The sequence below is a fragment of the Oryctolagus cuniculus genome, chromosome 21 (genome assembly GCF_051225735.1).
Source record: "Oryctolagus cuniculus isolate XC-2025 breed Fujian yellow rabbit chromosome 21, ASM5122573v1, whole genome shotgun sequence".
NCBI lineage: Eukaryota > Metazoa > Chordata > Mammalia > Lagomorpha > Leporidae > Oryctolagus > Oryctolagus cuniculus.
Window position 1 is genome coordinate 20,481,375 of NC_142887.1, and position 121,896 is coordinate 20,603,270.

A 121,896-nucleotide genomic window follows, 5' to 3' on the forward strand; every position below is an offset into this window, starting at 1 on the left:
GGGGGGGGGAGAGAGAGAGAGAGAGAGGTCTTCCATCTGCTGGTTCACTTCCCAAATGGCTGCAATGGCAATGGCAATGGCAATGGCCAGAGCTGCACCAACCTGAAGCCAGGAGCCAGGAGCCTCCTCTGGGTCTCCCACATGGGTGCAGGGGCCCAAAGACTTGGGCAATCCTACATTGCTTTCCCAGGCCATAGCAGAGAGCTGGATCAGAAGTGGAGCAGCCGGTCTTGAACCAGTGCCCATATGGGATGCTGGCACTGCGGGTAGTGGCTTTACCTGCTACACCTCAGCACCAGCCCAAGGATTTTATTGATAATGATAAGATATGTTTCTGTATGTGGAGAAAAATTCTGGAAGGATTTACACCAAGCCATAATCCGTTTAAATCAAACATTGATATGGAGCAGGACAAGGAGCAGCATGTATTTTGTGATACTATGAATATAGGTTTTTTTCTGTAGTTTGGATTCTTTTTATAAATATGGCAAAAAATGTTAAACTATTTAAAAGTGTCCTTTGGAGCTGGTGTTGTGGCTCAGTGGGTTAAACTACCTCCTGCGACATCAACATCCCATATAAGCACCAATTCGAGTCTCAGTTGCTCTACCTCCTGTCCAACCCCCTGTTAATGTGCCTGGAAAAGCAGCAAGAATTGGTCCAAGTACCGGGGCCCCTTCCACCCATGTGGGAGACATGGATGAAGCTCCTGGCTCCTGGCTTTAGCCTGCCCAGCTCCATCCACTGCAGCCTTTTGGGGAGTGAACCAGAGGATGGAAGATTCATTCTCTGTCTCTGTCTCTGTCTCTGTCTCTGTCTCTCTCTCTCTCTCTTCCCCACCCCCTGTAACTCTGCCTTTCGAATAAATAACGAAATCTTTGGGGAAAAAATAAAAACTGTTCAAAACACAGATAGCAGCATTATTCAAAATAGCCAGAAACTGGAAACAATCCAAATGTCCATCATCAAGAGGATGGATAAACTATGAGGCATTTGTACAATGAAACACAACACTGGACAAAAAAAAAAAAAAAAAAAAAAAAGGAACACAGGTACGTGCAACAACACAGACAAATTTCAGAAAAATATGCTGAGCGGCCGGTGCTGCGGCTCACTAGGCTAATCCTCTGCCTGTGGCACCGGCACACCGGGTTCTAGTCTTGGTCGGGGCGCTGGATTCTGTCCCGGTTGCCCCTCTTCCAGTCCAGCTCTCTGCTGTGGCCCGGGAAGGCAGTGGAGGATGGCCCAAGTGCTTGGGCCCTGCACCCGCATGGGAGACCAGGAGGAGGCACCTGGCTCTTTGCTTAGGATCGACACAGCACACCGGCCGTGGTGGCCGTTTGGGGAGTGAACCAACAGAAGGAAGACCTTTCTCTCTGTCTCTCTCTCGGTGTCTAACTCTGCCTGTCAAAAAAAAATATATATTGAGCAAAAGAAGCCAGACACACAAAATCCCAGTTATAGGAAATTCTGGGATGGGTAAAACTGATCTATGGGAAGAGGAGTCATCATGGTGTTCATCTTTGAAGTGAGAAGAGTAGATATTGATTTAGATGCAGGAGAGATTTCTGGTGGAAAGAAATGCTGTCTTATTAGCACTGTCCAATAGAAATAAAATGCAAGCCACAGTTGTGAACCACATAAGTAATTTTAAATTTTCTAGAAGCCGTGGGAAGGGGCCGGCATTGCAGCATAGTGGATAAAGCTGGCGCCTGAGACTCCAGCATCCCATAAGGGCAACAGTTCTTGCCCCAGCTGCTCCTCTTCCAATCCAGCTCCCTGCTAATGGCCTGGGAAAAGCAGCAGAAGATGGCCCAAGTGCTTAGGCCCTGCCACTGGCCTAGGAAGCACAAAAAATTCCTGGCTCCTGGCTTCAGCTGTTGAGGCCACCTGGGGAGTAAAGTAGTGGATGGAAGATCTTTCTCTGTCTCCCTCTCTCTACTAACTCTGACTTTCAAATTAACAAATCTTTCAGAAAAATAAAGAAGCCATATTAAAAAGGTATAAAGGAAACAGGTAAAATTTATTTTAAAAATGTATTTATTCATTTAAAAGGCAGAGTGCTAGAGAGAAAGGGAGGGAGAGGGAGAGAGAGAGGGAGAGAGAGAGGGAGAGGGGAGAGGGAAAGAGAGAGAGAATGAGAGAGAGAGAGAGATTTTAACTGTTGGTTCACTCCCCAAATGCCACACCAGCCATGGCCAGGCCAGTCTGAAATTTCATCCAGGTCTCTCGTGGGTGGCCGGAACTCAAGTACTTGAGCCATCATCTGCTGCCTCCCAGGCGCATTAGCAAGAAGCTGGGTCATAAGTGGAGGAGCCAGACTCTGAAGCGATGGTTTAACTGGCTGTGCCACAATGCCCTCTCTAGGTAAAGTTTATTTTGATCATATGTTCCAAACATTACATTTCAATATGCAACCAATGTAAAATTATTAATGATATATTTTACGTTCTTTGATATTCAGTGTATAAAACGCACTTACAGAACTTCTCAGTTTGGGCCAGCAGCATTTCAAGTAGCCAGTGGTCACTATCATTGACAACACAGGTCAATATTTTCATCTGGGTGGGAGCTGAGCCAGCAGGTAGGACACCTGTGTCCCGTATTAGAGCACCTGGGTTAGACACTTGGCTCCTGTCTCTGGCTCTCTACCTTTCAAATAAATAAGTAAAATTAATCTGATTGTAGTTATACATACATATTATCAATCTATACAGTGAAAATTTGTGCAATTTGCCTTATGTAAATTATACCTCAATATAAAAGAGAGTGATACTTTACTAAAAAGGCAAAAATAAAATGAAAAAGAGGATAAGATAAGAGAGTGGGAGCGGGAGGGGGCACTGTGGTGCAGCAGGTAAAGCCACCACCTGCAGTGCTGGCATCCCATATGGGTGCTGGTTGAGTCCTGGCTGCTCCACTTCCGATCCAGCTCCTTCCCAATGGCCTGGAAAGCAGAGAGGATAGTCCAAGTGCTTGGGCCCCTGCACCCACGTGGGAGACCCAGATGAAGCTCTTGGCTCCTGACTTGGTCTGTTGCAGCCATTTAGGGAGTGAACCAAAGGATGGAAGATCTCTCTCTCTCTCTCTGTGTCCCTCTCTCTGTAACTCTGCCTTTCAAATAAATAAAATAACCCCCCCTTTTTTAAAAAAAAAATGGAGCTGAGAAGGTACATGCATGCATTCATTCAGCAAATATTTACTAAATGTCTGTTATGATCCAAGCAGCATGCTAAGGGCTTTACCCGAGACTTGAGTCACATACACAAACCATCTCTCCTCTCTCCCTCTGATATGTGTGTGTGTGTAAACAGTGGCGGTATTTGTAGTAGCTACAACCAGTGTGTAGCATATGCTTACAAGGTTCCAGGTGTTTCCCTAGGCAATTGACATTGACACACATAGTCTTCCCCAAGAACTGAGGTAGACACATTTGTATCTTTGCTCCACAGAAGAGGAAACCCAAACAGAGAGGAAGTGTACTGTCCTAAGGCCACACAGCACGGAAGCAGGGAACTGGGAGGGCATGTGGTAGCACCCCATGGCAGAGCCCCTGGGTTCCAGTCCCAGCTCAACTCCCTCTTCTAGCTTCCTGTGAATGCACACCCCAGAAGGCAGCAAAGGATGGCTCAACTACTTGGGTTCTTGCCTTCCACCTGGGACACCTGGATTGAGTTCCAGGTTCCTGACTTAGCCTGGCCCCGCCTTGGTTATTGCAGGCATTTGTAGATGGGCAATCTCTCTCCCTCCACTCCCCCATATGTGTGTGTGTGTGTTCAAATAATTGTTTTAAAAATGCAGACCTGGAATTTGAACTTCGGCTCTAAACCATTCTTCCATCCAGTCCCTGCTGTCCATCTTCTTGTCTGGCTGGCAAGTTCAGGAGCCCCTCCCTTCAGCCACTGTCTATGAACACCCACCCCATCTGCCAGCAGCCTCAGTGGCCCTCCCCCTCAGCTAAAATGTCTCCAGTAGCTGCCTTGCACCTGTAGAACAAAATCCAAACCCTAAAGTAGCTTAGAAAGCCCCTGCATGGGGGCTGGCATTGTGGCACAGTGCGTTGAACTTTCTGTATGGGCACCAGTTCAAATCCTGGCTGCTCCATTTCCGATCCCAGTCCCTGTTAATGTGCCTGGGAAAGCAAATGAAGATGGACCGAGTGTTTAGGCCCCTGTCACTCATGGGTAGAGTTCCAGGCTCCTGGCTTTGGCCTGGCCGAGCCCCTGCCGTTGTGGCCATTTGGGGAATGAACCAGCAGACAAAAGATCTCTCTCTCTCTCTTTTTCTCCCTTTCTCTGTAACTCTTTCAAACAAACAAGTGAATCTTTTTTTTTTTTTTTTTTTTTTGACAGGCAGAGTGGACAGTGAGAGAGAGAGAGAGAGAGAAAGGTCTTCCTTTGCCGTTGATTCACCCTCCAATGGCCGCTGCGGCCAGCACTGCGGCCGGCGCACCGCGCTGATCCGATGGCAGGAGCCAGGTACTTATCCTGGTCTCCCGTGCGGGTACAGGGCCCAAGCACTTGGGCCATCCTCCACTGCACTCCCTGGCCACAGCTGAGAGCTGGCCTGGAAGAGGGGCAACTGGGACAGAATCCGGTGCCCCGACCGGGACTAGAACCCGGTGTGCCGGCGCCGCAAGGCGGAGGATTAGCCTAGTGAGCTGCGGCGCCGGCCATAAGTGAATCTTAAAAATAAAAAAAAATCCCTGCCTGATCTGGCCCCACCTCCCCTCCCATCTACTGGCCTGCAAGAGCCCGGAAATCACCAAAGTCTTTGTCAGCACGGGGCCTTGAACACCTTCTGCAACCTTGAAGCACCACCTCCAGGCACGGAGCACCCCTTCCTCTGCCAGCAGCACCCTCTCCCTGCCTGCAGCCTCCCTTCCCTGACACCACGCCCCTTAGTCTGGCACCCCTGGCCAGACCACGCCCCTTAGTCTGGCACCCCTGGCCAGACCACGCCCCTTAGTCTGGCACCCCTGGCCAGACCACGCCCCTTAGCCTGGCACCCCGGCCAGACCACGCCCCTTAGCCTGGCACCCCCGGCCAGCCTCAGCCTGGAGCACCACTCTGTTCCCATCAAAGACCCTTCCCCTTTAGAAGGCTTCTTGGGTGGCTTCTCCACTCCTTTGTCCCACTTCTTTCCCCTGCAGCACTTGGTGACAATGTTTGTGTGTGAGAGAGACTTAGTTAATGTCTGGGGCTTTATGTCATGTGCTCCTGGTTTTTCTTTTTGGAGAGACAGAGGGAGGATGGACAGACAGGCTGAGCATCCATCTGCTGGTTCACTCCTCAAATGCCTGCAGCAGCTGGGGTTGGGCCAGGGCCAAAATCAGGAATGTGGTGCTGCTGTTGCAGCACAGCGGGCTAAGCCACCACCTGCGATACCAGCACCCTATAACGGCGCTGGTTTGAGTCCCGGCTGCTCCTCTTCCGATCCAGCTCTCTGCAACAGAAGACGGTCCAAGTACCTGGCTATGTGGGACATCCAGAAGAAACTCCTGGCTCCTGGCTTTGGACTGGCCCTGGTCATTGTGGCCATCTGGGGCATGAACCAGCGGATGGAAGATCTCTCTCTCCCTTCCTCTCTGGAACTCTTTCAAATAAGTAAATCTTAAAAGACAAAACCAGGAATGGATAAAGCAATCCAGGTTTCCAACGTGAGTGGCAGGAACCCAAGTACTTGAGCCTTCACTGCTACTTCCCAGGGCCTCCACTAACAGGAAGGGGCAGTCAGGTGCTGGGGCCAAGAATCAAGCCCAGGCACTTCCATGTGGGGGGCTGGCTAAATGCTCTGGTCATGTGTTTCTTGAAAGGAAGAACTACTGTATGGCTAGCACATGGTAGGAACTTTATGAGGGATCTTCAAGGAGTTCACGGTGAAGGCAATACTATGAAAGCCAGGTGTGGATTTCAAGATTTTTTTTTTTTTTTTTTTTTTTTGACAGGCAGAGTGGACAGTGAGAGAGAGAGACAGAGAGAAAGGTCTTCCTTTGCCGTTGGTTCACCCTCCAATGGCCGCCACGGTCGGCGCGCTGCGGCCGGCACACCGCGCTGATCCGATGGCAGGAGCCAGGAGCCAGGTGCTTCTCCTGGTCTCCCATGGGGTGCAGGGCCCAAGGACTTGGGCCATCCTCCACTGCACTCCCTGGCCACAGCAGAGAGCTGGCCTGGAAGAGGGGCAACCGGGACAGAATCCGGCGCCCCAACCGGGACTAGAACCCGGTGTGCCGGCGCCGCTGGGCGGAGGATTAGCCTAGTGAGCCGCGGCGCCGGCCTCAAGATTTTTTTGCACCAAAGAAACTTGTCTTTCAACTCCACTTCCCATTAACTTTTTTTTTTTTTGACAGGCAGAGTGGACAGTGAGAGAGAGAAAAGTCTTCCTTCTGTTGGTTCACCCCTCAATGGTCACTGTGGCTGGCTCGCTGCGGCCGGCGCACGGCGCTGATCCGAAGCCAAGAGCCAGGTGCTTCTCCTGGTCTCCCATGCGGGTGCAGGGCCCAAGCACTTGGGCCATCCTCCACTGCACTCCTGGGCCACAGCAGAGAGCTGGCCTGGAAGAGGAGCAACCGGGACTAGAACCTGGTGTGCTGGCGCCACAGGCGGAGGATTAGCCTATTGAGCTGCGGTGCCGACCCCCATTAACTTTTTGAAGTGTGCTTGTATGTCTTGGTTGAAGGACCAGGTAAGTAAACAATATGGGAGTTACACTGACCTCCTAAGTAATCATCATCAACATCATTGTTCTCTGAACTTATTGGAGGGTAAGCACTTTCACACGCCATTTCATCACTCATCAGATAATACCACGATACAGTTTTTTTTTTTATTGAGAGTTTTTTTTTTAATTTTTTTTTATTTGACAGGTAGAGTTATAGACAGTGAGAGAGAGAGAGAGAGAGACAAAGAAAAGTCTTGTTTCCGTTGGTTCACTCCCTTAATGGCTGCCATGGCTGGCGCTGCGCCGATCCAAAGCCAGGAGCTGGGTGCTTCCTTCTGGTCTCCCATGCAGGTGCAGGGCCCAAGGACTTGGGCCATCCTCCACTGCCTTCCCAGGCCACAGCAGAGAGCTGGACTGGAAGAAGAGCAACCGGGACTAGTACCTGGCACCCCAACCAGGACTAGAATCCAGGGTGCCGGCGCCACAGGCAGAGGATTAGCCCAGTGAGCCACGGCGTCACCCAGTTTCTATTTTATTTATTTGAGAGGTAGAGTTACAGACAGAGAGAGGCCTTCCATCCACTGGTTCACTCTCCATATGGCCACAACGGCTGGAGCTGGGCCGATCCGAAGGTAGGAACTTCTTCCAGGTCTCCCCCTACGTGGATGCAAGGGCCCAAGGACTTGGGCCATCTTCTGCTGCTTTCCCAGGCCATAGCAGAGAGCTGGATCAGAAGAGGAGCAGCTGGGAGAGGAACCAGTGCCCAATTGGGACACCAGTGCTGCAGACAGAGGCTTAGCCCACTATGCCACAGCGCCCAGCCCCAGGCAGTTTAATGATTGGTATCTCCACGTGACAGATGAGGACACTGAAGTTCAGAGAAGTGGCTCCACTTGGCCAAGATCACACGGCTGGTAAGACGAGGCTCAGGGTTTAGCCCAGGCATCTCTACTCCCGGCTTGTCTCACCTACCCCCATATGGCCTCTCAGAGCGTGGGGCCGGGCCACTTCCAGGACTGTGTCCCCTGCTGCCTCTCCTGTCCCTTCCCGGGGTTCTGGAGGTGAGGGGTTTCCTGCCTGGAATCCTTTAGCTAGCAGAAGAGGTTGAGAAGCTTTGTCAGAACCTGGCTCCTTAACACGCAGTCAGGAAGCGCGTGGAACCAGCATTCCAACCCCACCCTCTTCCTTCAGGATTCAGAAGAGGAGAGTCATCAGGCAGTGCTGAGGTCACGCCCAGGCCCCTCCACCCTTCCAAGCAGTTCAGACCTTGCTCTGTCATCAGCACCAGAGAGGGGCAGAGCCCCGGGAGCTCTCACGGTAACCCACCAAGAAAAGTTAAGATCTTCTCGCCACATAGTTCTACTTCATCTTTAAAAATTCTCAAGCATACACTCTTTTAACGTAGATATTATAATAGTGGAGATATGGGCTCGGAAGGCATTTCTCCTTAAGGATGGATAGCCACAAAAATGTGGCAATCATTGGTTAAGATAGCAAGGACGAGGATTAAAACAGTATCATCATGGGGTGGGTTTGGCACAGTGGTTAACGCACCGCCTGGGATGCCTGCATTCCCCAGCAGAGTGCCTGTGTGCAAGTCCAGACTCCGCTGCTGATCCCAGCTTCATCCAGTGCGCAACCAGGGAGGCAGCAGGTGACGGCTTAAGTACCTGGGTCCGTGCCGCTCACAGGAGAGACCCACATGGAGATCCCCACTCCTGGCTTGACTCAGCCTTGGACTGAGGGATCTGGGGAGTGAACCAGTGAACGGGAGATCTCTCTCTCTCTCTCTCTTGCTCTCTCATATAAATTAAACCAATCATTTAAAAATTATATCTACGTGTAAAAGTATTCAGAAAAGTTACATCAAATGGGTTAAAAACCTAAAACTATAAATGTCCCAGAAGAAAACATAGGGGTAAATCTTTTTGACCTTCAATTTAGCAATGGATTCTTTTTTTTTTTTAAGATTTATTTATTTACTTGAAAGTCAGAGTTACACAGAGAGACAGAGAGGCAGAGAGAGAGAGAGAGAGGTCTTCCATCCACTGGTTCACTCCCTAATTGAATTGGCTGCAATGGCTGGAGCTATGCTGAGCCAAGGCCACGAGCCAGGAGCTTCTTCCAGGTCTCCCACGTGGGTGCAGGGGTCCAAGGACTTGGGACATCTTCTACTGCTTTCCCAGGCCATAGTAGAGAGCCGGATCAGAGCTTCTTCTGGGTCTCCCACGTGAGTGCAGGGGTCCAAGCACTTGAGCCGTCTTCTGATGCTTCCCCAGGCACATTAGTAGGGAGCCGAATCAGAAGTGGAGCAGCCGGGGCTCAAACCGGCATCCATATGGGATGCTGGCACTGCAGGCGGCAGCTTTACCCGCTATACCACAGCGCCAGCCCCGGCAATGGATTTTTTTTTTTTTTTTTTGACAGGCAGAGTGGACAGTGAGAGAGAGAGAGACAGAGAGAAAGGTTTTCCTTTGCCTTTGGTTTACCCTCCAATGGCCGCCGCGGCCGGCGCGCTGCGGCCGGCGCACCGTGCTGATCCAAAGCCAGGAGCCAGGTACTTCTCCTGGTCTCCCATGGGGTGCAGGGCCCAAGTACTTGGGCCATCCTCCACTGCACTCCCGGGCCACAGCAGAAAGCTGGCCTGGAAGAGGAGCAACCGGGACAGAATCCGGTGCCCCGACCGGGACTAGAACCCGGTGTGCTGGCGCCGCTAGGCGGAAGATTAGCCTATTGAGCCGTGGCCAGCCAGCAAAGGATTCTTAATTATGTTATCAATAGCACAAATGACAAAAAAAAAAAAAAAAGACAAATTGGACTTCATCCAAATTAGTGTTTTTTGAAGCTAAAATTTAAAAAGTGTGTGCAGAATGGGGTAAAACCATATATTTGATAAGGCTCTAGAATGGAGAGTATATAAAGAACTCTTAAAACTCAGTAACAGGGGCCGGCGCTGTGGTGCAGCAGGTTAACGCCCTGGCCTGAAATGCCGGCATCCCATACGGGCGCCGGTTCCAGACCCAGCTGCTCCACTTCCAATCCAACTCTCTGCTATGGCCTGGGAAAGCAGTGGAAGATGGCCCAAGTCCTTGGGCCCCTGCATCCACCTGGGAGACCCAGAAGCTCCTGGTTCCTGGCTTTGGATCAGCACAACTCCAGCCATTGTGGCCATTTGGGGAGTGAACCATCAGATGGAAGACCTCTTTTTCTCTCTGCCTCTCCTTTCTCTGTGTAACTCTGACTTTCAAATAAATAATAAATCTTAAAAACAAAAAAACAACTCAGTAATAAAAAGACAGTCCATGGCGGATATTGGCATAAGAGCGAAGCCACTACTCGGGACACCTACAACACTTATCAGAATTTCTGGGTTCAAATCCTGTTCTCCATTCCGGCTTCCTGCTAACTGCACACCCTGGGAGGCAAGCAGGTGATGACTCAAACCCTTGAGTTCCGGGCACCCATTTGGGAGATCCTGGCTCCTGGCTTCAGCCTAGCCCAGCCATGGCTGTAGCAGCATATGGGGAGTTAACTAATAGAGAAAAAAATTACTCTGTAGCTTTGTCTGTCTCTGTTTCACTCTGCCTTTCAAATTAAAAAAGAAAAAAAAAATTTAAAGAAGGGGAGGGTGGGCTGGACACAGCAGTTAAACCACAGCTTGGGATGTCTGCATCCCATGGTGGAGTGTCTGGTTCAAGTTCTGACTACTCTGCTTCTGATCCAGCTCCCTGCTAGTGCACACTGTGGAAGGCAGTAGACAATGGCTGGAGTGCTTGGGTCCCTGCCACCCACATGGGAGACCCGAGTGGATTCTGTTCTCCTAGCTTCAGCCTGGCCCATCTCAGGCTGTTTGCAGACATTTGGGGAGTGAACCATCATATAAAAGATCAGACTCTGTCTCTCCACCTTTAAATGAAAGAATGAAAATAAGAAGAAAAGACAACCCCCATTAAAAATAAGCAAATACTCTGTGTGTTTGTCTCTCAAATAAGTAAAATAAAAAAATAAGCAAAATACTTAAATAGATATTTATCAAAAAATACACAAATGGACAATGAACATATGAAAAGATGTTCAGGGGACAGCATTGTGGCACAGCAGGTTAAGCCTTTGCCTGTGATGCCGGCATCCCATTTGGCCCCTGGTTTGAGCCCCGGCTGCTCCACTTCTGATTCGGCTCCCTGCAAATGTGCCTGCGAAAGCAGCAGAAGATGGCTCAAGTGCTTGGGCCCCTGCACTCATGTGGGAGACCCAGAAGAAGCTCTGGGCTCCTGGCTTTGGCCTGGCCCAGCCCTAACCCTTGTACCATTTGAACCATTGGAGGGAAGATCTCTGTCTCCCTCTCTCTCTCTCTGTGCTTCTCCTCCTCTCTCTGTAACTCTGCCTTTCAAATAGGTAAGAAATATTTTTTAAAAAGAAAGAAAGATGTTCAGCATCACTCTCCATCAGGGAGATGCAAATCAAAGCCACAGTGAGACAGATAACCACTCCACACCTCCTGCTACAGCTATAATTAAACAAACAAATAAGTGGAAAACAACAAGTGATGGCAGGCATGTGGAGGAATCGGAGCCTTCTGTCCATTGCTGGTGGGAGTGTGAAAAGGCGTGGCACTGCACTAAACTATTTGGTGGTTCCCCGAGAAGTAAAACAGAATTACCATGTGACCCAGCTCTTGGGCATCCACCCTAAAGAACTGAAAAGAGGTGTTCAGAGACAGCCTTGCACATGTGGGGCCAGTGCTGTGGCACAGCAGGTTAAAGCCCTGGCCTGCAGCACCCGCATCACATATGAGCACCGGTTCAAGTCCCGGCTGCTCCAATTCTGATCCAGCTCTCTGCTATGGCCTGGGAAAGCAGAAGAAGATGGCCCAGCTCCTTGGGCCCCTGCACTCCCATGGGAGACCCGGAAGAAGCTCCTGGCTCCTGACTTTGGATCGGCGCAGCTCTGGCCGTTGTGGTGAAGTGAATCAGAGAGTGGAGTGAATCAGCGGATGGAAGACCTCTCTCTCTCTCTCTCTCTCTCTCTCTCTCTGGCTCTGGCTCTACTTCTCTCTGTAACTCTGTCTTTCAAATAAATAATAAATCTTTAAAAAAAAAAAAAAGAAAAGAGAGAGAGAGAAAGTAAACCAATGAATGGCAGATAACCCTCTGTATGTGTGTGTGTGTGTGTGTGTGTCTGTCACTTTGTCTTTCAGGAAAATAACTAAATCTTTAAGAAAATCTGTCCATGAATGATCACAGAAGCAGTATTTACAATTGCCAGAAGATCAAAACAATCCAAATGTCCATCGAGTGATGAACAAGTAAACACAATATGGGATATCCATCTAGTGGAGTATAATTCAGCCATGAAAAGGGATGATGATCAGGGCTGTGGTGTAGCAGGTAAAGCCGCCGCTGCAGTGCCAGCATCCTATATGGATGCCAGTTCGAGTCCCAGCTGCTTCACTTCCAATCCAGCTCTCTGCTGCCGCCTAGGAAAGCAGTAGAAGATAGCCCAAGTCCTTGGGCCCCTGCACCCACATGGGACACCCGGAAGAAGCTCCTGGCTCCTGGCTTCAGATTGGCACAGCTCTGGTCATTGCAGACAACTGGGGAGTGAACCAGCGGATAGAAGACACCCCCCCCCCACTCTGCCTCTCCTCTCTCTGTATAACTCTTTCAAATAAATACACAAATCTTAAAAAAAAAAAAAAAAAAAAAAAAAAGAGGCCGGCGCCGCGGCTCACTAGGCTAATCCTCCACCTGCGGTGCCGGCACACCGGGTTCTAGTCCCGGTCAGGGTGCCGGATTCTGTCCCGGTTGCCCCTCTTCCAGGCCAGCTTTCTGCTGTGGCCAGGGAGTGCAGTGGAGGATGGCCCAAGTACTTGGGCCCTGCACCCCATGGGAGACCAGGAAAAGCACCTGGCTTCTGGCTTCAGATCAGCGCAGTGTGTAAGCCACAGTGCGCTGGCCGCATTGGCCATTGGGGGGGTGAACCAATGGCAAAGGAAGACCTTTCTCTCTGTCTCTCCCTCTCTCTCTCTCACTGTCCACTCTGCCTGTTAAGAAAGAAAGAAAGAAAGAAAGAAAGAAAGAAAGAAAGAAAGAAAGAAAGAAAGAAAGAAAGAAAGAAAGAAAAGGGATGATGTATTGCTACATACTACAACAGAGGTGAGCTTCAAAAACTTTATGCTAAGCGAACATGGATGCCTTTTGCCATACACAAAATACCGCATATTGTGTGAGTCCACGTATGTGAAATATTTGCAACTGGTAAGCCTATCACCTCAGAAAGCTGGTTAGTGGTTGCCAGGGGCAGGGGCACTTGCTCAGTGAGAACCAGGTTTGCTCTTGGGTGATTAAAACATTGTGGAACAGAGAGAAGGGATGGTCACACAACATTGTGAATGTAGTAAGTACAACGGATTTGTATGTTTTAAAATGCCTAATATCAACCCAGCAAAAAAGGTGATTATTAATAAATAACATGGGGGGCTGATGCTGTGGCTTAGTGGGTGAAGCCGCCCACTGCAGTGCCAGCATTCCACATGGGCGCCGGTTCGAGTCCCAGCTGCTCCACTTCTGATCCAGCTCTCTGCTATGGCCTGGGAAAGTAATAGAAGATGGTTCAAGTCCTTGGGCTCCTGCACCTGCATGGGAGATCTGGAATAGGTTCCTGGCTCCTGGCTTCAGATTGGCACAGCTCCAGCCATTGTGGCCATTTGGGGGGTGAACTAGCGGATAGAAGACCTCTCTCTCTCCCTCGGCCTCTTTGTAACTCTGCCTTTCAAGTAAATAAATAAGTATTTAAAAAAAAATAACATGGGTGTGGGCATTTGGCCTAGCAGTTAAGACACTGCTTAATATGCCTCAACCTGTATCAGAGTGCCTCCTGATTCCAGCTTCCTAGCAACGGAGAATCCTGGGACCCAGCAGTGATGGCTCAAGTGGTCGGGTCTCTGCCACCCATGTGGGAGACCCGGATACAGTTCCTGGCTTCCGACTATGGTTTGGCCCAGTCCTGACCATTGTAGGCTTCCAGGGAATAAACCAGCAGACGGGAGCTCTGTCTCTGTCTTAAAAAAATATTTTATTTGAAAGGCAGAGTTACAGAGAGAGAGGAAAAGACGAAGAGGTTATCCATCTGCTGGTTCAAAATGGCCAGGGCTGGGCTGGGCCGAAGCCAGGAGCTTTCTCTGTCTCCCACATGGAGGCAGGGGCCCAAGCACTCGGGCCATCCTCCACTGCTATCCCAGGCGACTTAGTAGGGAGCTGGATAGGAAGCGGAGCAGACAGGAATCAACCTAGCACCCTTATGGGATGCCAGTGTTGCAGGTGGCGGCTTAACCCACTGGGCCACAGCGCCAGCCCTCTCTCTGTTTCTTTATCTCTCCACCTCTTGAATAAAGAAAAAAGAATAAATAAATGCATGATTCAGGTAAGAAAAACATTTTTTTAACTGTACAGAATGGTACTAAGTGACCCTTGCTCCCCGCCTCCTTTTCTCTCCTCAAAGGAAACAAACATAACAATCCGTGACGCACAACTTTTCTGTTCAGCTAGAAACGCACAAGGGTGTGGGTGTGCAGACAGCTCCCTTCGCTCTTACACAAACGGCATTCTATTACACTCAGCACATGGCCTGTGTATCTCTTGGCTGCATATCAATTACCACGCCACATCCATACTTGCTTCTTAATGGCTCCATCGCGGGAGTGTCCCACATTGTCTCCATCCTCAGACCTGAAGGCTCCGCCATATCCCTCACAGTCCCATGTCCCCAGCCATGTCCTGCGTGGACTTGGCTGTGACTTTGACCTCAGTCGCTGCTCCTCGCCCTGGCACTGGGAGGAGTCCCTGATGCCCAGCAGGTGCTTAGCCCTCACCTTGGCCTGCTCTAGGGCCAGCATGGCCTCAGGCGAGCGCCCCAACTTCCCTGAGCCTGGGCTTCCTCGGTTGCCCTAGAGGATAGGAACAGGCTTGCAGGATCCCGCGCGCAGAAAAACACTGAGCTTAGAGCCGGTGGGCGTCACGTGACCCCGCGGGATGCAGAGCCACCTGCCCGGGAGCCTGGAGCAGGAAGGTGAGGCGAGCTGGGCGGCCCTGGGAACCCGGGAAGGAGGAGAGACTGGAGTGGAAACGATTAGAATGAGAACAAACTGGCTGCTGAATAGAAGCTTTTATTCCTGCCGCACAGGGCTTTGTTCCCCAAGCACGTGACACACAAAAGCCTCTACTTGAATTCAGGAACCCTAATTGGTTCTCAGGTGGGGGAGGGGAGGGGTGTCCGGATTTAGGGATTCCTTAAAGGGACAATACTCTGGGGAGGCTGGGCACAGGGTTCCTCCCCATTGTCGGAGAGGAGAGGAGAGGAGAGAGTGGGTGGGTGGGGGTGGGATAGGGGGAGACACTGATCCGTGGGGGTGGGGCCGCTGCTCCAAAGAAGAAGGAAAGGGGAGCGGAGCGGAGATGAGACTGGGGACCAGGACCCCAGCCTGAGGCACCTGGTCTAGTGCCTGTAAAATACGCATGGGTGAAAGAAAGGAAGTGAAAGGGTGGGAGTGAGAAAGGCGGAAGGCGTTCCTCCTGGGCCCCACCCGACCTGGTCAAAGCCCTTCTCCCCACTCCGGCTGCACTGGCGGCCCTTCAGCTCCTCCACACCCCAAGCCGGATCCTGCCTCAGGATCTTCGCACGTCTTCCTCTCACTACCTGGCAGCTTCTCACCCACCTACTCCCATAGTCCCACAGCCCTCCTGCAGCTCAAGGATCCCTCCTGGACTCACAACACTCAAGTCCATCACCCTGTTCACCTCTCAGCCAAGTGCTGGGTCAACCTAAAGACAGGAGCTAGGAACTCCATCCAGAGCTCCCATCAGTGCAGCAGGGACCCAGATACTGGAGCCACTCCCTGCACCTCCCAGGAAGCTGGGACTGAGAGCAGGACAGGGTCTTGAGCTCTATGTCAAACACCTGCTCCCTGTGGACTGCCTCTAAGCCACTCAGCACTCACTCAACCGCTTGAGATCCTGGCACTCCCAAGGCCAGGAAAGCAGGATGATGCGATGTCCGATGTCCCCTAAGGCTGCCTGGAGGGCAGAGTGGGAGAGGGGGAGGCCATTCCCCCCCTGGCCCCTGACGCCATTGTTATTAGCATCTGCTGGGCACACTCTGCCCTCTGACACTTGCTAGCTATGTGGCTTTGATGGGTCCCTTGCCCTCTCTGATTTCATTTTCCTTTTCTTCATAAACTACATAACCCTTGGAGTGGCCTTGAGCCTAGCAATTAAGATGCCAGTGAAGATGCCCCATTGCACGTCAGAGTACCCGGGTTCAATCCCCAGCTCCAGCTCCTGACTCCAGCTTCCTGCTAACGCAGACCCTGAGAGGCGGCAGTGATGGCTCAAGTCCCTGGGTGTCCGCTAACAGCTTTGGCTCTTGAGGGCACTTGGGGAGTGAACCAGTGGAAGGGAGTTCTCTCCTTGTCTCCCTGTGTCTCTTGGCCTCTCAAATAAATAAATGAATGAAATAAAAAATACAGACCCGCTTCACAGGGTGTTAGGGGTTTTAAAGCACTGAGCAGACTGGGAACACGATGAGAACCTGCGAGACACCAGCCAGGTGGGTCGTGAGCAGTGAGCGTTTCTACCAAAAGGAGAGAGAAAAACTCCCTTACAGCCCTGCGACAGATACTCCCCCATGGCAACTTTTTTTTTTTTTTTTGACAGAGTTAGACAGTGAGAGAGAGAGAAACAGAGAGAAAGGTCTTTCTTCCGTTGGTTCACCCCCTAAATGGCCGCTATGGCCAGAGCTACGCGGATCTGAAGCCAGAAGCCAGAGGCTTGCTCCTGGTCTCCCATGCGGGTGCAGGGCCCAAGCACTTGGACCATCCTCCACTGCCTTCCTTGGCCACAGCAGAGAGCTGGACTGGAAGAGGAGCAACCAGGACTAGAACCCAGTGCCCATATGGGATGCTGGCGGCCACAGGCGGAGGATTAACCAGGTGAGCTATGGCGCTGGCCCCTGGAGCTAGGTTTTGATCATCCCCATTGACAGGTGAGAAAATTGAGCTTCAGAGAAGTTAAGAGACCTGCCCAAGATCACACAGGAGAATCCTGCCAGCAGAGTCAGGATTCGAACCCCAAAGCAAGTGCTCCACCCACGCCGACCCAAGGTCCTCTTTTTGTCTTCTGGTATTTGGAAACTGGGGAGTATGAGGGGGAGTTCAGGGTCCCGAGGGTAAGGAAGGGCAGAAGGAAGACCCTGAGGGATCTGCCCAGGTGGAGCTGCCTCCGCGCCCTGCATTCAAGCCCAAACTAGGGCCTTAATACAGCGGAAGGTGGAGTCCTGTGTTCTGGACTAGGTTACATATATATATATATATATATAATTTTTAAATATTCATTTATTTATTTGAAAGGCAGAGTTAGAAAGGTAGAGGCAGAGGCCTTCCATCTGCTAATTCACTCCCCAAATGCCTGCCATGGCTGGAGCTGAGCCAATCCCAAGCCAGGAGCTTGGAGCTTCTTCCTGTTCTCCCATGTGGGCGCAGGGACCCAAGGACTTTGGCCATCTTCCACTGCTTCCCCAGGCCATAGCAGAGAGTGGATCGGAAGTGGAGCAGCCGGGACTTGAACCGGCGCCCACATGGGATGCCAGCACTACAGGTGGTGGCTTTATTTATTAATTTATTTTAATTTTTAAAGTATATTTTTACGTACATGGGTTGGCATTGTAAGACATTTTTTTTTTAATAATTATTTTATTTATTTGAAAGAGAGTTACAGAGAGAGGTAGAGCCAGAGAGAGAGGTTTTCCTTCTGCTGGTTCACTCCCCAAATGACCGTAAATGGCCAGATTCAAAGCCAGGAGCCAGGAGCTTCTTCTGGGTCTCCCATGGGAGTGCAAGGGCCCAAGCACTTGGGCCATCTTCCACTGTTTCCCAGGCCATAGCAGAGAGCTGGATGGGAAGTGGAGCAGTGCCCAATATGGGACACCACAGCGTCGGCCCCCACCTTGGTTACTTATTTTAAAAATAATATTTGAGCCTCAGTTCCATGCCAAGCCCTGGGATACCACTCTGAGCAGGACAGGTTGGCAGGAAAGGGCCTGGGCAGAGTGGAAGCAGGAAGCCCAGGATGATCTCAGGCGGGGACAGATGCCTGACTCTGGCCCAGGACGGGGCGCCGGGGTGGCACCCACACTTCGCCAGGGCTGAAGGTATCCTCGAGCCCTCCCCTGGGCCCTGGGTGCAGGGGCTCTTTAAGAAGGTTGTGTCCCCCTTGCCCCCCTCCCTCCCTAATTAGCCAGCTAAAGAAAGAGCTGGCTGGAAATGGGATTGTGCAGACCCAGCTTTGGGCCGGGAGGACGCCATCGGGGATTGTTATGCTAATCGCCTGAGATCAGCAGTTCCAGTGCCCTTCAGATGGCAGGTAGCAAAGCTGCGGCCGCCGCTGCTGCACATGGCTTCCTGCTGCCCTGTCCCCCTCCTATTCCGTCGGGTTCTCTCACCTGCCCATTGGCTGGCAGGCTTGGCCTCTCCCGGCATCGTCCAGTCTGGCCCTTCCCACCCTCCAAAGAGAAAGCTGCTGGTCTTTGGGTTGGGTGCTAAGGGAGGACACAGAAGCCGGAGGGAGAAGGTCCCCAGCTCCTCCTTAGGATCCATTCCCGTCAGCAAGCGGGGAGCTTCATCGGTCCCTCCTGCCACCGAGTTCTGGAAACCGTGCCAGCAGGTGCCTTTGCCACTTACTAACGATGCCATTTTAGGCAAGTGTGGTTGCCTCCCAGAGTCCGCATCTGTAAAATGGGTCGAGGATGGAATGAGAGCAGGCATCTAACACACACACACACACACACACACACACACCGCTCATCACTTGTTGCTGAGAGCACTTAATAACAGCTTCCATGCAGAGCTATTGTGCTGTTTTTACTAGGCGCGATCCCATTTTGCCTTTTCAATCGCCATGGGGGATAATTAGCATTATCACCCCCCAACACTTTTATTTATTTATTTATTTATTTGAGAGACAGAGGGAGAGACAGAGAAAGAAAGAACTTCCATCGGCTTGATCACTCCACAAATGGCCACGACAGCCAGAGCTGCTCCAGGCTGAAGCCAGGAGCCTGGACTCCATCCAGGTCTTCCACGTGGGTGGCAGGGCCTCAAACAAGTGGGCCATCCTTGGATGTCTCCCCGGGTGCATTCGCAGGAAGCTGGGTCAGAGGCTGAGCAGCAGGGTCTCTAACCGGCACTCCAATTTAGGATGCCAGCGTTGCGTGCGGCATCTCAACCCACTGCTCCTCAACGCTGGTACCTACCACCCCCATTTTATAGACCGAAGCTCAGTGGGACTCACTCACCCGCCTGGGACCACCCCTAGCCAGTCTGTGCTCCTAACCTCTATTCTGCAGTTCGGCATAGGACCACAGATGGTGCAGAAAGCAGAGCGTGGTTGACATAAAATTCACCACTAGCGTTACTTAAGTCCACGCGATGACCAGTGCAAGGATGGTCAGAGAAGCTCTACCTAGAGTACGCTGGAAGCAGCTGCAACCTACATCAGCCAAAGACTGGGTGAAGAAGCATGGTGTAACCCTGCGATGGGACAGTGCTGAGCCTGCAGCGAAGGACGGGGCCAAGTCTCACCGACAGAGTGCTGTGGGAGAACAGCCGGCCTCAAGGGACTCACACTATATATGCCGAGTAGATGACGTTCCAGAACAACTGCAGAGAATCGATGGTAACACTGGTCGGAATAGTGGCTGTCAATGGGAAGCATATCACCAAGGCATTCAAGCGACCTGCTTGGGTGATGGGAATTTTATTTATTTATCAAAAGATTTCTTGGAGCCGGCGCTCTGGCATAGTGGGTAAAGCTGCCGCTTGCAGTGCCGGTATCCTATATGGGTGCCAGTTTATGTCCCGCTGCTCCACTTTTGATCCAGCTCTCTGCTGTGACCTGAGAAAGCAGTGGAAGATGGCCCCAGGGCTGCGGCCCGTGCACCACTGTATGGGAGACTGGAGGAAGCCCCTCGCTCCTGTTTTTGGATAGGCACAGCTCCAGCCATTGCAGCCATCTGAGAAGTGAACCAGTGGATGGAAGACCTCTCTCTCTCTCTCTCTGCCTCTACCTTTCAGTAACTCTGCCTTTCAAATAAAAATAAATAAATATTTTTTAAAAGTATGGAGAGATACATTTAATATTTGTTCAAGTTAACATGGAAAACATGCATCAATAAATTACTGTTGATAAGTTTTTAAAAATAAATTCATTCAAAGAAAAATAGCTTCTAAATGGAAGTTCAAAGGATATGCAGATATAGCCAAAGCCAAACAAACCCAAAAGCTCCAATCACTGAAGTTACTCCAAGGTATTTCAAAAAGTTCATAGAGGCGGCCGGCACCATGGCTCAATAGGCTAATCCTCCGCCTTGCGGCGCCGGCACACAGGGTTCTAGTCCCGGTTGGGGCGCCAGATTCTGTCCCGGTTGCCCCTCTTCCAGGCCAGCTCTCTGCTGTGGCCAGGGAGTGCAGTGGAGGATGGCCCAAGTGCTTGGGCCCTGCACCCCATGGGAGACCAGGAGAAGCACCTGGCTCCTGGCTCTGGATCAGCGCGGTGTGCCGGCCACAGCGGCCATTGGAGGGTGAACCAACGGCAAAGGAAGACCTTTCTCTCTGTCTCTCTCTCACTGTCCACTTTGCCTGTCAAAAAAAAGAAGAAAAAAAAAGTTCATAGAGGGACTGCCAATGTGCAGTGGGATAAGCCACCACTTGCAAACCTGGCATCCCATATCTGAGCACCAGTGTGGGTCTCGGCTTCTCCACTTTCCACCCAGCTCCTTGTTAACGCACCTGGAAAAGCAGCCATGATGGCCCAAGTACTTAGACCCCTGCCACCCACATGTGTTCCTGGCTCCTGGTTTCAGCCTGGCCCAGCTCCACTGTCCCAACCATTTGGGGAGTGAACCAGCTGATGGAAGATACCCCTCTCTCTCTTCCTCTCTCCCCCCTGTCACTCTGCCTTTCAAATATGTAATTTTAAAAAATAAGAAAGTCTTTTTGAAAAAGCTTGTAGAAAACAGACTTTTAAAAGATAAGATGGGGCCAGTGCTGTGGTGTAGTGGGTAAACCTGCTGCCTGTAGCACCGGCATCCCATATTGGCGCCGGTTCAAGACCCAGCTGCTCCATGTCTGATTCAGCTCTCTGTTAGGGTCTGGGAAAGCAGTGGAAGATGGGCTCCTGCACCCGCGTGGGAGACCGAAGGAAGCCCCTTGCTCCTGGGTTTGGATCGGTGCAGCTCCAGCCATTGCAGCCATCTGGGGTGTGAACCTGAAGATGGAAGATTTCTCTCTTTCTCTCTGCCTCTGCCTCTCTGTAACTCTGTCTTTCAAATAAATAAATAAATCTTGAAAGAGAGAGAGAGAGGGAGAGAGATGTCTATTCTCATGCAAAATACATTTGAAATCCACTCATAGCTTTTTCGTGATTCTCAGTTTCCTTGAACTTTTTGAAGGCCTCCTGGCAGGCACTAATTTCAAGTTTCCTTGCCCCAGAAGGAACTTATCTTTTAATTCCGTTTTTCCAGGAATGTTTTGAAGTCCTGTGGCAGAAGCGCCGGCCGATGGAGCGTTCCTCGGCCTCCCCTCTCCCAGGGTGTGTGAGAGAAGGCAGGATTTGCAGTGCAGTCTGAATTTCCGATAAACCACAAATATTTTTGCAGCATGAGCATGGCCCAAGCAATAATTGGGACATACTTCGCAAACACTAAACGTGTTTCGGGCTTCTACTCGAAATCACTGAGACACCTTGGCGCTCAATCGGGCGTCCTGCATTTTTATTTGCTCACTCCGGCAGCCCTGCCCTCCCGGGACCCCGCCCCGTCCCGCAGGCCGGTGCCCACCGCAGGCGGGAGCGCCCCGCGCGCAGCAGTCACGCCGGGCGCAGCCTGGCAACGCGGCCACAAAGGGAGCCCGGGAGGCGGAATCTTTCCACATGCCTGATCAATGGGGGCGCGGAGACGGCGGCGCAAACAGGCCCGCGACAGCCGCACAAAGAGGAGGCCCCTCGGCCGCTCCGCCTTCCATTGATCCCGGTCCTTTGTGACTCGGGCCCGCAGGGGCACGGGAGGCGCCTCGCGGGGACTCGGCCCGTTCTCATTAGGCTGAGAAGGTCCGTGAGGACCCCCGGCCCGCCAGCCCTCCGCGGACTCCGGGTCTGGGGGTGTCCAGGCACTATCAGTAGGACAGGGTGGGGTCAGGCAGGCCGGCCACCGAGACCCCGCCTCCTGAGGACCCCCCAGTCTGTCCTGGGCTGCAGCCTCTGTCCCCCTGGTTACAGGCAGGCCTTGCACAGGCTCTATTTTTTTTTCTTTTTTGTTTATTGAGCAAATATTTATCGAGCGTTTGCTCCAAGCTGTTCCCACTCCGTCTTACCCCCATGGCCACTTGAGCTGGCCAGTTCCTCCAAGTCTCCCCTCTCTGGGAAACCATCCCTGAGCCCACTCCCACCTCAGCTTGGGAGGGAGCCCCCCTCACTCTCTCGAGCCCCTCCCCAGCCCTCTGCTGCGCAACTCAACAGGAACAACTGAGAATTACTGAGCACTTAGGATGCCTGCTGGGCTAGGCACGGGACATGGGCTGCCTCCCCCAGTCCCCACACAGCCCTCCAGGTGGTGGCTGCTACCATGAGCTCCACCTTCCAGAGCCGGAAACTGAGGCTTGGTACCCTAAAGTGGTCACCTCAAGCCATATTGCTAGCAAATGCCAGAGTGGAGTGTCTGAACCCAGGTAGTGGATCCTATGCAGTCTGTTCCCAATAGAGCCTGGACCACACTGTGCTGTGTCTATTTGGCTGTTTTCTCCTGGTTTCCCTCCCGGACTGATTGCTCCGTGACCTCAGCACCCAGCACAAACACAGTGTTTATCTGATGTTTGTTGATCCGCACTGTCGGGTTTAAGAGTTTTAGACCGCGGGGACGGGAAGTGAGGGGAGGTCCTGAAGATGAAGCTGATACGGTTTCTGCCCACAAGTGAACTTGAAATCAGACACTAGAAAAATCTAACAAGAGTTGCCGGGCTCTGGCATCTGGCACACAGTTCTCCCCTCCTTTTAATATTCGGCATCATTGAGATATATTTTACATGCAAGAAAATGCACCCAGCATAAGCGTCCGGTTCAATGAGCATTGCATGAACTGGTCTCCGTGTCAGATACAACATGTTTCCACCTCCTCAGAAAGGTCCCTCCTGGCCCTTGCAGCCGCTGCCCCTCCCACCCGTTCCCAGGCAACCCCTGATCTGCTTTCTGTCACCATACATTAGTTTGCATTTTCTAGAATTTCACATAAATGAAATCATACAATGTATACTTGTCTGGATCAGGCTTTCTTCACTCAGCGTGCTAACTTGGAGATCTAGCGTGTTGTTGAGTGACCTCTTGGTTTCAAATCCTTTCTCCATCCTGGCCTCTTTGTCTATAAAACAGGAGTAGATGCTGTGAGATTTAGTGGAGACAGTGTTGGCAGACTGCACAGGCTCTGAACACAGTAGGCGTGCAATAAATTCTTTGGGTAAGTATGACCTCGCTAGACTGTCCTCTGCATGAGGACAGCAACTTTGTTCTGTGTGCCACTCTCCCTGGTTGCAACGGCTACTGTTCATCACAGATGGTACATCAGAGACTCGGGGAGGTACAGCAACTTGCCCAAGATCACACAGTTCGGAAAAGCCAGAGTGAGGATTGGAAGCCAGGCAGCCTAGTCCTGAAGTCTTTACTCTTATTATTTATTTGTGTTTTTGAAAATTTGTATTTAGGGGTGGGCACTGTGGCACAGTGGGTTCAGCTGCTGCCGGGAGGCCTGCATTCCATTTCAGGGCGCCTGGTTCTAGGCCTGGGTACCTCATGCTCCTGACCAAGCTTCCTGCTAATGCGCCTCGTGGGCAACAGTTGATGGCCCAAATACTCAGCTCCCTGTCACCCACAGGGGAGACCCTGGTAGAGTTACCAGCTCCAGACATAGCTGTGGCCTACCTCTGGCTGTTGTGAGCATTTGGGAAGGTAATCAGCAGATGGAAGATTCTCTCTCTCCCTCCCTCCCTCCCTCTCCTTTTGTATCTCCCTCTCTGCCTTTCAAATAAATAAACCTTCAAGATTTTAATTTACTTATTTATTTTCATTTTATTTAAAAGGCGGAGACGGCCGGTGCCGCGGCTCACTAGGCTAATCCTCTGCCTTGCGGCGCCGGCACACCGGGTTCTGGTCCCGGTCGGGGCACCGGATTCTGTCCCAGTTGCCCCTCTTCCAGGCCAGCTCTCTGCTGTGGCCAGGGAGTGCAGTGGAGGATGGCCCAAGTGCTTGGGCCCTGCACCCCATGGGAGACCAGGAGAAGCACCTGGCTCCTGCCTTTGGATCAGCGCGGTGCGCCGGCCACAGCGTGCTGACCACAGCGGCCATTGGAGGGTGAACCAACGGCAAAGGAAGACCTTTCTCTCTGTCTTTCTCTCTCACTGTCCACTCTGCCTGTAAAAAAAAAAAAAAAAGAAAAAGAAAGAAAAGAAAGAAAGAAAAAAAGGCGGAGACACAAACAGATCTTCTGTCTGCTGATTCACTCCCTCAATGCCCACAACAGACAGGGCTGGGCCAGGCCACAGCCAGGAGCCTGGAACTCAGTCCAGGTCTCTCACTTGGAAAGCGGGGACCCAAGTACTTGAGCCATCACCTGTTTGCCTACCAAGGTGCACACTAGCAGGAAGCTGGAATCCGGGGCAGAGCTGAGACTCAACCCAAGCACTTGAGGAATGCAAGTATCCCAGGCAGCAGCTTAACCCGCTGCACCACAACGCTGGCCCCACTTACACGTGTAAACTCATATGATTCCCAAGGACACTGTAAATACTGGGCTTCTCCCCGTCCTACAGCTGAGGAAGCTGTAAAGATCTAAGAGGCTGTGGCTTTGTTGCTTCCTAAAGATTTATTTATTTATTTAAAAGGCAGAGTTACAGAGAGGGAGAGGCAGAGAATGAACCATCTGCGGGTTCATTCCCCAGATGGCCATAACGGCCAGGGCTGGGCCAGGCCAAACCCAGGAGCCAGGAGCTTCTTCCGGGTCTCCTACATGGATGCAGGAGCCCAAGCACTTGGACCATCCTCAGCTGCTTTCCCGGGAGCTTTAGCAGGGCGCTAGATTGGAAGTGGAGCGGCCGGGACTTGAACCCCTGGTCATGTAGGATACCAGCGCTCTAGAGGGTGCCACAGTGCTGGCCCCAAAGGCTGTTGCTTTTAGAGTTGGGTGCCCAGGTTTGCCCTGATCCGCAGGGCCCTTTGGCAAATCCGTTTGCTGTGCATTCCCCTGGCCAGGCCTCCCCCACCCCCGCCACACCCCCGACCTGGCATTTTTCTGGGACTTTTGCCTGACCCTTCCTGCCGATGCTGTTTCCTTCCCCAGGCTCTCCCCAGACTTTGGCAGGCCAAGGCTACAATTTCAAAAGGGGTTGAGTTCCTTCGGGAAAGGGGCTGGGCCTGAGCCCCTCCCCTGCTGACTCTTCCCATAAATACCCCCTGTGTGCAGCGCCCAGGGGCCCCAGGGAGCCGGGCCGGCTGATCTGTAATTAGAAACTGTTTTCCTCGGCGCAGGGAGGGCCCGGGGCTGCCCAGCTGTTTTGTTTGCTGTGAATTATTCAGGAGATGGAAAGTAGAGCGGAGACGTGCACCCCCGCCCCGCACCCCGGGCCGACCAGAACACCCCAGCTCTGGCGCCACGTGCCAGGCACGCTGGCCGAGGGCGTGTTCCTGGGCGTGAGGGACAGGGACTCACCCAAGGTCGCGAGGCCAGGAAGAGGAGAGCTGAGCTGGGATTCAGACCCGGGAACAAGACGTTCAGTGTTCGCTTGTGCTTCTCCCCTGGACGCCGAAAGCTGCTTTCTTTCTCCCCAGGCCTTGCTCTTGCTGGTGGGGGGTTGGTCATGCGGGAGGGAGAGCACGAAAGTTAGGAAGCAGCACCAGCTTGGTGATAAGCAGGCATGATTTGCCTGCAGTGGTGTTTTTTTTTTTTTTAATTTATTTTAAAGGCAGAGACAGTGAGAGAGAAAGACAGAGATCTTCTTCTGTTTGCTGGTTCCCTCCCCAAATGCCCACAACAGCCCGGGCTGAGCCAGGCCAAAGCCAGGAACCCAGAACTCAACCAAGGTGTTTCACAAGAGCGGCAGGGACCCAGATACCTGAGCCAACAGCGGCTGCCTCCCAGGGTGCACACCAGCAGGAAGCTGGAATCAAGGCAGAGCTTGGAGACGGCCCTCGGGCATGGGGCGCAGGAGGAGACCCAAGTGGCACCTTAGCCACCGTTCCAAATGCCCACCCCCTCCTGCAGTGCTTAATAGAACCCTCATACCCCTCTGAGGAAGGTGCTATTTTGCCCATTTTATGGATGTGGAAACTGAGGCTCACATACAGATGGTTGGTGGCCAGACAGAAGCTTCACCCCAGCACAGCCCTTCATGGCACTCCTGGTTCCCGCCAGTCCTGGCGGTCAGGGAGGCAGCGGCACCACATAGTCCCAGCTCCTGAGTCCCCAGGGAGCCTTGGGTCAGATTTCCAGCGTCCACGGCCCTGCTCGGGGTAACTCCTCTGAGAGTCAGGAGTGACGCGGTGGCGTCTGCCGCCCCGCACCACGCGGCCTTGCACGGGGCCCTTCAGGAGGCTCAGGCCGCCCTCATGGGCACGCAGCCAGCCGATCCCAGGGCCAGACCGTCCCTAAGCGTCCGGGTTTGGAAGAGGACTGCCTAACTCCACTGCTTGCTCTCCCCACGAACTTCCACCATTCTGTGAACTTTCTAGGCATCAGTGAAGTGAGATGGACATAAGGAATAATTAGGGGCTGCTGCGAGAAGTAAACATGATAACACACATAAAGCACATAACCATGCCTGCCATGGGGCAGACATTTGGTTCATGCTGCCTGGGGCGGAGGAGTGGGGTGGGGGTGGCAGCCCTGTGGTGTAGCGGGTAAAACCGCTGCCTACAATGCTGGAATCCCATATGGGCACCAGTTCAATACCCAGCTGCTGCACTCCCGATCCAGCTTCCTGCTAAAGGCTTAGGGAAAGCAATGGAAGTTGGCCCAAGTGCTTCGGCCCCTGTACTCACGTGGGAGACCCGGATGAATTTCCTGTTTTCGGGCCTGGCCCAGCCCCAGCTGTTGCAGCCATCTGGAAGGTGAACCAGCAGGTGGAAGATCTCCCTCTCTCTCTGTAACTCTAACTTTCAAATAAATAATAAAATATTTTTTTAAATGATGCTGCCTGGGACACCTTCATCCCGTATCTCAGGGCCTGGGTTTGAGTCCTGGCTCCACTCTCCCTTCCAGCTTCCTGCTAATGTGCACCCTGGGAGACAGCAGGTGATGGCTCAAGTACTTGGGTCCCTGCCACCCACATGGGACAGCTGCATTGAGCTCTGGGTTTCTGGCTTCAGTCTGGTCCAGCCCCTGCCACTGCTGACATTTGGATAGTGAATCAGCAGATGGGAGATCTCTCTCTGTCTCTATCTCTCACTCTCTGCCTTTTAAATAAGCAAATGCTAAAGAAAAAAAATCTATGAACACTGCATGTCACATAGTGAATGCTCAAAATTGTTGTTGTTGTTGTTATTATTATTATTATTAGTTATTATTACTCCAGATAACAACCTTCCTTAAGCTTGGCTAATGATGAGGCAGAAATTATCGGGTAGTGAACAGGCATCTTCTGGAATCAGCACGGCCATTCTTCCTGGGTGGAAAATCCACTCTCCAACATCAGTCCTGAGACCTTGGGATGCAGCTATGGCACCCTGGAATCTAGAGATGGGCCTGTGACCCAGTCGGGCCACAGAATTGGTTGAAGAAAAGGCATGTGACTCAATGAGAGCCAATCAGAGTGAACCTTGAGACTTCTGCTGGAGAGAGGCATTCTTTTCCACTGGGAGAGAGTGTGCTTGGAGCTTCTGAGAGTCATCTTACCATAGTGGGGAGAAAAGGGCCTGTCTGAAGCTACGGAAGAAAGCAGAGTCAAGACATAGCAGAGGCCGGCGTTACGGCTCACTTGGCTAATCCTCCGCCTGTGGACCCTGGGTTCTAAGCCCTGGTTTGGGCGCTGGTCCTGTCCCGGTTGCTCCTCTTCCAGTCCAGCTCTCTGCTGTGGCCCAGGAGTGCAGTGGAGGATGGTTCAAGTCCTTGGGCCCTGCACCCGCATGGGAGACCAGGAAGAAGCGCCTGGCTCCTGGCTTTGGATCTGCACAGCGCACCGGCTGTAGCGGCCATTTGGGGGGTGAACCAATGGAAGGAAGACCTTTCTCTCTGTCTCTCTCACTCACTGTCTAGCTCTGCCTGTCAAGGAAAAAAAAAAAAAAGACACAGCAGGGACACTAATTGAAATCTTTGAACTCCTGGATTCAGCTATGAGTCAGCTTTAATAATTATTACTGCTATGAACTTTTCTTCAGCAGTTTGTTTTCTGTCACTTGCAACCAAGGGTTCTGACTAAATATGCTAGTGATGCTGATGTTTGGTCTCTCTCTCTCTCTCTCTCTTTAAGATTTATTTTTTATGTATTTGAAAGCAGAGTTACAGAGAGAGGGAGAGAGAGAGAGAGATCTTCCATCCACTGGTTTACTTCCCAAATGGCCGCTACTGCCAGGCTCAAACTAGGAGCTTCTTCCAGGTCTCCCATGGGGGTGCAGGGGCCTAAGCACTTGGGCCATCTTCTACTGTTTTCCCAGGCCACAGCAGGGAGCAGGAGTGGAAGTGGAGCAGCCGGGACTCGAACCAGCACCTATATGGGATGCCAGCATCACAGGTGGAGCCTTACCCTGCTGCACCACAACGCCGCCCCCCTTTATATATAAATACATATTCATATACACGAGTTTATAAATGAAAGATATATATATATCCTTCATTAAAATGACAGTATACATTGAAGAGTCACTTCTAATGATTACTTTTGTTTTACAAACTTAGGTCAAGAGAGAGAATGTCAAGTAAGTCTTTGAGGTTCACAACACCTAGGTACAAATTAAGGGCCTTCACTCACTCAGCTGATACTGTCATGGAGTCACGACTTAGAGTCATGGCGTGGCTTTAACCATGGTTTTCCTTTCTGCTTTCAGGAAAACATTTAATTTCCACCTGGGCGTAGTCTACCCCAGCTTCCTTGTGGCGTGCGGCCTCCGTCTGCCGCTTCTCTGCGCCGGCCGTGTCAGGGGCCGTAACTATCTGTTTACAGCTGCAGACGGAAGCATTAATGGCCTTTTGAACCTCCCATTTTCTCTAAGACCTTGCTGCTCAACTCGCTCAACCATCTCGCTTGTTTTTCTTCCTGCACAAAGAGAAATGTCTGTTTCTTCCCCCATAAAATCTGACCCCCTGCAAATCCCTGCATAATGTGAGCAGACAACGGCAGAGGCCAACACGAAGGGAGGAGATATCTGTTTGCAGGACAAGCTGTCCCAATACAGAAGATTCTGGAACCCAACAAGAAGGCAGCCGTGGGGCAGTAGGAAGAGCCCTGAAATGGCAGTTGGACCGATGTCAAATCTGGTTGTGTCGCCTACTGGCTGTGTGACCTGGGCAAGGTACTTCATCTCGCTGAGCCTCGGTTTCTTCATCCATAGAATGGGCACGGTCAGACCTGCTTCACAAGGTTGCATCCTCTGGGAAAGCATGTTTCTCTGTCCTGTACTGGTCTGGCACGGGTTCAAAATCATAATAAAATGAACAGTTATTGAGTATTTACTATGGCAACTGAGCATTATTGCAAGAGGTATTCAGCCTTACAAACTGCACTTCCAAGTTGTTGCTATCATAATACTCCCACTTTATGGGCAAAGAAGTAGACGATCAGAGAGGGTAGGCAGGTTGCTGAGATCACACAGCAAAGAGGCAACGCTGGGATTTGAACCTGACCATTTCACCTTTACCCATAGCTGTGTGGCCTCCACTGTGAGAGGAGCGACCAGCTACCCCCATCCCCCGCCATACAATGCTAGATAGGGCCAGAGTCCTGGGGAAAACCACATCGTCCCCTGATTTCCTGGCCTCACTTGCCAACTCTGCTCCTGCCAGCTCTCCCCCACAGACAGCCTGATGTCCCAAGATTCCAGGCCTGGCCTATTCTTGGGAGACACGGTGGGAACAAGGAAATGGCAGCTTGCCTTCGGAATCCAGGAAGGATCTTCAAAAGGCTCCTGGAGGGGCAGGTGTCAGGTACAGCAGTTAAGGCAACGCTTGGCACATCCGCCTCTCATCCTGGAGTGTCAGGTTCAAGTCCCGGCCCTCTGCTGCCCATCCAGTTTCCTGCCAATGTGCACAGTGGGAAGCTCAGGCACCCGGGTCTGTGCCACGCACGTGGGAGACCCAGATGGAGTTCTAGGCTCCTGGCTTGGGCCTGACGCAGCCCTGGCTGTTGCAGGCTTTTAAGGAGTGAAGCAATGCTTAGAAGATCCCTTTTTCTCTCTGCCTATCAAATAAAATGAAAATAAATAAACAAAAGGTTTATGGAAATATGTATTAAGAAAAAACTAGGGGGCCGGTGCTGTGATGTAGCAGGTAAAGCTGCCACCTGCAGTGCTGGCATCCCATATGGACGTTGGTTCTAGTCCCAGCTGCTCCACTTCCAATCCAGCTCTCTGCTATGGCCTGGGAAAGCAGTGGAAGATGGCCCAAGTCCTTGGACCCCTGCACCTGCATGGGAGACCCGGGTGAAGCCCCTGGCTCCTGGCTCTTGGCTCTTGGTTTTGGATTGGTGCAGCTCCAGCAGTTGCGGCCATCTGGGGAGTGAACCAGCAGATGGAAGACCTCTCTCTCTGTCTCTACCTCTCTCTGTAACTCTGTCTTTCAAATAAATAAAATATATCTTTTAAAAAAGATTTCTCGCCGGCGCCACGGCTCACTAGGCTAATCCTCCGCCTTGCGGCGCCAGCACACCGGGTTCTAGTCCCGGTCAGGGCGCCGGATTCTGTCCCGGTTGCCCCTCTTCCAGGCCAGCTCTCTGCTGTGGCCAGGGAGTGCAGTGGAGGATGGCCCAAGTCCTTGGGCCCTGCACCCCATGGGAGACCAGGATAAGTACCTGGCTCCTGCCATCGGATCAGCGCGGTGCGCCAGCCGCAGCGTGCTGGCCACAGTGGCCATTGGAGGGTGAACCAATGGCAAAGGAAGACCTTTCTCTCTCTCTCTCTCTCTCTCTCTCTCTCTCACTGTCCACTCTGCCTGTCAAAAAAAAAAAAAAAAGATTTCTCTCTCTCCGTCTTTTTCTCTGTGTGTGTGTCACTTTGCCTTTCAAGTAAGTGAATCTTAAAAGAAAAAATTGGGGGGGCTGGCACGGTTGTGCAGTGGGTTAATGCCCTGGCCTGAAGTGCCAGCATTCCATATGGGCGCCAGTTCTAGTCCCGGCTGCTCCTCTTCCTATCCATCTCTCTGCTATGGCCTGGGAAAGCAGTAGAAGATGGCCCAAGTCCTTGGGCCCCTGCACCCACATGGGAGACCTGGAGGAAGCTCCTGGTTCCATTGTGGCCATCTGGGGAGTGAACCAGTGGATGGAAGACCTCTCTCTCTGTGTCTCTACCTCTCTCTGTAACTGTCTTTCAAATAAATAAATCTTTAAAAAATATATAAAAAAAGAAAAAAGTTTTGCACCTTGTGTTTTATTCCATTTTCCTACAAACTTTCAGAAAACCATTTATGTGAGAATCAGAGAGACTGAGAAGGAGCTCCCACCTGCTGGTTTACTCCCCTTCAGCTGCTGAAGCTTCCAGCCAAACCAGGAGCCGGGAGCTCCATCCAGGTGCGTGACAGGTACCCAATCGCTTGAGCGATCCCTGTGCTGCCTCCCAGGGTCTGCATTAGCGGGATGCTGTAGTCAGGAGCCAGAGCTGGACATTGAACCAGGCTCTCTGGTTTGGGGACAAAATCACCTTAACTGGCGTCTTATTGGCTACACTAAACATCTGCCCCTCCACAGGTGTGGTACTAAGGGGGAGGAGGAGAAACCAGGGAGATGAGAGAGGCCTATGGGAACCTGAATGAGGAAGTCTGTCCATGCACATGGGCAGCCCCATGTGCCGTGCCCGGTCACTGTCACACCTGCACAGCACAGGCTAACATGTGCATGCACCCATGCAGTCAAGTGCACGGGGAGCACACAGGCACTTGCGTGCAGATATGTGACCCCACGGGTACATGCATCTCTCCACCCACCCTGCACTGAATTGCTGGGACTTTGTCCAAACCCCAGTAGGCGGTGTAGTGTGGGGTCAAGTGCAGAGTCTGCTCTCGAGTACTGAATCTGAATCCTGGCTCTGCTGCATCCCAGTGGTGTCTCTGGGCAAATCCGCTCATCTTACTGTGTCTCAATTTCCTCATCTGCAAAGGGAGTGATAACAATGCATACTCCCACGGGTTATTGTCAGGAGTTTCAAATACATAATATGCATTATATACTATGTGTGTGTGTGTGTGTCTATATATATATAGTGAGAGATAGAACATACATATTGCTGGGGCCATGGCTCACTAGGCTAATCCTCCGCCTGCAGTGCCAGCACCCCGGGTTCTAGTCCCAGTCGGGGCACCAGTTCTGTCCCAGTTGTTCCTCTTCCAGTCCAGCTCTCTGCTGTGGCCCAGGAGGGCAGTGGAGGATGGCCCAGGTCCTCGGGCCCCTGCGCCCGCATGGGAGACCAGGAAGAAGCTCCTGGCTCCTGGCTTCAGATTAGCGCAGCTCTGGCCATGACGGCCATTTGGGGGGTGAACCAACGGAAGGAAGACCTTTCTCTCTGTCTCTCTCACTCACTGCCTATAACTCTACCTGTCAAATTAAAAAAAAATAGAGATACAAAGAAATATAACACTTTGGAGAAATGGTTTTTTTGATGGTGCTTTTCAAAGATTTAATTTTTTTGTTGTTTATTTGAAAGGCAGAGAGAGAGAGAGAGAGAGAGAGAGAGAAGACAGAGTTAGACCAACAGATCTTTCATCCACTGGTTTGCTCCCCAAATACAACGGCCAGAGCTGGGTCAGGCCAAAGCCAAGAACCCAGAACTCAGTGAGGCTCTCTTACAAGGTTGGCAGGGACCCAAGTACTTGAGCCGTCACCTGCTGCCTCTCAGGGTACTCCCCAGCTGGCCACAGTGGCTGGGGCTGGGCCAGGCAGGAGCATCCGGGACACAAACCAGTGCCCATATGGGATGCCAGCACCTCGGGTGGAGGCTTTACCTGCTACGCCACAATGCCGGCCCCTCAACTTTATTTTTTTTGTGTGTGAAAAGCAGAGATACAGAGACCGACAGAGATCTTCCAACTGTTGGCTCACTCCTCAAATATCTGCAACAGCCAGAGCTGGGCCAGGATGAAGCCAGGAGCCTGGAACTCCATCTGGAGCCCCCACGTGGGTAGCAGAGACCCAGTTACCTGAGCCATCATCTGCTGCCTCCCAGGGTGTGCTTCGGCAGGAAGCTGGAACGGAGAGCAGAGCTGGGATTTGAACCGCGACTCTCTGAGATGGGATGAAGAAGTTCCAGGGGATGTCTTAAGGCTGTGTCAAATGCTTGCTCCTCTACATACTTCAGGTAGATTAACTCCTAATTCTCACAACGACCCTATGACGCAGATATATAATATTGCTACCTGCACTTCACAGATCAGAAACTAAGGCAGAGAGAGCCTAGGTAATTTTCCTGAGGTCACACAGCTTGCATGGGATGGGAAATTAGATTCTAACTCAGAATCCTATGATTAGTGCTTAGTGTTAACATAGATGATGGCTATCCATGAACCAGTGAAGGCATAGACGGATGGATGAATGGATTGATTACACATGTGGATGGATGGACAGTTACATGCACCAAGGGATGAATGCATGGACAGATGGATGGTGGATGCATGGATGGCTGACTGGATGGGTGGGAGGATGGGTGGACAGGTGGATGCATGGATGGGCGGGTGGATAAATGGATACCTAGTATCCTGGTGTTGGAATTTTCCATCCTACTAGTTACCTTTCCATCTTCGGCGTCAGATCTGGGTCCATACTTGCAGAAGGCACCACTCAGCCCCTAGGAAGGAAGGCAGAGCTAGGTCTTGGCCTCCTGGGGCTCTGACCTTCAGCTCAGGGCCAAGGTGACAGAAGGAGATCGCAGAGGCAATGGCAGAATCCGCAGCCTGCCAGCTCTGGGGAGCGCCTTCGCCGGTGCTGCTGAGGCCTCCACAGCGGCTGGAGCTGGACAGCCCACGGTTCTTTGAAGCAGGAACATGGCCTGGGGCACTTAATCCACTTTCACCTGGGGGACCCGCTGATCCCGGTCCCTTTGGGCAGACACCATCCCTCTCTTCATGGCTGATTTTTGCAGCCTTCCCCTGGAATCCTCTCAGGCTTGTTCCTTCTCTCCTCTCCCTTCTCTGTTCTGCTTAATGCTCCCCACTGCTAACCATGGAACGGCTGCAGCTGAGCGTGTACGGGGGCTGCCCGAGTTCCTCCGTGTCTGGGCATGTGGCTGCCTAACTACTATTTCCTTTTTTTTTTTTTTTTTTTTTTTTTTTTTTAAATGAGGGACAGGCAGCACCCAGCCCTGGAGGCTCTGAGTCTTGTTGGAGCCCAAAAGCTCACCAGGAAGATTTTTATTTTCTTTTCTTTCTTTTTTTGGACAGGTAGAGTTAGACAGTGAGAGAGACAGAGAGAAAGGTCTTCCTTCCGTTGGTTCACTCCTCAAATGGCCGCTACTGCCAGAGCTGTGCTGATCCGAAGCCAGGAGCCAGGTGCTTCCTCCCAATCTCACATGCGGGTGTAGGGGCCCAAGCACTTGGGCCATCCTCCACTACCCTTCCGGGCCACAGCAGAGAGCTGGACTGGAAGAGGAGCAACAGGGACAGAATCCGGCGCCCCAACCAGGACTAGAACCCAGTGTGCTGGCGCCGCAGGCGGAGGATTAGCCTAGTGAGCCGCGGCGCCGGCCAGGAAGATTTTCTAAAGCAGCATTTGGAAGCATTTGGAAGGGTCCTAAGCCCCTAGGTCAGCCTCCTGGGACCAGACCATGGAGTAGGGTGGGGGAAATGCAGTAACGGGCCGGGCTCTTTCCCTGTCTGGGGGCAGTCACCGCACTTCCCTAGGCCTCACTTTGTCTTTGTGTGGGGACGCTCGCATCCACTATCCAAGTGCCTGGTTCCAGTCCCAGCTGCTCCGCCTCCCAGCCAGCTTCCTTCTGATGTATCCTGGGAGCCAGAAGATGATGGTTCAAGTGCTTGGACCCCTGAAACCCACGTGGGAGACCTGGATATGGAGTTCAGGCTCTTGGCTTCAGCCTGGACCACCTCTGCTGCTGCAGCCATTTGAGGAGTGAACCAGCAGATAGGAGATCTCCCTGTCTGTCTCTGGCTCTCTCTCTTTGTCAATAAATTAATACATGTATATATATTTTTTAAAAGTGTGACACTTTGGGAGATGATTTGACAATGCCCAATAGCTCTATGTGGAGATCTAAGGATATTATCCAGCCCCTGGTTCACTCCCCAAATGGCTGCAGCAGCCATGGCTGGGCCAAGCTAAAACCAGGAGCCCAAAACTCCATTCCTGTCTCCCACATAGGTGCTGGGGGGTCAGACACTTGAGCCATCGCCCACTGCCTTCCCAGGCGCTGCTGGGACTTGAACACACTCCCTTATGGGCTGCTGGTGTCCCAGTGGTGGTTTAACCCACTGCGCCACAACGCCAGCCCCTGAGCCAAAATTCTGGATTACTCTCTAGTCTCCTTCCCCAAATATAACTGTTATTGGTTTCATGAGTTTTTTTTCCGAAGTCTATAAACACTTGGATATGATTATTCACTTAGAAAATACAGAATCAGACAACTTCTCTGGGGACTTGCTTTGTTATTCAACATGACACAGATTCTTGGGTATCTCTGCATGTCTGATATGTTCTTAAGTGACAACAGAGCATTCCACTGCCACGGAATATTACAGTTGATTTAGTCAGTCCCCCGCCGATGATCATCAGGGCTGTTGCTGGCTTTGGCTTTTATCAACCATTACAAGGAGGAAATCTGTTTCTACGAGCGTCGACTTTCGGATGAGGACTTGCTGGGGCTCAAGGGTGTGTATATTTTAGGCTTCAAGTTATGACCACTCCATCACGAAAATCTGTGTAAAAACCACATGAAGAGAAAAAGAGGCATGGAGAGAACCTCCACATGCCGAGTCGGACCACAAGTGTGCCCTGCAAGTGTGCGAAAGCAGCGAACCCAAATCCAGCCCAGCAGCTTGGCGTGGAAAGATCATCCAAGGTCGTTTACCTAAACATCAAGAGCAATTTCCTTTGGGCGGGACCGCGGACGAATCGCATTTTTCTGTATTTTCTCAGTGTTTGACAGTGAATCTGAGTTTCTTCTCTGATCAGAAAACAATACCGCAGGCTATCACAAAACCCTTTAAAAATTAAGGACACAAGGCAATACATGGTCATTGTATTAAGTCAGAAATTAAGCATTGTATAAACAACATGTGAATAACGCGTCTTGGCCCCCTGAGATCAGAATGCGAAAGGCTTGGGAGGGGGGATTCTCCCCACGTTTCTTTCCTACAGCATCGTATTTTTGCACCGGAAAAGAAAGAATGAAGATCTTTAAAAGAAAAAAAATGATTTTCAATTACCCCTCCCTTCGCTGGCCCTTTGCCAGGTCATCCCTGGCCGCCGCCCGCCCTGCCAAGGTCTTTGCCGGCTTCCCGCGGCCCACCGCGGGCCCTCGCAGAAGCTCACTCGGGCCCCGCTCCCTGGCGGCACCTGCGCCTCTGCTCGGGCCCAGCTGCAGCGGGAATCAAGGCCAGGCCCAGGACGCGCCCGCCCCAGCGCCGCCCGCCCCGGGCCCCGGGAGAGGCCGCCTCCCCAGCCTGGGGAGCCAGGGGCCCAGGGCCAGGCCCGGCGCAGGGCGCCCCGCGAGGCTTTCTCTCGGAGTAATTAAGAGTGAAATCCCCCTCCTGGTGACCTGGTGCTCCTGGCCCCGGCTGATTTACACATGAAAGGTCTACGCAGGGCCTGGGCTTTCTCTTTTTCACAGTCACAATGAGGCGCCGCCTATAAATAAAACCTCGCTGAGAAACAAGAGGCTTCAAAAATGTCTTTGTGTGTGCGTTAGAGAGAGAGAGAGAGAGAGAGAGAGAGAGAGAGAGAGACCCAGAGAGGGAGAGGAGGGTGGAAGGACATACTGACGACCCGCCCGCCCAGCTGGCGTTCACTGAGTGTTTGCTGTGGGCCCCTTGTCCGGATGGAGACACTGAGGTCCCGAAGCTTGGCCCGGGGCCCCGCGGTGAGAGAGGGGAAGGCTCGCGCTGGGGAAGTGGGACGCCCACGCGGTGTGGCGGGCCGCCGTGTCCCCGCTGCGAAGGCGCTTGCGGCCCTGCCCCGCCCCGGGTCCCGCACTTGTCAAAACCACAGGACCGCGCGCTAAAAAGACAGGGGTTTCCTCCGTGCCAAGGATTCCACAGCCACACTGACTTCGTACGAGTTCTTTTCTTTTACTTTATTTGAAAGATAGAGGGAAAGAGGGAGAGACCTCCCATCCACCGCCTCCCTCCCCGCCCCAGGCCCTGCGCCGCCGGGAGCAGGTGCTGCAGAGTTGAGCTGCTGCTTGGGAGGCCGCCTGGCCTGGGATCGAGTCCCACCTCTGCTTCCCATCCAGCTCCCCGCGGATGCGACCAAGAGGCAGCAGAGGGAGGCTCAACCACCAATGTCCCTGCCACCGACTTGGGAGATCTGGATGGAGCTGCTGGCTCCTGGCTCCACCCGGCCTGGCCCCAGCTGTTGTGGGCATTTGGGGAACGAACCAGCAGATGGAACATTCTCTCTCTCTCTCTCCCTCCCTCTCCCCTTCTCCTCTCATAAATGAAAATTAATAAGAAATATTTTTAAGTGCCTGTAACAGCCGAGGTTGGGTCAAGCTCATGAAGCCAGGATCCACAAAGTCAATCCGAATCTTCCATGTGGGTAGCAGGGATCCAACTCCTTGAGCCATCACCTGTGGCCTCCCAGGGACCTAGAATCTGGAGCAAAGCCAGGACTCGAACCAGGCACTCCGAATCCCAAGCAGCATCTTATCCATGGAGCCAGACCCCCACCCCCAATCCTGACTTAAAAAAAAAAAAAAGATAAAAAAAAAATACATCCTCCCAAAAAGACAGGCAGTGCGTGGCAGGGCCCCCTGGGTGCTGGGCTATTCTCTGTAGTCTCCGATTCAAGGCCTGATCCTGGAGAAATGTAGACACTAGGGAAGGATTTATTTGTTGAAATGAATAAACTGGCTAAATAATGCCCCCCATCTACATTTGCCCATCTACAAAGTGGATGAAGCAACAAGGGAAATGCCTTCCAATCGGCTGAGAGGGTCACCTCCAGGAAGCCTTCTTGGGTCTCCTCTCACCATGGACCCTCGCAGAACCGTGTTTGCGACTTCACCCTTGCACTGAGCGGACTGCACAGTGGGTGTTGGTCGGGTTCTGTGCAGTCTGTTTCAGTCATCTCGCAAATAGCACTTGAAATGTCAGATACATTAACGAATAAATGCATTTACGAGGTCTGTTCTCAAAAGGGAATCACACTGGTGTTGTTTGAGGCTTGGCACGTGTCCCAGGCTCCAGAAACGGGCCAGGGGACAGAATCGGGCAAGCCCTGTGCAGAAGAGTTGAAAGGCCTGACTTACACAGCTTCTAGAGCCCAGAACAGCCCCACCGTGAGCTCAGCAGGAGACTCGGGGCAGGAGGAGCAGCACAGGTGGGGGCTTTTTTGGAGGGGGACACTGGGGCGCTGGTGACCTGCATGCATCTGAGGCTCCCTGGGGGTGGGTGGGGCACATGGGTGTGGTCAGGTCCCAGCTCTGCTACTTCTTAATTGCTGCTCAGCCTCATCAACCCTCAGTCTCCACATCTGCGAAGTGGGTAGAGCGTATAATGACAATGACTTATCCTTTATCCTTGGGGGCCTCAAGGGACATAGCAAGTCAAAGGGTGACTCAGCAACATTTCCAACCTCCTGACATCTTTTCTGTTTTTCTCCCCCCACCAAATCATGAGCTCCCAGGAGGAACAGCCCCATCAGCCACAATATTGACTACTCCTAACGCGAAGTGGGTGCCCGCCGTGCGCTCTGAGTAGGATCTCATTTAACCGTCCCAATCCCTCAGTAAGGTTAGGTGAGTGGAAGCAGGCCCAGAGAGGTTCAGGGACATGACTGAGGGCACACAGCCTCCCCGTGGGAAGCCCGAGATGGCAACATCTGCTACACTGAGGGACCCGGATTCTCTGGAGGACTTGTTCCAACACACATCCCTGGGCCCCACCCCGGTGCCTCTGACGCAGGGGCTTGGGTGGAGCCCAAGAATGTACGTTTCCAACAAGTGCCAAGGTGGTGCTGCTGCGCTGGCGCTGGAGCGTCTGAGAGCCACGGCCTAGTACCGAGATTTCTCCACTGCCATTATCCCAATTAGGCATGTTATGTCACGTCAGCCCCTTACAATGGGCTTCATTCGAGGAACTGGAAGTGTAGCAGAGTTTGTTTGGTTAGCACTGGGCATATATGACCCTACAGTCTTTTCCTTTTATAAGTTGTATTTTATTTATTTGAAAGACAAAACAACGGGGGAGGGGGAGGGGGAGGGAGAGGGAGAAGGGGAGGGAGAGAGAGAAGGGGAGGGAGAGAGAGAGAGAGAGAGAGAGAGATCTTACATCCGCTGGTTTACTCCCCAAATGGCTGCAATGGCCAGAGCTATGCCATGCGAAAGCCAGGAACCAGAGCTCCATCCAGGTCTCCCACATGGGTAGCAGAGGCCCAAGCACTTGGGCCATCTTCCTCTGCTTTCCCAGGTGCATTAGCAGGAAGCAGAATGGGAAGTGGAGCAGCCGGAACTCGAACAGGTGCTCTGACATGGGATGCCAGCATCACAGACAGCAGTTTAACCCTCTATGCCACAATGCCAGCCCCTTAATTAAGTCTTAAAAGGAAAAAAAAAATTTTACAGGTGCAAAAATAACTGGAATATACAAGTGAGCCACAAAGACAGACTCAGTTCTTGTCACTTCAGTTACCGAGAGAAATGGCTTTCTGAGTTAGCCAACTCGCTAAATTAAGAACTCAGTGGGGTTGATCATGGGAGCAGCCAACTCGTGCCCTGCCTACTGCAAAACCCGGGATGATGCGATACACGCAGCACCTGGTGGGTTCATCTCCAGTATGACCAGCCGCTGACTCCCTGCTGACTTCAGATGGACTGTGCACTCACCGAGAGTTGGCAGATCGGGTTCTCCTATCAGTTACTCTTATTTAGAGTAAGCATCAGAGGCAGAGAAATAGCTGGTGGGTAACCCACGTCCCATATCGGAATGCCTGAGTTTGATCATCTCTCTCTCTCTCTCCTGCCTCTCAAGTGAAAAACAACCCCGTAATTGCATATAACAAACGGATGAAGTTTGGGAACAGAAAACTGCTGTTTGTCTCAGCACAGCTGAATGGCTTGGGAAGACTGTAAAAGGCTCGTTGGTACGGTCTGTACGTCCGTCCAGCCCGACAGAACGCACGCAGCCCAGGATGAACTCCGACGTGAACCGGCTGTGCGTGATGATGATGACGTGTGCAGGTTCCTCGACCGTAATCAATGCACCCAGAGGGGATGCGGGTGGCGGGAGACTGTGTACTTTGGCTGCAGGATGGTGGGAAATCTCTCTACCTTCTCAACACTGCAAGGAACCTCAGACTGCTCCAAAAAAAGAGACCTTATTATTATTTTTAAGAGAAAAAGAATAGAAATATGTCACAAAGCCCCAGCTAACTGATACTCACGGTGGACGCAGGAGAAACAAGAAATAAACTGTTGTCTGCCCTTGGGGCAGGTGGGGCAGGTGTGGCTTGGACAACGGAGAAGTGGCTGGCGGGGAAGGTGGTGGGCTTCCAAGGACCTGTGCCGCTAGGGCCCTGGGGTCTGCACCACTTCTCAAACACCTGGCCGGCCTCCTGGCTCCTCTTCCTTCCAAGGCACACCCTGCCAGGAGTCGAGGTCCTGCCACCCGTGTGCAGACTTGGAGTGAGCATATGCTTCAGCCTCGGGGGGAGGGAACCAGTGGGTGGCTGGGATCTCTCTTTTCCTCTCTGCCTCTCAAAAAATGAATTAAAAAAAGTTTTAAAGAAGAAAATAAATAAGAAGACCCCCAAACTAGATCTCAGGGAGGAAGGTGGTTCATGCCAGGAGGATGTGGGAGAAAGTCCATGGGCAGGCGTAGCTTAGATGCAGAGGCAAAGTCTTGGTCTATATCAAAATACTGGCAAATGGGGGCCGGTGTTTGGCTGCTGCTTGGGACACCCACATCCCACATCAGAGCGCCTGGTTCAGGTCCCAGCCCAGCTCCCATTCCAACCTCTGTGACTTGCCCCTGGGAGGCAGCAGTGATAGCTCAAGTACTTGGGTTCCTGTCCCCCGACACGGGAGGCCCAGGTTAAGTTCCTGGCTCCTGGCTTCAGCCTGGCCTAATTCCTCCTATGATGGGCATTTAGCGAGGGCACCAGCAGGTGGAAGATCTTTCTCTGTCTCTCTATCTCTTGCTGTCTCTCTGCCTTACAAATAAATAAATATTTAGAATACTGGTGAAATGATTTATGGCAGGGCCGGTGCTGTGGCACAGTGGGTTGATGCCCTGGCCTGAAGCGCCAGCATCCCATATGGGTGCCTGTTCCAGACCCGGCTGCTCCACTTCTGATCCAGCTCTCTGCTGTGGCCTGGGAAAGCAGTAGAAGATGGCCCAAGTCCTTGAGCCCCTGCAGCCACGTGGGAGACCTGGAAGAAGCTCCTGGCTCCTGGCTTCAGATTGGCGCAGCTCCAGCTGTTGCAGCCAATTGGGGAGTGAACCAGAGGATGGAAGACCCCCCCACCATCCTCTCCTCTCTCTGTGTAACTCTGACTTTCAAATAAATAAATAAATCTTTTTTAAAAAAAGAAAAAAGAAATGATTTATGACAATAGGCTTTTTTAGGTTAGAATATTTAAGAGTTCTAATTATAATTTTTTGTATAATTTCCTACTTTTTTTTTTTTTGACAGGCAGAGTGGACAGTGAGAGAGAGAGACAGAGAGAAAGGTCTTCCTTTGCCGTTGGTTCACCCTCCAATGGCCGCCGCGGCAGGCGCGCTGCGGCCGGCGCACCGCACCGATCCGATGGCAGGAGCCAGGAGCCAGGTGCTTTTCCTGGTCTCCCATGGGGTGCAGGGCCCAAGCACCTGGGCCATCCTCCACTGCACTCCCTGGCCACAGCAGAGGGCTGGCCTGGAAGAGGGGCAACCGGGACAGAATCCGGCGCCCCGACCGGGACTAGAACCCGGTGTGCCGGCGCCGCTAAGCGGAGGATTAGCCTAGTGAGCCGCGGCGCCAGCCGTATAATTTCCTACTTTAATGGACTTTTTCTTTTTTCTTTTTTACAGGCAGAGTGGACAGTGAGAGAGAAAAAGGTCTTCCTTTTCCGTTGGTTCACCCCCACAATGGCCGCTGCGGCTGGCTGATCTGAAGCCAGGAGCCAGGTGCTTCTCATGGTCTCCCATGCGGGTGTAGGGCCTAAGGACTTGGGCCATCCTCCACTGCACTCCTGGGTCACAGCAGAGAACTGGACAGGAAGAGGAGTGACTGGGACAGAATCCAGCACCCCAACCGGGACTAGAACCTGGGGTGCCAGCACCGCAGGTGGAAGATTAGCCTAGTGAGCCGCGGTGCCAGTCAACTTTAATGGACTTTTTCAACAAACTTGAAAGCTGACTAATTTGGATAAGAGACTTTTTAAAAATGTATTCTAGTTTTGTCTGTGTTGAAAATTATTTATTTTATTATTTGAAAGGCAGAGTGACAGAGAGAAGGAGAAACACAGAGATTTTCCACCTGCTGGTTCACTCCCCAGGTGCCTGCAATAGCCAGGTTTGGGTCAGGCCAAAGACAGGAGCCAGGAACTCCATTCAGGTCTGCCATGTGGGTGCAGGGGCCCAAGCACAGACCCAAGCACTTGGGCCATCATCCACTGCCTTCCCAGGCACGTTAGCAGGGAACTGGATTGGAAGCAGGGTAGCTTGGGCTGGAAGCGGCACTCTGACACAGGATCAGGCGTCCCAGGTGGCGACTTAACCCGCTGCACCACTTCGGGGTTTATAAAGCACATCCAGGTGTATTCCATGGAATTCTCACAGCAACTCCAGGCAGCGGCCAGTCTTACCCCCTTCGCACTGGCTGGGAAAGTGAGGCTCAGACAGAGGGAAAGGCAGGCTTGGAGTAAAGCAGGGGTCAGGCACTCGGCCTGGGAAGCTCGGGCTGGGGTGCCTAAGAATCCTCAGGGCACTGCATCAGCCCGGAGGCACGAGGGCCCCATCCTTCAGGCAGGAGACGCCTTGGGGCAGATGCCTTGGGGCACCGTGGGCAGGGTAAGCCACCACTTGCAATACAGGCATCCCGTATCAGGGAGCCAGTTCTAGTCCCGGCTGCTTTGCTTCTGATCCGGCTTCCAATCCAGCTCCCGACTGATGCTCCTGGGAATACAGTGGATGATGGGCCATGTGCTGGGGACCCTGCCAGCCACGTGGGAGAGCCCAGTGGAGTTCCGGGATCCAGGGTTCAGCCTGGGCCAGTCCTAGTTGTTGCGGCCATTTGGAGAGTGAACCAACACACAGATGGAGGATCTCTCTGTGTCTTCTCTCCTTCTCTGATGCTCTGACTTTCAAATAAGGAAATCTTAGAAAAGAGAGGAACAAGAAAGGATCTTGGAGAAGGCCCCGTCCCTGCCTGGACTCAGCCTCTCTGTGGTTCAGTTATTGACAGCTGAAGGTGTGGAGAAGATGCGCAGACACGCGAGGTCCGCACCCAGCCCTCCCGCAGCCCCGCGGGGGATTACTCAGCAGGGGGTGAGCCAGGGAATCCTGAGCGGGGCCTCTGGTGGGGGGGGGGTCTGATTTCCTTCCGGCTCTGATGATTATAGCTATAATAATGACACCAATAAGAATAATAGGACCCAGATGTTTCTGGACTCCAACTCTGGGCCAGGCACTGTGCTGAGAGCTCTACAGTATTCACTGTGCCCGCAGCCCCGCGAGGCAGGTAGGGGCATCATCACTGCGACTTTGCCAATGGGGAAACTGAGGCTTGCATAGCCAGAAGGTGGGGTCTTTGGTTTCCAATACAGCATTGAGGACCCAGAGCCTCAGCTTTCTCCCACCTCCCTCCCGGGAGAGCAGAAGCATATGACAGCCACGTGGCTCTTTCAAGGTCAAACTCAAGTTGCTGGTCTGGAGAATGTAACTAATGCTAGCAGTCATTCATTCAAGGATCGTGTATGGGGGCCAGTGTTATGGCGCAGCGGGGTAAGCTGCTGCCTACCTCACTGACATCCTATATGAGTGGTTCGAGTCCTGGCTGTTCTACCTTTTTTTTTTGTTTAAGAGTATTAGTACTTGCTTCATTTTCAGATTTAATCTCTTTGAAATTTACTCCAATTTTTTTTTTTTTTTTGACAGATAGAGTTAGACAGTGAGACAGAGAGAAAGGTCTTCCTTCCGTTGGTTCACCCCCGAAATGGCTGCTATGGCCAGCGCTGCGCCAATCCGAAGCCAGGAGACAAGTGCTTCCTCCTGGTCTCCCATGTGGGTGCAGGAGCCCAAGCACCTGGGCCATCCTCTACTGCCTTCCCGGGCCATAGCAGAGAGCTGGACCAGAAAAGGAGCAACTGGGATTAGAACCCGGCACCCGTATGGGATGCCAGCGCTGCAGGCAGAGGATTAACCAAGTGAGCCACGGCACCGGCTCCCATGTTCTACTTCTGATCCAGCTCCCTGCTAATGCACCTGGAAAAGCAACAGAAGATAGGCCAAGTACTTGAGCCCCTGCACCCACATGAGAGCCAGAAGGAGTTCTGGGCTCCTGACTTCAGCCTGGCTTAAACCTGGCTGTTGTGGCCATCTGGAGGGTGAACAAGCAGATGGAAGATTCTCTCTCTCTCTCTCTCTCTCTCTCTCTCTCTCTCTCTCTCTCTCCTCTCTCTGTAATTCTACCTTTCAAATAAACAAATCTTTATTTTTTTTAAAAGGCAGGCAGTGGCATTGTGGTGCAGTGGGTGAAGTTGCTGCCTGCAATGCCAGCATCCCATATGGGCGCCAGTTCGAGCTCTGGCTGCTCCACTTCCGATCCAACTCCCTGCCAATGCACCTGGGAAAGCAGCAGAGGATGCCCAAGTCTCTGGGTCCCTGGACCCACATGGGAGACCTGGAGGAAGCTCCTGGCTCCTGGCTTCCGTGTGGCCCAGCCCCGGTCACTGGGGAGTGAACCAGTGGATGGAAGATCTCTGCGCCTCACTTTTTCTCTGTGACTCTGCCTTTCAAACAAATAAACAAATACATTCTTAAAAAAAAAAAATAAGGTGCGTGATCACCTCCTGTGTGCCAGGCATAGCTAATGGGACCCCAACAACAATCGTGGCCACTGCCTTCAAGCAGCCTGGTGTACTGCATTATTCCTCTGATGGCCCCTGTCCAAGTGCAGGCACGACGTGTAACAGTGCAGATCCTCAGGCCCTACTCCTGAGTCCTGTTCTCGCAGAATCAGACTCTCTGAAGCTAGAACCTGGGTATCTGCATCTTACAGGCTTTCCAGGTGACCCATAAACATGAGAGATGTGGGAACTCCAGTCTGGAGGAGAGGCCTCCTAGACAAGCAAACAAGCAATCAGCAGAGAGCGAAGGGAGTTTTCCAAGTGGATGACGGGGGGTTGTCAGGGAAGGCTTCTGGGAAGAGGTGACCCCTAAGATGAGGCTGGAGAGGTGAATAGGAGTGAAGAGGCCAAGAGAAGGGGGGAAGAGACACAGGAACAAAGAAGTCACAGTCCTGGTCCTTGGGAGTTCACAGGTGACGGAGCAGGGGAAGGCGAGGGTGACCTGGCAGAATGACGCACCCAGGGGCTGTGAGGGCTTGGAAGAGGCACCTGCCACAGCCTGAGGAATCAGGGGAGACTTCCCAGAGGCGGTGCCCAGCCCTGAGCACCTGCTCCATCGTGTCTTGGGTGAAGAGAATGAGCCAGGGAGAGCATCAGCATTGGCAGAAGGTGTGGTCTCCAGGGCTGGGGGCACCTCCCACCAGCCTCCGACATTTGGGGGGGGTGCTGATCTTCCTCAGATCTGATGTGGTTTTCACCTCCATTGTCAAAGCTAAGCCTCTGTTTGTTTGAACTAAGTCCCTCCATGTGGAGTACTCGGTGCCTAGCAGCCAGCAGCGACATTTGAATAGTGGAGAATTCCTTTGTAACGTGACCCAGAGAACACCTGCTTCTTAGATTCGTGTTCTTTCAGAGGAAGCTTGGGCTCTGTCCCTCCTGGAATAACCCACCATGGGTGACTCATGGGTTTCTTTGTTGTTGTTTTCATTTTATTTCAAAGGTAGAGCGGTAGGCAGACCGAGATCTCACAGGCCCTGGTTCACTTCCCAATGCCTGCAACAGCCAGGGCTGGGCCAGGGCGAAGTCGGAGCCTGGAACTCAGCCTGAGTCTCCAAAGTGGGTGGCAGGGACTACGTGAGCCACCGCCTGCTGCCCCCCAGGGTGAATACTGGCAGGAAGTGGCGCCAGGCCTCCACTCTGGGTCTCTGGATGCAGGCATCCCAAGTGGTACCTACCGCCGTGCCAAATGCCGGCTCCCTTGGCGGCTTGTCTCTAGGCCAGGCTGGGTCATTGCCAGCGGCCTGTCCTCAGATACGTGCTGCTGGAGCCTCTGCGCCTTCGTCTCTTCCGTTGACAGAGGAGGCTCATCACAGCCCTGGCATCTCAGAGTGGTTCTGAGAATGGAATCAACTTTCTTTCTTAAACGTTTACTTATTTGTATTTATTTGAGAGAGACAGAGAGAAAGTGTGCTATATAAGGGGGAGGTACATCAAATGAGAGCCGGGGAGAGGAGAGACCCAGGTAGAGGGCCCAGCACTTGCAAATGTCCTGAGGTGGTAATAAGGCTGGGTGTTGAAGCACCTAACAAACAGCCAACATGACTAGAGTGTGATCTTGTGCTTACTGTTGTCATTTCATATATGAAGAAAGGACGCCCAGAGACAGCAGGTGACTTGCCCAAGAACACACAGCAAGGGATGCAGGCAAGGTTTGCCCCTGTTTTTTTTTTTTTTTTTAAGATTTTATTTATTCATTTGAGAGGCAGAGTTACAGTCAGAGAGAGAAAGAGAAAGGTCTTCCATCCGTTGGTTCACTCCCCAGATGGCCGCAACGGCCGGAGCTGCGCCGATCCAAAGCCAGGAGCCAGGAGCTTTCTCTGGGTCTCCCACACAGGTGCAAGTCCCCAAGCACTTGGGCCATCCTCCACTGCTTTCCCAGGCCATAACAGGGAGCTGGGTTGGAAGAGGAGCAGCTGGGACTCGAACTGGCACCCACATGGGATGCTAGCACTGCAGGTGGGAGCTTAGCCTGCTGCACCACAGTGCTAGCCCCCATTTTTTTTTAATTTAAAAGATTTACTTTTTTATTATTTAATTTTATTTTAAAGATTTTTTATTATTTATTGTTTTAAAGATTTTATTTTTTGCTGCCTTTGGCCTGGCCCAGCCCTAGCTGTTACAGCCATTTGGGGGAGTGAACTAGCAGATAAGAAAACCTCTCTGTCTCTCCCTGTCTCTCTTTCAAACACGCAAATAAATCTTTTTAAATTCATTTTTTATTTTTATAGAAAACTTTTATTTAATAAATATAAATTTTGAAAGTACAACTTTTGGATTATAGCGGTTCTTCCCCCCATAACCACCCTCCCACCCACAAACCATCCCATAATCTTTTTTTAAAGAAGTTAGTGAGAGCAGGAGTGGGAGGAGCAGTCCTGGCAGAGGGCTCAGCATGAGCAAAGGCCCTGAGGTTGGAAGGGGCTGTCACGCTGGGGCTGTCACGCTCCAGACACAGACGGCAGGCGAGCTCAGAGGAGGAGTGAGTGAGGTGCCCTTGGTTCTCATGGTGGAGATAGCCACTGAGTGTAGCCGTTAGGGCCCCGGGGGCAGAATAAGGAACGTGCATTGTATCCTAAGGGCAACAGGCAGCCGTGGAGGGTTTTGAACACCCTGGCTGCTGTGTGCAGATGAGGGTGTAGGAAGGAGACCACCCTGGAGGCCATGGCAACAGCCCAGGGGACAGAGGCAGTGGGAATGGGAAGATCGGGCGTGCATGCACGAGACGCCCTGGTTTGCGGGCCAGGGGACTGAGTGGATGGAGACACCATTTGAAGGCCACCTAACTGATGAGGTCCCTAGGATGAACAGTCTCAGAGGTAGGAGAACCAGGCACGGAGCTGAGCACCCACCGAAGCTGGGACAGGAAGGCGCATAAGGAGAGGTGCAGGCAGAGTCCTGGGGGCAGAGGGAGTGCAGAGGGGTCCTGGCAGGGGGGGGATGGCAGCGATGCAGCAGCTGGACAGGAGCTGGACACAGAGGTAGGAAGAGGAGGGTGTGGTGTGGAGACTGGAGGCCACTGTGGTGCACACGTAGGGGGGTGGAGGTGCCCCGGGGAGCCCCCGAAAGCCAATCAGATAAGCCAGTGAAGAGAAACTCCGCCTAGTTCTAGCGGAGGAAACCGTCTGGAGCAGGTTTTTAGCCTAGCGGGCGGTTAAGATGCCCACATCCTATCATCCCATACTGGATTTCCTGGGTTTGGTTCCTGGCTCTGCCTCCCTATTCCAGCTTCCTGCTAATGTAGACCCATGGAGGCAGTGGTAATGGCTCAAATAGCTGGGTTTCCAGGGCCGATGTTGTGGCATATCGAGTTAAGCCACCACCTGTGACACCAGCATCCCATATGGGTGCCGGTTTGACCACTTCCGATCCAGCTCCCTGGGAAAGCAGCAGATGACCCAAGTGCTTGGGCCCCTGCACCCGTGTGGGAGACCTGGATGAAGCTCCAGGCTCCTGACTTCGGCCCAGCCCAGCCCCGGCCATTGTGGCCATTTGTGGAGTGAACCAGCAGATGGAATATCTCTTTGACTCTCTCTCTCTCCCTGTAACTCTTTTTTTTTTCCCCCCGACAGGCAGGGAGAGAGAGAGAGACAGAGAGAAAGGTCTTCCTTTTTGCCGTTAGTTCACCCTCCAATGGCCGCCACGGCCAGCGCATCGCGCTGATCCGAAGGCAGGAGCCAGGTGCTTCTCCTGGTCTCCCATGGGGTGCAGGGCCCAAGCACTTGGGCCATCCTCCACTGCACTCCCTGGCCACAGCAGAGAGCTGGCCTGGAAGAGGAGCAACCGGGACAGAATCCAGTGCCCCAACCGGGACTAGAACCCGGTGTGCCGGCGCCGCAAGGCGGAGGATTAGCCTAGTGAGCCGCGTCGCCAGCCACTTTTTTAAAAGGCGAGCACACGGTCCTTCCTACGCTGTGGGAAACCAGTAGTGAGTGTGTGCGAGGCAGTTAAAAGATGCTCGTCCACAGACAGAAACTCTTGGAGAATACATGAGGCTCCCCCGGGGGAACCTTTTTGGGAACGGAACTAGAGAGGCTGGAGCACCGTGATGGGCGTGCTTTGCCTTATTTATCCCTTTTTTTTTTTTTTTTGTAATTTGAGCCTTATGGATATTTAAATAATTATTTTAATTAATTGATTTTATTTTATTTGTCTGAAAGGCAGAGAGAGAGAGAGAGAGAGAGAGATCACCCATGTGCTGGTTAACAGCCCAAATGCCTGCAACAGCCAGCGCTGCCTCATGGTGGCAGGGATCCAAGCAACACCTGCTGCCTTCCAGGTTGGGCGTTAGTAGGAAGCTGGAATCCAGGGTGGAGTTGGAAGTAGAACCCAGGCTCTTCCATGTGCCACGTGGCTGCCCCAAAGCAGGTCTTAGCCAGTACACTACAGACCCGCCCCTAAATCATTATTAAGAAAAATGCATATGGTTGAAAACGGACTTTTGGATCTGAATATTATCTCTCTCTCAAGCTTGAATCAATTTTGGTTTCTCTGAGCTTGTTTTCCCACACATGTAAAGTGGGGATAATAGTGGTTCTGCTTTCATTTGGTTAAATGAGATAATAAAATGAGATCATCAATATAAAGTGCCAGCACCATAGTGAGCACAGGTCAACAAAGCATTAGCACTGATAATTAGTAGTTAGTAGGTGCAGTGGGTTAAGCTGCTGCCTGTGACGTCTGCATCCCATGTGGGTGCTGGTTCGAGTCCCCGCTGCTCCACTCCTAGCCAGCTTCCTGCTAATGGCCTGGGAAAGCAGCAAAAGCTGGTCCATGTGGGAGACCCAGAAGAAACTCCGGGATCCTTGCTTTGGCCCAGCCTTGGTTGTTGCAGCCATTTGGGGAGTGAACCAGTGAATGGAAGATATTCTCTCTCTCACTCTCGCTCTTGCTCTCTAACTCTGTCTTTCAGGTAAATAAATTTTGGGGGCCAACACTGTGGTATGGTAGGTTAAGCATCCGCCTGTGGCACCAGCATCCTATATGGATGCTGGTTCAAGTCCTGGCTGCTCCACTTCTGATCCAGCTCCCTGCTAATGGCCTGGGAAAGTAGCAAAAGATGCCCGAGTGTTTTGGTCCCTGCACCCACATGGGAGACCCGGAAGAAGCTCCTGGCTCCAGGAGCTTTGGATCGGCCCGGCTCTGGCCCTTGCGGCCATTTGGGGAGTGAACCAACGGGTGGAGGACTTCTCTCTCTCTCTCTCTCTCTCTCTCTCTCTCTGCCTCTCTGTAACTCTGCCTTTCAAGTAAATAAATAAATAGTTTAAATAATAATAATCATTATTTATAAGTAGGAAGTTAGATGGGCACACCCCCTGCAGGGAAGCCTCGCCTGGATGCACAGGGGTTTGTCAGGGAAGGAGCTGGCACTGCCTCTCTGCTCCTCGGCCAAACCCGGCTGCTAACAGGGCCCCTGGACGACCAAAGGGGCTGGCGGACGGGCCGGCCGGCGAGGACCGTCAGGGCGTCCCCACCCCGTGAGCTGGGGGTGCTTGACCCGAAGATTTGGGGGCCAGCCTCTCCCTTCTCTTCCGGCTCCCAGGCCCCTGCCAGGGCCCCTGAGGGGCACTCTCTGGGAAGTGAAGCTTCCAGGCAAGCAGCCCAAGTCTCAGAGGGAGGGGAGGCCTCGAGGAGTCCCAGGGGCCGGGCGGGGCGTCCCCAGGGCCCTCACAGGTTCCACCTCCCCCGTTCCTGTCCTTCAAGGACCCGGAGGCCAGACGGCCACGTTGAAGGTCGGAGGCTCGTGGGCGGCGCCCGCACATGCGAAGCCTGCCACCCACCGGGCGAGAGCGGTACTGCAGGCGCGGCGCCCGCCACGCCGGGCCCAGACCCTCTGCTGGAAATGCCGGCTGGGCGCCTCTCCCGCGCCCCGCGCCTAGGGTCCCGGCCCTCAGGGGGCTTACAGCCTGACGGGGATCTCTTGGTAGCAACTTGTTACTCTGCTTCTCGATGAAAGCCTTTGTTCTTATAACGCAAGTAACAGTTCTTTGGAAAATGGAATTAAAAGAGTTTATTTTCATGCAAAAAAATTTTAGAACCCAGGCATATATTTTTTCATAATATGCATTTTCCATCAACTTTTGTAAGACTTCCTCCTATATTCATGGCAGAATCCTTTGAAAAACAACAAATAATAATTTGCCATTTAAAAAAAAATATTTATTTGAAAGGCAGAACGAGAGAGAGAGATGGAGAGACAGAGAGAGGTCCACCATTCACTGGTTCACTCTCCAAATGGCCACAACAGCCAGTTTTGGGTCAGGCTGCAGCCAGGAGCCAGGAGGTCCACTTGGGTCTCCCAGGTGGGTGCAGGGGGGCCCAAGCACTTGGGCCATCTTCCATTCCTTTCCCAGGGAGCTGGATTGGAAGTGGAGCAGCCAGGACTTGAACAGGTGCTCTGACATGGGATGCCAGCACTGCAAATGACAGCTAACCCACTATGCCCCAATGCCCCAATGCCAGCATGTTCTACAATGGTGGAACATTTAAACAGAAATTATAGGTCAGACATCACACCTGTTAAACTGTGATTATAGTCCTTACAGTTTTTCTGTGCAGTTTTACAATCATGGAAGCATACGTGTTATAATATTTTGTAGCCTGCTATGTTGTTTCTAACAGCTTTGTTGAGATACAGTGTGTGGGGGGAGACAGATACCATCACATTCCAATAGACCTTTTCTCATGACGTACACCTGCTGTTTATTTTCTTCTTCTTTTGTAATTTTTTTTTTTTTTTTTTTTACAGGCAGAGTGGACAGTGAGAGAGAGAGACAGAGAGAAAGGTCTTCCTTTTTCCGTTGTTTCACCCCCCAAGTGGCTGCTGCATGCCCGGCGCAACGCGCTGGTCTGAAGGCAGGAGCCAGGTGCTTCTCCTGGTCTCCCATGGGGTGCAGGGCCCAAGCACTTGGGCCATCCTCCACTGCACTCCCTGGCCACAGCAGAGAGCTGGCCTGGAAGAGGAGCAACCGGGACAGAATCCGGCGCCCCGACCGGGACTAGAACCCGGAGTGCCAGCGCCGCAGGCGGAGGATTAGCCTAGTGAGCTACGGCAGCGCCGTCTTCTTTTGTAATTTTTTTTAAAGGCAGAGTGACAAAGAGAAAGAGACAGAGAGCTCTTGCTCTTGTTAATTCCCAAATGCTCACAACATCCAGGGCTGGGCCAGGCTGAAGCCAGGAGGCAGGAACTCTATGTGAGTCTCCCATGTGGGTGCAGGAGCCCAGGTCCTTGGATCATCCTCTGCTGCTTACCCAAGTGCATGAGCAGGGAGCTGGATGGGCAGCAGGACAGCCAAGACTCAAGCCAGCACTCCAGTACCTCCAGTACGGGATGCCGGCACTGCAGGCGGCGGCGGAACCCACTGCGCCCAAAACTGCCCGTTTGTTTTGAACTCAGCGTAGCAGTCAGTGACTAATAATAAGGACAGGATGCTACGTGCTTTGCCCACATCATCACATTCAGTCACCCCAACAAACCTAACAGGAGATGTTCTAATTTTCCTCATTCTACCGATGGAGAAACCGAGGCACAGAAAGGCGAAGCGCTTTGTGCGGCAGAAGCAGCAGTGCCAGGATGTGGGCGCAGCAAGGCCTGAGAATCTGCATCTTCACCGTTTTGCCATTCATTCTCCCGGCCAGGCTGCAAGGGAATTCAGGGGAGTCAGGAAGTAGAAATCTCTGGGAGCAGCGGAAATGGCTCAGCAGGTGTTGCTGCCGCCACCGCCACCGCCACCGCTAGCAATGCTGGCATCTATATGGGAGTCCCGGCTGCTCTGCTTCCGATCCAGCTCCCTGCTGACACGCTTGGGGAGGCAGTGGAAGATGGCCCAGGCGCTTGGGTCCCTGCCACCCACAAGCGGGGTGACTGGGATGGAGTTCTGGGCTCCCGGCTTCAACCTGGCTGTCACAGGCATTTGTGGGAGGGAACCGGTTGATGGAAGATCTCATTTTCTCTGTCTCTCCCTCTCTGTCACTTTGCTTTTCAAATAAATAAATCTTGCTTAAAGGTAAATAAAATATATATCAAGAGAAAAGGGCCCAGAGAGGTAAAGCAGATGGCCGCTGGTCCTCCCGTGGGAAGGGCGAGGCCAGGACTCAAACCCCAGTGGGGTGGGCATCTGCATCCATGCTCTGACCCTCACAGCTACACCACTCTGCCTGCCTTCTGGGACTGCCCCTCTCCTGACCACACCCAGCCTTCTGTGCAAACTACAGTCGGGGCTCTGTCCCCATGGTAAAGCTGACCACGGAAAACCTCAGACAAGATCCTGACTTGTCCCTGACTTTGTGGGTGAGTAGTGACTTAAATTTTTTTAAAAAAAGATTTATTTATTTATTTATTAGAAAGTCAGAGTTACACACAGAGAGATGGAGAAGCAGGGAGAGAGAGAGAAAGGTCTTCCACCCGTTGCTTCACTTCCCAATTGGCCACAATGGCTGGAGCTGTGCCGATCTGAAGCCAGGAGCCAGGAACTTTTTCTGGTCTCCCACGTGGGTGCAGCGGCTCAAAGACTTGGACCATCCTCTACTGTTTTCCCAGGCCCATATGGGATGCTGGCACTGCAGGCAGTGGCTTTACCCACTAAGACACAGCACCGGCCCTGGGTGGGTAGTGACTTAGATGTCACCTCCTTCAGGAAGCCTTCCTTGACTGCTCTCCAAAGTCCAACCAAATGCCCTTCTGCTCTGCCTCCGTAGACCCCAGTGCCTTTCCCCTTGGGGATGACAGTGCCGACAGTTCACAGTTACTGAGTGCTCACGTGCATCAGGCACTGCGCTAAGGCCACTTGCAGCATCGAAGCAGCATCTCGTAACTCAAACGTGCAAGCTTTGGGGTCAGACTTCTGGATCTGAGTCCTAGCTCCATCATTTAAGACTGTGAAACTTGAGCAAATGACCTGACCTTGTGGTTTCCTCAGCTGTAAAATGGGATAAGGATAGCCCCTATGACATGGTCTCCACCCATCGAGAGCATGTATTAAATGATCACACTGTGCTCCATAAATATGCACAATTAAAGTAATCAGAAATGCCAGGGGCCGGCATCGTGGCGCGGCGCAGTGCGCTGGCGTCCTGTATCGGAGGAGCGTTCCAGTCCCGGCAGTTCCAGCTCGGATTCGGCTTCCTGCTAATGCGACTGGGAAGCAGCAGGTGGTGGCTCAAGTACTTCGGTCCCTGCTACCCACGTGGGAGACCTGAATGGAGTTCCTGCTCCTGGCTTCAGCCTGGCCCAGCCCAGGCTGTTGCAGGTATCTGGGGAGTGAACCAGTGGATGGAAGCTCTCGTTCTCTTTCTCTCTCTCTCTCCTCCCCCCACTCACTCTCTCTCACTGTCACTGTGACACTCAAATAAATAAATATTTCTTTTTTTTTTTTTTCATTACAAAAAAGGACTTTATTTTGGAAAAATGACCTCTAGTTTATGGCAAGTTTTACTTTCAGAAATGAAACCACAGAACAACACAATCTGATTCAGTCTTAAAGGCTGGCGTGCTGAGTAAGGAATGTTCTTATTCTTCGTAGGAGCGCCTTCTTTACGCCGTCAGGTACCAGGGCTCTGCCTTTCGGGGTGACTTCAGCCTCCAAGTCATCAACAGTAACATGTTCTAGTCCTTTTTCCTTAATTACCTCTTATGCAAAATCAAAAAACAAATCATGTCGTTTAAAATCATTACCTTCCCAGTGTGCCTGCAATTGGTCCTTGCAGCCACATTTAGCTCTCAGCGCCTCTTTGAGGCATTCTCTTTCTCCAGTTTCGATCAAAAAAAAAAATTTTTTTTTTTTTGGACAGGCAGAGTTAGACAGTGAGAGAGAGAGAGACAGAGAGAAAGGTCTTCCTTCCGTTGGTTCACCCCCCAAATGGCCGCCATGGCTGGCACACTGCGCCGATCTGAAGCCGGGAGCCAGGTGCTTCCTCCTGGTCTCCCATGGGGTGCAGGGCCCAAGGACTTGGGCCATCCTCCACTGCCTTCCCGGGCCACAGCAGAGAGTTGGCCTGGAAGAGGAGCAACCGGGACAGAATCCGGTGCCCCAACCAGGACTAGAACCCAGTGTGCCGGCGCTGCAAGGCGGAGGATTAGCCAAGTGAGCCGCCGCGCCGGCCACGATCAATTTGTGGTTAATCGCTGCTCTCATCTGCGTGTCTTTGTTCATCTTGCCAACCTGGACATCAACATGTATTTTCAGATATAGAACACGGAGCATTTTCTTCTAAACCCTCTAGGTAAGCACCCTAACATGTTTAAGAGTCTATCAACAGCATCATCGTGGGCGAGGGCTGTCCCTTCCCAGCAACGAAATGGCCCTTGCGCTGACGACCCTTACCTACCACACTCTCGGGCTGCCCGGATTTAGACCCTCAGTAGCTCAGGCACTGAGGCACACAGAAAGCTAGAACACACATTTCTGGGGCAGGGTCTCAGTATTTATTCATTTTAACATCAGAGTCACTCACACACACACACATACACACACCCACACACATACAGGTCTTCCATCTGCTGGTTCACTCCCTAAATGGCCACAGGTTTATCCAAAACCAATAGCCAGGAGATTCCCCCAGATCTCCCACATGGGTGCAGGAACCCAAGGGCTTGGACCAAACCATATCGGAGAGCTGTATTGAGAGGAATAGCCGGCGCCGCGGCTCACTAGGCTAATCCTCCGCCTAGCGGCGCTGGCACACCGGGTTCTAGTCCCGGTTGGGGCGCCGGATTCTGTCCCGGTTGCCCCTCTTCCAGGCCAGCTCTCTGCTGTGGCCAGGGAGTGCAGTGGAGGATGGCCCAAGTGCTTGGGCCCTGCACCCCATGGGAGACCAGGAGAAGCACCTGGCTCCTGGCTCCTGCCATCGGATCAGCGCGGTGCGCCGGCCGCAGCATGCCGGCCGCGGCGGCCATTGGAGGGTGAACCAACGGCAAAGGAAGACCTTTCTCTCTGTCTCTCTCTCTCTCACTGTCCACTCTGCCTGTCAAAAAAAAAAAAAAAAAGAGAAATAGCCGGACACAGGACACGAACCAGCATCCACATGGGATGCCATACCACAAGCGGCCACTTTATCCACTACGCCACAGTGCCAGGTCCCCATAAATAAATCTTTAAAAAAAAAAAAAAAAACACCAGCTATCTCCTAGGAGTGTTATAATGACTAAATTAGTACCAGTGATGGGCCACTACATAGTAAGTGCTTAATACATGACAGCTAGTATCTATCACTCTGTTAATTCCCTGGGATACCGCCAGTTTACACCTGAGACTCTAAGAGGTGACTGGACTCACCCACGATTATGTAGCTAAGCAGCAGGCCTGGGATTTGAACTTGATACCAAGACCCACGCTGTCCTGCCTCCCTACTGCAGACCCCACCAAACAGTTGTACTAACTCGCTTGCTTGTCAATGCCTCCCTCTAGAACGGGTGTTCCATAAGGACTACTTCTGTGGCCCCAACCCAAGCCTGGGGGAGGGGGGGACCTTATCCGAATGCATCGCAGACGCTGAGCAGCGCAGACAAGCTACACAGAGGACCGAGGTGCTGCTGCCCACGCACCCTCTTCTCCAACACCCCCAGCCTGCTGAGAAGAGGCCTCAGTGGGGGTGGAGGGCCCGTATTTGCTGCAGCAATGAAGACCCTGCTCTGGCAACCTGCATCGTGTCCTGGAGGGCTTGGGTTCAAGTCCCAGCTCTGCCCCCAACTCCAGCTTCCTGTTAATTACACTCTGGGAGGCAGCAGGTGATGGCTCAACTACTCGGTTCCTGCCACCGACGTGGGAGACCCCAGTGAGGCTTCAGCCCCAGCTGCTGTGAACATCGGGAGAGTGAACCAGAAAACGGAAGAATTCTGTGTCTCTTTGCCTTTCAAAAGATAATAAAATGTTGAAAAGAAAAGAATGCCTCAGTGCTTGTCCTAGGATTAGGCTCTTGACAGATAAATATTTATTGGTTTGGGAACTAAAGGTGCTCTTGGCACAGAGCAGGCCCCAGATAAGATTTCCCCTAAGCAGGCCCGGCCTTGGCTAGGCAACCTCCCCCAGCCTCGTCCCCACGCCTGCCCCACCACCAGCAGCTGTCCCAGGGGCGGGCAGAGGTGCTCACTGGCCAGCTCCCTGTGACAAGGACAGAAGGCGTCAGAGAGAGCCTGGTGGCCTCCGCGTGAGGGTAAACATCACCAGCTGCTGGGGAGGAGGGTGACTTCAAACCCAGGCCTGTCTGGCCATGGCCTTGGGGAGACTCCCAGCACGGAGAGGCCTGGTATCCCAGGTGGTGGTGGGGGCAGGAGCGGGCGTCACAGGGACAGGCAGCACATGAGGAGCTGCCCCCAGCACTCCGAGGACACATGGTATACACCCGCTGCAAGGGTGATGTGAACTACTTTTGCTTTCCAAGCTCACTGAAGTCCAACCGGAAGCAGAAGCTCCTCTTCTGGCTAATCCCTGAGCTGAGCAGGGCAGCAGGTCCGTGCGAGTGCGACAGCGTCACCTCCTGCCGATAGAATCATTCTTCCTAAACGCGAGCCTGTATGGCTTTGAGGGTCACAGAACTGGCTGCAGTCCACCGCGGCCTGGGTCCACCCCTTGCCCAGAGCTGTGGGGCCTTGGGCGATTTCCTGCATGGCTCGTCAGAGAAATGGGGAGAGCAGTCTGCACTTCCCAGGTGGCTGGGGTTAACGCATACTCCATGGGTGTCTGCCATGCGCCAAGCGCCGGGATCACACGGTGAACCAAGTGGTCCCTTCCCCCAGAGGCGCTCGGTGGGGGACGGTAGATGACGACCCCATACGTATTTCACATGGCAGACGGTGAGAAGTGCACTGCAGACGGGTCTCCCACATGGGTGTAGGGACCCAAGAACTTGGGCCATTTTCTGCTGATTTCTCAGGCACATTGGCAGGCACCTGGATCAGAATGGAGTATCTGGGACTCAAACTGGCACCCACATGAGATGCTGGCGCTGTAGGCTCTGGCTTTAATGCACTGCGCCACAACACTGGACACGATGGCTTCTAAGCAGAGATCTGAGTGGAATAAGGGAGCAATCCGTGGGGCTATCTGTGAGAAAATACTTCCAGGCAGAGACATGAGCATGTGCAAATGTCCTGAGGCGAGAGTGCGCTTGGTGTGTTCAAGGAAAAGCAAAGAGGCCAGTGCAGCTGGATAAAGGGGGGCGGGATGGTGGTGGGAGAGATGCAGAGAGGGGTTAGGGGAAGGTTGTGTAGGGCCTCAGAGCCCCGTGTAAGGACCCAGGGTAAACTCTGAGTGACAGGGGAGGGTTTTGAGCAGAGAGTGATCTGACTTAAGGCTCTCCCTGCCTGTCATGTAGAGACCAGACTGTAGGGGGCGGGCAGCAGGGAGACAGGTTAGGAGGTGCTTACAGTCGTCCTGGTGGGACATGAGGATACCTCTGACCAAGCTGGCAGCGGCAGGTGGTAAGAAGTGGCTGGGCTTTTTCACCAAGAAGGTGCTGACAGCGAGGAAGGAGGCTCCTGCCCCTCCCAATGCCGAAGGCCAAGCAAAGGCTTTGAGGCCAAGAAGGCAGTGCTGAAGTATCCACAGCCCCCCCCCCACACACGCGCACACACACGCACACAAATCCACGTGTCACCCATGTTCCAGTGGCCCAGGGCACTACGCCTCCGTCCGCAGCGCAGACATTCCTGAGAAGAGCGCCCCCAGGAGACACAAGCTTGCCCACTGCGCCATCGTCAGGTCCCCCCAGCACTGAGTCTGCCAGCAGGCGACAGAAGACCAAGGCCAGCGAGCAGCGGATGCAGCAGGCTGTGAAGGAACCTCTGTGACACTGACATGCCCAACGTGAACACCTGAGCAGAGCAGGCGTGGCGGGGAGCAGGTGCTCCTGATGATGACGCCTCGGATGTCACCAAGAAAACTGGGGTCACCTAAACTGAGTCCAGCTGGCTAATCGAAGTACCTGTTTTCACCATCAAAAAATAAAAAAAATAAAAAAGAAGTGGTCAGGTGCTGAACGCATCTGAGGGAACAGCTGGCAGGATTCGTTGATGAGCTGGACGCACCGAGTCCAAGGTGGCACCAGAGTGTCTGACCTGGGGAAAGGGGTGGGCATTTACTGAGGCGGGGAGGACAATTTAAGTGCCCAGCACAGACATGGACACTAAATAAGTGCTCAATAAATACTAGATATTGTGACGGATGTTGTGGTGTAGCAAGTGAAGCTTGGCACATCCACATTCCACATCCGAATGCCTGGTTGAACCCCAGCCACTCTGAGCCAGCTGCCAGATAATGCACCTGGGGACAGTGGATGATGGTCCAAGCACCTAGGTCCCTGCCACCCACACGGGAGACCCACATGGAGTTCCAGGCTCCTGGCTTCAGCCTGGACCAGCCCTGGCTCTTGCAACCATTTCGGGAGCAACCCAGTGGATGGAAGATCTTTCTGCCTCTTCTCTTTCTCTGTCATTCTGCCTCTCAAATGAATAAACAGATAAATAACTCTTTTAAAAAATTGTTATTTTTTGTAGTGCTAATTGTGGTTTTCTTGTCTCTTAAATTCAGTCACCCAAGACTTTGCATACGCTGAGCATACCTGCCAATAGCATCCATGCTAGAGCCAGTGCTGTGGCACAGCAGGTTGAGCCTCCACTTGCAGTGCTAGCATCCCCAAATGGGCACCAGTTGGAGTCCCGGCTGCTCCACTTCTGATCCAGCTCCTTGCTGGTGCACTTGGGAAAGCAGCAGAGGACAGTCTAAGTCCTTGGGCCCCTGCACCCATGTGGGACACCTGGAAGAAGCTCCTGGCTCCGGATTGGCCCAGCTCTGGCCATTGTGGCCATTTGGGGAATAAACTGTCAGATAGAAGATCTCTCTCTCTCTCTCTCTCAAAAATAAAAATAAAATAAAGTGAATCACAGTCCGGCACGTGACAGCCAGAATCTCTACACAGCAGTCACACCTGCAAGGTGTATGGAGTCCTGCGAGAACAGGAACACTGGTTGAATTCTTCCCATATTCTAAGCATTTGGTATTTCTTAGTCATCTCTTCGTCACCAGAAGGCAAGCTGTGTGACAGAGACAGCGAACACGGTGGCTCTGTGGACTACTGCCCACCCCTGGCACACGGAAGGCACCGTGTTAAACAAATTGCCGTTGTTACAGATGGAAGTTGAGTAACTTCCCAAGGTGGAGCTGGGTGTTAACAACTATTTGCTGGGTGAAGTGATGCGCGCATGCGTGTTACAGTCCCATGCACTGGAGAGGCAGCCGCATAGCGGAGAGCGGTGGCACGCCCGAGATCCGGACCCAGGACTTGCTGATCCTTGAGTTGGCCCTTCCTGTGGCCACACGGTGGGGCCTCACACACCTCTGGCTGTGCTTACAGATGCTTAGGGATTTTATGTTTCTGATTACACCACGAAGTGTAAAAACGTGGGCTACGCAGGGAGAGACTGAAGGCTAGACCAGATTATGAAGCACTAGAAAGACGAGCCCCAATTTTTTGAAGATTGTTGTTTATTTGAAAGGCAGAGAGACAGGGGAGAGAGAGAGAGAGAGAGAGAGAGAGAGAGGGAGAGAACCTCCTACCTACCAGTTCAATCCCCAAGTGCCTGCAACAGCTGGAGCTGGGTCAGGACCTGGGAACTCCATCTAAGTCTCCCACACCGGGGGGGGGGGGGGGGGGCGGCGGATCGAGTACTTGAGCCGGCACTGCTGCCTCCCAGGGGTGCTGTGGCGGGAGCTGGAGTCGCAGTGGAGCTGGAACTCGGACCCAAGCACTCCTACTGGGGATGCAGTGGCCCAAGTGGCGTCTTCACTGCTGGCCACACGTCCGCCTCTGATCCCCAATTTTCGTCTTCATGAAACTGTATGACCTTGAGGCGTTCACTTCTTATAACTTCCCCAAAGTCACAGAGCTTGTAAGGGGACGAGATGTGAGCCCAGTCTTCCCACACGAGGGCCCCTGTTTGTTCTACCTGACGCAGCACAAGGAGTCTTGGGGGTCTTCAGATATACTTCCCGGTCACTCCTTCCCCCACATTGCTAAACTGTGTGTTCACTCACAGAGGCATTTTGGGGGAAAGGGATTCAAAGCTTTCATTACATTTTTCTTTTTTATACATATTAACATTACAAACAAGGAATATGCACTTCACTGTTGTAGCTTGATGACCTTCCCTCATTTATAAAATTATTTATTTATTTATTGGAAAGGCAGAGTTACAGCAAGAAGAGAAGAGACAGAGATCTTCCATCTGCTGGTTCACTCCCCAAATGGTCGCAATAGCCAGGGCTGGGCTGGGCCAAAGCCAGGAGCTTCTTCTGGATCTCCCACGTGGGTGGCAGGGACCCAAGCATATGGGCCATCTTCTGCCGCTTTCCCAGGCATATTAGCAGGGACCTGTATCAAAAGTGGAGGGCCCAGGGGGCTGGGGCTGTGGCGTAGCAGGTAAAGCCACCACCTGCAGTGCCGGCATCCCATATGGGCACTGGTTCAAGACTGGCTGCTCCACTTCTGATCCAGCTCTCTGCTTTGGCTTGGGAAAATAGTAGAAGATGGCTCAAGTGCTTGAGCCCCTGCACCTACATGGGAGACCCGGAAGAAGCTCCTGGCTCCTGGCTTTGGGTTGACCTAGCTCAGCTGTTGCAGCCATTTGGGGAGTGAACCAGTGGATGGAAGATCTCTCTCTCTCTCTCTGCCTCTGCCTCTCTGTAACTCTGCCTTTCAGATAAATAAATAAATCTTTAAAAAGAAAAAAAAAGTGGAGAGCCGGCTGAAAGAAGTAGGGGTATGAATTGTGTAGACAACACTTAACAGATACCAGAATTCCAGGGGAGAGAAATCCAGGTGACCAGAGGCCAAAAGGTGAGGCTGTTGAGCCAGGATTAGAATCCAGATCTTCTGGCACCAATTCCAGGGCTCCTACTGGCTCCAGCTGTCATTCATTCATTCATTCACTCATGCAGCACGCGGTACGGGCCAGGCACGGCTCCAGACATCGCCGTTCATAGATTATGCCGAGAATGCTGCAGTGGCAAACTCCCGGCATCACAGAATGTAAGAACAAAATGATGACGACGATGACGTCAGGTGCCACGAAAAACAACGCAGAGGACGGCGAGGAAGGGAAGCGGCGCTTCAGACGGGGTGGTTCCTGCTGAGACCTTCCAGCGTCGTCCAGGGACTCCAAGGCAGCGAGTGGGGACCGCAGGGAGACCCGGCGCACACGCATGCGCACAAAGGGAAGGCGCGGCTCGCAGCGGGGGTGCCGGCATCACGCTCTTCCTATCTCGGTGTCCCCATTTCTCCCTGTGGATTTTGGCAAGGACTCGGTCGCTCTGGGTGACAGTGCGCAGACTCCTTGGTGCCTGTTGATGCGCGTGAGCCGTCACCCAATAGGAACTTCTTTTTGAGGTTGTGGTCCCACCCACCCACCCCCAGCCCTTTTCCTACTTCCGCTTCCGGCGCTCGGGCGGTCCAGGAGGAAAATGGCGGCGGCAGCTTGGTCCAGGGTTTCTCGGCTTCTAGGTCGGTCCCGCCTCCAGGTGGGGCGGCCTATGTCGAGCGGCGCGCACGGCGAGGAGGGCTCAGGTACTGGGGCTAGCTAGGGTCGGGGCGGGTCTCGGCCTCATTCAGTCGAGGCCGGACGGGACCATGACCTTGGCTGGAGGCCTTGGGGAAGGAGCGTGCGAGGCGGCCGACCCCCGGCCCTGCCGGGGCTGAGCGGCTGTGGCCCCTCCGCAGCTCGCATGTGGAAGGCCCTCACCTACTTCGTCGCGCTCCCCGGCGTGGGCGTGAGCATGCTGAATGTCTACCTGAAGTCGCACCACGAAGAGCACGAGAGACCCGAGTTCATCGCCTACCCCCATCTCCGCATCAGGTCCAAGGTACGCCCCTGCAGCCTCTCCAGGCACCCCGCTTTCGTTCTGAAATCCAGGCCGAGTTCCCTGATAATCATTTCCAGGGGGCTTTGTGGAAGACCCCTTGTGTGTACGATTTTAAGAGCTTTTGCGACAAAGCCGTATTTGCACGAACTCTAATGCAGCGGCCTCGTACGTGCCCTCCTAGTCCAAGCTCTTCCTGTGCCGGGCGTGTGCCTCAAGGTCACGCACTGTGTCCCTTTGCCTGGGTCCTCCACCTCCTGCCTTTTGGAGCGGCGTCCCTCGTATAAAACCTGAGGTTTGGGAATCCCTTCCAGAACGGGAGAGTCGGCGGTTGAGCCGACCCGAGCAGCTGGCGGGTCCTGATGGCTTCCTCTTCTCCGCCTGTTCCTGTCTTCTCTCCCGCTTTGCCCTCCGACTGTCGGTACGGATGTTAAGGTCGTTTGTGGTTCAGCGCTTGCTGTGTTTTACACGAGGGCCTCTCTGCCTCTGTAACTGTTACATCGCTCATCGCTTCTGTAGCACTGGTCTCGTAGAACCTTAACCTGGACTCTGGGAGTTCTGAGTCTTTGAGCCCCACCTCCACCCTGGTACGGTAGAGTTAGAAGCTGCACAGCAAGGTTTTTCAACAGTATTGACGTTTTGTGCCGTTTACGATGTTTTGCGGAGTCCCTGGCTCCTGCCCGCTAGGTGGCAGTAGTGTCTTGCCCCCAGCCCCCCGCCCAATGTCTGCAAATAGGCGCAGGGGCCCCTGGGTTGGAGACCATGGTCCTAATGCTCTTCAGAGGGGATGGACAAACTACGTGGGGGTTGGATGCAGTTTCCCAGTCCGTAGATCGTTTCAGGTCTGGGATGGAGCCCGGGAATCTGCATTTAAATAAGCTTAAGCATCTCCTCCCCTGTACCCACCGCACCATTCTGATTCGGGTGGTTTGAGGATTATACTTTCATAAACAGCACTAGTTACCAGGGAGAGGCCTAAGAGTGACTAACTTGAGCTTGCTTTTCCCGCTGTCTGCGTTAAGAAGGGCCTCTTTGGTGGCTATTTAAGAGCTTCCTTAAATTGTGGGAAGGCTGTGGTCGCTCCGACAGCGCATGTGCTAAAATTGGAACAACACAGAAGGTTAGCATGGCCCCTGCGCAAGGATGACATGCAAATTCTTGAAGTGTGGCATATTTTTACTTAAACACTGACCAGTAAATAGAATTGGGCAGTCGTTCGAGTTATTTACACTCGACGCACTCAGCCTCTCCGTCCCTCAAGTGTGCTGCTATGGAAAACAGCAGAATCACTTGCTGCTATGAGAAGGAGCGACCACCACTTGCACTGTGTGAAAACATAACAAGCAAATGATGGCGCGCTCTCAAGTTTACGGAGTGGAGTCCACCATTAGATGTCAAAATAAAATAGATTTTAAAAAATTATGGGAGGCCGGCGCCGCGGCTCACTAGGCTAATCCTCCGCCTAGCGGCGCCGGCACACCGGGTTCTAGTCCCGGTCGGGGCGCCGGATTCTGTCCCGGTTGCCCCTCTTCCAGGCCAGCCCTCTGCTGTGGCCAGGGAGTGCAGTGGAGGATGGCCCAGGTGCTTGGGCCCTGCACCCCATGGGAGACCAGGAAAAGCACCTGGCTCCTGGCTCCTGCCATCGGATCAGCGCGGTGCGCCGGCCGCAGCGCGCCGGCCGCGGCGGCCATTGGAGGGTGAACCAACGGCAAAAGGAAGACCTTTCTCTCTGTCTCTCTCTCTCACTGTCCACTCTGCCTGTCAAAAAAAAAAAAAAAAAAATTATGGGAAAGCTGAAGTATGCCAGTAGCTAACAGACTAATCTACATGTTACATTTATGTCTGATCTGTCACTGTTAAGTGTTCTTGTGAACTGTTTTCTGGAGTTAATCTCACTGACATCTTCACTCCACAGCCCTTTCCCTGGGGAGATGGGAACCATACTCTGTTCCATAACCCTCATGTGAATCCACTTCCAACTGGCTACGAAGATGAATGACGAGAACCTGGACCCTCACAGGCACCGGGGACCACCACTCTGCATGCGGACCACAGAAGTCTATGGGACCTTAAGCTCACCTTCCTTACTTGTATCAAATGATGACCATTATACTGATCTTCCATCTCTTTGCTTACGGCAGGAGATGGCTTAAATAAATAACTTAAACGTAAGATTGGCTGTGAGTTGACTTGCATTCTTCAGTATGTTTTTCTTTTCTTTTTTTTAAATTTATTTGAAAAGAGTTACAGAGAGAGAAAGAATCTTCATTCTGCTGGTTCACTCCCCAAATGACTCCAGTGGCCAGAGCTGAGCTGAGCTGAGTCAGGAGCTTCTTCCGGGTCTCCCACCTGGGTGCAGGAGCCCAAAGACTTGGCCATCTTCCAGTGCTTTCCCAGACCACAGCAGAGAGCTGGATTGGAAGAGCAGCAGCCAGGACTCGAACTGACGCCCATATGGGAAGCTGGCACTGCAGGCTGGGGCCTTAACCTGCTGCACCACAGTTCTGGCCCCCAGTATGTTTTTCCTAGGCAGTCAGCATTCAGAATATTTCTGGATCTGCAGTGAAGGCCTGTGGCTGCTATCTTAAATGTTTCAGGTGCAGGTCAGCCCACTTATTTTTAAGATTGATTTATTTATTCAAAAGAGTTACACAGAGAGAGGGGAGGCAAAGAGAGATCCATCTGCTGGTTCACTCCCCACCATACGCCATAGCACTGGCTCCATTTATTTTCAGTAAGCCCCTTGGTTCCTTGTGCCTGGGGTGGGTAAAGCCAGGGGACCAAGAGTACAGTGCTTGCGGGGCAGAGAAGGGCTGCAGCTTACCCCTGGGGAGTACAGTACCTGTGATCCTTAGAGGTGCTGTCCCTGGGCCTCAGCTGCTGTCCCCGCCCACCAGCTGCAGAATCCTCCCTGCTGTTGGATAATTTCCTCCACAAGTGTCAAGTTCTTACTTTGGGGTAAGACTGCTCTTAGCACCCTGACAGCCGGCAAGTTCAGAGACCTCTGGAGAAATAAAAAATGTGGGCCGGCACCGCGGCTCAATAGGCTAATCCTCCGCCTAGCGGCGCCGGCACACCGGGTTCTAGTCCCGGTCGGGGCGCCGGATTCTGTCCCGGTTGCCCCTCTTCCAGGCCAGCCCTCTGCTGTGGCCAGGGAGTGCAGTGGAGGATGGCCCAGGTGCTTGGGCCCTGCACCCCATGGGAGACCAGGAAAAGCACCTGGCTCCTGGCTCCTGCCATCGGATCAGCGCGGTGCGCCGGCCGCAGCACGCCGGCCGCGGCGGCCATTGGAGGGTGAACCAACGGCAAAGGAAGACCTTTCTCTCTGTCTCTCTCTCTCACTGTCCACTCTGCCTGTCAAAAAAAAAAAAAAAAAAAAAAAAGTGACATAATTCTGCTTTAGCATTGGCTTTTTTCTGTGTTCAAAACTATTTTGTAGCCAAAAGCATTAGGGAGAAACAGTGGTTGGTACAAAGTCACCCTGAAAAGGCAACTAACTGAAAACTGCAGTAGCTGGGGTGGTTGGAAGCACTTTGTGGAGAATGAAGTCAAAATGGGTGAGAAGCGATCAGAAAGAATAGTTCTCCTAGTAGGAATCTTGGATGTTAATCTTGGCAAGACGTGGCCATAAAAGCAGGTTAGCTACGTAACAGAAATAAGAATAGCATTAGGTAACTGAATGTTTAATCAGTTCTGGCAATCAGTGGGTTAGAATGTGGTTGGCTTAGAGCCAGTTTACTGTCAAGGCTCAGCAAGTCAGTTCTGTGGTAAGCTTCACGAGGCTACAAGGTATTCTGACTGGCAGTGCAGAGGTGAGGTATGTGGAAATGGTATGCAAGCCACATTCTGTAAGGAATAATCCTGGAATCTCTGCCTCTTTGTAATGTCCCTGTAGGGCTGTTTTGGTTGTGGCCACTCCGAGTTTAGGAAAGATGTACTTGACTTCAGCCTGCCACCTGAGCTCCCACTGCTGGGTTCCAAATAATCCTTGAGTAATGAATGGGCCTTACTATATATGTAGAATATTTTGAAATTACATTAAGGTCTAGTTGGACAGCTGCATGTGAAGTAGGAATTGGTAAACTAGAGAGAAGACAACAGAATTTAGGCCTTCTGTAAATCAAGTTTCATAGTACAAAGGTAAGACTACTGCAGAAATACATTTTAGAAATCAGTGAGGGTTCCATTTGCCATACCAAACCACCTGGTTTAGACAACTCTTTGCTTTTTCTTCACCTTTAAATTATAAAACAGAAACCCTCCCCAGAGTATGTATGAGCTATGTGTGGTCACAGGCGTGTAATGAGACACTAAATGTTACAATTTATTCCATCTTCATGATCACAGACATTACAGCGCAGGGCAGGTAAACAAGGCCAAAAAAAGCAAATACCCTTTTCCCCTACAGAACCAGAAGCAGCATGTGGCATTTTTAGGGCCTGTAGTTGGCTTAATTTAATGACTCGGGCTGAATGCTGGGCTGGTGAGAGCAAACCTGCAGTGCAGGCTCCTCTCTCATGGCGACTGCAGGTTCTGCATTTCTGAGGTGCAGCATGAGCTCCAAAACCATGACCACAACACTCCTGAAGGTTTCACCTCTGAACCTGACATCTTTTGTTAAGGCAGGGAACTGGTCCTCTGTTCCCAAAGCACTGATCAAACCATGGTGCCCAGACCCCTTGTCAGAGCATTAGCTCCCTGAGAGAGAGAGAGAGACCCGGGCCTACTGCTTTGATGAAGAATGACCCCAGTACAGTGTATGTCATATCATTCGCAGCAAAAATCAAGAGGTCAGGCAACCTTGATCATCCTGGCTAGTTTATCATTATTTACCTGCAAGGTATATTTAAAGCTAACGCTAGACCAAATATTGCACCCATAGTCCCAAGAAGTTGTTCCTCTCAGCACAATGAGTTCCTGCGAGATGCTAGAGCAAGTGAGAGATCATCTCGAAGCAGAATGGTGGGTGGTTCATCCTCTTACAAGTGAGGAAGAAAACTAACCACCACATCAAATCCAATGGTCATCTTCACAATCTCAGTGGACACATCCAGGGTCCTCAGTTTCCTGATTGGAGGGGCTACAACTGCAAGGTGTCTGTCAAGGTCAAGAAGAGTTTTCAGGCTTTTCTTTGCTATGGCCCATGAACTCCAGTCCTTCAATAGGAATCTCCTTCTCCTTTATTGCTTTCTGGTGAGGGGAGAAAACACATTATAAGGTCTACACGATGCTCAAAGACCAAACTTTGTAAACAAGATGTGATGGTACAAAAGTATAATCAAGGGCTGGTGCTGTGGCATAGCAGGTAAAGCCACTGCCTGCAGTGCTGGCATCCCAAATAAGTGCCGGTTCGAGTCCTGGCTGCTCCACTTCTGATCCAGCTCCCTGCTAATGTGCCTGGCAAAGCAGTGGAGGATGGCCCAGATCCCTGGGACCCTGCACCCACGTGGGAGACCTGGAAGAAGCTCCTGGCTCTATCAACTCAGCTCCAGCCACTGCAGCTGTGGGAAGTGAACCAGTGGATGGAAGACTCTCTCTGTCTCTACCTCTCTGTGTAACTGTCTTTTCAAATAAATAAAATAAATCTTAAATTAAAATCAAACTATGCTATACAGACTCAGCCATGGGGTGGGCATTTTGCCTGGCAGCTAAGATGCCCGAGTCCCCACATCCCACACTGGGTACCTGGGTTTGATTCTCATCTCCAATTTCTAGATTCTGACTCCAGCTTCCTGCTAACGTAGATCTCAGGAGGCAACAACGATGGCTCAGGTAATTGGGCGCCTGCCACCCGGAGAAGAGAATGAGTTACCACTTCCTGGCTTTGGCTAGGTTGCAGACATTTAGGGAGTCAGCAAACAGACGGAGTGCCTCTCTCTGCCAAATAAACAGGATTCACAACCATGCTGCAGGTCATTTATTTATTTATTTATTTGAATAGCATGTGACACACAGAGATAGATCTTCCATTTGCTGGTTCCCAAATGCCTGTAACAGCTGGGGCTGGCCCAGGCTGAAGCCACGAACCAGGAGCTCCATCCAGCTCTCCCAGGTGGGTAGCAGGGACCCCAGTAACTGGCCCATCATTTGCTGCATTCCCAGCTGCATAAGCAGGACGCTGGATCTGAAGTGGGTAGCCCAGACTCAGCCAGCACTTCACCATGGGATGAAGGTGCCCCAAGCGGTGGCTTAACGTGCTGCACCACAACACCTGCCCCAAACCACACATTTATATTATTGTTTATCCAGATCACTTTTAAACAGACAGAAGTTCTATTATGAAGCAACCAAGTGTAAAACCAGAGAAATTAAAAGAGGAGTTGTGAGAAGCCATTAAAATTCAAAAATGAAACCTGAATGACAAGTCTTCCCCCTTTTCTTTGTGACAGACATGGGTACAAACATGGGTGCCAGGACTTCTTGGCTGTGACCTTGAGCCGACCTCACTTTCCTCGTCAGTAACGGGTAAAGACAGCGACCATCTCACAGTCAGTGTGAAGTTGACTTCGGTTACCCTCTTGGGAAGGCCTGGCTCAGTGCTACTGTAACTCAGAGCAGTTCCACATCCACTGAGCCTGCATGAAAATTTCATAGCCGCGGCTAAGGACTGCTTGAGACAGACATAGGCCAAGAAAAGGATTTTACGCCGGCGCCGCGGCTCACTAGGCTAATCCTCCGCCTTGCGGCGCCAGCACCCCGGGGTTCTAGTCCCGGTTGGGGCGCTGGATTCTGTCCCGGTTGCTCCTCTTCCAGGCCAGCTCTCTGCTGTGGCCCGGGAGTGCAGTGGAGGATGGCCCAGGTCCTTGGGCCCTGCACCCGCATGGGAGAAGCACCTGGCTCCTGCCATCGGATCAGCGCGGTGCGCCAGGTATGCAGCGGCCACTTGGGGGGTGAAACAACGGAAAAAGGCAGACCTTTCTCTCTGTCTCTCTCTCACTAACTTTGCCTGTCCAAAATAAACAACGGAAAAAGGCAGACCTTTCTTTCTGTCTCTCTCTCACTAACTTTGCCTGTCCAAAATAAATAAATAAATAAATAAATAAATTTGGGGGGTGAAACAACGGAAAAAGGCAGACCTTTCTCTCTGTCTCTCTCTCACTAACTTTGCCTGTCCAAAATAAACAACGGAAAAAGGCAGACCTTTCTCTCTGTCTGTCTCTCACTAACTTTGCCTGTCCAAAATAAATAAATAAATAAAAAGAAAGAAAGAAAGAAAGAAAGAAAGAAAGAAAGAAAGAATTTTAACAACAAAACGATGGGATCTTCCAGAAAGAAAGAAAGAAAGAAAGAAAGAAAGAAAGAAAGAAAGAAAGAAAGAAAGAAAGAAAGAATTTTAACAACAAAACGATGGGATCTTCCATAGTGCCTAAAAGCTGGAGAAAGACTAACCCTCTGAGCTGTCAGCCGCTCTCAATATTGGTTGAGGGTCAGGTTTTGGCTAAGCGGCTAAGCTGCTAAGACGACCGCGTCCCATTATCTGGGTGCCCGGGTTCGTTTTGCTCCAATGCAGACCCTAGAGGCAGCGGTGATGGTTCAAGTAACTGGGTTCCTGTGTCCCAGCCGGGAGACCTGCACTGAGTTCCCAGCTCCAGCCCAACCCGTTAATTCTGAGTGTCGTTTGCCATGGACAAATTACGAACAACTCTGCCCACTGTGTAAGTTTGGAATAAGCACCAAACGAGCCAAAGGATGTCACTGTGCTCTATAAAAAGCAAAACACTGCGAAAATATGTACTTGGCCTTTCAGCGAGGCACCCAGGCGGCTTCGGTGCTGATGGGCGGGGAGAGGGCTCCTGCCGCTGCCCTCACTACGGCCCTCATCCCCGCTCTCGGTTCCAGCCACGGCAAGACGTAAGCAATGTGGCGGAGCCCACGGCAGAGAGCACGGGACGTGGGTCGGCGGCTCACCTGAACGCACTGCTGGTAACGCTTGAAGAGGTCGGTGCACGGGTCCCCAGAGCCGTCCCCCTTGAGGAACTTCTCAGCAAACCAGCGATTGAAGCACTGGTCGTACTCGCGCTTCATGTCTGTACACGCCTCCCCAACGCTGTTCATGGCGATGGCTGCGAAGGAGGCGGCAGGGGCGCACCCTGATGGCGTCACATTAAGCGCGTCGCTCGGCCTTACGGGTGGCGCACTACGGGTGCCGGGAAGGGGAGACATGTGGGCGCGGGCAGTACGGCTGGGCCTTCGGGCTCCCCTGGGTGGGTTCCGGGCTTTCACCGCCAAGGCGGATGCTCAGGTAAAGGCCCGGGACGTCTAGGCGGGTGGCGGAGCGGGCCGCGTCCGTGTGACCCACCCTCCCCGATTCATTCCCCAGGGAAGTGGCCGGGTGACGGCCGAGGTGATCGAGCACCTGGAGCGTCTAGCGCTCGTGGACTTCGGCAGTCAGGAGGCCGTAGCGCGGCTGGAGAAAGCCATCGCCTTCGCCGACCGGCTGCGCCAGGTGGACACGGACGGCGTGGAGCCCATGGAGTCGGTCCTGGAGGACAGGTAAGCTCGCGGCTGCGGCCCCCCGGCCTGGACGGAGGCACCCCCGCAGGCCGCTGCAGGTGGCGGCTGGAGCCCCCGTTTCACAGCGACATGTGTTCATTATGCATGCTGTCACTCCCGCTTACAATCCCCGCGCCCGCCCAACGTAAGCGGGAGCAAAATCCGAACGGCCGCTCCTCGCCGTGGAGGCACCTCCCCCTGGGGTCTCACACACTGTGCTGCCACTAGGCTGGCTTCCCCGACTGCTTCCGCGACCGGCCGGGTCGGCTCTCATTTGTGCATTCTGCCTTCCGGAGTTTGCACGGCTGGCTCCTCCTTCCTTGGCTCTTTGACCTCGGCTTATCTCCTCAGAGTGGCCCCCTGGCACTCCGAATCCCCTCTCCCCTTCCAGTCACCAACTCTGTCTCGTTGGGGGTTTCCTGCGTTGATTTGTTGTCGTTATTATTACAGTGTGAGTTCACTGAGCTGCTTGCTGTCTCGAGATCTTATGCATTTTCTGATGTACTGATTCCCTAAGGAAGTATCTGTGAAAGTGCAGCAAGACGCAGGCACAAGCCCATGGCAAACCTTTCAGAACACGAAAAACAGGACCCAGAAACAACCTAAACAAATGGCAAATACACACTTCCACAATGGAATATTCAGCAGTTTAAAAATAACGAAACAACTACATGTTATTTGTGTGTATCGCGTATCAGCCTACAAATAGCATCATATACGCTGCCATGGAGAAGTCTCTGAGACATGCCTATTTTTTTTTTAAAGGCAGCATTAGAGCAGTACTCTTTGGGGCCCTTGTGGTGGTGCAGCAGGTGAAGCCGCTGCTTGTGACACTTCCAGTCCCAGCTGCCTGCTAGCGTGCATGGGAAGGCAGCAGAAGGTGGCCCAAGTACTTGAGCCCCTGCCACCCACGTAGGAGACCCAGACGGGAGTTCCAGGCTCCTGGCTGCAGCCTGGCCCAGCCCTGGCTGTTGTGGCTGTTTGAGGAGTGGACCAGCAGATGGAAGCTCTCTCTCCCTGTCTCTTTGAAATAAGTAATATCTGTCTTTGAAATAGATAATAAATCCTTTTAAAAACCCAGTACACATTGCTTCTTGGCCTTTTGGCTAAGATCAAGTGTAGAAATCAGCACTGTTCATACCATATGTGTAGTCTACATCTGCTGGTGTATAATTAAGTTGTGTTCCCCAGAAGCAAATGCAAGAAATTCACAAAATGATTAATTCATGGGAATGTTAAGGAAACTTTGTTTTTGTTGAAGATATATTTATTTACTTGAAAGAGTTACAGATAAGCAGAGGCAGAGAGAGGGAGGGAGGGAGAGAGAGGGTTCACTCACTCCTGGTTCACTCCCCAGATGGCCGCAATGGCCGGAGCTGGGCTGATCCAAAGCCAGGAGCAGGAGCCTCTTCCAGGTGCAGGGGCTCAAGCACTTGGGCTGTCTTCTACTGCTTTCCCAGGCACAATAGCAGGGAGTTGGATCGGAAGTGCAGCAGCTGGGACTCCCACATGGGATGCCAGCATTGCAGGCGGTGGCTTTACCTGCTACACCACAGCGCCGGCCCCCACACATAATGTGCCTGAGAGCAGCAGTATCAGTGAGTGAAGTAGCGCAGTGTCATGCAGTGGGGACAGGTGACTTGCTGACAAAGCAGCTGTGAACAGCAGGAGCGGTTTCCGCCCACCTCTACCAACTGCTGCCAGATCTTAATTTGAAAGGAAGCGCCTTCCTGGGGAAAGCTGCTTCCCAGCAGCACACTTGATTTGCTGTCGGGGGCTACAGCTGCTTGGACAGGAGGATGGGTGACTTGCTGTGCTCCCTCCCCCAGAGTCAGGCCGGATGTTAGTCCCCAAACACTTAACAGAACTGAGCAGAAACTTAACTCAATTATGGTGCTGGGTGGCGGGGCCCTGGGTGATTAAGTTAGGTCATTAGGATGGAGCCCTGACTGGAGTCCTGGTGGCCTTGTAAAGGGTCAGACAAATCAGATCAACACAGACATAGCTGCTGAACTGGGGACCCACCTGATCCTGGACTGTGAACCTCAGGCCCATAAACCAAAATAAACTTTGTCTATAAAGCAGCCTGTCTCTGGTAATTTGTTATAAAGTCAACTACTACATAGCTCATAATCATAGGGACAGTTGACAACTATCCTAGCCTTTTCTTGGTAGAAATAATAGACAAAAGCAGTCCTAACTGCAAGTGGACGCAAGGAAGATTCGCTGCCTTTGGCTAGTGAACAGGCCCAGCCAGACGATCTGCGACTACATTCTTTGTGTGAGTCTTGGCTTCCTAACTGCCACGCTTTCTTCCAACCTTTCTTCTTCCTTGCAATCTGGCACTCGGGTCTGGCCGGGGCAGTGAATCTGCTATTACACTGCACTTCAAAATGGGAATCTGATTTTCATTCTGTGGCCTGCGTCCTGGAGGTTTCACACTGCTCCTTAGGGTGAAGACAGCATCAATGGAGCCTGCAGGGAGTCATCAAACCTAGCCTTTCAGTTCTTCATGCGCTCTCCTTCCTAGAATTCCGGCCTGGCCTTCACTCCCACCACTCCTCTTTTTGTCTACTTCAAATTTCAAATGCCACCTCCTTAAGAAGTCTTTTTTTTTTTTCTCAAGATTTGAAAAGAGAGAGATCTTCCATCTGCTGATTCACTTCTCAAATATGGCCACAACGGCCAGGGCTGGGCCAGGTGGAAGCCAGGAGCTCCATCCTAGTCTCCCACGTGGACAGCAAGGGCCCAAGCACTTGGTTCATTTCCTGCTGCCTTCACAAGTACATTAGCAGTTAACTAGATGGGAAGGGCAGCAACCAGGATTCTACTGGGGCTCCTGATATGGGATGCCAGCATCGCAGGTGGCTTAACCTGGTGCACCACATTGCTGGCCCCTTCATTGTACTGAATTAGGTTCTTTCAGGACATGTGACTCTTCATGGTATTCAGTAAGTACAATACACCTATTCACACATCTATTTGAGTGACACCTGATTTCTCTGCTCCTCTCCTGTTCATCTGTGTTCTTGGGAGCATGTCTATTTCTGCTCATGTTTGCAATGTGTAACACCAAATAGATACTCAGTAAACATTTACTGAAAGACTGTTCTTTATTAGTATCTTTGGGAAAGGAAGGAACAGAAGCCTGAAGAGGAGTCAGAATCTTCCATCACCTAGAGGGTAACTATAAAGAAATAAAATCAGGGGCCAGTGTTGTGGCTTAGTGGGTTAAGCTGCCAGCTGCAACATCAGCATCTCAGGTGGGTGCTGGTTCGAGTCCTAGCTGCTGCACTGCCAATCCAGCTCCCTGCTAATGTGCTTGGGAGGGCAGTGGAAGATGGCCCAAGTCCTTGGGTCCCTGCACCCAGGTGGGAAACCCAGATGAAGCTCCTAGCTTCGGCTTGGCCCATACCTGAGTTTGCAGCCATTTGGGGAGTCAACCAGCAGATGGAAGACATCTCTAACTGTGCCTTTCAAATGAGTAAATTTTTAAAAATTACAGAGGGAGGGGCTGACACTGATGTAGCAGGTAAAGCCACCACCTGGAGCGCCAGCATCCTGTATGGGCACCAGTTTGAGTCTTGGCTGTTCTACTTCTGATCTAGCTCTCTGCTATGGCCTGGGAAAGCAGTAGAAGATGGCCCAAGTGCTTAGGCCCTTGCACTCGCATGGGAGACCCAGAAACAGCTCCTGGCTCCCAAAAGACCGACCCAGTTGCAGCCATTTAGGGAGTGAACCAGTGGATAGAAGTCTCTCTCTCTCTCTCTCTGCCTCTCTGTAACTCTGCCTTTTAAATAAATGAATAATTAAAAAAAAATACAAAGGGAATTTGTGAAAAAGATGAGGGATCTGGATCTACTAGCTGGGATCTCAACTTGGCATTCAGTGATTTGCACCTTCTGTATATTAGAAAACCAGTTTGTGTTAGTAATTCACATTCAGTTTTTCTTTTTTTAATGCGAATTTATTTTCATCTATTTGAAAGGCAGAGATAGAGATCAATTGACCTTGCATCTGCTGGTTCACTCCCCAAATGTCCTAAAAAGCCATAGTCAAGAGCCCCGAACTCCATCCAGGTCTCCCATGTGGGTGACAGGAACCCAAGCACTTGGGCCATCATTTGCTGACTCTTGGGATGTATTAATAGTAAGCTAACGGAGCTGGCTGGTTAGCTCAGTTGGTTAGAGTGTGGTGCTAATAGTAAGCTAGATTAGTGGCATGTAGGCATTCAAAGTGGCAGGGTTTTTAAAGATTTATTTGAAAGCAGAGCAAGAGAGGGATAGAAATATCTTCTATCCACTGGTTCTCCCTAAGTGGCCACAATAGTCAGTTCTGTGCCAGGCCTAAACCAGGAACTAGGAATTCCATCCTGGTTGATCCCCCATGTGGGTGGCAGGAGCCCAAACTGGGCCATCATCTGCTGCTTTCCCAGGCACATTAGCAGAAAGCTGGATTGGAAGCAGAGCAGCCAGAACTTTGCAATATGGGACATTAGTGTTGCACAGCCTAACTCTGTGCCACAACACCAGCCCCCATTAATAATTTTAATATGACATTAGTAGGATTTTAGTGTTTTTTTTTTTTTTTAAGATTTATTTATTTACTTGAAAGGCAAGGGTTACAGAAAGAGAGGAAGAGACACACAGGTATCTTCCATCCATTTGTTCACTCCCCAGATGGCCACAACAGCTGGGCCAGCCCAGGCCAAAGCCAGGAACCAGGAGCTTTATCCAGGTTTCCGACATGAGTGGCAGGGGCCCAGGTACTTGGGTGATCCTTTACTGCTATTCCCAGGCCTTTAGTAGGGAGCTAGATCAGAAGTAGAGCAGCCGGGACTTGAACTGGTGCCCAAATGGATAGTAGGCAGCAGCTTTACACTACAATGCCAACCCTAGGATTTTAATGTTTTGAACATACTACCTCTCAGAATTTGGAATGAACTCAGATAAAGTGAAGACAGGTATTAAATAGTTTTGAGCAACAGACATAATAGAAATCTGTACATGAGTAACATCATTTGGCTTGATAGAAAGCATTAAAAAAAAATAGCATGCTTACATGCCAGGAACTAAAAATTTATATATATTATCAAAGTTATCAAATACAACCCTGGAAGGTAAATGTACATTTTATGGGAGAAACTGGAGCACAGAAAGTGTACATAACATGGCTAACCTTTCACAAGTAGTAGGAAGCTAAACCAGGATTTGGGACCCATAGTCTGCTCTCAAGTGCTGCTCTAGCTATGCCTATTAATATCATCCTCTAGAAACTGCTCTTTCATCTCAATCCAGAGACTGACTTTGTCTGCAAGCCAGAGTTAGAGAAGGCAGAGACAAAGAGACAAAGCCAGAGATCTTCCATCCACTGGTTCACACTCTTAATGGCCACAACAGCCAGGGCTGGGCCCGACCAAAGCCAGGCTCCTGGAATTTTATCCGGGTCTCCTACGTAAGTGCAGAGGCCCAAGCACTTGGGACGTTTTCCACCAGGCACATTAGCAGGGAGCTGGACCAGAAATGGAGCAGCGGGACATGAACTGGCACTCATTTGGGATGCCAGCAACACAGGCGGCGGCTGAACCCGTTACACCACCCCGCCGGCCCAGACTTTGTTTACGGCATCTCTGCAGCTACATACTTGAATGCTCAGGGTGTCCCAGAGCCTTAAACCAAAAACATACAACCAAACTGATGAATTCATATTACAGTTTGATTCACTTAGTATGCAGGGAAAAGGCTGGAAGGGGAACCTGCCCACAGAAGCTACTCCTGCCAGTCAGCTACCAGGGAAGAGGCAAGAACAAAAGCAGTGGTAGAACTGTCCATCACCCAGTCCAAGGGCTGACAGCACCACGCACCAAGTCATTCTATCTTCCTGCTGCCATGGCACTCTGTGTGCCTTTTTAAAAAGTAGTATTTCCCAATTACTGGCTTAAGGGAGTTGTATGTGAGCTTTGGCATGCAAGGAGTTCCAGCTCACAGGCTTCCTCATTTGAAGCATGAACAGTCTCGGAAATATTTTTAATTCTCCCAATTGCACAGATTAGTTCCAATGCATAGAAGAAAGATTGACTATCAAAACAGGTATCTTGGGAGAACTGGGGTATCTTCTCTTATAGGATCTTCACTGAAGACGACAGGTGAGGCAGAATTTAGTCAATCTGCCCTGGACCTGGAGAGCTCATCTGGTCCTGTTTGTCTTGTACATGATTCTCAAGCCCAGGAAGGGTAAGCAGCTGGCCAAGTGAGGGGTCTGCTTAGTGTGTCAGAGACCCTAGGTTCAGCAACCCAATGAAGAAAACGGAGGCAGGGGTCTATTCTAGGAAGCACACCTTTATAATCAGTAATTAAACAAAAATGTGTGGGATTTAAAGGGACGAATTTTGTTTTTCTGGAAATTTCACTTATATAGGAAGTTCAATACTCAATAAGTGAGTAAATCAATTGCTCTCAGATCTATGGGAAGTAGCTCTTAACCCTGTTAGCAGTAGAGAAAGATTACTTTGTTAGAATCAAATGCTAAGCAGGTCAAGAGCATCTCGTTTTGAAAGACTGATGGGAACAGAGGTATACAGGGGTGCAGGCACCACTCAGCACCTACCTTACTGCCGTAAGAATGCAGGCCCAGCATCATCAGACCTTACTTTTTAAATTATCATTTCACTTAAATCTTCCCACTGAAAGTGAAACAATCAGTAAGAATATACTGAGATTTGAATTCAGCTTGAGCTCCTAGCCATTTTGTTAGTCCAAAAAAAAAAAAAAAAAATTGAATCTAGTGGTTACCACTGAATGGCACAATTAGGATTTTAATTTTATTCTCCAAGTTTTCTTAAATTAATGTGTAATGCCTGTGTGGTTAAAAAAATTGATGCAACTCACTTCTTAAAAAAATTTTTGAGAGGCACAAAAGACACAGGTCCCATCTGCTCATTCCCTGCCCCCAAACACCTGCAAGGGGCACTGTTAGGATGGGTCAAAGCCAGCAGTCAGGAACCCAATTACTAGGATTATCACTGCTGCCTCCCAGGGTCTACATTATGAAGTCAGAAACCAGAAACTGTGCACAGCTACTCTCATGCGGACGTTGTTAGGCTTAACACCTACCCTAACCCTGATTTAAGGTCTAGAAAGATCACTTATTCAAGGCCACAGTTAAGACAGTGCCATATCCTAGAATGGCCTCCAGCTCTTCTCCCTTTATATGGTATTTATTGTGTCTAGTTCTGAGATGGGGGCCACAAAAAGGAGAACTAGTCCTTTCCTAAAAAGAATCTTGTGAGAAAGGTCATGTGCGACCTTTGTCCAGATGTTCATGTCACATTCTTGCCCCTTTGGGACACAACTCAAACCCCATTAGGACTAGCTTCAGCCTGTGCCCCACTCAAAGCAGGAGTGGCTGCTCCCAGATCACTGTTTAGGAGACTGCTGGTATTGTAGCTGCAGTATTGGGAAGCAGGCTGAGACCTCTCATCAGCAATCTTTATTCCTTTAAACAAAGAAGCCTCATGTATATGTTCAAGCTCCTGGTTGGTTTTACCAGTTTGCCATCTGGGTACCTTGAGTGAAGCCACAAGGCTCAGAGAACAATGGAAGCCTTTTTATTTTCTTTTTTTAAGATTTATTTATTTGAAAGGCAGCGTTACAAAGAGAGGGAGAGAGGGAGTGAGGGAGAAGAAGAGACAGAAAATCTTCCATCCGCTGGTTCATTCCCCAAATGGCTGCAATGACCAGAGCTGGGCCAGGAGTCAAGTTTTATCCAGGTCTCCTAAATGGATGCAGGGGCCTAAGCACTTGGGCCACCTTCCGCTGCTTTCCCAGGAGCATTAGTAGGAAGCTACATTGGAAGTGGGCAGCCAGGATTTAAACCAGTCTCCATATGGGATGCTGGTTTCACAGGTGGTGGTTTAACCTGCTACACCACAATGCCAGCCCAATTTAAGCCACGTCTGCCACATTCTTGCCCAACGGCAGGTACTTCTGTATCAACTCAGATGGCTGGAGTGAAAAAAGCAGCTTAGTGAAAAATGAGCTTAGATCCCAGTGCTGTCCTTATGAGCCAGTGTCCCTCCCATCTCTGCTTAGGCTTCTAGCTTCCTTTTCTACCCTGGGCAAGCCAACCTACGGCTTGCCCAACTTCTGGCCTGCCTCTGTTTACAGTGGTTCCTGCTGCACCTGCCAGGAGGTCTGTTTCCCATCCTTTAGCACTACCACCCTCTGTTCTAAACAGATGCTCTTCACCCAGGCTGGCCAGGTACCCTACTATTCCCTTGGCAGGCTTTGCTTCTGTTAGATTTAATATACAGTACTATAATTACCTTTATACCTGTTTCTGCCAAAAGTAACTTGCCCATAGTGATCACCCAAAAATATTTGTTAAACATATCAATTCCAAGGAATAATTACCACTTACCTCACTGGGTTGCCAGGACAATCTATAAACTGTAGACGGTTGTTTGGTCTACTGCTGACCACAGCTTCTCTATCTCTGAGCAGTGACCATAACTCAAGAACATGATGCTCCCCGTTCTCCCATTCTTGACCCTCTCCACCAATCCCTAGAATCCCCGCTGTCTGAGAAGGTAACCTTGAGCTTCTGGCTTTGTAGATGTCTATACTTGAGATCCGACAATGTAGTAGAAGGCAACTGTGCTGAAGAACTACTACAAAACTCCCATCGCGTCGTGGAGGAGTATTTTGTGGCCCCCCCAGGTACGTGTTGCCCAGAGTGGTTTACCAGTCCAGATAGTCTCACAGTGACCTAAGGAATGAAGTAGGAACTGTGAGGACCAAAGATGCTATGTGAAGGCATTTTGAGAAGGACAAAATGCATACAGATGGTGGCATGAAAGTGGCAGTAGAGTACCCGGGTTATACTCACCTCTAGACCCCAGCTGGTAACAAGAATGTACAAAATGGCACTGGGGGTGGGGAGGCACAGTGGGGGGCAGATCTGAGCTCAAGCTCTGCCCAAAGCTCTACCTGCATTCAGGGCTTCTTATTTTGTGCCAGGGAGAAAGTGACCCCGTTTTCCCAGACTGCCTGGATACCTGGCATTTTTGTGTGATACTTCCCACATTTTCACTGTTGACAACCAATTCAAAAATTTTACAAGATGCCATGCAGGCCAAATAAAGCAGCCTGTGAGCTAGTATGGCTCTGCACTGCTTGCCTCTTTGGGATATTTTAAATGGAAGCCTTAAAATAACTGGGCCAATGGTAAAACCCAGTACTTGGGTAGGCTGACTGTTGCTATCTCCTCTGCAGAGGGGTGAGCATTCAGAGCGGCTGTACCCTCTGGCATTTGGGACTAGGACTACCAAAGCACTCCAGAAAACTGCTTTCCAAATGCCAGCTTCCAGTTCAGGCTATCCCCTGGGCAAGAACCTCCACCTAAAACACCAACTCTTCCCCAAGACCAACGAGTTAAAGGAAAGCTCTGATTGAAGGAAGGATAGGAAGCAAAGCTGGCAAACTGTTGAGCTAAACTGGGGTAAGGAACCTTTTTCTGCCAAGAGCCATTTGGATTTATAACATCATTCACGGGCCATACAACATTATCAACTTAAAAATTACTACAGATCTACTGGACTTCAAATTCCACATGCAGTTGCCTTGGCAAGGAAACAACACATGTTCTCTATCCCTGAGCTAAACTCTTGTAAGCATGGCTGACTGACCTGTAAACTGTCGAGAGAAATAAGATTTGATGATCTCTCCATCTCAGGGCCTGATTATTGCTGCTTCATACATACATTCTATCTCCCAAACAGAACCTTGCTTCAGACTTTGCTTCTTGAAACAAACGTAGTAGTGGTTTTTCCTTCCACTCTTATCTGCATATACCCGGCTAATTAACCTGTCTACACTTTTTTTAAAATTTTTTATTTTTTTAATTTTTGACAGGCAGAGTGGACAGTGAGAGAGAAAGACAGAGAAAGGTCTTCCTTTTGCCGTTGGTTCACCCTCCAATGGCCGCCGCAGCCGGTGCACTGCGGCTGGCGCACCGCACTGATCCGAAGCCAGGAGCCAGGTGCTTTTCCTGGTCTCCCATGGGGTGCAGGGCCCAAGCACTTGGGCCATCCTCCACTGCACTCCCTGGCCATAGCAGAGAGCTGGCCTGGAAGAGGAGCAACCGGGACAGAATCCGGCGCCCCGACCAGGACTAGAACCCGGTGTGCTGGCGCCACAAGGCGGAGGATTAGCCTATTGAGCCACGGCGCTGGCCCACTTTTTTTTTTTAATAATATGCATTGACTTGCCTTCACTTATGATTGGGATTAAGTTAGAAAAACAGGATACTATCTACCCTTATTAACTGCTTATTTTCCAGACTGACCAAGTGATTTGTTAGCTTCCTTGAGCCAGTTAGGTAGCAGGCTCAGCTATAACTTTCTCTCTTGTTGCTGTTTTCAATCAGGTAATATCCCTTTGCCAAAGCTGGATGAACAAGAGTCCTTCCCACACAACTGATCAGCTATTTTGGGAAGGGAGCACCCTGCGAACATGTGGAAGCACAATGATGGAATTTTATTGTAAACACTAATGTTCCCATTTCCTTCAGTCACCTGAAAAAAATGGATACATTTCTTAATCAACTCTTCTGAAGATGGAATTGGAAAAGACCTAGCAAAAATGAAGCAATGAGTTCCTGGTGCTAATGGAAGTAAAAGAGCAAAAGCTTCCAAGGAAATGGATCGAGTATTTCACTTAGAGGCCTGTTCAGTATGGAAAACATTATTCTCCCTTATCTCCCTCTAAAAAGACTGTCTACCAAACTGCATAAGTAGCTTTTCTGTTTAAGTAACTGGAAGGCAGAGCACTTGACCACTGTGTGACAATCTCAACTGTCATTTTCACTGCTGTTTCTGTGGACTCAAGCAGCTGTATCTCTATTAAACATAACTTGAATTTGCTTGTGGGTACCTGCTTTGTTCCAAGCACAGAGCTAACTTTCTGCTAAGGTCTGAAGAGAATTCAAAATAGACTACAGCTTGGGAACTCCTACCCTAGAACCATCTGCCATCCCACAAAGTGATTCTACAAAAAAAGCTCTGGGCCTGAAATAAAATATCTTATTCTTACCTTTCCCTTCCTTTATTGCAATGCTCCCTTTTTCTTTAAGGCACCTTAATTTACAAGCATGGCCTTGAATAAGAGAACCCTGAACCTGCCATTGAACTTCAAGCCAACATCAGAGCAACTGTCTATACCCAAATAGAGTTACCCACTCTTGCTTCTTAACAACTGGATATAAGTGGCTACAGCTAATTTCCTTTTTGAATCAGTGTGCCTGTTTGATGAAATCCATTAACTTAATTAAGGACAACCACACATGTCAATTACCAAACGTTTAAAATATATTTCTAAACAGAATGGGCCCACTCAGTCACAGTAACTGCTGATCTCCATAGCAGAGCAACCCACAAAGACACAGCACTGATTTTTTTTTTCCCATAATTGGGGGGTGAAAAATATACAACTTGTTTCTGAACCAAAACCACAATTTCTGCAGTTTAAAACATTTCACTGCTAATATGGCCCTGGTAGAAATTATGTAAGTTTTTTATTTCCTTAAAAAAAAATTAAAAAAATTTCCTAAGCCACTAAATCATCAATCTGGAATGTAGATTCTGAGCACAAAGCAGCTCAGTTCATCTAAAAAATAAAGAAAAAACTCCCATCACCTGTCTCAGTAGGGTCTGAAAGGAGAGAAGTAGTGTGGGGAACCCCTGCTTTGGTATGGAGAGTCACGGCCCCTTGAACCAGACCGAGACCGTGAATAGCCATAGCTGGTGCTTCTCTCAGGATAAACTCGGATGTAGGAAGTCTCACCCTGAAATTCAAACAAAAAGATATGTCAGTATTGAGCACTTACTCTGTGCCTGGCACAGTGTTACCTCATTAAACCATCTCAACATTATGAAATAGATACTATTCTATTTCAAGAATTATGAAAAATAAAGATTTAAGTTATATCATTTGCAAAAGGCTATACAAATTAGTAAATGGCAACTTGGGGATATGTTTGAAGCAGCTAATGTATTCAATACCTCCCAGGGTTCAGGAGCTGGGCTGCATGCTCTAGATGTTACAGGTCAGCTTCCTGGCAGGTCTTGGGACTTGCTGTTATGTGAACATTTCACACTGGAGGATCCAAGATTCAGAATAGCAGCTCAGCCAAGCAATTCATAAGCAAACAAGGAGTCATGTCTAGGCTGGCCTTTCTCCAGGCCCTACAGGCCCGCAGGCAACATCCTAAGATGCTAAGGTCGAAGAAGCCAGAGGCGTTCTCACATTAGGTCAAAGTCACTGAATTTACCCTTACAGGTCAAAGTGCTGTTCTCTTCATGCTACAAATTGAAGTCCTAGAGGACAGCCTGATCCAAAGCACTGGTAAGCCATACAAGCCATAAAATTGAGGAATTATACGAATTCTCAGAAAAAGAAATGAACCCAGAGATCTGTGTTCCCCAGGCTTCCCCAAGCACCACAGCAACAGAATAATCAGAAAAAAGCAACGTCCAACTGCTGAAGTGGCATCTGGTGTCAGTGACATCAAAGGGAGTCACCACCCAAATCAGAGAGATCCAGAGTAGCAGCTGCCTTCCTGAAAGGAAGGATAATAAGAACTAAGTTCTGGGGCCGGCACTGTAGGGTAGTGGGTAAAGCCGCCACCTGCACTGCCAGCATCCCGTATTAGTACTGGTTTGAGTCCCGGCTGCTCCACTTCCAATCCAGCTCTCTGCTATGGCCTGGGAAAGCAGAAGATGGCCCGAGTCCTTGTACCTTTGCACCCACATGGGAGACCTAGAGGAAGATCCTGGTTCCTGGCTTTGGATCGGCTCAGCTCTAGCAGCTGCGGCCATTTGGGGAGGGAGCCAGCAGATGGAAGATATCTCTGTCTCTCTCTCTGCCTCTCTGTAACTCTGCCTTTCAAATAAATAAATAAATCTTAAAAATAAATAAATAAATAAAAAACTAAGTTTTAAGAGTGAGGGGAGGCTGGCGCCACGGCTCAATAGGCTAATCCTCTGCCTGCGGTGCTGGCACACCAGGTTCTAGTCCCGGTCGGGGCTCCGGATTCTGTCCCGGTCACTCCTCTTCCAGTCCAGCTCTCTGCTGTGGCGCGGGAAGGCAGTGGAGGATGGCCCAAGTGCTTGGGCCCTACACCCACATGGGAGACCAGGAGAAACACCTGGCTCCTGGCTTCGGATCAGCGCGGTGCAGTGGCTGCAGCGTGCCGGCTGCAGTGGCCATTGGGAAGTGAACCAACGGAAAAGGAAGACCTTTCTCTCTGTCTCTCTCTCTCTGTCCACTCTGCCTGTCAAAAAAAAAAAAAAAAAAAAAAAGAGGGGATGGAACCTGTGCTGTGGCACAGTGGGTTAAAGCCCTGGTCTGAAGCACCGGCATCCCATATGGGTGCCGGTTCGAGTCCCGGCTGCTCCTCTTCCAATCCAGTTCTCTGCTATGGCCTGGGAAGGCAGTGGAAGATGGCCCAAGTCCTTGGGCCCCTGCACCCACATGGGAGATTCGTAAGAAGCTCCTGGCACCTGGCTTCGGATCGGTGCAGCTGTGGCCACTGCGGCCAGTTGGGGAGTGAACCAGCAGATGGAAGATCTCTCTCTCTCTCTCTGCCTCTCCTTCTCTCTGTGTAACTCTGACTTTCAAATAAAATAAATCTTTAAAAAAAAAAAAGAGAAGAAGTTATGCTACTTGCATGTGATGTGAATCTCACCAATTTTTTTAAAAAGAAGAAATCCAAGTTTACTTCCTGGTCATGTCAATTCATGTGAAAAAACATTTGATAAAACTAACACCTATTCTGGGGCCAGCCTTGTGTTGCAGCAGGTTAACGCCCTGGCCTGAAGTGCTGGCATCCCATATGGGCGCTGGTTTGAGACCTAGCTGCTCCACTTCTGATCCAGCTCTCTGCTATGGCCTGAGAAGGCAGTGGAAGATGGCCAGGCCCCTGCACCCATGTGGGAGACCCAGAAGAAGCTCCTGGCTTCTGGCTTTGGATTGGCACAGCTCTGGCTGTTGCAGCCAATTGGGGAGTGAACCAGCGGATGGAAGACCTCTCTCTCCTCTCTCTGTGTAACTCTGTCTCTCAAATAAATAAATAAATCTTAAAAAAAAAAAAAAAAAGTGAGGGGATCAACTACAAGAAAAAGCCAGAGTGATGCACGTTTCAAAGATGATCTTTTTTTTTTTTTTTTACTCTGGGGAAACAAAAGTGAAGTGTTAGCCTTTTAGCAATACCTAGCTAGAAAGGATGAAATTGGCCTGCAGAGCCCAGACTAGACCCAGAGGAGGGACAGCCATAAGAGTTAGGTTTACTTAGGGACATTGATGTTTAAGCTAGTTAGGAAAGGGGTGATGTTAAAAAACAGCTCACCCCATTATGGCAGACTGTACCAGTACTCCCTCCAGGTTAAAAATCAGGCAGGTGCCTGGCACAGCAGTTACAACAGCTGTATCAAGACATCAGAGTGCCTGATTTGAGCCCCAACTCCTCCACTCCCAATTCAGTTTCCACTAATGTACATCCTGAGAAGCAGCAGATGATGGCTCAAATGCATGGATCCCTGCCACCTATGTGGGAAACCCAGTTGGAGTTCCTGACCCCTGGCTTTGGCCTGGCTCAGCTCTAGCTGGGCATTTGGGGAGTGACCTCCACAGATGAAAAAAATCTGTTTCTCCATCTCTCTCTGCCCCTATCTTTCAAAAAAGGAGGGGGGGGGACAAAAAAAAAAAAACAAAAAAACTGTATGTACACTTCTCTGCTATGACCCTAGAGGGCTTAGACATGGCAAATTCCTTGGCTTTGTCCATTTAAGACATCTTTTAACATTTTTTATTTATTTGAGATAATGATACACAGAAGAGTTCCTATCCACTGGTAAACTTCCCAAATGACTGCAATGGCTAGGGCTGGGCCAGGCCAAAGCCAGGAGCTGGGAAGTCCATCTGGGTTTTCCACATGGTAGCAAGGACTCAAGTACTTGAGCCATTACCTGCTGCCTCCCAGGAAGCATATTAGCAGGACGCTGGAAACACAAGTGGAGCTGGGACTTGAACCTCCAATATGGAATGCAGGCACCCCAAGTGGCATCTTAACTGCTAGACCAAACACCTACTTCAGGAGAGATTCTTTTTTTTTTTTTTTTTTTTTTGACAGGCAGAGTGGACAGTGAGAGAGAGAGACAGAGAGAAAGGTCTTCCTTTGCCGTTGGTTCACCCTCCAATGGCCGCCGCGGCCAGCGCTGCGGCCGGCGCACCACGCTGATCCGATGGCAGGAGCCAGGAGCCAGGTGCTTTTCCTGGTCTCCCATGGGGTGCAGGGCCCAAGCACCTGGGCCATCCTCCACTGCACTCCCGGGCCACAGCAGAGGGCTGGCCTGGAAGAGGGGCAGCCGGGACAGAATCCGGCGCCCCGACCGGGACTAGAACCTGGTGTGCCGGCGCCGCTAGGCGGAGGATTAGCCTAGTGAGCCGCGGCGCCGGCCCAGGAGAGATTCTTAATGGTACTATGAGGAGGTCATCACATGGCAAACACATGGCCTATTGCTACTTCTTATAGGTCAGGTTCAGGTACAGTGAACTGAGTACAAGCTCCTAAACAACATAGGAACCCACCTCATGAGAGCGGAACTTGGTGTCATCCAGTTTACGCAGGGCATATTCCATGTCTTCCTTTCTAAGATATTCAACCATCCCCATTCCATCCTTCTGCACATCTGCATAACAGACATCCCCAGCTTCTCGCATATGATCTTTTAGGTCCTGCCAGCTGCCTGATGGAGGAAGTCCTAGACATGGAGAACACAAGAGAAGAGCCCATTTCTTTTAGCCATGTTAACTGCCCTGTTAAGAGCCAGCAATCCTTTCTCTGTGAATTACTTAAATCCTGAGGGTCCCCAAATCACAAATCTTGATAAGGGACATGAAACCAGAGAAGAACATCAAACATTAAGTGGTAAACCACTTTTAAAAACTGGTCCTAAGCTAGTATTCCAGAGATCAAGCCTTTCCAACATAGCAAGAAGTCCATCGTGTTACAGTTTTAGTATCTCTGAGTTCACAGCCTATTTCTTTGTCCTTCACAATCAATACAAACCCCTAAGACTTTGAGTTCCAATTTTTTCCATTATGAGATTTATCAGTACCAGTTATTTCTTGCCTGACTGGATTTCCCAGGATATGGGAAGTCTGAAACAAGCCAAGGAAATACCAAAATATGTCTGAAGGTAACAGTAACAAAAATCTACAGAGTTTGCTTTCTTGCAGGTGTGAATGACTGACAAACTAGACAAAGTACCTCTTAAGAGATCAGCAAATTCTTCAATACAGTGAGGGAAAGGTAATACTCAGATGCTAGAACTAGTCAGGAGTCATACAACCCTACCTGATGTCATGAAAGGGAAATGTGCTCCTGCTTTCAAAGGCTGTGTTTACCGCTCACAGCTCAGGACTGCAGCCATTTCCTAAAAGTTTTCTAAGCAGGATTTCAGAGCAGCATGGAGAGAAAAAAAGATAACGTATGACATCCTGAAGGAGGGAATAGAGTTCTAGGGTTAAAAATTACAAGGGGACACAAGATAGGCAGTATCACTCTTAAGTACATTGGAATCTGCTGTGATTGTTGACATTCACATCTTAAAAAGATGCCAGGCTGCTTAATACATTTTACTCCACGAGGCCCTAAACTCCCCTGCAATGGCCAGAAGGCCCCAGGTCTTTACTAGTGCGTTAATATTTCAAAGACACACAAACCTCTGAGCGTAACATTTCATCACATGTAAACCCTAGACAGAAATATTCTATACTTTCCAATACAATCCCCAAGACTCTAGAAGTCATGAGGCTTTTGCTTTTCTTAATAAAATTCAGAAATCACAACAAACTCTGGCCTTTTTAAGATCTAAGACTGGGTAAAGTTACTCAGAACTGGCTCCTGGAATACCCTTCCAGCAAGTCTCACACCAAGGTCCATTCGAAAGGAAGCATCTTTGGAACTCCTGCTCACAAGGTTTTGTCATCAGCTTCTCTCTTCACCACTTTATGAGAAAACCTCTTTATAAAAAGCATGTTCTTTGAAGGCCGCACAACAGTGAGATTTCACTTGCAGGATACCTGCCTCCCTGGATAGAGCTTCACACTGTCACTGTGCACAAGCTAGCACAGAGAGCCCTAGAATCCCATGCACTGAGTGTAACACGCAACACTTCCTGGAGGCCAGCTTCTGTGCTAAGTATTTTACATGCACCATCTTATTCAATTTGAAAGGAAATTACCTGAAACAAGAACTCGGAAATCAGATCTTCTTGTAGGCGGCCCGTTCCTCCCACCACGGGGCCACCCGCCCCGACCTCCGTAAGTCCTGGGGAACTCCACACGAAGCCGACATTGGCCATAATCATAACCATTCCTTCCATAAATTGCATCCTCAGCATCTCTGCAAAGAAAAGTTTAGAGTTAGTGCTGCCCAGGAGGCTAAATGACTTCCCAGTGAAGGACATAATAACAGGGAAAGCCAGAATGAGAAGAAAAACAAACAAAAACAGGATCTTGGTGTACTTTTGCTTTGGTTTGAAGATCTTTCATGATACCGGAATTAAATGTCACAGCTGTAACATACAGGGTTTTCTAGGTATGAAATGATAACCAATGGGGGCCAGTGCTGTGGAACAGTGAGTTAAGCCACTACCTGAAATGCCAGTATCCCATATGGGCACTGGTTTGAGTCCTGGCAGCTCCATTTCCAATCCAGCTCCCTGCTAATATGCCTGGGAAGGCAGTGGAACACAGCTTAAGTGCTCGGGCTCCTACAACCACACAGGAAACTTGGAAGAAACTCTGGGCTTCCTGGCTTCAGCCTGGCCCAGCCCTGTGCGTTGAGGCCATTTGGGAAGTAAACCAGTAGATGAAAGATCTAACTCTGCCATTCAAATAAATAAATCTTTTTTTTTTTTTTTTGACAGGCAGAGTGGACAGTGAGAGGGAGAGACAGAGAGGAAGGTCTTCCTTTTGCCGTTGGTTCACCCTCCAATGGCCACCGCGGCCGGCACGCTGCGGCTGGCGCACCGCGCTGATCCGATGGCAGGAGCCAGGAGCCAGGTGCTTTTCCTGGTCTCCCATGGGGTGCAGGGCCCAAGCACCTGGGCCATCCTCCACTGCACTTCCTGGCCACAGCAGAGAGCTGGCCTGGAAGAGGGGCAACCGGGACAGAATCCGGCGCCCCAACCGGGACTAGAACCCGGTGTGCCGGCGCCGCTAGGCGGAGGATTAGCCCAGTGAGCCGCGGCGCCGGCCGAAATAAATAAATCTTTATAAAGAAAAATAACAAATGAAGAAACAGTACTTATAAAAGGGCTAAACCAGAAAACTGTTGACATGATTGTGCTAATAAACCAGAGTTTATCTAACGTTAAGAGCAATTTCTCAGAACACATACCATACTTTAACCCTTTAATGTTCTTTTAAAGCCTAGCATCTTAACTCCTATAGAAAGAAAAACCCATTTAAAAAGTGAGCTCAAAACAAATGCAAATGAGTGTATGAAACTCTCTCTCTTTTTAAAAAGATTTATTTATTTATAAAAGCCACAGAGAGAGGTAGAGAGAGAGATGTCTTCCACCCACTGGTTCACTCCCCAAACGACTGCAACGGCCAGAGCTGAGCTGAGCCAGGAGCTTCTTTCCAGGTCTCCCACACAGGTGCAGGGGCCCATCTTCCACTGCTTTCCCAGGCCACAGCAGAGAGCTGGATGGGAAGTGGAGCAGCCAGGACTTAAACTGGCGCCTATATGGGATGCCGACACTGCAGGCCAGGGCTTTAACCCACTGTGCCACAGCATTGGCCCCCTGGAACTCTCTTAAGTGTACCTTTTCAGCAAGGTTTGAAGAATTGAGTTGTCAAAAACCAGTCTCTGTGTACAATTTTGCTGAAAGAGATTAACATTGGATAGTTACTTTAAGTGTTTCCTAGGGCTCTAGGACAGTTAGGAATGTCAAGTTCATAATCTAAAATGGCTTTGAAGATTGGGTGGACGAGTAGAGCTGAATGTGCTAATGAGGGCATTATTCAGTGTTATAGGTACAAAACTGCTTATGAGGTTCCAGGAGCATGGCAACAGGACATCTAGTGTAACCCTGACTCTTTTTTGAAGATTTTTTATGTATTTGAGAGGCAGTGTAAGAGGGGGAGAGAGAGAGAGAAAGAGAGAGAGAAGGAGAGAGACAGAGAGGTCTTTCATCTGCTGGTTCACTCCCCAAATAGCCACAGTTGCCTGAGCTGGATCAAAGCCAGGAGCCAGGAGCTTCTTCCAGGTCTCCCATGTGGGTACCAGGGCCCAGGCACCTGGGCGACCTTCCACTGCTTTCTCAGGCCATAAGTAGAGAGCTGGATCAGAAGACGAGCAGCCAGGATTCGAAATGGCACCCATATGGGATGCCAGCACTGCAGAAGGAGGCTTAACTTACTACACCCAGCAAAGGCCCCAACCCTGACTCATAAAGTATGGACGAAGGATGCAGCGGCGAGGGCTTAAGAGTGGACTTCATTTTTGTTTTAAAGATTCAATTATTTATTTGACAGAAGAAAGGGAGACACAGAGAAAGAGATCTGTCATTCGCTCCTTCACTCCTCCAATGCCCTCCACAGTCAAAGCTGGGTCAGAACAAAGACAAGAACCAAGAACGCCATCTTGGTCTTATATGAAGGTGGCAAGGTCCCAATCACTTGGGTCATCTTCTGCTGTCTTTTTAGGTACATTAGCAGGGAGCTGGCTATTTAACAGAGCAGGAGCTGGTATTGTGGCATGGCAAGTTAAGCTGCCGCCTGCGCAGGCATTGCATAACAGAAAACCACTTAAGTCTCAGCTGCTCCACTTCAAGTCTAGTTCCCTGCTAACGACCCTGGGAAAGCAGCAGAAGATGGTCCAATTACCTGGGTCCTAGCCACCCATGTGGGAGACCTGGATGGAATTCTCAGCTCCCGGTTTGGGCCAGACTCAGCCCTGGATATTGTAGCCATTTGGGGAGTGAACCAGCAGATGTACAATCTCTTCCATTCCTTTTCTCATTATCACCCTGCCTTTCAAATAAATCTTAAAAAAAGAAAAAGAAAAAAAAAAGCGCAGCTGCGACTTGAACTGGCACTCCAATGTAGGATGCAAGAGTCCCAAGCAAGCAGGGGTGGGCACTGTGGTGTACTAGGTTTAGCATCTGCCTGTGCTGCTGGTATACCATATGGGCACTGGTTTGAGGCTGGGTCCTCCACTTGCGATGAAGGGGCCCTTGCACCTGCATGGGAGACCCAGAGGAAGCTCCTGGCTCCCGGCTTCGGACTGGCCCAGCTTGGCCATTGTGGACATTTGGGGAGTGAACCAGCAGATGGAAGACCTCTCTCTCTGCCTGTCCATCTCTCTGTAACTCTGCCTCACAAATTAAAAAGAAAAAAGAGTCTCAAGCAGCAGCAACTGCAACACAACCCCAACCCCTTAAGAGTAGACTGAATATTCTTCTACCTCCTAGTAGTTGTGTTTAATCAAGTTTTTATGTGTAATCTAAGTAGAATGCCTATCCCACAGGGTTACTGCAAAATGTAAACAAGATACTTCGTGTACAGTGCTTTGCTTGAAACTTGGCATCTGGAGATATTAAAAAGAGCTTTTCTTTTATGAAAGGAATGAGGGGAAAATGACAATGTAGCATACCACACAGTAAGTTTGTATTCCAAGGGCAGAACAGGGAGTTCACGTCTGATTTGATCCCATGCTAGTTCCTTTTATTAACAATTAAATCCTTAATTTCTTCTTCTTGTAAAGTGTGGTTTATTGTATGTAACTCATAGATTACTGAAAATGCTAAAGATCACACTGAATGGTACTTGACAGATAGCGACTGTTCAAGAAAACACGTGAGCACCAAGAGGGGCAGCCTTTTCCTGTTTAGACACCAGCTCCAGGAATGAGGCCCGCCAGAGTCTGAGGGTGCCTCCCGCCTCCCCATCTGTCCCCAGCCGCTCTCCCGGCCCGATCAATTCCTCCACCTGGGGCAGGCAGGGCACCCTGCAGCCACTCCTGGTCGTGAGGCAGTCGAGGGAACGCGCTCCCGGTTCCTCGAGAGGAGGACGGGAGAACGGAGAGCGGGTTCCTACTTAACCCCGGGCGCAACGCCCAGAACCACCACCCGCAGTTCTGCAAGCTCCCTTTCCACAAAGGTTTGCACGGTCAAAGACACCCTCCCTGGACAGTTTAAAGACCCAAAGCTCCCCAGGCGCTGGGGGCTTCAAGACCCAGCAGCGCCTCCCCCAGCAGGGGAGCGGAACGAAGGCGGAGATCCCCTCCGGCGGTTGGGGAAGTTTACCCCTGGGGCCGCCGCCTTTCAGAAGCCCCGGGGCCGGGCTGCAAGTCCGTCCAGCACAGACCCCCCTCCGCGACCTCCAGAGGCACCCACATCCCCCCGGGCTGAGCCGCCGGCGAGACTCGGGCTCCACGCGCGCCCCCCCCCACCCCGGGCCGGTGCAGGGGCGCGAGCTTCCCCAGCCCGGGGGCTGCTTCCTCCTCCGGGCGCCTCCCCGGGCGCGGGGCGCGCAGCGCGCATCCGTACCTCCCCCGAGGCCGCGCCGGGCGCGCTCGGGCCCTCCGAGGGCCCAGATGGTGTGTTTTTAAGCAAAATAATAATAAAGGAAGTGACGACGGAGCCAAGGACAGGCCGAAGCCCGCGGGGAGAGGGAGAGGACGCCTCCTCCTCCTCCTCCACCCGGGGGCGCCATGAGGGGGGTCTGTACTGAGGGGGAGGGGAGACTCCGGAGGGGGAGGGGAGAAGAGGGCAGGCGGCGGGTCTCACCGGGGGTCCTCGAAGCGCACGAAGGCGAAAGGCACGAGGCCGTGCCGGTTTTTGAGCTCGATCTCGCGAATGCGGCCGTACTTGTAGAACAAGTCCTCCAAGTCTTTCTCGCGCACGTCAGTCGGAAGGTTCCCCACGTAGATGCGCCCGTCGCCCTCGCCGCCGCGCTCGTCCACCCAGCCCGACATCCGCACCGCCCGACGCCGCGGGCCCGCCGCAGCCCACGTCGCCGCCGCCGCCGCCTCCTCAGCCCGGGTCCCCCCGCAGCGTCCCCGCGGGCTCTGAGGCGCTCAGCCGCACTGCATCATGGGAACGCGGAGCGGAAGCGACAGAGTCGACCGAGGCAAAAGGAATTCTCTTAAAGGGGACGCGGCGGAGGCGAGTGCGCGTGCGCGCGGGCCGGCGCCCCCTGTAGGTGCCGACCGGCCCAGGGCGTCCCGTACCCTGCTCCGTCGCCTGCTGCGTGGGCCTGGGCAAGTGACTTGGGCTGCCTGAGCCTGGGTTTCTCCCTCTAGCGCCGCCTACCTCACAGGCTTTTGTGAGCGCTCACTGAGCTGAGGGGGCGCGCACACGGCCGGCCGGCGGCTGTCACTCTGCGTGCGGGGCGCCGGAGGGAAGGAGGCCGGGGCGGCAGGCTGACCCCTCAGCTGTCCTCACAGCGGCCCTCAGCCTCAGGTCAGTAGCCCTCCGAGCCCCGCGGTCCCCATTTAGCTTTTGGACTCGCGAGTTTACCGGAGACGAGGAAGTGATGGACTCATACTTTTTCTGTCAGGACCGTCTCTGGAGAGCGCCTGGCTTTTGGCGCTTTTAATCCTGACACAGGATGGAAGGACCCCGGTGTGACAGGGGGAGAGAACAGAGGTCCCAGAGGGGTCAGGATTGGAACCCACAGCCCCGCCGTCCGGTCTGAGCACTTAAGATGGGCTCCCGCCTTGACTTTTCCACATGCAGAGAATTAAACCCGGGAACGTGTGGTAAACGGGACTCGCATCAGAGGAGAATCTAGGACATTTGTCATAGCGGAAAGGAACACTCTGGGGCGGGCATTGGCGCAGTGGTTAAGCGGCTGCGGGGGCGTCCGCATCCCGTATCGGAGTGCCTGGGTTCGAGTCCGGGCTGCTCTCCTCATTCCCGCTTCTTGGTCATGCACACCCTAGGAGGCAGCAGCTGATGGTCCAAGTACTTGGGCCGCAGCCGTTCACGTAGGAGTGACTGAGTTCCAAGGCTCCTGGCTTCTGCGTCTACTCCCCAGCGAACCAGTCTGTAGGAGATACGTCTCTCTCTGTCTCTCTCATCACGTATGAATGGTGGTATTTAGGGATGAGTGTTGATCCTAGCAGTTAGGGTGCTGTTTGCAGAGTGCTTTTGTTCAGATACCTGGCTCTGCTCCCAATTCCAGCTTCCTGCTAAGACAGACTGGGAGGCAGCAGCGATGGCTTCAGTATTTGGGCTTCTGCCACCTGCATAGGAGACCTTGCCGTGTACACCCCCCACCCCGGCTCCAGTTGCTCCAGCCCTGGCCCTTGCAGGCATTTGCAGAGTAAACCAGTGGGTGGGAGCTCCCTCTGTGTCTATCTCTGTCTCTCTGCCGCTCAAATAATTATTAAATGGTATTTAAATGGCAACTTTCACTTTAGAGTTGATTGTTAGAGCAGCAATGCTTCATTTTCATATTCTCAAAGAAATTTTTATACAATATCACGGGTCTCCAGGTTTGAGTCCCAGCTGTGCTTCCAATTCCAGCTCCCTGCTAATGTGCATCTTGGGAGGCAGCAGGTGATGGCTCAAGTACTGGGGTCCCTGCTGCCCATGTGGGAGACCTGGGTTGAGTTCTGGGCTCCTGATCAGCCCCACCCATTGCAGACATTTGGGGAATGAACCAATGGGTGGAAGATCTCTCTTTGTCTGATGGTCTCTCTCTGTCTCTCTTCCTTTAAAATTTAAAAAATACATAAAATATATAATAAAATATATAAATAAAAATAAATAATTTAAATGTTTTAAAAATGTATACAATATTATCGCAGTCCTATACAAAAGGATATATTTGCACATACATACATTTGTTTGTGTGAGTGTATTCATTGTTTGAAACAAAAAAGCATAGAAGAAAATAACCTTCCAAATGTTTGTGGAGATATCTCTTAATGGTATTGATTTCTATATTTTTACTTATTTTATTTCTCTTTTTTGTGCTTATCAAATTGTCAAGTACTTCTTTTGTAACTGGAATAAAACAAAATAAATGATTTTTTTTTTTGACAGGCGGAGTGGACAGTGAGAGACACAGAGAGAAAGGTCTTCCTTTTGCCGTTGGTTCACCCTCCAATAGCCACCACAGCTGGCCCGCTGCGGCCGGCGCACCGCGCTGATCCGAAGGCAGGAGCCAGGTGCTTCTCCTGGTCTCCCATGGGGTGCAGGGCCCAAGCACTTGGGCCATCCTCCACTGCCTTCCCTGGCCACAGCGGGAAGAGCTGTGAAGAGGGGCAAACGGGACAGAATCTGGCACCCCGACCGGGACTAGAACCCGGTGTGCCAGCGCTGCAAGGCGGAGGATTAGCCTAGTGAGCCGCGGCACCGGCATAAATGATTTCTAAAGTAAACCAGGACCATCATATTCTGGATTGTGTAATGCCTGTAGCTATTCTCTCCTAGGCTTCAGAAGGCAAGCAGGAAAGAGCCCTGGCTAAGTATGACCTTGAATCTAAGAACTCAGCCTTATAGGAACTTACTTATCCCAGAGGCATCCTGCAGTCCAGATACCCCCTCATTTCCTCATTTTGGGGGATGTGTTTAGGTGTGTTAATGCCATTGTCTGAGTCCTGCCATTCTTATGCAATTGTTGCTTGCAAAGATAAAAAGAAAAAAGTGCTGCCAGAAACAACTGGGAGAGGAGTCAGCTAAGTGACCAATAGGACTCTGTTAGGTGGAAGACTCCGTGCTGATTGTAGTGATTCATCTTGTAGTGTGCAAGGTCCTGCAGCATGTTATCTCCAAAGGGGTTCAGTTCCCAAACCTAGAAAATGTGGCACCTAGATGTGGGGACATGGCAAACACAGACTTACTGGATTAGGACAAGCACAGCTAAATTGTTGGGAGCTTTTAGGATCCTCCACACAATTCCAAAGGTGGAGTTTGTTCCTTTGAGCCCAGGTGAAGACCTTCACAGGTTAGAACACAAAGGAAGCCGGTGCCATGGCTCACTAGGCTAATCCTCTACCTGCAGCGCCGGCACACCGGGTTCTAGTCAAGGTCCGGGCGCTGGATTCCGTCCCGGTTGCTCCTCTTCCAGTCTAGCTCTCTGCTGTGGCCCGGGAGTACAGTGGAGGATGGCCTGAGTGCTTGGGCCCTGCACCTGCATGGGAGACCAGGAGGAAACACCTGGCTCCTGGCTTTGGATTGGCGCAGCGCCACTTGGGGGGTGAACCAACGGAAGGAAGACCTTTCTCTCTTTCTCTCTCTCTCACTAACTCTGCCTGTCAAAAAAGAACACAAAGGAGGCCAAGATTATCACTTAATGCTCAGAGGGTTCATGGGCTGCATTCTCTACTAAGGCCATACACTAGGCAGGAACGTCCTTTTGAGCTTTTTTTCCTCTAGTTACTCGACATCACTTACTACATTCTCAAATTTTTGCTCTGTGTGAAGCCCAGGACACAAAGTAATGTAACTGTCCTCAAGTTGTCTATACATGTTGCTGACACACCCTCGTGTGGGATACAGTTGTGATAAGGGGAAGCTGCTTGAAACCACACTGGAGGACCTCCTAACGCAGACTTAGAGATTCTATAGAAGATTCCTAGAAGGAGAGCTTTTTTTTTTTTTTTTTTTTTTTTTTTTTTTTTTTTTGACAGGCAGAGTGGACAGTGAGAGAGAGAGACAGAGAGAAAGGTCTTCCTTTTGCCGTTGGTTCACCCTCCAATGGCCGCCGCGGCCAGCACTGCGGCCGGCGCACCGCGCTGATCCGATGGCAGGAGCCAGGAGCCAGGTGCTTTTCCTGGTCTCCCATGGGGTGCAGGGCCCAAGCACCTGGGCCATCCTCCACTGCACTCCCTGGCCACAGCAGAGGGCTGGCCTGGAAGAGGGGCAACCGGGACAGAATCCGGCGCCCCGACCGGGACTAGAACCCGGTGTGCCGGCGCCGCTAGGCGGAGGATTAGCCTAGTGAGCTGCGGCGCCGGCCTAGAAGGAGATCTTTAGGTTGAGTTTGTAGGACCAGCAGGAGTTAAGCAGAGGAAAGAAGGGAAGGAGGTTTCAGACAAAAAGGACAGCAGGAATGGTAACCCAGACAGAACACAGCTTGGCTACACTGTGACTGGAGTCGCAAGTTCCTGTAGGGAAGTTAGGGAGAAGGGGCTGGGGCTGGGACTTGCAAGGCCTGGTAGGCCTTGTTGTGGAAATCAATTCTGTTGAGGCAATGAGTAAACTGAAGGGTTTTAAAGGGTTATAATGGGATGAGACTGTCTCAGTAGAAAATGGCAGCTGATGGATTGGAGAAATGGAGAAGGGAAGGAGACAGAGCTAATTTGACCAGCCGACAGCTGCAGGAGAGTAGGAAGGAAATGGAGTGACAGTGGAGGGGAGGAGAGATGTGGCAGTGCCATTGTGGGGGAACTTAGAAAAAGTGAGAAATAACTAAGGGGACAGTATAAGAAGAGTACAGGATAATTACTGTGTAGGTCCTCTCCTGTGACTTAGTAGATCCTTATGTAAAAAAAAAATCTACATTATCCTGGGCTGATGCTTGGTTTACCAGTTATGATGCAGTGTATCATATTGGATTCATGGGTTCAATACCAGTCTCCAGCTCTTGACGCTTCCTTCCTGCTAATGCATACCCTGGGAGGAAATGGTGATGGATGAAGTTGCCACCCACAAGAGGGATGCAGGATTGAGTTCCTGGCTCCCGGCTTTGGCCTAGGCCCAACCTTAGCCCCAGAGCTTTTGTGGTTATTTGGGGAATGAACCAGTGGATAGACCAAGAGCTCTTCTGTATCTCTCTGCATCTCAAATAAATAAAATTTTTATAAAAATTACATTATCCCTGAACGATTTTGGAGTTACAGTCTTAGTTTTCCTTTCTTTTTAAAAAATATTTCTTTATTTATTTGAAAGGCAGAGCTACAGAGAGGCAGAGAGAGAGAGAGAGAGAGAGAGAGAGAGAGAGGAGGTCTTCCATCCGATGGTTTACTCCCCAGATGGCTACAGTGATTGGATCTGGACTGATCCAAAGCCAGGAGCCAGGAGCTTCTTCCGAGTCTCCCACATAGGTGCAGGGGCCCAAGGACTTGCGCCATCTTCTACTGCTTTCCCAGACTATAGCAGAGAACTGGATTAGAAGTGGAGCAGCTGGGACTCAAACCGGCACCCATATGGGATGCCAGCACTGCAGGCGGCAGCTTTACCTGCTACATCACCACGCCAGGCCATAGAGTCTTACTTTTCTAGAGGAATATGATAGTGTGTATTCAGGGGAGCAAAAGGTAAGACAGAAATAGATCCAAATGGCCCATTGACTAGCAGGTTACACACAAAAATAACAGGATGGATTGGAAGTCATGGCAATGGGTACAGGGAGACCAGCAATCTTCCAAACAAGAGATATCTGTAAGGGCTGGCACTTGTGGCTCAACCAGTTAAAGCTGTGGCCTGCAGTGCTGGCATCCCATATGGGTGCCTGTTCAAGTTCTGGCTGCTCCACTTCCCATCCAGCTCCCTGTTAATGTGCCCAGGAAAGCAATGGAAAATGGCCCAAGTCCTTGGGCCCCGGCACCCATGTCGGAGACCCAAAAGAAGCTCCTGGCTCCTGGCTTCAGCCTGGCTCAGTCCCAGTCATTGCAGCCACTGAGGAGTGAACCAGCAGATGGAAGATCTCTCTCTCTCTCTCTCTCTCTCTCTCCCCCCTCCCTCTCCCTCTCCCTCTCCCTCTCCCCTTCTCTCTAACTCCATCTCTTAAATAAATAAATTTTAAAGAGAGAGACCCCTGTGGCCCGATGTACAGTGATGAAGATGAAGAGATACTTAAGGAGTTAAGAATTTACAAAGAAAGGAAATCATAGGATGTGATGGATTGGATCTGGGGGTTGAGGAAGAAGGAGCATCCAAGTTGACTCCCTGGTTCCCTGCTTGGGGAACTGGTTTGGGCAATGGCATTCCAAGATGGAGAATAAAGCAGCAGGAACTGATCAGTCTAGAGAGGGAGGAGCAGATCCACAAGGGATGGACACTGGTGAGGTAAGATGTGCATGCAGGACAAGGAAGGATAAGAGATAGGACAGCCCTAGGCTCCATGTGACCTCTCCACTGAAAACAGCGCTCCGAGTGCGTGAGCTAATGCGGTGAACGGGCATTCCGCACATACCTGAGACAGGACTGCTCTTGCGTCAGGGAGAAGCTTTCACTTAAAATATATGGTGGCTTGATAAATATTCATCCCTGACACAATGATAAAAAAGGTACAAATGAGCTTCTCCTTGGATTTATTAATGAGCTTATTTACTTACATTTAAGGATTATTTTATTTATTTGAAAGACAGAATGACAGAGACAGTGGGAAGGACAGAGAGAGAAAGAGATCTTCCATCTGCTGATTTACTCACCAAATGGCCACAGTGGCCAGGGATGGGCCAGGCTGAAGCCCAGTGCTAGGAGCTCCATCCAGTAGCAGGGGCCCAACTATTTGGGCCCAGCTTCCGTTGCTTTCCCAGGTGCATTAGCAAGGAGCTAGAATTTGAAGTGGAGCAGCCAGATCTCCAACTGACGTTCAGATATGGGATGCTGGCATCTGAGGTAGTGGGTTAACCTGCGTGCTACAATGCCAGCCTCTCTCCTTGGATTTAAAAGAAATCTTTGACCTTGGCTGACTGTTCAGACTTAATGCAGGGTTGGGCATTTGGCACAATGGTTAAGATGCTGCTTGAGACACTGGAATCCCATAGTAGAGAGCTGGAGTTCAAGTCATGGCTCTGCTTCCAATTCCAGCTTCCTATTAATGTTCATCATAGGATACAGCAGGTGATGGCTCAAGTAGGTGGGTTCCAGTGACCCATGTGGGAGACCTGGATGGAATTCAGGCTCCTGGCTTCAGCCTAGGCCAGACCTGTTGCAGACTTTGGAGAGTAAACCAGTAGATGGCAGGTTTCTCTCTCTCTCTTCCACCCTTACCCCCTCTCTTGCTCTCTCTGCTTTTCAAATAAAATTAAAAGAATTAAAAAGAAAATTTAGAGTTAATGCACTCCTCACAGCAAGCCATTTACTCTCTACCAGAGAATAGATCAAATAGATTTGTAAATTCTTACAAATAATAATAATGATTAACACTGTGGATAACACATTCCATGAACCTGAACAGCTGGTTTTCTGCCTTTCCCTGTGACGTCAGTCCTCTTTTGGCATCCCAGCAAAATGTTTCCTTTCCTGTCAGCTCAGTCATGAGCGTCTCCCAGGTCCTGGCCCTTGGTAGCAGTGGGCAGAAGAGGAAGAGGTGAGGGAGTAGATAACAGTGGAAAAATGAGTCATCTTGGAGAAACTGGTCCAGGCTGGCAGGCAGAGCTGTAGGCTGCGTCATGGTGGAATGTGTTCCTGGCCATAGCTCCCTGGATCTTTCTAGCCTCTGCCACTGTATTTATATGATGGGATGAAATTGAACAGTTCTGCTAATAACTAGTCCATGCCGGGGAGGAAGGGGAGCAGCAGCAGCTGTAGGGAGGTTTAGAGAGACTTTGAGATTGAGGGGGTGGAGATGAGAGGGGAGGTTCAGAGAGCTTTAGGGAAGCAAGTGCAAGTGTGGGAGGCTGAGAAGACAAAGATGAAGATAACTTAAGATTTGCAGCCTGGTATGTGTGTAATTCTCCTTTGGTGGCTTCTGAAGAGAGAGCAGAAAACCTTGAACATTGTTTTTGATTATTTTTAGATAAGGAAGGAATTGATGTTTCTTTGAATGTGGCCAAACAGGTGGGAACACAGCGCTAGTTTTTTCTAAGGCTGTTTCAAGCAGTGAGAAGACTGAATTTATTTATTTATCTATCTATCTATGCTAACTTGGTATATTCTGCAATGGAATCCTCAAACAGCATTTTTTAAAAGATTTGTTTATTTATCTGAAAGGCAGAGTTAGAGATAGAAAGAGAGAGAGAGAGGAGGTCTTCCATCTGCTGGTTCACTCCCCAGATGGCCATAACCAAGAGCTTATTCCAGGTCTCCCACATGGGTGCAGGGGCCCAAGCACGTGGGCCATCTTCTGCTCCTTTCCCAGGCCATTTGCAGAGAGCTGGATTGAAAGGGGAGCAGCACAGACTTGAATCAGAGCCCACATGAGATGCCGGCACTGCAAGCGGAGGTGTAACCTACTACGCCACAGCAGCAGCCCCCTCAAACAGCTTTTCATAGAAGGGTTTCCTTGTCTTGGATTCATCTCCTCTCCCCCAGTTTCCACCTCTTGACCCTGACTCTAAAAAGTTGTGAACATGGTGTGCAAAATATTGTACCTGAGCATAAAAGTCTCTTTGTTCTGAGTAAAGAACCCAGGAGGCACTGTCCAATAAAACTTTCTCCAGTGATGGGAATAGTTTCTAAGTATTATATGGTAGTCTTTAGCTCCATGACGCTTTTGAGCATTTAAAACATGGCTATTGCAACTGAAAAGTTAAATTTTTAATTATATTTAAGAATAATTAATTAATTTGAATTTTGGTAGCCAGATGTGGCTTGTGGGTACCACATAGGACAGGACAGAAGTTCATCATTCTCAGTGGTCTACAAGCCACGCCCAGAAAGGTCAAGAACTACTGGGACCAATCCCTTTTCTTTTACAGCCCTATTGTGTTGACACGTAGTAGATGCCTAAACACCTGTTGATTTTACTAACTAGTGTGTAAAAAAAGAGTTCTACTGGCTCTAGAAAAGGGGTACTAAAGTACAAACTGGCAAATGGGCTCATCAAGTTCCCCAGATTTTATTTTCTAAACCCCAAATTTCTGTCCCTTAACTCAGAACTTTTCCCTAAATGTTTTTACACCCTGTCAAATAACTTGGAATCTTACTCTAGGGCATAGTGAAACAGAAACACAAGCAAAAGGTAAATGGGGTGTGAAAAGATTCGTAACACTGCTAAGAATGGTTTCTGAAGCAGCAAAAGGACACATTTATTTAATAGGACCCTACATTTTTTTACCCAAATCAGTTTTGTCCTAAGCAGATTTTCAGTGAACTGTGTGCTGCCGAGGAAAACAGATTTCTTAAAGGTAAAAAAGCAAATATGAGCCGGCGCTGTGGCTCACTAGACCAATCCTCTGCCTAGTGGCGCCAGCACACCGGGTTCTAGTCCCGGTCGGGGCGCCGGATTCTGTCCAGGTTGCCCCTCTTCCAGGCCAGCTCTCTGCTGTGGCCAGGGAAGGCAGTGGAGGATGGCCCAAGTGTTTGGGTCCTGCACCCCTTGGGAGACCAGGAGAAGCACCTGGCTCCTGCCATCGGATCAGCGCAGCGCGCCGGCAGCAGCGGCCATTGGAGGGTGAACCAACGGCAAAAGGAAGACCTTTCTCTCTGTCTCTCTCTCACACTATCCACTCTGCCTGTCAAAAAAAAAAAAAAAGCAAATATGAGAAGTATCTGGAGGTTTTTAGAAGTTATAAAAAAACTAAGAAGCTTTTCAGCCACACATCCCCCAGTGTTAACACGTGCACAGTGGCTGAATTTCCTTGTGTCTGGCGGAGGCTCCCTCTCCCCCTCAGCCAGCACATGTGCAGGGCTTCTGTGAATGTCACATTGACAAACATTCCCTGGAGCCAGGCAGCTGGGAACCAGTTCTTTTTTGGTTGTTATTTCGCCTGTCTGCTGGGCTGCTAGTTCTTGCTGTGGCACGATCCTTGAAGGTACAGGCAGGAAGCCAGGCTTTTTTTCTCTCACAGTAAGCTAAGTTGCAGCCCCAGCTCCGAGAGCCCAGGGTTGTGATCGTGGCTTGTGGGACTTGGGTGGCTTCCCCACCCCCTGCTTACTCAACATGGTTCATTCATTCAGCTGATATTTACTGAGTCATGGAAGTGCCTGGCTTTGTGCTAGATATTGAATGCTACAAACATAGAACTGAGTTAGACCTAAACTCTGATGTCACACCATTCACAGACAACCAAAGAAGCATTACAACCAAGTGAGATATAGTCAGTCCTCCATAGCTGTGTGTCCCACGTCCATGGATTCAGCCATTGAAAATGTCTGAAAAAGAAAAAATTCCAAAATTTTCCATAAAGCAAAGCTTGAATTTGTCACACCTTGAGTGCTAGGCTGAATCCATGTGAATGAAGTGATGTGAAGGCTCTCCCTGCTGTGCCTCCAGCCCTCTCAGGTCTCAGTCTCCCTTCAGCACTCTCCTTTGAGCATTGTTCAGCTCACATCTTGTTCATATACTGCATAGTTAGGCCTACAGTGGTTGCATCTGTACTCAACATGTAGACTTTTCCTTGTCATCATTTCCTAACCAGTAAGAACTGTTTACATTTATTAGGTTTTCTAAGTTACTTGGAGATGATTTTAAAGTATACAAGAGGGAGTATGGGCATTTGGCCTAGTGGTTAAGCCACTGGTTGGGACTCATATACCACATTGCAGTTCCTGGGTTTGATATTCAAATCCATATCCTAATTCCATCTTCCTGCTAATGTGTACTGGGAGAGGCAGTGGTGATGGCTCAACTAGTTGGGTCCTTACCACCCACATGGGAGATTTGGATTGAGTTCCTGGCTCCTGGCTTTGACGTGGCCCAGCCCTGTCTGTTGGAGGCATTTGAACCAATGGGTGATATCTCTGTCTGTTCATCTGTCTCTCCAATAAATTGAATAAATAAATACATAATTTTTAAAATAAGATGGACTACCTCTCAATGTATTTTAAAATAAATATACAAGAGAGTATGTTTGTGGCCGGCGCCGAGGCTCACTAGGCTAATTCTCCACCTAGCGGCGCCGGCACACCGGGTTCTAGTCCCGGTCGGGGCACCGGATTCTGTCCAGTTGCCCCTCTTCCAGGCCAGCTCTCTGCTATGGCCCGGGAGTGCAGTGGAGGATGGCCCAAGTGCTTGGGCCCTGCACCCCATGGGAGACCAGGAGAAGCACCTGGCTCTTGCCTTCGGATCAGCGCAGTGCGCCGGCCGCGGCAGCCATTGGAGGGTGAAACAACGGCAAAGGAAGACCTTTCTCTCTGTCTCTCTCTCACTGTCCACTCTGCCTGTAAAAAAAAAAAAAAAAAGAGTATGTTTGGGTTATATGCAAATACTATACTATTTTATATAAAGGACTTGAGCATCTGTGGATTTTGGTATCCTCAGGGGCACTGGAACATACCCCCCACTCCTCTGGGGATTCTGAGGGCTGAGTGAATGTGCTGTAAGAAATACAGTACAAGGTAGTCCTGCTGTATGTATAGGCTGGTATTCAGGGAAAGCTTTCTGGAGGGAGTGGCCTGTAAACTGGACCTGAAGAACCGGATGGTGTTAAGCAGGTACATAAAGAGAAAAGAAAAGCATGCCAGGCAAAAGGAAAGTGCAAGAAAGCTAGGAGGACAGAAGAGAGCTGGGTGCTTTGTGAATTCATTCAGCATAGTGAGCACATGGGGTAGCAAAGGAGCTGTTCTTTCTTACTCCAGAGCTACAGCCGTGGAGACTTACTGGAAGATGCCCCCGTGTAAAGCAGAGCCCAGCTGGGTTGGGTTGCACATGTGAGCCCTAAATAGTTCAGCTGCCCAAAGGAAGTTGCCTTTGCTGTACAGATGCTTATTGTATATGCCTGAATAGGGTGATTGTAAAGGAGAGGCAATGCTCAGGCCTGGAGGTGGAGGGGCCTGCGAGGAATATGGCCTCACAGTCCCTGAAGGAGAGCCATGCATAGCAAGAGGATGCTAAGGGAGCCACATAGGACTCAGTGGAAATCCAATGATCCTTCCTGGTTTGATGAAGAAGGGCTTTGCGGGGAGCTGGGTTCAAAATACTGGGGTTTTTATTAATATCTCTACTTCCTCAAAAGCTTAGTGCAACCAATGGCTCTCAATGTCCATCCACTGAGGACTTGTTATATGGGCAGTGGGTCATTCTGGAGGCAATCTCAACCACTTGCACATGCTTGCCTTGACCTTCAGACCTTGCCTCCAGCAGCTTCTCCTCATCTTCTACTTCCCTTCCAGTCCTCTGAGACCTGCTAGGCCTGGAATCCTGCACGTTGCTTCCCCTAGGTCTCTGCTCTGGCTGTTTCCTTTTGCTGGAAGAACATGGTTTCTTTCTCCACCTCGACCTCCCCAGTCTTTGCCTGGCCAAGCCTTCAGCTCCCTGACTTAGTGAGGTTAGTGGTGCTCAGAACTCTGTGTTCTAATCTAGAACTTTGCTCTAAGTTTATACTGCTGAAAGGTCTGGTTGCCTTCCATTGCTCCTTTTCCACTCAACAATATTTTTTCTATATTTTATTTTAAAATTTATTTGTTTTCATTTTATTTGAGAGAGGGAGGGGGGAAAAAGAGCTTTGATTTGCTGGTTCACTCCCCAAATGCCTGTAAATAGTTAAGGGTGGGCCAGGTCAAAATCAGGAACCTGGAACTCAATCCAGGTCTCCCATGTGGGTACCTGGTACCCAAGCACTTAAGCCGTCATCCGTTGCCTCTCCATATGTGTTAGCAGGAAGCTAGGTCAGAAACAGAGGGAACAGGGTCTAGAACCCGCACTATGATATGGGATATGGGCATCACAATCCAGGCCTTAACTGCTGCACTACTTATGTATGATTCCCTTTAAGTATCTTCATTGGAGTGGTGTTATATCTCCAAATTTACATAGGGAAAATGGCTTTGTTTATTTTCCAATCTAGAATCCAGCAACATTTCATTCCTTAAAGTAGAATAAGGGTTCCAGTGGTCTGGGCAAAGAAGGTTGAGAGTTTTTTATTTTACTTTTCTATAATTTATTGAATTTTATTCTATTTTTGAGAGGCATAGAGACAGAGATAGACAGTGAGCGTGAGACACACAGAAAGAACTCCCATATGCTGGTTCATGTCCCCCAAATACCTGTAAGAATGAGAACTAAGCCACGAAGAAGCTGAGAGCTGGCAACTCAATCTAGGTCTCCCATATTGGTGGCAGGGATCCAGCCACTTGAACCCAATTACTTGAGCCATCACCACTGCCTCTCAGGGTGCCCATTAGCAGGAAGCTGGAGTGAGAAGCAGAGTCAAGACTTAAATCCAGGAACTCTTATATGGAATGAGGATGTCCTAAGTGGCAAGTTAGCCACTGTACCACATGCCTGCCCCTCCACAGGCTTAGCCCTGAAGGTCTGGTTGCTACCCACACTTTCTACCCTACCACACACAACTGCTCTGTAGCCAGGCTGACTTTCCCTTATCTGTCAGCCTGGTTCCAGCTTCAGATATTTGAACATCCTGTTTCATCTTCCTGAAAAGCTCCCTGCACTTACCCTTGGCCTGGTTTCCTGCTCTAGTAGGCTGCTTCTTAAATGTGGAATCTTAGAAAAGTCTTCCCTGTTTCCCAGGCTAGAGCAGAGCCCCCATTAATAGCTCTCATAGCAGCTTATCCCGTATCTGTCGAAACTATAATCATATCCTGCGTGCCTTGTTGTTCAACAGGCAAAATGTAAACTCTGTGAGGACTGGAGCCATGTCTGACTTACTTGGTGTATGGGTGCAAGTGCCTAGATATTGGCTTTGTACCAATAAATGTCTTTTAAAAATGAATAAGTTATTGTGCTCGCTTTGGCAGCACATATACTAAAATTGGAATGATACAGAGAAGATTAGCATGGCCCCTGCGCAAGGATGACACGCAAGAATGAATAAGTGACTAAGAGACAACGTGAGAACTCTCAAGGCTTATCCTCTAAATGACCCAAGCACTTAGGCAGGAAAAATTAAATAAGCAATGGAGCTTCTCTTGAGCAGAAGCCAAGGGAAGTCCATCTCTATGTGGAGCACCTAGATCAGAGCCTGGCCTGTTGTAAATGCTCAGAGAATATTACTAGCTGAATAAGCATTCCCTTTTCCATCTACACATATCCCTCCCTCGATGGTGATCTCATCCAGGCCCATGGCTGTAAATGCCATCTATAAACTGATGACTCCCCAGATTATAACTCCAGCCTGGCCCTCTTCCCAGAACTCATATATTTAACTGCATATTTGACATGTCCACCTGGAATGTCTACTTGGCATCACAAACTTATCATGGCTCAAACAAAACATTTTGTTTCCCATGCCCACCTTACCCATCTCAATCTTTCTTTTCACCGTTCAGGCCACAAGTGTAGCTAGAGTCATCCTTGACTGCTCTTATCCCATCATATTCTGCATTCAAATTCATCACAAACTGTCAGCAACATCTTCAGAATGTACTTAGAATCGGATCATCTCTCATCCTGTCTCTGCCAGCACCACACAGGTCCAAGGCCCATCACTTCTCACCTGGATTGTTCCAATAGCCTCCAACTGGCCTCTCTGTTTCTAATGGCTTGCTCCATGCTCCATCCAGTAGCCAGGTCATCAAGTCTTGGCTCAAATGGCACCTTCTCAGAGAGACCTTAAAACAAGAATTCTTCACCCTGTCACTTGGTTTTCTTATTGTACTTTATCCACTGCACTTACCAGCATCCCTAAATATTTTTCTTGTTTATTATCTTTTATTCTCCTACTGGAATATAAGTTCCATGAAAAGAGAACTTCTCAGCCAGCGTCGCGGCTCACTTGGCTAATCCTCCACCTGCAGCGCGGGCATCCCGGGTGCTAGTCCCGGTTGGGGTGCCGGATTCTGTCCCAGTTGCTCCTCTTCCAGTCCAGCTCTCTGCTGTGGCCCGGAAAGGCAGTGGAGGATGGTCCAAGTGCTTGGGCCCTACACCTGCATGGGAAACCAGGAGGAAGCACCTGGTTCCTGGCTTTGGATCAGCGCAGCGCGCCAGCCATGGCAGCCATTTGGGGGGTGAACCAACGGAAGGAAGACCTTTCTGTTTTTCTCTCTCTCTCTCATGGTCTAACTCTGCCTGTCCAAAAAAAAAAAAAAAAAAAAGAAAAGGAAAGAGAACTTCTCCTCTTTTGTTCTCCTTTGCATCCCCAGCATCTAGGACAGTGCTTGTCTCATTTAAAAATATTCAGTAATATAAATCTGAACCAATTCTAGTTCTGCTTCTGCAGAGTCAGATTTTCTCCCAATCAAAATGAAAATGCCAGAAATCAGGCACCAACCACCTGTCCCTTTATTTGAAACCCTAGAATAATTTGAGGATTAACTGGAGACCTCTTTGCATGTAATTACAGAGTGACACTGAGGTTATCTACTGAGTCAGAGAGGGCTCCTCAGCTCCCAGGGCAAACTGCAGAATCCAATCCTGTACTGGAGCTAATGTGATCTGTTATAGACATTCCTCCAGATGGGCTTTGAGTTTGGGATCTGTGACATTTGGACTCAGTCCATATTACTTAGGGTGGTTCTCAACTGAAGTGAAGAGTTTTCCCTCCAGTAGATAATTGACACAATCTGCAGACATTTTTGTTTATTTAAATAGGATGTGCAACACGATTGGCATCTAGTCGGTAGAGGTCAAGGAGGCTGTTAAACATTGTTAAATAAAAGTTGTAGGAGGCCAGTGTTTCAGACTAAGCTCCTGCCCTAGGCCCCAATAGGCCAAACTAACAATCACAATGGAGGAGCCGGTGCTGTGGCGCAGTGGGTTAACACCCTGGCCTGAAGCGCCGGCATCCAATATGGGTGCCGGGTCTAGTCCAGGCTGCTCCACTTCCTATCCAGCTCTCTTCTATGGCCTGGGAAAGCAGTAGAAGATGGCCCAAGTCCTTGGGCCTCTGCACCCACGTGGGAGACCTGGAAGGAGCTCCTGGCTCCTGGCTTCGGATCCGCGCAGTTCCGACCATTGCAGCCATCTGGGGAGTGAACCATTGGATAGAAGACCTCTCTCTCTCTCTCTCTCTGCCTCTCCTCTCTCTGTGTAACTCTGACTTTCAAATAAATAAAAATAAATCTTAAAAAAAAAAATCACAGTGGAGTCACTCATACTACGGTTCCACCTTACCAAAGCTAAATTGTTAATTGGCCTTCCCAGAAATCAAGAGAGATAACAGCCAAGTGTCCCAGGCTAGTGACAGCACAATAATGAAGTTTCCTCTACTTTAATCCTTTTTTAAAAAATTATTTATTTATTTATTTATTTGAAAGGAAGAGTTATACACAGAGAAAAGAAGAGGCAGAGGGAGAGAGAGAGGTCTTCCACCCACTGGTTCACTCCCCAATTGGCCACAATGGCTAGAGCTGAGCTGATCCAAAGCAAGGATTCAGGAGCTTCTTCCGGGTCTCCCATGCAGGTGAGGTGCAGGAACCCAAGGACTTGAGCCAAATTCTACTGCTTTCCCCTGCCACAGTAGAGAGCTGGATCAGAGTAGGGCAGCCAGGACTCGAACCAGAGCCCATATGGGATGCTAGCACTGCAGGCAGCGGCTTTACCCACTATGCCACAGTGCCGGCCCCAGTAATTTTGTTTTTTTGACAATGTCTTCAAATGCACATGACATCTCCTCAAACAAAAAATATTTTGGGTTTTAAATGTTAATAAGCACCAAAGTTGAGAAGTCATGGTTTCAATAACACTAATGAAAATTGATAGCTAGTGCCATTAACCTTTGCCATGTGCCAAGTACTGTACTACATACTTGACTTGTACTATCTCACTATCTCCTGATTGTCTCTGAGAAACAGACTGTTACAATCCCCATTTTACAAATGTGGAAACAAACGCAGAGGGATGGACTCACTTGCCCAAGGTTGCATCCATTAGTAGGCGGCAGGGCAGGGATGCATACCCTGCCTTCAAAGTCTGCCTTTCAATATCTGCTCTGGGTGGCTCTGCCCACTGATTGGAAGCAGAGGGGACCTCTTTGGCCCCTCTGGATGTGCCTGACTTAATCTGTTGTCCTCATGAATAGCAGAGTGTTAGTCTAGTCAGGCGATGCTTGGCTATTGGCCAGAGGTGAGGGTTCTCTTCCAAGTTGTCTCAGCCTGTCTGGCCTTGCTCTCCCTGCACTGCAGTACAGTCCTTGGCACCAAGGCTTAGCTACCTTGCCAGTCCCAGGCTAGTGCCAGTCCTTCTTTATGGGGAAGAAGCTTCTGGATTTAGGCCTAGGCCTTATACTCTCCCATAGGGCCCCTCCTGTCTGGGTGGGGGTCCTTGAATCAATTCTGGAGTTGCAGGGTTATCTCACACTTCCTTTCAGATAAGGGTGAGTTGGAACTCCTAGGCCAGGAAAGGGCCCGAGGTCCCCAAAAGCTTGAAAAGTGATTATCGGACAGGGTTGAGAACAGAGCCATCCTGGGCACTGGTGAGGTGGAGGTGGAGCAGACTGTTGTCCTTGCTAGCTAGTTTGTGCATAAGGAAAACTGCAGGCCCTGCAAGGAATCCCTCAGGCTGCTTGTGAAGAGCATCTCTGAAGGGCTTTCTGAGGGCCTTGGGAAAGTCTCATAGCCAAAGAGGAAAGGTGATTCCATTCAGGGGAGATCAGGGCAGTCAAAGACCATGCTAGAGTCAAGTTTGGAGTGTTGCTGGCTGAATTATCCCAAAATACCCATCCTTCCATCCATCCACCTGTCATCTGACATGTAGTTCAGGTCCCCGTAAGGACTCAGTCTACAGGCACTCTATTCTGAAACACCCAATCATTTTTCTCTAGGAGGTTGGTATAGCCCAAAGATTCCATTTACCACATTAGACTGTGGAGTCAGCCCAGGATTCAAGTCCCAACTCTGTCACTTCCTAGCAGTATGACTTTACACAGAGGACTTCACCTCTCTGAATCTTAGTTTCCTCATCTGTGTCATAAGGACCAATAGTTCTTAACTCATGGAGCTGTTGTTAGAATCCAAGGAAATAATGGGTCCAAAATACCTAACACATGGTAGCAATAGCTACCATTTACCATATTTTGGCTAGGTCTTTAGATGTATTCTTTTTTTTTTTTTTTTTTTGACAGGCAGAGTGGATAGTGAGAGAGAGAGACAGAGAGAGAAAGGTCTTCCTTTTGCCGTTGATTCACCCTCCAATGGCCACCACGGCTGACGTGCTGCGGCTGGCGCATCGCGCTGATCCGAAGGCAGGAGCCAGGTGCTTCTCCTGGTCTCCCATGGGGTGCAGCACCCAAGCACTTGGGCCATCCTCCACTGCCTTCGCTGGCCTGGAGCGACAGAATCCGGTGCCCCGACCGGGACTAGAATCCGGTGTACCAGCACCGCTAGGTGGAGGATTAGCCTATTGAGCCGCGGCACCGGCCTAGATGCATTCTTTATTTTGTATTTTAATTTTTTTAAAGGTTTATTTATTTATCTGAAATTCAGAGTTACACACAGAGAGAAGGAGAGGCAGAGAGAGAGAGAGACAGGGAGAAAGGTCTTCCATCTGCTGTTTCACTCCCGAATTGGCCACAATGGCCGAAGATGTGCTGATCTGAAGTCAGGAGCCAGGAGCTTCTTCCGGGTCTCCCATGCAGGTGCAGGGGCCCAAAGATTTGGACCATCTTCTACTGCTTTCCCAGGCCATAGCAGAGAGCTGGATCGGAAGAGAAGCAGCGGGACTTGAACCAGCACTCATATGGGATGCTGGCACTGCAGGCAACGGCTTTATCTGCTATGCCACAGCGCTGGCCCCTTAAATTTTTGTTTATTTAGAGTTGGGCATTAGATACAATGGTTAAGATACCACTTGAGATCCCTGAATCCCACTCCTGTTTGAGTCCTGGCTCCACTTCCATTTTCTGCTTCCAACTAAGGCACACCCTGGGAGTCAACAGTGATGACTCAAGTACTTGGGTCTTTGTCACCCAAGTGGAAGACCCAGACTGAGCTCCAGACTGTAGGGTTTGGCCTGGTCCAGCATCAGCTGCTGTAGGCATTTGGAGAATGAATCAGCAGATGGAGATCTCTATCTCTCTTCTGCCTTTCAAAAAAAGATGAAAAGATAGCAAAAAGAAAATGCCATAAATATTTTTTATGGGGCAGGGGTTGTGGCACAGTGGGTGCCTAAGTGGATATACTTGGGAAACCAGCATCCCATAATCAAGTGCCTAGTGTCAATCTGGCTACTCTACACTTCCAGTCCAGCTTCCCACTAATGCATCCTGAGAAGCAGTTATTGTGGCCCGAGTTCTTGGGTTCTTCCCACCCATGTGGAGACCTAGATAGAGTTCCTGGTTTTGGCCTGGCACAGCCCTGGCTGTTGCAGGCGTTTGGGAAGTGAACTAGCAGATGGAAGATTTCCCCTCACCCTGCCCTGTGTGTATGTGTGTGTGTGTGTGTGTGTGTCTGTCTGTCTGTCTCTCCCACTCTGTCACACTGCCTTTCAAATAAATAAATAAATAAATATTTAATTTAAAAAGATACTTCTTGGAAAACTCACTTCCCATATTGGAGTGACTAGGCTCAAGCCCAGTTCCACCTCAGATTCTAGCTTCCTGCTAATGTGTACCCTGGAGGGCAGCAGATGATGGCTCAAGTGTTTTGGTTCCTACCACTCACATGAGAGGCCCAAACTGAGTTCCAGGCTCCTGGCTTCATCCTGGCTGTTGTGGGCATTTGGGGAGTGATCCAGCAGATGGAAGATCTTTCTCTGTCTCTGAAATAAAATAAAAATAAATTAATTAAAATTTAAAAAGGACCCAATGGAATGGTTCTGATCAGCAAAGAATGGAATGCTTTTGCCTCCACTTTCTCCCTTTTTCTCACAGAATCCCCATATCTGCAATGTGCTGAACTCTCCCTGATGCCAATCAAAACTGCACTGGGGTGGGTGGGTGTTGTGGCCCAATGGATTAAACCTTCTCTTCCATCCCATATGGGAGTGCCAGTTTGAGCCCCAGCTGCTCCACTTCGCATCCAGCTCCCTGCTAATGTGCCTGGGAAAGTAATTGGGCCCCTGCCACCTATGTGGGAAACCCAGGTGGAATTTCAGCCTTCATTTGGGGAGTTACCCAGTAGAAGGAAGATTCTCTCTCTCTTTCTAAATATATATATATATATATTTATATATATTTAAATATATATATACCCCTCTCCCTCCCCTTCTCCATCTCCCTCTCTCCTCTGCATTTCAAATACATAAATCTTAAAGATTAACTGCACCAGATGCTATCTTTGTGCAGCTCTAAGTAAGGCTTTTTGGTGTTGCACCCATTCATTTATTCAGCATTCATTCAGCAAGCATAAAGTGCCAAGTGGTGTAGCTTCATGCTCCATTCACTGCCAAAGTATGAACCCCATGACATCCAGGGGTAAGCCAACTTGTCTGATGTGCTGGAAAGAGCACTAGGTTTGGTATCAAACTAGATAAGAGGCTGCAAATGAGGCCCACAGGCCATATTTAGACTGAGCAGAGTTTCAAAAAGTGATTGTAACCAACACTTTAGGGTGAGGATAGTTTCCATAAAATAACCCAGATTTATTTATTTTTTTTAATGTTTTATTTTATTTGTTTGGAAGGCAGAGGGACAGAGACAGAGCACTCCCAAATGCTGGCTCACTCCTCAAATGCCTGCAACAGCTGGAGCTGGGCCAGGCCAAAGTCAGGAACTAGAAATTCAGTCTGGGTCTGCCACATGGGTGGCAAGGATCCAAGTACTTGAGTCATCACTTGCTGATTCCCAGGGTGTGCATTAGCAGGAAGCTGGAATCAAAAACAGAACTGGGACTCAAACCCCAGGCCCTACGATATGGGTCATGGGCATCCCAAGCAGTGTCTCAGCTGCTACACTGAATGCCAGCCCTATTGATCCAGATTTCTTCCTTTCTTTCCTTCATATTTATTTATTTTATTTCAAAGGCAGAATTACAAAGAGAGAGGCAGAGACACACACAGAGAGATCGCTTCCATCCACTGGGGATCCATTTGGGTTCACAACTGCCTGGGCTGGGCTAGGCTGAAGTCAGGAGCCAGAAACTTCATCCAGGTCTCTCATGTTGGTGGCAGGACCCAAATGCTTGGGCCATCCTCCACTGCTTTCCTGGGTGCATTAGCAGGGAGCTATATCAGAAGTGGAGCAGTTGGGACTTGATCCAGTGTTCATATGAGATGTCAGTGTCCAGCTGCCGATCCAGATTTCTAATCTCGCTTTTGTATTTATTTATTTATTTATTTATTGACAGGCAGAGTGGACAGTGAGAGAGAGAGACAGAGAGAAAGGTCTTCCTTTGCCTTTGGTTCACCCTCTAATGGCCGCTGCGGCCGGCACGCTGAGGCCAGCGCATCTGCATCGCGCTGATCCAAAGGCAGGAGCCAGGTACTTATCCTGGTCTCCCATGGGGTGCAGGGCCCAAGGACCTGGGCCATCCTCCACTGCACTCCCTGGCCACAGCAGAGAGCTGGCCTGGAAGAGGGGCAACCGGGACAGAATCCGGCGCCCCGACCAGGACTAGAACTCAGTGTGCTGGCGCCGCAAGGTGGAGGATTAGCCTAGTGAGCCGCGGCGCCGGCATCTTATCTCTCTTTAAAACTAGGAGACTTTACAACATGGAGTCAGCATTCTTAAATGGCAAAATCTGCCTAGCACCTCTGAAGGGGGGTTCTTTTGCTTACCACCATCCCCACTATTCCTTCTTGTGCCACTTTCCTCATCTTAACTCATTAATGTTACCTGCTTGGTAGCAGGTTAAGCTGCTGCCTGCAGTGCCAGCATCCCATTTGGGCATCAGTTTGAGTCTCGGCTGCTGTACTTCTGATCCAGCTCTCTGCTATGGCCTGGGAAAACAGAAAAAGATGACCCAAGTCCTTGGACTTCTGTTCCAACATGGGAGACCTGGAGGAAGCTCCTGGCTTCTGGCTTCAGATTGGCATAGCTCTGGCCGTTTTGACCATTTGTGGAGTGAACACTAGATGGAAGACTTCTCTTTCTTTTTCTTTCTTTTTTTTTTTTTTTACAGGCAGAGTGGACAGTGAGTGAGAGAGAGACAGAGAGAAAGGTCTTCCTTTGCCGTTGGTTCACCCTCCAATGGCCGCCGCGGCCGGCGCACCACACTGATCCGAAGGCAGGAGCCAGGTGCTTATCCTGGTCTCCCATGCAGGTGCAGGACCCAAGCACTTGGGCCATCCTCCACTGCACTTCTCTGGCCACAGCAGAGAGCTGGCCTGGAAGAGGGGTGACCAGGACAGAATCCGGTGCCCCGACCAGGACTAGAACCTGGTGTGCCGGCGCCGCAAGGCGGAGGATTAGCCTAGTGAGCCGCGGCGCCGGCCTGAAGACCTCTCTTTCTCTCCCTGCCTCTGCCTCTGCCTTTCAAATAAACAAATAAATATATCTTTTAAAAAGTCTCTTCAAACTCCCAAAGCTATGATACTGGAGGGATTAGTATCCTGTTGCCTAGCAGCTCCTTGGGGATGGTAGTGTAACTGATCCTGGGTGTGTATTTCAAGCACCCAGATGCTGTGCAGTGCTTTTTTTGTAATAACCAGGGGATATTTGTTGCCTGCCCCACTGTGGGGTGAATCGATCACTAGGCAATGAGAGGCCGGTGCCGCGGCTCACTTGGCTAATCCTCCGCCTGCAGCGCCAGCACCCCGGGTTCTAGTCCCGGTTGTGGCACCAGATTGTGTCCTGGTTGCTCCTCTTCCAGTACAGCTCTCTGCTGTGGCCCGGGAAGGCAGTGGAGGATGGCCCAAGTGCTTGGGCCCTGCACCTGCATGGGAGACCAGGAGGAAGCAGCTGGCTCCTGGCTTCGGATTGGTGCAGTGCCGGCCGTAGCAGCCATTTTGGGGGTGAACCAACAGAAAGAGGAAGACCTTTCTCTCTGTCTCTCTCTGTCTAACTTTGCCTGTAAAAAAAAAAAAAAAAAAGAAAGAAAAGAAAAAGAAAAAAAATAGGCAATGAGAAAGATTCTGCAGAAATGAGTGATAAAAAAATGAAAAAAGCAGAAGAGTTTTTGGTTCCTAGAAACAATAGCATACTGCAGAGTCTTTAGGAGCTAAACACAGGCCAGAAAGACCCTAGTTTCCAATGGCATCTTTCATTTTTAAAAAAAGATAGCATTGAGATGAGCGCTATAAACACAGGAGATGCTGGAGAAGGGCAGGTGCCACAGGGGAGAGATGCCTATCCTAATTTTTTAATAGCATCCTGTTATCTGTTAGAAAGCCTCAACATCGTTTCATTCCACACTCCTTTCCTTCAAAGTTATAGATAAGCTATGGATATTTTTAAAAAGATTTTATTTATTTATTTGAGAGGTAGAGTTACAGACAGTGAGAGGGAGAGACAGAGAGAAAGGTCTTCCTTCCGTTGGTTCACTCCCCAAATGGCCAGGACTAGAACCGGTGCCAATATGGGATGCCAGCACTGGGGGCAGAGGATTAACCTACTGCGCCTTGGCGCTGGCCCAGATATAGATAGATTTTTAAAGATTTATTTTATTTATTTGAAAAGTAGAGTTACAGAGAAAGAGAGAGAGAGAGGTCTTCTACCCACTGGTTCTCTCCCCAATGGCCGCAACAGCTGGAGCTGAGCTGATCTGAAGCCAGGAGCCAGGGGCTTCTTCCGGGTCTCCCATGTGGGTGCAGGGGCCCAAGGACTTGGGCTATCTTGTACTGCTTTCCCAGGCCACAGCAGAGAGCTGGATCAGAAGTGGAGCAGCTGGTACTCGAACTGGAGCCCATATGGGATGCCAGCACTGCAGGCAGTGGCTTTACCTGCTACGCCACAGTGCTGGCCCCTAAGCTAGATATATCAACCTAATTCTGATGTCATTCGGACCTGGAGCTTATTCATTTATAAATGGCATTTTCTTGGTAAAATCAATTTTCTAAATCTGTAAAATTGGTGACATAAAATCTGGTATCTGGGGTGGGCCTTGTGGCACAGCAGTGAGAACCCTGGCTCTTTTGGTATCTATCTAGCTTCCTACTAATGTATCCTGGGAGACAGCAAGTGATGACTCAAGTGCTTGGGCCCCTGCCACCCATGTGGGAGACCCAGATGGAGTTCTGGCTCCTGGCTTCAGTCTGGTACAGCCCTGGCTGCAGGCATTTGGGAAGTGAACCTGTGCAAGGAAGAACTCTTTCTCTGTGTCCCTCTACCTTTCAAATAAACAAATAAATCATAAATTTGTCTTTAAAAGATCTGGTATGTTTTTAATTAGAGGCATATTTTTTGAGTACCTACTACATACCAGACATTGAATTAGATGCTGAAAACAAAGCACAGAAAACACGCAGGGCAGACAGACAATAACCAAGGAAATCAATACAGAAGCTAATTTCTCTGATGGGATAAACCAGGCACACACAATGGAGAGAATAAAGGGTGGCAGAGAGTAACTGAAGGGTGTCAGGGGAGGTGATATCTGAGCTGAAATCTAAATGAGGAGACTGCGGAGGGCAGGCAGGAGGAAGGTGGTCCCAGGCACAGCTGTTGTGGGGAGTAACTGAAGACAGCGACAGCTACTCTTAACTTGGACTCAGTAAACAGCTGCTATCCTAATTATCTGAGCCACTTCCTCAGCCCTTTCTAGCCAAAAACCGCAAAGCTGTCTAAGCCATAGATCAGAGGCATAAGTATATAGAAGGGAACTTCAAAAAGCTTTTGAAAAATTGGAATTAAAAGATGTTAATTTTGGTTGCAAAAAAGTTCCGAGATTCACACAGGTTTTTCATAAGCTACATCCTCCGTAAATGTTGTTGCAGACCCTTTGTACGTGTAGATTTCAATTTTTCTGTGTGCTAAAATAAATGTTTCTTTTAATTCCATTTTCCTGAACTTTTATATAAATACATATGTATATAGCACCCAGAGGTTCAGGTTCTGGCATCACATGATTCCACCGCTCTCAATCTTTTTCTCAAGATTTGTTTATTTGAAAGGCAGTGTTACAAAGGGATAGGGAAAGGCAGAGCGAGATCTTCTATCCGCTGGCTCATCCCCCCAAATGTCAGCAAAGGCCTGGCCGAAGCCAAGAGCCTGGAACTCCTGCGCACATGGGTGGCGGTGCCCTCCCGGGCACCGCAGGGACAGGGCGCCCACGCCTATGCCCAGGCCGGTGTAAGCACTAGCTCCCCTAGCTGGAAATGGAGCGCTAGAAAAAGCCCCTCGGGTTGAGTGGCTGCCCATGCACCGTTCCTGGGGAAGTCCTGTTCGCCTCTCTTCCACCGCGGGGCTCATGCCTTGGTCATTAAGAGGCTCGGGCTGATGAAGAGTAGGTGGACAAGAGAAAGACGCAGGAAGGCTCTGGTCACTCCCCTGTGAGGGCCCGTGGAGAGTGGAATGAGACCATGCGGTATCTGGTCCCTCACATTTTTTGAAATCCGATCCGAGGAAGTCTTTCCGTGAGGCGAGAGGCCCCCTGGTCAGAATCGTTGGAATCCGTACTGAGGGCGGGGCGGGGGTCTGCGGGGTCCGAGCGCTCCTCTAACTTCTTAGACTGCTTCCGGGAGTGCGGAGCGACCCCTCAGGGCTGCGAAACGACCCCGCTCGCCCGCCTCCCGCCGGCGCGGGGTGGTCCTGGAGACCCGGCTCGGCCCCACCTTCCGGGCGGGTGGGCCCCGCCGCGTGAGGCCCATTGCCCGGGCAACCGACGCCGTGAGCGGTGCATTGTGGTCTGCAACAAAATGCAAGAGAAAGATCCTGGGGGAACCATTGAGATCGTGGGCCAATGGGAGAATTCCGTGGGCTGCTTTAAGCCAATAGGGACGTGAGGTGGGGGCGGGGCTGGAGGGGAGTAGGGCGGGGCCTGGGCACTAGGCGGTGGCTACTGGCGTGGGGCGGCTTAGATGCGCCACGGCTTCGCTAGCGACGCTGCCTCTTGCCTGGCCTGAGCGGTGTCAGCACCTACCCCAGGAGACCGGTCCGGTCGGTCAGCCCCAGCTCCACGGTGAGAGACTCGGGACGCCGGGGGGTCCTTGCTGCGTGGCTTCCTCTCGCATCGGACTTACCCTGCCATGCGTTCGGCGCGGCCCTAGGGTCCTGAGAAGTGGGCTGGGGGGCGTCGTCCCGGGATGGCGCGGCCCACACCCCAACCCCTCACTCCTTGTCGGGACCTCCCTCCCTCCCCCGCAGGTAACCATGTGCGACCGCAAGGCGGTGATCAAGAACGCGGACATGTCGGAAGAGATGCAACAGGACTCGGTGGAGTGCGCCACTCAAGCGCTGGAGAAATACAACATCGAGAAGGACATCGCGGCCCACATCAAGAAGGTGAGCCGGGGCCGGGGCGCGCCGCCCTCTTGGTCCCTCCGCCCGGGCCCGGCGCCCGCAGAGCGCGGGGCGGCTCGGGTGCAGAGACTTCCAGAAAGGACGCAGACGAATCCTGCGCTCCGGTCGGAACCCCAGACCCTCGGCGCCCGAAGTGTTTGGTTGTGTTTTGTTTTTAAATGGAGCTCGGCGGGGGGGAAGCGCCACCTAGCAACGGTCTCCAGGCTCGGAGAGCCGCGGTCCCCGGCGCGGGGATCTGTCTGGGCGTTTGCTCGGGAGCCGGAGCTGCGGGGGCGTCTGCAGCCTGCAGCCGGGCGGGAGCAGAGCAGAGCGCCAGCCCTCCGCGGGGGAGGGGCGGGGGGCTGGCGCGGGGGCTCGGCAGCCGGCAGCAGGCTGGCCGGATCGGGCCCTGGTCGAGCTCTGTTTGCTGTGGGGCAGGCGGCCGGCAGCCTAAGCCCTGGAAGGTTCCCGCAGAGAATGGGAGAACAGAAATAAATCAAAAGCGGCAGGGCGTGCATCTAGCTTGTAGGGACCTCTTACTATACTTAGAGACATTAACACTGCGTGTGCTACGAGGGTAATACAATAACGTGGAATTTTTAAAAGTTTATCTTGATGCAGTATATTTGAAGTCAATGCAATTTTTAAATCATACTCATTGCAGACTCCTTTCTTAAGTGTTCTATAAGAGTATGAAAATTTTATATAACTTGCCACAACGACGTGTAAGGATTTTAGAGAAGTATTACCTTGGTGGCTCTGCTTGCGTAGTCACCTAGTGACGAATTTAACTAACCCCAGTGCCCCTTGGGGTGAAGGGGGAAAGTGTGTTTCTGCAACTCATTATCCTTGAGTACCAGTTAGTAGATGAGCCGCATCTTAGTAACGTGGAAACCAGGACTGGTTAGGTTACAATTAAGGATAAAATGTGGCCGATTCGCTGTCAGAGTCTGCTGCTTCCAGCATTCTTACAGGAACAGTGGAGTGATTGACTTATCCCCTTAAATTGTGATGCGAAGCTTTGTGGTTTGGATGTTACTTGGAGCTTTGTCCTTCTGGAAGTCTTGTTTTCAGTGATGCAGGAGCGCAGTTAAGAATCTTTCTGATAAGGAATGGGTTCAAATGGATTATTTGGCTGAAATTTACCTATTTTTGGTGCATGGTAAATAAGGTATAGTTCTGTTTGCACAGAATGTGAACTACAACTGAGGTTACCTCCTGCCAGTGACTATTATTAGGTGTGAAGGTATAGTTACCATTACAACAAAGCCCCATTTTTGAGATTGACCTTTCTGCTTTTGACCTCAACTCCCATGCCCATCTTAGCTCAGATTGTAACTGTTTGCATTAATGCATTGTGTAGGCGATTTGGAACTGGGGAACATTCTTTCATTCTGAGAATCTGCAGATGCTAAATACCTCCTTTCTGCCTCTCTAGGCTCTGACTTACCCAGAAGGCAAACTCTTCTGGTTTAGCACTAAAATTCTAGTATTTTCTTTTGTTTCTTTCCCAGGAGTTTGACAAGAAGTACAACCCCACCTGGCACTGCATTGTGGGGAGGAACTTCGGTAGTTACGTGACACATGAAACCAAACACTTCATCTACTTCTACCTGGGCCAGGTGGCCATTCTTCTGTTCAAATCTGGTTAGAAGCATGGACTCTGCCACAAACCCAGTGATCCATCCAAAAACAAGGACTGCAGCCGAAATTCCAAATACCAGAGACTGAGTCTTCAGCCTTGCTAAGGGAACACCTCAATCTTTGAACCTTTATTGTGTTTTGTACAGGGCATTCTCTGTACTAGTTTGTTGTGGTTATAAAGCAATTAGCCAAACAGCTTACATTTGTATTTATTTTCTATTCCATACTTGTCTTCCCCATGTTTTTTTTTTTTTTTCTCTCAGTTCATTCCTTTAAAAAATAAATCTGTTGGAGATGTGTATGTGTGTGTGTGAGCTAGTTTATTCAAGTAACATTGAAGATGTTCAAATAACATTTAAGATGGCTAACCACTTGATCAAGTGACCAGATTAGGTTGGTGAGGTTGAGTCCTTGAAAGAAGTTCCTGTGGGATGTAATATAATAGACTAACCATTTGTCCTCGAGTCTAATTCATACCCATCCTGCAGCTGTGGTACGTGTTGCAAAATGCATGGTAGAGAAGCTTTAATAATGTGGAGGAAAAAACCAGCATTTTGACAGTGTTACTGTTGAAAGGTATTACTGTAGAAACGTTCTGGATGTGTTGCAGTCTTGTCAGCTTTCTATGGTTCAAACGGAAATTAAGCTCACACACTTGGGATAATGCAATGCTCTCGGCCATCCCCCTTCCCTGC

At 50.6% G+C, this 121,896-nt stretch overlaps 6 protein-coding genes, 1 long non-coding RNA gene and 2 other non-coding genes across 12 annotated transcripts; 5 read left to right on the forward strand and 4 right to left on the reverse strand.

Annotated features, from left to right (window-relative positions):
• Positions 1–54,628: 54,628 nt before the first annotated feature.
• Positions 54,629–55,312, reverse strand: LOC103351759 (transcription and mRNA export factor ENY2-like). Its single transcript, XM_089323285.1, has 3 exons — positions 55,262–55,312; positions 54,826–54,913; positions 54,629–54,780 (listed from the first exon to the last, which is right to left on the reverse strand). Exons 1-3 carry the CDS (start codon positions 55,301–55,303, stop codon positions 54,629–54,631), a joined length of 282 nt encoding a protein of 93 aa, XP_089179411.1. The 5' UTR covers positions 55,304–55,312.
• Positions 55,313–62,570: 7,258 nt separating this feature from the next.
• On the forward strand, positions 62,571–65,173 carry COX6A1 (cytochrome c oxidase subunit 6A1). Of its 2 annotated transcripts, XR_016226947.1 has the most exons (4): positions 62,588–62,708; positions 62,862–63,004; positions 63,316–63,422; positions 64,917–65,173. XR_016226947.1 is itself a non-coding variant. In NM_001170883.3 (3 exon segments), coding segments are annotated over 3 exon segments (330 nt in total). In that variant the 5' UTR covers positions 62,571–62,605; the 3' UTR covers positions 65,001–65,164.
• On the forward strand, positions 64,075–64,179 carry LOC127484773 (U6 spliceosomal RNA). The gene has a single exon (XR_007911983.3). It is a non-coding gene; the product is annotated as a U6 spliceosomal RNA (small nuclear RNA).
• Positions 65,174–67,304: 2,131 nt separating the features above from the next.
• TRIAP1 (TP53 regulated inhibitor of apoptosis 1) lies at positions 67,305–71,080 on the reverse strand. The gene is made up of 2 exons (XM_017349516.4): positions 70,910–71,080; positions 67,305–68,191 (listed from the first exon to the last, which is right to left on the reverse strand). The coding sequence occupies exons 1-2, from the start codon at positions 71,054–71,056 to the stop codon at positions 68,108–68,110; spliced, it is 231 nt and encodes a 76-aa protein (XP_017205005.1). The 5' UTR covers positions 71,057–71,080; the 3' UTR covers positions 67,305–68,107.
• A 55-nt stretch (positions 71,081–71,135) lies between these two features.
• On the forward strand, positions 71,136–82,414 carry GATC (glutamyl-tRNA amidotransferase subunit C). 2 transcript variants are annotated; one of them, XM_002719791.6, is made up of 4 exons: positions 71,136–71,243; positions 71,322–71,494; positions 80,108–80,211; positions 81,920–82,414. In XM_002719791.6, the coding sequence occupies exons 1-4, from the start codon at positions 71,163–71,165 to the stop codon at positions 81,970–81,972; spliced, it is 411 nt and encodes a 136-aa protein (XP_002719837.5). In that variant the 5' UTR covers positions 71,136–71,162; the 3' UTR covers positions 81,973–82,414. The 2 variants fall into 2 exon arrangements, with proteins under 2 accessions (XP_002719837.5, XP_089179416.1); XM_089323290.1 differs by lacking the exon at positions 80,108–80,211.
• On the reverse strand, positions 79,098–80,049 carry LOC149119849 (uncharacterized). The gene is made up of 2 exons (XR_016227248.1): positions 79,913–80,049; positions 79,098–79,267 (listed from the first exon to the last, which is right to left on the reverse strand). It is a non-coding gene; the product is annotated as an uncharacterized LOC149119849 (long non-coding RNA).
• Positions 82,415–82,837: 423 nt separating the features above from the next.
• Positions 82,838–93,541, reverse strand: SRSF9 (serine and arginine rich splicing factor 9). Its single transcript, XM_008272302.5, has 4 exons — positions 93,354–93,541; positions 88,797–88,957; positions 87,139–87,311; positions 82,838–83,335 (listed from the first exon to the last, which is right to left on the reverse strand). Exons 1-4 carry the CDS (start codon positions 93,539–93,541, stop codon positions 83,192–83,194), a joined length of 666 nt encoding a protein of 221 aa, XP_008270524.2. The 3' UTR covers positions 82,838–83,191.
• Positions 93,542–93,683: 142 nt separating this feature from the next.
• Positions 93,684–121,502, forward strand: DYNLL1 (dynein light chain LC8-type 1). Of its 2 annotated transcripts, none has more exons than XM_017349497.4 (3): positions 93,684–94,028; positions 119,423–119,560; positions 121,072–121,502. In XM_017349497.4, exons 2-3 carry the CDS (start codon positions 119,429–119,431, stop codon positions 121,207–121,209), a joined length of 270 nt encoding a protein of 89 aa, XP_017204986.1. In that variant the 5' UTR covers positions 93,684–94,028; positions 119,423–119,428; the 3' UTR covers positions 121,210–121,502. The 2 variants fall into 2 exon arrangements, with proteins under 2 accessions (XP_017204986.1, NP_001075487.1); NM_001082018.2 differs by lacking the exon at positions 93,684–94,028 and adding an exon at positions 119,146–119,237 and having other exon boundaries at positions 121,072–121,387.
• On the forward strand, positions 107,090–107,197 carry LOC127484772 (U6 spliceosomal RNA). The gene has a single exon (XR_007911982.1). It is a non-coding gene; the product is annotated as a U6 spliceosomal RNA (small nuclear RNA).
• Positions 121,503–121,896: the final 394 nt, after the last annotated feature.

Coding starts and splice junctions, on each gene's coding strand:
- LOC103351759 (XM_089323285.1), bottom strand. CDS start 55,303: ATGAACAAAGACACGCAGATGAGAGCAGCGATTAACCACAAA. Junction 54,914..55,261: donor GAGCAGCGATTAACCACAAA/TTGATCGTGGCC, acceptor AAATTTTTTTTT/TTGATCGAAACTGGAGAAAG. Junction 54,781..54,825: donor ATTGCAGGCACACTGGGAAG/GTAATGATTTTA, acceptor ATTTTGCATAAG/AGGTAATTAAGGAAAAAGGA.
- TRIAP1 (XM_017349516.4), bottom strand. CDS start 71,056: ATGAACAGCGTTGGGGAGGCGTGTACAGACATGAAGCGCGAGTACGAC. Junction 68,192..70,909: donor GTTACCAGCAGTGCGTTCAG/GTGAGCCGCCGA, acceptor TCCCCTCACCAG/AAAGCAATAAAGGAGAAGGA.
- GATC (XM_002719791.6), top strand. CDS start 71,163: ATGTGGGCGCGGGCAGTACGGCTGGGCCTTCGGGCTCCCCTGGGTGGG. Junction 71,244..71,321: donor CCGCCAAGGCGGATGCTCAG/GTAAAGGCCCGG, acceptor TTCATTCCCCAG/GGAAGTGGCCGGGTGACGGC. Junction 80,212..81,919: donor GTATTTTGTGGCCCCCCCAG/GTACGTGTTGCC, acceptor GTTTTCAATCAG/GTAATATCCCTTTGCCAAAG.
- SRSF9 (XM_008272302.5), bottom strand. CDS start 93,541: ATGTCGGGCTGGGTGGACGAGCGCGGCGGCGAGGGCGACGGGCGCATC. Junction 88,958..93,353: donor GTGCGCTTCGAGGACCCCCG/GTGAGACCCGCC, acceptor TTTTCTTTGCAG/AGATGCTGAGGATGCAATTT. Junction 87,312..88,796: donor TTTCCGAGTTCTTGTTTCAG/GTAATTTCCTTT, acceptor CTCCATGTCTAG/GACTTCCTCCATCAGGCAGC.
- DYNLL1 (XM_017349497.4), top strand. CDS start 119,429: ATGTGCGACCGCAAGGCGGTGATCAAGAACGCGGACATGTCGGAAGAG. Junction 119,561..121,071: donor TCGCGGCCCACATCAAGAAG/GTGAGCCGGGGC, acceptor TTTCTTTCCCAG/GAGTTTGACAAGAAGTACAA.